Here is a 141,559-nt window from a genome sequence, read left to right on the forward strand (position 1 = left end):
TGAGGATACACATTTCTTATGAAGTTGATAATTAGTTGTGATCGGTCAATTGTGATGGCGCAACTCTGTTGCTTCTAGGTTGATTATCTCTTTGTAATAATGTTCTTACTAATATTTCGTTTTTAACTGGTGTTCATCTCGATTTGTAAATGGAATGTCTCAAGTTCGACTAACATAAATAGCGAAAACCAGCGATATGATAAGTATCAATAACAAAATTGACCCAAAAAAAGATAATTAAGTATCAATCAATACAGTAAAAGGCTCAATATAATTGATCCTTACACTAACCAGCCAATCCAAGCACTACTTATGGGTTCCCCCTACCGTGCTAGTGTTGAAAATCTGCTTTCCAGGCTCCCATGACAATTTCTTCAACATAACACAATGAACACATCTGCAACAATTAAAGCCTTCTGATTGAAAAATAAGAAAAACTGCTCCAGATGACTAACATTGCATTGACAAAAAGATAAGCAGTCGAATCGTTAACGACGAGAAGAACTTTTATGCACTTGGGAGTTGGGGTGTCATGTAATCAATGGCGAATTTAAGATTTGAATATTGGGGGTCTAGTGTTAAACGTCTAAATTTTTTAATACACAACAAGCGCGCAAAAAAATTGTTTTTTATTCACTAGGCATTTCGTCAAACAATATACGGGCTTGTTGTCATTAAGCGAAATACTGTGCACATGTTAACATATGTTGACATATGTTGAAGCAATCTGATGAGTGCTATCGAGAGAACTTGTTGAGTGCTCTCGATGTAACTTGTCAAGTGCTGCCAAAATATACATGGCAGATATTACATTAAACACTTTATGACATAAAAGGAACTCACATCAAACATTCGAAAGATCCTCAGAAGACCTTCACGTGTATATTTTTCAAACTTCGAGTAATCCTAGAACCACCTTGGTCACAATATATATCCTCCACTGCATGTCACAGAGGTGGAACGCAAACTAATCACGTTGGTATCCTAAGTGTGGACAAATTTCTCTCGTGAGTAACCCCATAAAATTCATTAAGTGTACGTACTGCATAACTAGTATGCAACGAGACAAGTCCGAGTCCCATGTTTTGTCTGTCTCCGTTCACTTGTTAATGGCATCATTTTGTCTTGCTGCATCATAAACCCTAGTTATCGTAAATCGAGTGGCAAATATAGTAATAAACAACAACTCGAATTCCATTCCTTTTCATTGCAGTCTCCGTCGACCAATTATACTAATTATCAGTTGATTAATCTATCTATTAATTATACATTAATAATATCCATTCATGTGGGGTCTGCTCTGATTAAGTAAACAACAATTCTCATCATCAGCTCATATGGGAAGCCCTTTGACCGCCCTCACAGATTGTTAGTTGAAAACCCTTCACCCATATTTCAATATCTATATTCTTTCAAGATGAAGTCCAGCAACCATGAACCTTTACTCGTAGTGAAAGCAATGAAACCCCACCGCTAAGTTAGGCATAAAATAAAAGTTGCCCACTTGGCCTTTAATCTGTAGCGTTACAGACAGTCGAGTCAATCACTACTAATCAATATCAATATAGTACTAAAAAATCTCAATACAATTCAATATAAATAGTGAGTAATACAATCAAGTTTCTTACGTAGGACTTTACATCTTCAGTACTCGTCATCACGTGAAACAACTCCTTGATCGCCCACGCGTAAAGCAACTCCGCATCAGCAATCCATTTTTTTTTTTTTAATTTGATTTCAGTGTCAGGGATTAGATTCAAGTGTCCAAACTCATGACGTTGGGTTTTCAAATTCATTGTCTAAACTCAGGACTTTAGGGTTTTCGATCCATAATTTCAATACGAGTTCAATCGTGCTGGAAAAATAAGCCTGCTCCGATACCATATCACGGTTTCATCAGGGATCAATAATACAGTGCATGGAAGCGTACAACAAAATACCCTGAAAAAAAGCAGGCAAAACAATCCGCTGCCGGAGGGTAGAAACTCAAAATACAAAAAACGTGTACTATCCAAGTGATGGCTTTCGTGTCGTGGGACCTTTCTCCATGTGGTGCTGGTACTTATCACGTTTTGCTTTCGAAGGCAGATTCTCTGTCCTCCCAATTTTTATGACCTGTTGTTTATGCGATCACGGTTAAACCACGTCAACATTTTATATATATTTTTTAGCGAAGTTGCGACGCTAACTCAGGTGGTGGAGAAGTTCGCCAAGGGCGAACCCTCCTCAAATGGGTCGCTGGTTTCTGATCTGATGGCCGCGTAGAATAATTTGGAGGAATGAGAGGTGGCTGAGGTTGGGCCTGCTGCGTTGGTCTCTTCAGCTCCCTCCATGTTTCAATTTCCAACCCCATCCACCATGATTTGTGTTTATGAAAAAAAATTGCTTGTTGGTTTTTTGAAATTGGGGGCAAAAAATGAGTGCAGAGAGAGAAATGGAAAGATCGGAGAAGGAGAAAGAAAGTGGAAGGGAAGAGGAAGGGATCGGTTGGGGGAGGTGAAGAGAGTGGAAGAAACGGGTGGGGGTTGCGGGGGAGGTGGGTGTGGGGTGGGTTTTGGATGGGAGGGGAGGTGAAGAGAGCAGAGGAGAGGGAGATGGTCGGGAGGAATGGGTTTTTAGTTTTTTTTTTAAATTATTTTAATAGGATAAATTATTATAATATTTTAATCTATAAAAAAGAATTGCCACGTGCCATAAATTTAGCAACCACGTGACACAAATATAGTAACTACGTTAGCTTATAACGGATCAATGGATAGAAAATATGACAGATGTATTATATTGAAATAAAATAGTACTTGAGGTATGAAAGTGAAATATTTTAAAGATATTGTATAAGGTTGTCATAGATCTCAAACCTAACTGGTACAATATAATTTAGGGAACTTTAACGAAAAGCATCCGGTACTGTTCACTTTAACGAAAAACCACATTTTTACACTAAAAAGTCAATCTTGTACTATTCACTTTACCCTTTATTTTGTCCTTATCATTAAAACTCAAAGTTTTCAAGCACTTTTCATTAGTTTTCCTTATAATTTACCCTTAAAATAATTAATTTAAAAAATAAGTATTTAAAAAAAATAAATAAAAATAAAAAACCCATAACCCTCTTCGTCTTCCTCACCCAACACCCCTCCAACTCCACGGCTCCACCCCTTCATGGCTTGCGAGCAGTTCCCTGCCACCATCACCTGCAAGGCCGACGCCATCACCCTCTATGTCACCTATGTCGCGTCGAAGTGGTTGATCTTCAAGACCCGAGCTTCAGCAACCATCGACCTTTCAACAGCCTCAACTTTACGACCCGCGGAAATTCCCAAAAATAATGAGTGGGTGTTTTTGTTTCGTGCTCTGATGGCAAACCCCAAATCCCTAATTCCCTTCCTCTTGTTCAAAACCTGCATTATAGCCAGTATTACATAAGCCAAAGTCTTGCCTGACCCAGTTTTCGCAATCCCAATAAAATCGCGACTGTCCAATAAGAATGGCCAGGCCTGGGATTGAATCGGAGAAGGACTCCTGAAATTCTGACAGCACTGTAAAACATCACTGGGAAGCTTCGATTTCGCAAAGGAAGTCAATGGCTTGTATTTGGCTTCCTTTGCATCTTTCCCAGTAACCACCACAGCTGCGTCTCCAGATTCTCCTTTGTTGGCATAGCTAATTTCCTGTGGATGGACCACGATCAGAAGACGTGCCCGCTTTGTAGGACGACGTTCGTGCCCAGATCATTCTTTCTTGCTTTCCTCTGCAATCTAGGAGCTGGGTTCTTCTTCTTCATACCCTGTTTGGCTGTTGAGAAAATATGAGTGAGAAAATGAAAGATATGGATGGGTTTTAAAGGTTGAAGCTTGCAGATGGTGGCTTTTTTTTATCTGATTTGTGCTCAAATTTTGGGGTTTTGATTGTTAAATTTGTTCTTTTAACTGGTAGAAGACAATGGATTTTGCCTGTAAATTTTGAATTAGGGTTTTCTAGCATTTGAGTTGGGAGGAGTGGATCGGAGAAAGGGTGGCTCGGGTAGGCAAGGGGTGGGTGATGGGGTATGAGAGAAGGGGGTGCTCGGTTGGAGAAGACGAAGGGGGTAGAAGGGATGGAGGGGTGGAAGGGATGAAAAAGTGTCAGTGTGGGGAAGACGAAGGGTTTTTTTTTAAATACTTTTATTTAATTAATTGTTTTAATATTTTAACTATTTTTGAATGACACGTGGTGCTTAATCATTGTCCACATAGACGTCACGTCATCAGTTAACGTGAAACTTAACAGTCTGACTAACGGATGTAGGAGATTGTCCCAAAATTAACACTTTAGGTATGACTCTGGGACAAAAAAAATCTTCATATACTATAAGTTTGAAAATCACGAAACTTGAGAGTAGTAAATTGAGATTTAACCTAATTAATTATATAAAGTTGGGTGCATAGTTTAATGCCTAAAATTGAGACAAATAATGCACACCAAAAATTCAGTATATTAATCGGTGGATATTTTGCAACAAATAGGGACGTCATTTGAAAGGAGTGGAACAAAGAGAGTCGCTTCGACAAGTAGCAATGAGTTGGACCGGTGTTAGTTTTCTTTATCCAATTTCAGTTGTTTCTAGGGGGATTAGAGTTACGAGACGTCGAGACCAGAAGCATAAAAACACTAACTTTCTACTTAAAGGGGAAATGAAAACACGTAATTTGAAACAAGGCCCGAATTTACATAATCCTTCCTTTTCTTGATTTCATTCTACAAATTATTTATCCGACAACTCCATCAAGGAGCGAAAGAAAACGAAATTAAAAAGAAAAAAAAATGGAAACAAAAAATACAAAGAAATACATCCAATTCTACTCTCAGCTCATCTCGCTCAGCTGATTGCCCAAGAATATTTACGGCGGCAGTTTTCCTCCTACATTCACTCGTCACTACAAACGCCTTCCAACTTCCGCGGGGGAAAATCCATATAAACCCAAATGCCAAATCTAATCTCAACAAAACCCCCAACATATCCTTCCACTCCCACCACCCCCAAACCCTACTAATCTTTATTACGCTTCGTCTTCAGTTGCCTCTTATCATATAGACCGCAGCAAGCGTTTGCTGTCTCAGTCTCAAAACTGGCACGACGTGCCAAGCCTCTGTCTCTGCCTCTGACCTAGGGTAGCAGATTTGCGTTTGGCAAATGCCGGGTACAGCATATCTTGAAACTTCTCCAGAAACAAGGTCCAGGCATCCTCGCTCATGTCAGCCAGCTTCACAAAGCACATGCTTGCAGGAAGCTGCTCGTTTGCACTCCTGTGCCCCGATGATGTATTCACCATGTATCCGTTTCCTGGTTTGGAACCCATATGCTTCAGGTGGTTCTTCTCTCCCACCAAAACTGTGTTCTTCAGTGACATAGAAAGCTTTGAAACGCTTGGGACCTTTTCCAGAGTTGGCAGAGTTGCTAATGCCCCTTGCTCTTCCACTTCACTGTCCTCTTCCTCCTCGATGCTTTCTTCAAGTTTAGAGAGAAGCGAGCGGCCATGCCCACTCCCATTTGCAAATGGAAAAGATGATGCCCTGGTCAGATAATCATCTGCTGCAGATTTCAAGGTGCAGTCTTCCTCTGCTTCCTCACAATCTATGTCAAATAGGAACTCCTGATCTCCCGAATCAGCCTTGGGGGACAGCACCTCCACCCTCTCTGCTAACATCGTCCTTGCCTCCATACAAATTACCTCCAGTTCACTAGGTTCCTCCTCGCCACTGCGAAATTCCCTAGTCATCATCTCACCTATTTCAGCAAGACAGAGACCATATGCAGCAGACTCCTTCAGGAAAATGGTGCAAAGAATCAAAACCCTGAGACAAGCCTCTCGAATCATGGGAAGCTCCCTTCGCAGCATCTCACAATCCTCAAGCGGATCAAGCTTTTCTATGTACTCAAGCTCATCATCTGAGAATGGAATAGAAGCCTGAGGCCAATGAATCCACTCAAAGTAGGGGTCCTCCAAAGTTTCTGGCAAACAAAGGCCATGGTCAATTGGAATGAGCTCCACTTGACCAAACATCCCGACACCGTCCAGTTTCCTAACTAAAAGGTTCCCTGCATGCCTGTCAGTGTTAAGAATCCTAATGTCTAATATCCCTATACGATGCACAGAAGTTACGGGGAAGCTGGATGTCCCATGATCACTGGCATCAAAATCATGTTGTATGAATTGTTGGCAAGATGCAATCTTGCTAACCAGCTTCTTCTGGGGAGTCTTGTTCCCGTTCACCCCATCGTTTATGTTAAAGATAGAGTGAGTGATCTTCACCAAGGCAGTGGGAGGCACATTGGCAAAGTGATCTTTGTCAAGCAGGAAAGCTGCGACTTCTCGGAATCCAGTCTCCCCAACTCGCACCGAGCGCTTCAAACCTGGTTGCCCAAGAGCTTTACCGACAAAACCTTTTGGGTTATTAGGCGCAAAAGGTTCTTCATCAGTTGGCTTCACTATTGAAACACACTCACCTCTGCTGTTCCTGAAATAGTATGCACCTCCAAGCCCACTATGAACAGGAATTGGATCAACCCCCATCTTGATGGCCTTCACCATATCCTTGACCACTGGTCTTGTCCTAGTAAACCGAACCGAGTTCCCTAATATCTCTATAGGACCACTCCGATCTCTCTGCTGCAGATCCTTTCCAGTAGGCGAGAGACATGGAGTTGATGAACTTCTATGCATAAGGTTCCTTGTGAGAAGAAGAGGGGAGTCATTCCTAACTGCACTCAGATCGTTCTTCAACACCACATCCCCAAATGTCAACGAGCTTCCATCAGTTGGGACATTGAGAGCAATCTGCAATCTTCTCTTCACAGTATGGACATTATCACTGCGATCCAAATCCATCCCCAAGACACATCCACTTTCAGTTTGCACAAAAACGCGCCTCCAACCAGTGTGCTGCTTCCTTTCCATTCTGTTGCTTCCATGGTACTCCCCACTGAGCGGATTGCTAAATAGTGCCACTGCCATCTGGGTCTGTACTGGGCTGTCCAGCTTCCGAGACATAAAGCAAATGGAAGTGACAGTTAGGAGGCCGGCAAGAGAGGCGGCAGTAGAAGAGATCTTCTCCCCTTCCCGAACGTTGCCAAGTTCCAAAGCAGCCAATGATGGAATGAGTAGAAAATTCGATTCCAAAACGATCATAAGAGAAGGACTTCCAAAACCCACCAAGATTCCGTGAGCAAAATCACCTAACGAACAGGAGACCGAAAAGTTAATGCTGGAGCTCAATGCTACATTGAGTGAGAAGCCACTGCCATCCTCTACCAAAAGATAAAGATTCTGCATCGAAACGTAACAGCCGGATGTTAAATTCATTATTTTTCCATAGAAAAGAGACCTTAGAACAAAGAGTGGGTCAAATACAGAAATCAGTTCACTTAATCAATTGAACTTTACACTAATTCATTGATTTAATGCTCCAAGCATCCAATAGCACCAAAAGCACAAATTTGAGATTAATGCACTTTACAGTTTCTCAAAACCCAAATATTCTTAAAACAAATCGATTAAATTCGATACGGAACACTTTTTAAATCCGAATCACTGAAACTGAAACCAAATCCTATAAAATTCCGATTCTCCGTCCCCAAATCAAAATTACAGAACCCTAGCATTGATTCGACTCGATCTACAAGGAGAATATCAACGACAACGCAAAATTAACGATAAAATGATAACATTGAATCGCAAATGACAATGAAGAACAAAATCTGGACATTATTGAGGTGGGAAACATCGCAATCAGAGGCGGCGACTCACCAGAATGCAAGATCTGGAAGAGCTATCCACCAAAACGCTCCGAAACGACGAAACGAGAACGGCCGCTAAAACAACAAGACGGAATCCTTGGCGCGCGCCTCCTTGAAATTTGACTGAGAATAACGGAGGCTTAACGGACCGCGCGAGATGCGAATGGTTTAGGGGAGGAAGGGGGAGAATCGTCCGAGTCGACTCACAAAAACCCTCGCCGGTTTTCCTGCGTCGCCGTCCTTCTTCTTCTTGCTCTCTGAGTCTGTAACTAATCTTTGCCTTCTCTCTCTCACACCAGTCTCCGCCCAGACCACGCTACGATCTTTAACTCAGCGCGTAAAGCCCGGTTAATCAAACTAACCCTGGTTAAAATCTGACCTCACCCTCTCTCTCCTCTCTCTCTTTCTCTCTTTCTCTCTCTTGCTTCTGTGTATCTGATTCGAATACTCTAGAACACGTAATTTGGGCCGCTGGATCGGTGGACTCTTGGCCATCTTGGACCGTGTGATGAAATTGGTCCACGGTGTGGTGACGTGGAGATAAGGGACTGGGTGATGACATGGCATTTCTCACCGTCGCTTTTTAATTTTTTTTTTTTTTTTACAGTTTCTATGCCGGTCTGATGGACGAATCTCTCGAGCCCACGGATGGGTCAAAAGCTGGGTTTGATGTTTGTATGACGAAATTGACCCTGGAAAATGCACGCCACCGCTGCCCCTGGAGAGTGGGAGTGGCAAATTTTACTGCTGCGGAATCTGGGTAACTTGTGGGGCCGGGTATGATAGTACATGTGTTGCTTTTCGGTGGACTGATCGTACGGTTTCAAGGGATTCAGACCATCTCCAATCGTCCAACCGAGAGCCAGGTTAAGTATAATCCTATCATAAAAAAATCATTTTCAACCGAGGGTTAAAATTTTATATGATCAAACATAATTTATTATTTTAATTGAAATACTATGATTACTTAAATTAAATTACCTCAATAATTTTATGTTATGGATTGTCAATAATTTTCATGTTGTTAAATGTTTTTAAAAAGAAAATTGTTATTCGCATTCCAAAAATCTCGTTTTGCATTCCAAATTTTCTATAATTATAAAGAAAATTACATTTATGAGGAGCGTAGAATGAAATTTTTAGAGTGCTAATAATAGTTCTCTTTAAAAATGTTGTTAAAAAAATGTTGTTTAATGTTACTTAATGTTATTTAGTGTTGTTTAATATTGTTTAATGTTACTTAATGTAAAATAAAAAATAAAAAATCAAATATGATGTCATCATAACGTCACATGTGCCCCCGCCCCAAGCCGGTTGGCTCATTTGGGAATCCCGGTTGGCCCTTTGGCCCTTTTTTGTCCAGTGGAGCCCACAAGCCCTTTGACCTAGCCCTTGGTTGGAGACGATTTTCGGCCTATTTTCGAGCCTTTGGACTCTTCGGTTGGAGATGGTCTCAGAGAATTTATTGGATTTCTTCTTTTCATTGGAAAGAGAATTTGTGGATTTCTTTTACATTTTGTTAATTTTTATTCGTTGATCTCTTTTAATTCATTTGAATTGACGGTTGAAAATTGAAAGAGGTGTGAAAAGTAAAAATGAGTCTGTGGATCGCACTACTGTCTCATTTTCGGATCAATAGTGTATTTACAGATGGGTAATGCAGTAAAATAATTTTTTAGAACAAAATTGTAAACATGTTACTTGTTATCAATAGGGAAGAAGTGAGTTTTTAAACACTTAATTTGAATCTCAATAACCACATCATATGGTTTATTGTGGTTTGATAGATGATCTCCATAAAATTACCCAATAAAATTACTCTATAAATCGAGTATGAAGCAAATTTCAGAAGGAAGTAATTAGGTTTTTTTTTTTTTTGCTAAGATTGGTATAAATCGAAAGAAATGAAGAAATAAAATACCATACAAACCCTAAAAATAATAATTGAATCCAATCTAGATATTTTTAAGCCCGTTGTGCCGATGTATGCTTCGAGCAACTTTAGTTTTTGGAGCGGGAAACATTGATCAAACAAACCTGATTAAGTTCAAATAAATTTTATCTTTTGAATATTACGGATAACATATTTTCGTTTTGAAGTGCTAAATGTGTTCTCATGCTTGTCACACTCAAAGATTCGCCAATATGGTGGCTAGTAGATTGCCCAAGTTGGCCTTGTTTTTTGTTGGATAGTGTTACCCGATCGGAGGCCGAAATTTGACAGTTGTGTGCGAGAAGTAAAAATGAATGCGTATAGCACTACCCTTTTTGTTTGAAGATCCTTCAAATTTAATCGAATTTGCCCCATTTGAACTTTGTACTTTTTCTTAAGACGCTAATAAAATAGCTATCGTTTCACCAAAAAAATAAAAAAAAAGATCAATGGGAAGATAAAGTCGAACACTATTCCATTTTAATACATTCTTCCATAATCCTTGTCAATTACTACTTAATAAAAATTGACCGATAATTATGATTCCTTTATGGAGAATCAAACTTTGCATGCAAATGAGCAGATTTCAGTTTCAAGCTGTGGAAAGGTCCCCTCATTTTGGTTAACCTCTCAACTTCTCAAGCAAAAATTTCCATGACATGCAATGCAATTGATCTTTCAATTCCAAGTTGCATATCAACTGCCTTGAACATGCAAGAATCTGTAAGACAGAATGTGTGTTCGAAGTCTATGAAGTATCTATTTGGGACCAGTTTCCGAAAGATGTATGGAACTTGTGTGTGTTGATTTGTACGCTTATGCGTCCAGTTATACACGTTCCAACCTGGTTTCGTATGAAAATTCTTCATTGAGATATATGACCTCAAAGTTAACAAGCATGCAAATATATTTTAGAATTTATTTACAACGAATGAATTAGTATGAAATAAGTATGAGCATTGTTTTCATTGATATATCGAGCAACTAACGGAAAATTGTTTAGTTCGTGATGATTCATTCACATATTTGATGTAGAACAAATAGCCGAGTAGATTGAAGAGGAAATAAACCGTTGGAAGACAAAAAGACACGACGAGAATTTACAAATTTGGTGTCCGAGCTCTGATTTGGGCCTATCATACTTCTTCAGAAAGAGAAAGATGTCACGGTTCAAACTCACTAATTTGTTGTGACATAAGATAGATTTTAGCAATCCGAAACCGTTTAGGCTTCCAAACTACGTGTTAATTTCTATAATAAAAATTAGACCTTCCGTTATTCGCTTTGAGTTATTCTCAGGGAGTTGTACTCCGTTTATTTAAAGCCATTAACTGCTTCGTTGTAATCATCTTTCATCAATTAATCAAATAAAAAAATTTGGGATTTCTTTAAAAATACTTGTAAATTCCAGACTTTAGGTTATTCAATGATTTATCTTTCAACTTCGTACTACGTCGATCTTATCTATTCATAATTTCTTCAATTCGAATTAAATGAACATGTCATCACTTTATTTAGTTTACATCATCTTCAGAATGGGATAGAATCCACGATTTCATCATCTTGTTAACTGGATAACGACAAAGATTTTAATATAAAAAAATTTCTAAATTACGTTTTCGGTTTTGGAGGAGAGCAAGGACGGCGATATTAGAGCAACATTAAACTATAAATTTAAATAAAGTAAATACGACACTTCACACATAGCAATTTTTTTAAATTTTTTTAATTTTTTTGAACAAACGATATTTTTTATACTAAAAGGAAAGATGGTGGATTTAACCTCATAATGTGCTAATAATAATGTGATTCAAATTCGTCATTGAAAAAAATCAAACCTAAAACCTCTTATTTATAAATAAAAATAAATATTGTTGTAAATGATGGGTATGTTTGCCCACATGTGTATAGTAATGTGTATAGTAAAGTATCACATGTGTACTATATACTCATAAGCTAAATAGTAATGTTTTGTAATTTTCCATTGAAGTAGCTCTATAAATAGAGCAATTCAATTGTGCAAAGATTAGTGAATGAGAAGAAGAAAGAAAAGAGAAATATATCTAATAGCAATAATATACATTACTTCCTCTGCAACAGCTTGTGTCGGTATATTACTCTGCAACTGCTTCGTTCCTTCACCGAGTAAAGGTTATCTCTCTATAAATTTTGCCTATTTATAACACGTTATCAGCACGACTCTCTAATCTTTTTCTCATTTCCTTTCACCGAAAAAAAAAAAAAAAAAATGTTTCCTCTAAGGTTTTTTCTGTTCTTCTTCTTCCTCTCCCTCAATTGCTGGGTATACCCTCGCGAAGAACTGTTTGCACCATGTTTACTTCTAGTTCTCCAACTAACTGTCACTTATATCTTTGATTTCTTGTTTGGTGTAGATATTGACTACTAACCCACTGATTATTTATGCAATCCAAGATTGTGCGGTTCTATCGCCTATCTTGGACTGCAGATCTAATTTTACTGCAAATTTTAAGTGGAGCGGTATAATCGCCCGCTCTATCCTGCATATTTAAATTTTCCCGTTATTTAATTTTATCGCAATTTTAGGTGGTGTGAAATAATCACCCACCCTGCTTTACATCTTTAATTTTATCGCAATTTTAGGTGGTGTGAAATAATCACCCACTCTGCTTTACATATTTAATTTTATCGCAATTTTAGGTGGTGTGAAATAATCACCCATCCTGCTTTGCATATTTAATTTTATTGCAATTTTAGGTGGTGCGGTATAATCGTCCACCCTGCTTTGCATATTTAATTTTATTGCAATTTTAGGTGGTGCGGTATAATCTTCCACCCTGCTTTGCATATTTAATTTTATTGCAATTTTAGGTGGTGCGGTATAATCGTCCACCCTGCTTTGCATATTTAAATTTTATCGCAATTTTAGGTGGTGCGGTATAATCGTCCACCTTGCTCTACATATTTAAATTTTCCTGCTGTTTAAAGTAGTGCGGGATAATCACCCATCCTATACTTATTTCGATGAGAATGGTGCGGTACAATTGCCCTTCTCATTAATTGTGTAAATCTCGAGCCTGAAGTTTCGAGTACTTATCATTTTGGCCTGAAGATCAAAAAAAAAAATTTTGTAAGAACCAGAAGTTCTAACAATATATTTCTCCAGTACACATATTACTGCAAGTTCTTACACACCTCATTTTTCTTTCAGAAAAGAAAATGGCAAACTTGGCAAAGCTTGATTTTGCTGCCCTGGACATTACTGGAAAGAATTACCTTACATGGGTACTGGATACCAAGATCCATCTGGAAGCAGCAAATCTTGGAGATACCATCAAGGAAGAAAGCAGTTCATCCTCTCAAGATCGAGCAAAGGCCATGATTTTTATTCGTCGCCATCTTGATGAGGCACTAAAGAGCGAGTACTTAACGGTTGAAGATCCGTTAGCCCTTTGGAATGCCTTAAGAAGCAGATACAATCACCAGACAACGGTGATTCTTCCAAAAGCTCGCTATGACTGGACTCACCTAAGGATCCAGGATTTCAAATCAGTGGCTGAGTACAATTCGGCGTTGTTCAGAATTACCTCTCAGATGAAACTCTGTGGGGATACTATCACTGAGGAGATGTTATTGGAAAAGACTTTCAGCACATTCCACGCCTCTAACATGGTACTGCAACAACAGTATAGAGCGCGAGGCTTCACTGAATACAACCAGCTGATATCTGTGCTCTTGGTGGCTGAACAGAACAATGAGCTTCTCATGAAAAACCATAATTCCCGACCTACTGGATCAGCACCGTTCCCAGAAGTGAATGTTGCGTCCCTTGAAAGAAATACCATATCCTCCCGTGGCAATAATTACAAACGAGGACGTGGTCACAAGCAAGGTCGGTGGAAAGGAAAAAGCAAGAACCATGGTGTCCAGTTTCACAACCAGGTTCCAAGGTATAATCCAGGCCCGAGCTTTAAAAATACCAATCGCCAGAAAGGAAAAGCTCATGTGAACACTCCTAGAAATCATGAAGGAGGTTGCCATAGGTGTGGTGGCAACGGACATTGGGCGCGTACTTGTCGCACCCCAAAGCATCTGGTGGAACTATATCAAGCCTCCTTCAAGGAGAAGGGTGTCGAGATCAATTTCCTTGACCAGGCTAAACCAATGGAAACCCCTGATCCAGTGACCTATTTATCAGGACAGTTAAACACAACCCACCTGGATGCTACAGACTTTATTAATGAAAGAGGGAATGAAGTTTATGGGTCCGATTGAATTATTTATGTTTAATGTACTCATGTTATTTGTACCTGTGGTTTAATGCTCGCATTTTCAATTCAATAAAAGTAGTATTCCAGTATGAATAAATTTCTTTTTCTTTACTCAGAGATCATGGATAAAAATTATGGTTATTCTCAAAACAAGATCAATGGCGGAGACTTTTGTCTTGCAGATAGCGCAACCACGCATTCAATACTTCGAGACCGAAAGTATTTCTCGAATTTGGTACTTGCAAAAGTAAAGGTAACAACAATATCAGGACCATCAGATGTAATTGAAGGCTCAGGAAAAGCCCAGATTATGTTACCAAATGGAACAATATTGTCTATAAAGAATGCATTATATGCTACTCGGTCCATTCGAAATTTGTTGAGTTTTAAAGACATACGTTTAAATGGATACCACCTTGAAACGAAAAGTGTAGAAAATGTGGAATATTTATGCATTACCTCCAACGATACCCAGAAGCGTATATTGGAGAAGTTGCATGGTTTATCGAGTGGATTGTATTGTACATACATAAAGACAGTTGAGGCATATACTGTCATGAACCAGAAGTTCATTGATTCAAAGGTTTACATGCTTTGGCATGACCGTCTAGGTCATCCAGGATCCACCATGATGCGTAGAATCATTACCAACTCTAATGGACATCCATTACTGAGCAGACACATTAATGTCCCGAATGATAATCCTTGCAAGGCTTGTTCCCAAGGGAAGTTGGTAATTAGACCATCACAACTAAAGGTTGATGATGAATCCCCATCATTTTTGCAAAGAATTCAAGGGGATATTTGTGGACCTATTCAACCACCTTGTGGACCATTTCGATATTTTATGGTTTTGGTTGATGCATCTACCCGATGGTCACATGTTTGCCTATTGTCTACTCGAAATGTAGCTTTTGCGAGACTTCTTGCTCAGATAATTAAGTTGCGAGCACAGTTCCCAGATCATCCCATTAAGTCCATTCGACTTGATAACGCTGGTGAATTTACGTCTCAAACCTTTGATGATTACTGTATGGCACTGGGCATTAATGTTGAACACCCTGTTCCTCATGTCCATACTCAAAATGGTTTAGCAGAGGCATTTATCAAGCGGCTTCAATTAATAGCCCGCACTCTGCTCATGAAAACGAAATTGCCAGTTTCTACATGGGGACATGCCATATTACATGCTGCATCATTGGTTAGATTGAGACCCATAGCCAACCACCAATACTCATCAATACAACTCGTGTTTGGACATCAGCCAAATATTTCACATTTACGAGTTTTTGGTTGTGCTGCTTATGTGCCTATTGCACCACCACAACGAACTAAAATGGGACCTCAGCGCAGATTGGGAATTTATGTGGGTTTTGATTCACCATCTATCATTAGATATTTGGAACCTTTGACTGGTGATGTGTTTACAGCTCGTTTTGCTGATTGTCATTTTGATGAGACAATTTTCCCGTCGTTAGGGGGAGAAAAGACCGTTCCAGAAGAACGACAAGAGCTAACATGGGTTGTTCCCACCTTATCTCATTTTGATCCAAGAAGCACTCAATGTGAAAACGAAGTGAAAAGAATCGTTCATCTTCAAGGTATTGCTAATCAAATGCCAGATGCATTTAATGATGCTTCGAAAGTGACACAGTCATATATACCGGCTGCAAACGCACCTGCAAGAATTGATGTCCCTGTTGGACAAAATAAAGTGGCAGCGAATGATTCATCCAGTGCACGCCTGAAGCGTGGTAGACCCCCAGGTTCAAAAGATTCAGCTCCTCGAAAGAGAAAGATGAGGGCCCAATTGAACCCAAATGATATCATTCAAGAAAAGGAATTGAATGATAAATCCACAATTCGTGACTCTGTACTTCCAGAAAAAGAAAATGTCCTTGATGAGACACATGTCCCTGAAGAGACAGAAGTACATGAAAGCAAAGAAATATCCATAAATTATGCATGTACTAATGAATTGTGGGATCGAAATGAAATAATCATCGATGACATGTTTGCATTTGCAATAGCCACTGAAATCATATTAAGTGATGATATTGAGCCCCGCTCTGTTGATGAATGCAAACAGAGACAAGATTGGCCTAAGTGGAAAGATGCAATCCAGGCAGAATTAAAATCCTTGGAAAGACGAAGTGTTTTTGGACCAGTAGTCCAAACCCTGCCTGGTGTGAACCCCGTAGGTTATAAATGGGTATTCACAAGGAAACGCAACGAGAAAAACGAGATTGCAAGATATAAAGCACGACTCGTTGCACAAGGTTTTTCACAAAGACCTGGAGTTGATTATGAAGAGACATACTCTCCTGTAATGGATGCAATTACGTTTCGTTACTTAATAAGTTTGGTGATTTCAGAAAAACTTGACATGCGACTTATGGATGTCATCACCGCGTATCTATATGGAGAATTAGATACTGACATATATATGAAAGTCCCAGAAGGACTTAAGTTGCCTGAAGCAACTAACAAACCACGGGGTATGTTCTCAATCAAATTAAGGCGATCACTATATGGGCTGAAACAATCTGGGCGAATGTGGTATAATCGTCTCAGTGAGTATTTGATTAAAGAAGGATATGCCAACAATGTCATCTGCCCTTGTGTGTTCATTAAGAAATCAAATACTGGATTTGCTATAGTGGCAGTGTATGTCGATGATATGAACCTAGTTGGAACCCCCGAAGAGCTCAACAAAACTGCTGAATATCTGAAAAACGAATTTGAAATGAAAGACCTTGGGAAAACCAAATATTGTCTAGGCCTGCAGATCGAGCATTGTGTTAGTGGAATTTTGGTCCATCAATCAGCTTACATTGAAAAAATACTGAAGCGATTTGGCATGGACAAGGCTTATCCACTTAGCACCCCAATGGTCGTTCGTTCTTTGGACATTAAGAAAGATCCATTTCGTCCAAAAGAAGATGATGAACTGGTCCTTGGTCCAGAAGTACCATATTTGAGCGCAATAGGTGCTTTATTGTATTTAGCACAATGTACTAGACCAGATATAGCTTTTTCAGTTAACTTGTTAGCCAGGTACAGCTCTGCTCCAACAATTCGTCATTGGAAGGGAGTCAAAGATGTTCTACGATACCTTCGTGGGACAACAGATATGGGTCTCTTCTACTCAGACAAGCCCACAAATGAACAAATCCTTGTTGGATACGCAGATGCTGGTTTTCTCTCCGATCCGCATAAAGCCCGCTCACAAAATGGATATGTGTTCACTAATGGAGATACTGCAATTTCATGGCGATCAACAAAGCAAACGCTAGTTGCAACATCTTCCAATCATTCGGAAATAATTGCTTTACATGAAGCAAGTCGTGAATGTTCTTGGTTAAGATCAATGATCCATCACATCCGGAATTCATGTGGTCTACCTTCAAAGACAGACACTCCAACTGTCATCCATGAAGATAATGCAGCCTGTGTCGCCCAAATGAAGGAAGGATTTATCAAAGGTGATAAGACTAAACACATATCTCCAAGATTTTTCAGCGCACATGAGCTTCAGAAGGCTAAAGTTCTTGAAGTCAGACAAATCCGTTCCAATGAAAATTTAGCAGACTTGTTCACCAAATCTCTACCAAAGTGCACATTTCAGAAGTTGGTACAGGGAATCGGATTACGTCGGCTTACAGATTTGAAAAATGCGGAATCAGGGGGAGATACAATTCAGGGGGAGCATCCATGATACATGCATGTTGTACTCTTTTTCCTTCGCTTAGGATTTTTCCCACTGGGTTTTTCCTATCAAGGTTTTAACGAGGCAACCTAAGCATGCTCAACACCATCCGGGTAAAGTTGTACTCTTTTTCCTTCGCTATGGTTTTTTCCCACAGGGTTTTTCCAAGCAAGGTTTTAATGAGGCAACTGATGTTGATATGTGGGCATCCAAGGGGGAGTGTTGTAAATGATGGGTATGTTTGCCCACATGTGTATAGTAATGTGTATAGTAAAGTATCACATGTGTACTATATACTCATAAGCTAAATAGTAATGTTTTGTAATTTTCCATTGAAGTAGCTCTATAAATAGAGCAATTCAATTGTGCAAAGATTAGTGAATGAGAAGAAGAAAGAAAAGAGAAATATATCTAATAGCAATAATATACATTACTTCCTCTGCAACAGCTTGTGTCGGTATATTACTCTGCAACTGCTTCGTTCCTTCACCGAGTAAAGGTTATCTCTCTATAAATTTTGCCTATTTATAACAAATATCACTTAATCGTAATACTAAGTTATCACTCATAGGAATTAGCCGTATGACTCGATTACAATATTAATTAATTAATTGAAAAGTTTAAGAAAGGTAGGGCCGGCACATGGGGCTCCGCTACAAAATTCCTCTCCTTCTCAATCAATCCAAATCCCCAAAGACTGCAGTCGACACACGTGATGGTGACAACGAAACTAATAATTACTTTAAAATCCGACTTGTCGATATTATCCTTGCCACCTGCATGTTTTTTAGTACAATTTTCATCTAATTTTTTATTTTTTGTTTCTATTTTTTATTACAAGTGGTGATATTATACGGCATCGTGCTCTCTACTACCGTTTTAAGGGTGTTTTCTACTACGATTTTGTTGTATTGAACAATTCTACCCAATCACTAAAATGTTTTTGTAAGTATTCTCGATACTTAAAAAGGGATGTATTCTTAATTTAATTGGATGCATATTAATTTTAAGTATTAGCGGTTTAGAATCGACACAAGTTCATGTCTAATAGATTGCTTAACACATCAAGTATTAGTAATGCATGTTTAAGTGACTGTATTCTATTGATGAATTATGAAATCTGATTACTTCAAGAATTGCTTATTAATTTGGTTTTATGCAATTGAATTTGCTGAGTTTATATATTCGATGAAGATGCTAAATTTTATAGATAGAAGAGATTCGATATGATGTGATTTTTTTTCTTCTATCAATCAGTATTTTGTTTATGTGAAATGGACATTGTGCTACAAACCTTTCGTGGGGTTGAAGAAAATTATATCCATTATTTAATTTTGGATTTGGAAGCTATGAATGCTAAAAAGTTAAATAATAATATCTTGCCATACTTCTGATTCGTAGAACATTTTCGTCCACATTCGTTGGGCCATATTTTATCTATCCATTGCTAATCAGATAGCGGACAAACTAATGAAAGTGGATGCCCATAAACAAGCCATATCGCAGAGCCACACCGGTTTGCCCACCGACCGGATACATTGGATTTGCGTATCCCTACCCTAAACAACCCAAAAGGATCATCTTTGATTTCGTGTCTGTTCATCATATATCGTGCAGTCAGTTTTTGTCAGATATTATTTGTGTTTAATTTTAAATAAAAATATTTAAAATAATTTTTTACCGTACGATATACGATGAACGGATATAATTCACAGATTCCAAGGATCCTCACAAAGATGATCCGGCGACGATCCAAATTCCTAAACAAATATAGTGGACAAAATCCCAGTCAATTGCATCCTGCCACGTAACACCCAAAGATTCTCCTGTTTCATCAAACCAGTGGCGCCGTCTGATTGGTTGGCCAGTGTCACCGTCTACGAGGGTGCACATAGGGTTTCCGGTGGGCGTTGAGCGCACATGGATTTGGAATTTTTAAGGGTCAGAGTCAGAGACGGGCAGAACAATTTGTCGAAACAACCGGGACTTTTACTGCTTGTTTTGTTGTTCAGAGCCCGTTCTTTTAGGCCGTGTTGGGTCGTCATCTTTGTTATCGTGTACTGTTCACGTGGATCAACCTCCATGCAGACGAGAGTGCCTCAACCTTTGTGTTGCATATCGAGATTTAAAAAGGAGAAAATTAATATGAGGTCTTTAATTTTAATGTTCATTAATTAATATCTTATCAATTTTAATATTTTGATCAACGTTTATAGTATTAATATATTAATGAATTACATGTAAGTTACATAATTTTTATAATAAAAATTAGTAATTGATTTAGAGTTTTAATACTCACACCCTTATTAAAATCCTAATTAATTTTTAATTCAAACATTTCCAAAATAAAAAATAAAATTTGTACCTATTAAATTTTTATAAAAAAAAATTTCAATTTTTTATTCTTATATGTACCCATTCTTAAATATATCAATTTGTTATATGAAAAATGTACCTTTTTAAAAATATAAAATGTACCCATTTTTTAAATAAAATTCATTCAATCTTTTCTCTAATCCATTTTTTAAAACTTAAATGGGTACATTCTATTTCCATGATCTGAGAATGTATACATGTCAAGTTTAATAGAAGAAATTTAATAATATTATTAAACCTAATATCTTTTTTTTTTTGGTTTTTGAAAAATGTACTATGTTTTGGTATAATAATTTTTTGGTTAGTTTTGATGAACATACCCATATATATATATATATATATATATATATATGTATGTATATATATAGATATATATATATATATATATATATACACACACAATATATTGGAGAGTATAATTTATCTTTAATATTTTTAATCCCATAAATTATGAGTTTTATTTAAAATCTCATTAATATAAATAACTACAAATTTCATTTTTAATTTAAAAATATAATAAACTACATGGAAATACATTATTAACTTCAGTCAAAAACTAAAAATCACAAAGGTTTCAGCCAAAGAACATTGGTAGTTAGGAACCGCATTCAAAGTGGCCCTTTAAAAAATGATTGAAGGGTTATGGTCATGTAATAATCAAACAATTTTAAATTCGATTTTCATGAATTACAAACTCGATCGTTTAATCGCGACCGACTCATTCAATGATATAGCATATTCTCACTATAATAGTGTTGTTCGAAGAAAAGCGTTTCGGTATAACTCTCAAAATCACTTGAATTTGTATTAAAAATTTGACGTACTTATTACAAAGTGTTTGTAAGGAGAAGCACATCGGAGAGAAACATTTCCAAACGGACGACCCTAAATTAGCATATATACAAGTACTTTCAGTGTTGTTGGGGACCTTTTCATCAACGAAAAAAAGTTATCAGGCTAAAATTGCGTTCTTATTGACCTGTTACCCAATTTTCCATTCTAAAAGGATAAAATATATACATTACAGTAGATTTAATCATGCAGAATTGACTCAAAACGAGTAAGCTAGGTTTCCACACATTTTTACTTTAGTTTACAGAAGTATGTTGACTTATGAGTTCGGTATAATTAATCTTAGTACTGGTTTGATATTGAGGTGCTTTTATAGAAAATGGAAATAAAAAAGGCTGAGCTCAAAAATGTGTTTGGTAAACACTTAAAAACAACTTATTTTCATAATTTTTTATGAAAAAAAATTGAAAATGTGAAGTAGCAAAAATGAGCTTATTTTCACAGCACAGCAGAAACAATTTTTTTTTTCAAAGCACAGTAATATCAAACCAGCCCTTAATCTCCTAAGGAATTCTGCAGGTACATGTTTGATTGCTACTGCTAGCTAAACAAATATAGTTCCCAAGATATTGATTTACAAGTATTCCCATACCTTTTTTTTTTTTTTTGAAAGCTAGGAATTCACATTCCAAGGCTAAGAAGCTAAACAGATACAAGAAAGTCAATTCCAGGGCAAACACCAAGGAAGACCAACCAAGAATAAAAGCAGTGAAAGGGGATGAGACCAACAGACACTTCAACCAAGTAAAAGTGTCACCCCAAACACCACCAAAAAACCACTAATGAGGATATGGTAGGCCATCATTACATAAGACATACACTAACGAAGATGGGGGCCTATCGACCCACACAAAATTACACATCTCCGTAAAACCAGCCTACGCGAGAGCATCCGCCGCCAAGTTGGCTGATCTTGGTACCCAAGACCATCGACAGTTCTGGAAAGACTCACTCAGCCTAAGAGCCCTTGCCAAGAAAGGGTAAGCCTCCCAACTGCCATTATCAAGAGAACCACGAAGACAAGAAATCGCTTCAAGAGAATCTGATTCGATCATGGCAGAGCTCACAATCTTGGTGGCCAAACAAACGTCACAATCTAATCTACCGTCGTTAGTTGGAACATCCACTCGGAACCAATTTAGTCAAGCTTATACCGAATTAAAACTTAACAAACAAAGGTGATTGCTATGATTCTCAACAAACAAAGGTGGTAAGGAAGCAAATCTAATAAAGCTTTTAAAATGACTGAATCCGTTTTAAAAAAAAATGTTTTTGGGTTCCAAAAGCACTTAAATACTTCTCACAAGAAGCTCTTATAGATTGGTTCCAAAAACATTTTCACAAAAACGTTTTCAGCCATTTTTAAAATAGTTTCAAATGAGCCTTAAGTCTATAAGGACAAGGTAACCTAGATTTATTTTCTTTCAAAGGCTAACTTATGACATAAATTGGATTTACATATAACTACTCTAAATTATGGCTCGTTTGGAAGTACTTTTAAATGACTAAAAACGTTTTTGGGGAAATTGATTTTGGATTCCAAAAGCATTTTAAATGTTTTTTGGAAGAAGCACTAGATATATGCTTCTTACTGGAAGCATTTAAAGTGTTTTTCTAGTGTCCATTTGATTACTAAGGATTAATTTCAAAAATATTTTTACCAAAACCACTTTCAGTAATTTTAAAAGTACTTCTAAACGAATCGTTAAGGGCTGATTAGAAAGAAGTAGGCCATACACAAGGTGTTAGTGGCTAACACATGTACCAAAGTCTAAAGCCCACCTAGTAAGTTATGGGCTGATTAGTGATGATTATGCGTAACTCGGTGGGCTCGGTTTAGGCTTACTAACTTGTGTGTGATCAAGGCTTTGTTCAGGTCATGTAGCAATATGTAGGCAAACACAAGCTCAGTCAGCCTAAGTTGAGCACATTTTAAGAAGGAAAATGATACAAACACATTTTTCAGCTTTTCGTCGGATGCACATTGGGATCAAGATAGTCTTATGATCATATGAAGTTCGAAAAATATACATGTGAATGTTTTAAATTCTTAGAATATTTGGTACGAGTCTATTTTGTACCTACCAAGTGTTTGATGTAATACTTGCTAGACATATCTCGACAGACTGCATCGATAATACTCGATAAATTATCTCAATATCACTAATCAGATTGCTTCAGCATATGTCGATATCTGTTGACATTGCGCAATATGGTTTGGTTGACGACAATAAGCCCACCAAGTGTTCAACGAAATGCCTTAGTGAATGAACTGAAATTTATTTTTTTTGCGCTTGGCGTTGTTTCTATTTAAAAAATTTGGATCTTTAACACTAGGATCTCCAAGATTCAAATCTTGAATCAGCCACTACTTCTCACACCTTGTTGTTTAATGTTTTCTGTTACTTTCTTTGATTTATTCAATTCAACAATCACAATAAAAAAAGTGTGAGAAGTTAAAAAAAGTTTGTGAAAATCACCTCCTTTTCAAAGAAATATTTTCCCAAGCAACACATCTATGAGGTTTTTTTTTTTTGTCAAACAATATATTTTGTTAAATTAGTCACTAACATAGTTTGAACTCACGCCGTCATGTAAAGGCTTAACACATTTTCAGCACTACACTGTGGGTTTGAGAAAGATTATAATCTTAGCTTTGGTCGTACATCCATCGTGACCATTAATCCATCAACCCTCATAGCCTGCCAAGTAGGAAAAAGAAAAGAGAAAATAATAAATAAATAAATCAATCAAATAGAAAATTAATGAAAGGGGTATCAAATATTTACATTTTAATAAAAAAACCACCTAGTAACTTTATTGTAAGATCCCACATCGTCCAGGGGTGAGGATCCTGTAAGCCTTATATGTATATTCTCATCTCTACCCAGCACGAGGCCTTTTGGGAGCTCACCGGCTTCGGGTTCCATAGAAACACCAAAGTTAAGTGAGTTCGCGCAATAGCAATCCTATGATGGGTGACCCACTGGGAAGTTACTGTGTGAGTTCCAAGAAACAAAAATGTGAGGGCGTGGTCGGGGCCTAAAGCGGACAATATCGTGCTACAGCAAAGTCGAGCCCGGGATGTAACAATTTGGTATCAGAGCCAATCTCTGATCGGATGTGTACCGATGAGGACGTCGGGTCCCTAAGGGGGGTGAATTGTAAGATCCCACATCGTTAAGCAGTGAGGATCTTGTAAACCTTATATGTATATTCCTATCTCTATTTAGCACGAAGCATTTTAGGAGCTCATCGGCTTCGGGTTTCTTCGAAACTCCGAAGTTAAGCATGTTCACGCGAGAGCAATCCCATGATAGGTGACCTACTGAGAAGTTCTCGTGTGAGTTCCCAGAAACAAAACCGTGAAGGCGTGGTCGGGGTTTAAAACGGACAATATCGTGTTACGGCGGAGTCAAGTCCGAGATATGGTGGGGTTTGGGCGGGGATGTGACATTTATTTAATAATAAGAACAAAAGAATAATTAAAAAAAGAAAAAAAAAAAAACCAACTTGCGCTGGGGTGCGTACCTCTTCCACACTCCACTTTTTTTCTCCCATTATCAGCTACCTATTGTCAGCTACATTAATAGATTTTTTTTTGGGCATAGAATAAGAAAAATAATTTAAATTGAATTACATTCTCCAGTTTTATTTTTTTGGTGTTGTTTCCCAAAAGTAGTTATGATGATGATAAACTTTTCAATGTACCCGGAACACAGGGTGGTACACTAGATACAAGTTGTGAGATTTTTTGTGTTAAAAAATTAATAACATAAAAAATAAAATTTTCAACCACTTACATAATAACACGTGGTATACCATTTGTATTATTGGTGCAAAGAAAAATTTTCCTAGGATGACACCCAAACTCAAGAAATTGGATGGAGAGCTACATTTGTTATTGTAGGTATGTAAAAAATATAACGAAATTTTAATTTGGTAATTGAAAACAGCTTTTTAAATATAATTATTGAGAACATAATATTCTCAAGGTTTTGATCTAAATAGTCACTTTTGGGTTCATCATTTTTGGCACAATGGGTACTTTTACATGACAAAAAATGGTCTAAGTTTCAAACCTTATGAATCTGAACCAAGAATTAAACACTATTTATAAAACTTCATCAATAAGTAGACACTATTCATGAAACTAAACCAATAAGTACACACTATTTATAAAATGAGACCAATAAGTAGACACTAGTTATGAAACGAAAACAAGAATTAGACATTATTTATAAAACTAAACCAATATGTGAAAACTATTTTTGAAACTGGACTATATACTATTTATGAAACTGGAGTAAGAATTAGACAATATTTATGAAACATGACCAATAATTAGGTACTATTTATGAAAGTGGACCAATAACTATACACTATTTATGAAACTAGACCAAGAAATAGACACTATTTATAAAATTGTACCAATTGCTATACATTATTTATGAAACTGGATCCAATAACTAGACACTATTTATGAAACATGATCAAGAACTAGACACTATTTATAAAAGTGGACAAAAAACTAGGCTCTATTTATGAATTGGACCAACAAATAATATAGTACCGTTCAGTTTCATAAATAATGTTCATTTTTATAAACAATGTACATGTCCTTCGCTTTAGGTTTTTTTTTTGTTTTATTTTAAATCGTGTCATTTTCATTAAAATTTAAGTTTTTTTGTCATTCTTATTACAATTTAAAGGTTTTTCATTAAAATTCAATTCTTTTTTATTAAATAAAGTTATAGTATGATTTTTTTGTTAAAATAAACTTAGCCCAGGTTATTTCGATGAAAGTTCACTAGATAAAAAGCAAGCCCACTTAAGTGACCTCACCGGAAGCACGTGAGGTCACCCACAAGCTAATGTCTGCTCCATCAAGTTCTCGCGTAACCGGAGTCACGGTGGTTACAAGGCACTGACAGAGACAGAGCAGAAGCCAACATCAGTAGCTGCCTCCCCTCAACTAAACCGCCGGGGTTCCTCTGCCGGCAGAAAACCCGAAAAAACCACCCCAACCCAATTCTCCGCCGTCTTCAATTTCGCAACCAGCCACCTCAAATCTCCAATTCCGGCGCCGAGCATAACGTATCTGCGATTTTCTTATCCGGGTATTTTTCAGATTTGTCCATAAAGTATTGGAATTTAAATCAGGACCCATCGGAATTCACGTAGAGGAGGATGAGAACCGCCGCGAAAGGCAACCAGGAGGAGGATGAGTACGACGAGGAGGAGTTTGGCTCCAGGAAAGAAGGTCCTTCTTCCAATTCCAACAGCAAAGGTGACATATTTATAACCACCTTGTTTTCGATCATGGTTATCTCGAATTTGTAGATCCAACGTTATAATTTGAGGATTTACTACATTGGCAATTGTAATGTTCTTTGTTTGATTGGAATTTGAGTACGAAATATTTCACCTTTACTGTTTTTAGCTATGTCTTTCCCTTTGATTTTATGGGTGTTTTGAGAGAAGCATGCATTTCTGTTTTCTAATTTGGAATTCTGGATTTTGTACATGGAAACTAGATGCCAAGAACAACGATAAGGCTAGTGCTATTCGATCGAAACATTCAGTCACAGAGCAGAGGAGGAGGAGCAAGATCAATGAGAGGTAAGCTTTATGTGCATCTGTTATTCAGCAAATGCGCATTTCGAAATTTACTTTGGCAAATTGGTTCGAAACAGAAAGGGCAGGGGAGTTTATTCGTAGGACATTGCGCACTATTTACCTATTGGATTGGTGTTATTAGTTTGACAGTGCTTTTGATGTTTGTACGGATGGTACTTTAGCAGCTGATTAGTTGATGATGGTGCTAGTTTAGCCAATTACTTGTCGCCTTGCGAATATAACTTATTCTGTTGAAACAAGTCCTTTACTTGATTAGTTCATCTTCTTTAGGGTAGATAAAGTTTGAAGTTTCCATGGTTTTCATTTAACCATCGGTCACATGGTCGTTACATCATAGATGTTGAAGCTCTGGTGTTACGGTTGGTAAGCCATGGCATTAGGTGTTGCTTTTACAAGAAAAGTGTAATTGGTTTAGTCAGTTGTCAATTTACTTGTCAATAGAGCTTGAGGGAGCTTAAATTTTTGTTTCAGATTCCAGATATTGAGAGATCTAATACCCAATAGTGATCAGAAAAGAGATACAGCATCATTCCTGCTAGAGGTATGTTCTGTAAATGCGGATAACTGTGTAAGTTGTCAAACTTATTTTGAAAGCACTTTGTAAGCTTACTTGGTTATTTCTCATTTTTTTTGCAGGTGATCGAGTATGTCCAGTACTTACAGGAAAAAGTCCACAAATATGAAGGTTCATACCAGGGTTGGAGTCCTGAGCCCGCAAAGTTAATGCCATGGGTAATGTACTGAATCTTGGGTACTTATATAGTCCGGGTGTAAGGTACTATGTTCACCTGAAAGCACAAAGGCAGTTGTTAAATAGCTGTATATGTGCATACTTGAGAAATAGGGTTGATCTATGCAATACTGCGGAGCATCTGACTGCTTACCGTCCTGCATAAAGCACACTATAATTCCTTTCAAGAGTATATAATCATTTATGCCCCTACTTGGTCTAAGAAGTTTTGGCAACCTTTTTCCTTTTTGGAATTGTTATTGGTTGCATAAAAAGTTTATTAATTGGGTAATTATGGGATGGACTCGATTGTTGTTACGGTGGAATCGTATTAAAGTTAAACTGCTACAATTTATGTTTTCTGGTGGATAAAGACAATGACCGTAGCTTCTGAATATGACAGTTTCTTGTCAAAGATACTTTTGGATCTAACATTTACCCCCTTCATGAAACAGAGAAACAGTCACTGGCGTGTTCAGAGTTTTGTTGGTAATCCTCAGGCCATAAAGAGTGACACTGCACCAGTGTCACCATTTCCTGGAAAATTTGATGAAAATAACATCTCTATCAATCCGAACATGCTGGGAAACAGCACACCGAATCCAGTAGAATCTGACCCTAGCAGGGATGTTGCCTCCAAAATAGTGGATCGGCAGCCTGAGATAGTGAACAAGGGGATTCCTCAGCCTATGCCTCTACCAAACATTACTCCCCCGGTCAGAAGTGATGGTGTGCTTGCCCATCCCCTGCAGGGACAAATTTCTGATGCTCAATCAACTCAGTGTCCCACCACTAGTGCTAGTGATGCACTGAGCCAACACGAGGGGCTGACAGTTGAAGGAGGAACAATAAGCATCTCAAGTGTTTATTCACAAGGGTGAGTACTCAAACTATATTTATAGAACCACCACTTTGAGAAACATCGGAATTAGAACATACTATGAGTCTCATTTAACTTTTGGAAATATTTGCCATACTACGTTTTGCTTTGATCCATTTACTATTGTGACTCCGGACCTTATTATTGATCACATTTGCTTAAGTTGTTTGTATATTATCTTAGTGATACAGTGTACGTCATGCATTTTCTTGATCAGTTTCTTTGCTTCTGAGTTCTAACTGCCCAATTTATGAACAGGTTATTAAACTCTCTGAGCCAAGTGCTGCAGACTGCAGGTGTTGATCTGTCGCAGGCTAGTATCTCAGTGCAGATTGATCTTGGGAATCGTGCGAACCGAGGGCTGTCCTCTGGAACACCTGCTTCTAAGGTATATGTTGGGTATTGATGACCTGGAATAGTATAAGTGGTTCCATTTATTTGCTTTTCTTTCAACTGCCTGACCACTCTCTCCGTTAACCATCTTTCTAAACCATGCGGGTCTGTTTATTTCAAATTACAACAGTCCTTCCATCCATTCCTATGGATTTGTCAACCTGTATAGTTACGCTACAAGGGACTGTGCAAAGGTTTTTCACTCGTTCTCACAGACAGGAAAGATAAAGTCTCAAAATTTTTATTGCTTTCCAGGATAATGAGAATCCCCATTCAAGCAATCAGACGATGGCGCATTTTAGGGACGCTGGCAGTGGAGAGGACTCCGATCAAGCTCATAAGCGCCTCAAGACATAAAACTAGTGTGGAATCTCCTTATTCTCCGCCGTCACCCATATTTTCACTCCTTTATTCTGCTTTGGGATGTCTTAGTGTCCATCTTCTGGTTAGTGTACATGCAGTGCCTTGGTTTTTTCCTCTACATATTTCATTGAACACATGTTGAGAACAATTTCCCTCGGTTATAGATTTCTTTGAGGAAGGAACCCGTGTTAGGAGATGCCGTCACCCATATTTTAGTTTTATCGTACATAATTGTTTCGAATGTAACAATTGGAGCCATTCAGGTGCCATTTCGTGGTAATAAAGTTGTTAGTTCGTGTCTCGAGGATTATTTGTTGGGTAATGCTAGAGAGATCAATTTTTTTTAAAACCTAATTTACCAACCAAATGATATTGTTGTAGATAATTGAATTACTAATTGTCGATTAACGTGCTTGTTTCTTATTGGGGACACGTCATTTGGTGTACAAATGAAGTTTAAAATTATGTTCTTCCTAGCATTATCCTTATTTGTTTAGGGCAAACATTGGCATGCTTGCATCAGTGGCAAGGATCATTCAGTCTCGACGGACTGCATGGTGGAACATCACAAAACCCTAATCTTCTCCTATCTTCAAATTTCAAAGAAAATATAAATAAAAGAAAAGTTATTTTACATTTAGTGATGCTGGCTAGGGAAGTGGAATCCAAGGTACATACCAACCACGCTACCCAATTTTTGGGTAGGGGTGTCTACGTCGTTCGTTGAGCAACTTTTGGGCACCTTTTTATAATAATATGATACTTCTTATATTTTGGTCCGACACTGATCTCACGGTGTGAAAGCTACACTAATAAGACATGTTCACCAGAGTTTATCTCCGCTATATCACAGACCTTTTGGTTTTTAAACAATTTGTGGCAAACATTCCTGGGGATTGCCGTAGAAATATTCTTCTTCCTTAGGCTTGCCGGGAATCTCCAATCTTGGAGCTGGGCTTCCCATGCGATCAGCATGCACCGTCAATGCTAATGTGCCAAATTTCATGATTGAAAACAAAGAGTAATGGGGTTTAGTAAAATCGTTTTAGTGCATTTAACAAAAGTTGTGGGATAATTTTTTTATAGGGAGGGGAAATCGAACTTGGATACATGGCGACACATTGTCCTAGTTAACTCATTTTTTCTTTTTAAAAGGTGATCAGCTGGTAGGTTCGCCATAACAATCCACCATTTCGAATGCTGGGAAGACTCGCAAACAGATGCTTTATAGCCTCATCTTGGTCACCATCATGTGATTCATCAGTACTAGAAATCGAACATACAACGTGCCATGTGAAATAGGAGTTTGAAGTTCGTCCCCAACCACCAAGCCACTCCATGGTGGTTTGTCCTAGCTAATTTGACTATGCTAAGATGTGCTGACAAAGGATCTGTGATTTCATCTTTAACCTCGGGCATGTGAATCTAAATATTTTGAGCAAATTAAGGGCACCTTATTTCAGCCTTGAATATTTGGATTATCGCCACCTTTCCAGCTTACTGTACTTTACATGGATATGGTACAAAACAAGTAAAACGTGTCATATGACATTTGAGAGAGAGATAACACAACTCGTAATAGGTCCCTATCGTCAAATAATTTCAACCTGAAGAAAATTGGAAGGTGTATGACCATCCATCAAGAACTTCAGTAAATATTCACCGTTTTTGTTACTGTAAGCCAAATTATCTTTCATGTAACAGTTCTCGACTCCTTGGATTTGGAAACTAGGTTCAACGTTAATCTCCTTTAAAGACATGGTATGCTCCGGTCACCAAGAAAATGGTGAATACCTTAACTGAGATAAGCTTATCACTCTATCTTTAACGAAAACTTTCGATCAGTCCCTTTACCGCAGACAAGAAGCCAATGGGTCAATATTGCAAAGAGGCGAAAATGGAGGAGAGATACGAGGAGGATTGCACGAAAATTCCCTGAAGTTACAGTACTTGATCAGAAATGCTCTCATTGTCTGCAGATGTTAGTGAGTCTTGAACTAACTCAAACCCTCAGCAAAATACTGCCTGCCTAGTAAATTCCATCCCCTCGAGAGCTCAATCACATAGAGCGCGCGATAGAATTGCAGGAAGAAAACGTTCACACTCTTCACCAGGGAATCCAGCCAGTCCCTTTGACTTCCTCTGAGACCACTGCCCATTGCACCGCATATCTTATTTTTCGATCTTCAGCAACCCCATAGCTTTGAATAGAAATGCATAATCATAAGCAGCTTCCTCACATAGAGCATACCGTCCCCCTTCGCCAAAATGTCCTCCAGCCATATTTGTCTTCAGAATGACTGAACGTGAACAACAAGAACATGTACTCTCTCGAACTTTGGCCACCCACTTGGCGGCTTCCCAAAACCCAACCCTGAGAAATGGATGTTAAATGCAACCAGAGTAAGTATATGGAATGTGTGTGTGCCTGGATTTGTTACTGCATGTAACTAGGATAACAAAAGGCACAAGATGAATATACCTTGAGTCATGAAGGGACGCTGTAACAAGCATTGAAGGGTAGCAACTGCCTTGAGAAATGTTATCATATGGTGAATAAGTGAAGATAAGCTCAAATTCAGACTGTATCTGAGGATTGCCGAATTCTTCATAATCCAGAATGGTGAGAGGCAAACTAGGATCCATTAAAGTGTTGCATATATCAAGGAATGGAACCTGACAAAAATATCACCCAAACATCAGTACCAAGAATGTAATACAAAGGTAAACATAATGCACTTCTTTTCTACTATAAAAGAAAAAAGATAACTAGAACTACTGAAGTGCTGATGGACGGGAGTCCAAGTTCATCAAATCAGAATAACAAAAAGAAGAGACTGGTTGTTGGCTTTAAAAACTAACCTTCAAAATAGAAGCTCGAAAGAGATCTGGGTACATATTGATAGTTGCTCCAACAAGAAGGCCTCCAGCACTATGTCCAATAGCACCAAGCCGATCTTTATGTACGTATCCCTCTTCAATCAAGTAGTTTCCACATGATACAAAATCATATATTGAATTCAATTTATTAAACCTAGTGCCAGATTTATGCCACGAAGAATCTGCACCACCACCACCCCTGCCCACACAACCACATCGAGTTATTTAACAGGAAAACAAAAAGGATTCACAAGTTAAACAGCACATTTGGTCCAGCTAAGAAAGTAGAATCACTTTCAAAAACATATATAATTTTGAAATGACTAAAATTAAATCATCACAACTATTTACGTGATATCATGTAGCTTTGTTGTCCGGTTATAATTCATTTGAAACAAAAGAAAAGAAAAGGAGACCAACCTCACATCAGCAAATGCCACGACCCATCCCCGATCAAGTAAACACAGGTGCTCTGCACACCAGCTTTTATCTAAAACCTCCCCATATGCTCCATAGCCTTTCAGAAGGCCAGGCGACTGACCCTTATCCCAGGCTGTATGAGAGTACAATATGGTCAACGGAACTCTAACACCATCATGGGAGATAACCTCCTTCCTCACACAGCAGTATTCATCAGAATACTCCTTCCATCTCTGTGATTCACTTATCTGGACATCCTCCTGATATTGTGAGCCAAAATTTTTATTCAAATCGAGCTGATTAGTTGGTGGGAATGTTCTATCATAAAAATCCCTCACTTCCTCTTGTTGCACAATTGAGAATCTCCTGCTCGACATGTCGTAGTCAACAACTACATCAGGCATCTGCAAGTTAAAAAAAAGGACAAAGAATCAAACGAACAAGAATGTCAAACTAAAGTGTATAAGTTATTAAACTCTAAAATCAAGCTTAAAAAGTATACCACTGGAGATGAAAGCACTGCACGGTATACTGAGTTATGGAAATCATGGTTTGAACCTGGAACAACATTACATAAGTTTGAGGGCATAGCGAAAAACCATGGATCAAGATCTTCAATCTCCAATTGGTGCTGGAATCAAGTCAATAAAAGTAGCAGATTAACGACAAATACTTTGTATGTGGAAGAGATAAAGGTTAACTCTATCAATGTAACATTTTATTTTTAAGTTTTTCATAAGGATTTGACGTAAACTAGGAGTGCCGGCTGTCGACTATCTGACGCCCTCCCCCTCCTCCTTTATCTGGGCTTGGGACCGGCAATGTAAGATAAACTTACACAGGCGGAATGGCGTTCTAGGATTCATATAGCTGACCCCACTTAGTTGGAAAAGGCTTTGTTGTTGTTGTTATTGTTGTTGTTGTGTTCATAACCAAAAATGTAACTAAGCAGATAGATAAATACCTTCCAATCAACAAGGACAGGCAAATTAATGGAACACAACACAGAAAAACCCTTCTTGCTGAGAGAAAGGACCAGATGTCCGTCAAACATGTCCATATCTTGTATGCTTAAATCTTCATTTGGAAGGATTATATTCTACAAAAAGAAAAAAGTATGTCAAATGAGAAAAAGGACTCGAAAACATAAATGAGGTTCAGTAGTGAAGAACTCGAAGTACAGATAACATCAGGAAATAGAGAACACCAAGTGTCTGTACTAAGATTCATGAGTAAGAAGAAACTTGACCTGCCAATTAGATGTTGGTAGATCTTCACCCCGGCAGCTAGCTAGGTAATAACCTTCACCAGACCACACCTTATTTTCACTCAAAGGAGCATTTGTAAGAACATAAAATAATCCATGGTGATGTTCAAGAAAATACTGTACACCAGAGACACGCTTCCAAATTCTCTGCAAACCATCTAATGGGTTGGCAGCATCTATCAAATAAACCTGTAAGTTCAGCCACAGAAGTTAGCCTCACCCAAGGAAAATACTTTCAAAGGAAATATCTGCAAAACAATGAAACAGTAAAGTTCCTTCCTCAGAAGAAGTCCTTGAGTTTGAATTGACAGTTATAAACTTGCCATCCTTTGTGCTTGTTATGTCCACACAGAAGCTGGAATTGCTTTCTGTAAATACAGTGATATTTTCAATATCATCAGATCCTAGTTTTGAGCAGCATACTCTGCCAAAACACAAATAGGTAAGATGATATTATCGTCTCGACAGAAAAAGCCATAAGTAACAGAAATAAAGTATGCCTGTAAGGTCGTTGGTTCTCGTCTGATAGCGTATAGAACAGAGTACTCCCATCTTGAGCCCATGCCAAGCTAACAACACCATCCACTCGTACTTTGGGGATAACACATCCACTTCTTAGGTCCTTAATTTGAAGCCTGAACTGTTCATCACCCTTAGTGTCTACTGTGTACGCTAGAAAATGGTGATCTGGTGAAATTCGACATGTGCCAACATGCACATAACCTACAATTAAAGTACATAATTCAGTAATCACGAATACGAAAAGAAGATACCAGGATTAACAACAAAGAAAATGAGGCTATCAACCAACTAGAGCGTAGAATTCAGCAACTATCGACAATGAAAGCATGCAAGTAAAGACAGAAGCTTTCCATATCGCCTTGCAATTTCATTCCAGTCGAGCAAAATCTCCTCCAATCCAAATCCTCCTCTTGCGTATCGGAGAAAGTTCTTAACCCAATCACCTTTTTCAGTTCCTAATCGTCTACAAAGAACCGGGTATTCCATCCCCTCTGGAATGTATTGGTAATACAACCTGCTCAATTTTAACAAACGACATTGGTAAGTTATTTTTAATGTGTATTCCTTTCAAAAGTTGTAGGCTTTTCTTATCATTACACAATGCGGAATCACAAACTTCACTGAAGAACTAAAAACGAAATAGCTATCAAACGAGCCCTAATAACAACGACGAAAAACAGCAATTTCAAATTCACAAACTGCAGCAAACACAAAGAATGCAAATTTTTTGAAAAATACGAAATGGGTAAGGCGGGAAATGGGCAAACCAGGGTCCCCAACGCTCAGGAGGAGTGGAAATCTTGGCGGGCATTCGGCTTTTCATTTCGGAGAAGAGAGTGCGCTGCAGATTTTGAGTGTCGGCCATGAAAGCCTCAGCATATGAGTTTTCTTTGTTGAGATGATCGGCGAGATCAGGGTCGTCGGTGTTGGACATCCAGCGGTAGGGGTCCTGCCACGTTTTTCCATGAGCTGAGACAGCGAAAGGGACTTTCTTGGGGACTGGCGGCGGCGGAGAGGGTTGTGGGGGCGGTGTGGTGGGGTGGGCTCTGCAGAGAGTGGAGAAGGAGGAGGATATGTTGGGGAATATGAGAAAAGAGAGGGTTAAAGAGGAGCCTTTGATTGAGCTTGAGCAGTGGGGTTTAAGGATGGAAGAAAGAAGAGCCATGAAAGCTTAACTGGAAATGGAGGAAGCTCAGAGAGGTAACAACTTCTGCCGGGAAGTAATTAGAATCTTATAACCCCCACTGACCCTATTACTATTTTATTGCTTTTTAGCCATATGTTCATTATATGAAAAATCTCTATTAAGTTGATAGTATTTTTGTCGAACTAACTCCTTCATTTGAATTGATGCTTTCTTCCATTTACCGGAGATTTTTCACTAAAGACCAAAATGATTGACGATGGATAATCTCACAACCACTTGTATGATTAAAAATGAACCAAAATGATTGATGGTGGACAATCTCAAGACCAATGTCAGGAACCAAAATGAGGAATCTCAATTACTCTTTTGGTTAAAGAGCCCTGTTTATTTTATTTTCATAAAACATTTGATTCGAATACAAACGGATTCAAACTTGGAATTCATTCACTCCTCTGACAAAAATGACAATTGATCTAACTCACATCTGCAACATTCTACTATTTTATAGTCCCGTTATTACAAAATAAAAAATCTGAGATAAATGTGACCAAAACCATGCAATAAGTCAATCATAATAATCAATTATCGAACTCTCCGTCCAAGTGAATCTAGCTTGAGACCTAATTATAAGTCGAGATAAATGCCATACAAGATAATGCTATTAGCATTATAGCATAAAAGAAATAGATAGAGACCATTACAAACATAATCTCCTCTTACAGTCGAAATATATATGTAACATAATCAGGTGATATGTACAAGAAAAAGCAATCGGGTCGACCCATTTGCAGACAAATGGGTACCAATATCCGTCACCGTCTACGGCAAATATAACAAATGAATGACTTCAAATGGCGTCCCACTTCAAGTTTTACAAAGTAATCAACTCTACAACTAAAAAATGAAAAAATTGTGAGACAGAAATACCGCCCGACGTCTTTCGCCTCGGTTTTACTTTGATCTATTTGTTACAGTCTTACAGAAGCTAGTTTTGCTTTCTCCTTCATAATGCCATAGTAGCAATTTCATTCTGTTGCGGTTGTCATTTCTTCGCATGCTTCTCATCTTCAACATCCTGTAAGTTTCCATTAAAATGGCACAAATCATTTGCACGGTACTCTACTTATGGAAAGTTTATAAATAGTTGGTCAAACTAAGCGGGAGGTTTCGTGATAATGTAAAAAACTGACCCCAAAAGATGTAAGATGCAATACAACATAGAATTCAAAAAACCGCAAAGAAAGAAGTGTCATAGCTGAACCAATGGGATAAATGAAGCTTACCGAATTGCCAATCTTGTCAAAATCATCATCAAAGCTCCCATCACCATCATCACCATCATCTGAAAGTACAAAATTGTCAACAAACGGAAGAGTAAATTGCACAAGGAAAATCCTAGAAAACGAGGAGATTGTCTCAACAAAAAACTACAAAGGAACTATGGAAGGGTATGACTCTTATGACTAGTAAGGATTTGTTCACAACACAGCTTCCCGGGGTACAGATAGACTTTTATCAAAGTACATTGGTGATGAATAAAAAATAATTCTCTCACAAGAATAAAACCAACTTACTATATTGAGGTGAAATATGAAAAATGTGCATCAGTTTTTCATTAAGCATTTCAATCTGTCGGGTTCTGTTTCATGAAATCATTCCTATTAAATGCTTGGGAATTGGGAGTATACAATTTCTAGTTACCATGCCTGCCACCTGCTTGTGTGCCTTCATATTGTGCAGATGTAAGACACACAGAACTCTAACCCCCTACAACCTCTCTTTTGGCCATTACATACCGGTTCAGCGATTTCAACTTCTTAATTGAATAATGACTAAATATAAATAGATATGTGAGTTTAGAGTAATAAGTTGAAAGGTATTAGCATCCTTTAACTTAAAGATGGTGGGAAAGCTCATAGCAGGCATGGCTTGCAAAATCGTACACAGGCTACGAGTGAAAAGGTAAAGGAACTATACCTGGACCCCCATCACTGTCTTCAAGATCACCCAAAAGAAAACTATCCAAGTCCTGCTCAGTTGACGATGATTTGGAAACTAAAGGCTTTGTGTTCTTTTCAGATCCTTCTGCTTTGTCAGTCACTCCAACAACAGGTGTTGGCTTCACAATATCATCTTTTAGTTTCTCTGCTTCCTTGACCTTCAATTCCTCCATGTATTGCTTCTCATATCTGATCATAAGTTCATAGTTAGTCACCCATGGAAAAGACTACAAACTGAGACTAAAATTTTCCAAAATCCAGAGCCCTCCCCATAACAAATAAGGTATTTTTAAGCTCTAAACACCCAATAAAAAGTATCTAGATCTATCTATTAAGCTTCCTCTTTTTTAAACATCTTTAAACTTTTCGTGAACAACAGAGTCACAAGTTCGCAACACATGACTATGTCTTACACTAAAACAAGATGACTGCTCGTCTCTTGTTTAAAATTATAATGAGAAAACACACACAATTGCATCAAATTTTCAATAATACTATTGCTCAATTTAAGAACCGCTTAACCAAAATGAACTGCTACTTACGGCGCCACATGACTGCTCACAAGGGTAAAGTATATCTTCCAGAATATTCTTTCTTTCATAACACGCGGGCATAATTCATATCTCAGCCTTGAAATTTCCTACAAGAAAATCAGTATTCTCACGAAGATTTCGACAAGTCCGTAACGGTATCAATACAAACTTAACACATTTCTTCATCAAATTGAGCAATAAATCGGCGAATCAAATTTCGAAATACAGCTAAGATGGATTGCATTGAACTTAACACTATGTTTGTGTTGCGCTGTATCAGAATTGAATCAGATAGCGAAAATACATGAAATCTTACTTTATTGCCACCTCAAAGATGGTCTCTTTAGCATTTTCCACATTACAAAACTGACCTTAACAGTAGTGAGCACCAAAGTTGCATGTCGCTCCTGCCACTCCGTCAGATCCTTCCTCACATTCGAGGTCGTGGTCGGCACATCGGAGACCTCCGCCGCCGCATCTGAAACAACTCAGAACAACGCACATTCGCTCAATTCAAAGCAATTCAACTGAAATCAACAAACAAACGAACTGAAATCGGCCAATACCCTGGACCGGAAAATGCTTGAAGGTGTCGGAAGTGAGTCCCTTGACAAAATCTCTGAGATCGTCGGTGACACCGAACTTCCTGAGCTCAGACGGCGAGGGCGGCTCAGGGGCGGAGGACGCGGAGGCGGAGTTGACGATCGAGAGCGAGGCGAGCTGGGGAGGAATGATCTCGGAGACGGAGAGGGACTTGATCTGATCGGCCTGCTTGAGCGCGGCCGTCTTGATCTCGTCGGCCTTCTTCGACGCCTCGGCGGCGAACTCGCGGGATCGCTTGGCGGTTTCGGAGACCAGGTCGGTGATCTTGGCGGAGGCGGTTAGGGTTTGGGACTTCTTGGCCGCTTCTTCGGCGAAGGTCCTGGCTCGCTTCCACAAGTCTTCCATCGTCGTTTGATATCTCCTTTGCCGTTTGGATGTTGATTGGAGAATTATTATCTCCTTTATTTGTTTCGTCCCAGCGTTTAGCTAGTAGCAACTGTGTTTCTCAAGATTTGCCACCCCCCCGAGGTGCTCGAGCGCTACGACGTCGCTTTGGTGGCGCGGCTAATAAACGCCCGTCGTTAACTACCATAAAATCAACCGACCTGTCGTTTTCTTTTGAAAGTGAATGAATTTGAATGACTTTTTTTCCACAGATGAACACGTTTTTACTTTTTATACATCTCTTTTTAATTTTTGTCCTTTATATTTTTCAATTCGTTTAATTCAATGGTCAAAAATTGAGAAGAATGTGTGGAAGGTAGAATATGGTGTGTAGATGGTACCACCAGATAAAAATTGTTTTTTCATTAATATAGTGAATGCGCACATAAAATATCTATTTTCTCACGTACCGCTCTGATTTTGAGCATGATTTGGCTAGTTCAGGTTTGTTATGCAATTCGGATCTAGTCTTCTTTTGAGCAAGCTCTTTTTTATTGTCGTCGGTTGCTAATTGCAGATATAGATGGGTCTCTTAACCTTGTGATATTCTTATATATTCTTTTCTTTTCTTTCAAACTTATGCCTCGTTGTCAACAAAAAAAAAATATTCAAAGATCAGGGAATGCCTTGACTTCCCTCTTTAGTGTAAATTGATATTCAAAGTTGTTTTGTTGAAGGTTTTCAACCTTATTGTTTCATCGAGATGTACTTTTCCGATCGATCTCTTTCTTTGAAATACACACGCTTATTTCTTTCATTCACAAACAAAATTGTGTGATTCGACTCATTGGGGTGGTTTAAAGAATGACTTAAGTTGATATAAAATATGTGCCAACTCTCAACAACCTTCACTTCGATTGGAATAATCTATGACTATGGAAGCAAAATTCAAATTTGAAGACGTGTGTCAACGTTAAAAAATAGGGGGTTAACAAAGATTAGTATTGTTGGTTTTGGTGGGTTCGGGATTAAAACTGTAATAACTTAACAACAAGGATTAAGCGGTTTGCCTCTCAAAATTGGGCTACGTCCACTGTAGTGCTCATACATATATATATATATATATATATTCAAAATTGGTTACAAGGAGTCGTCGGTAGTAGTCTAATCTTTTTTTCTCTCTCTTGTATCTGGCCACTTGTAAGAGGTAATCACCCCCTTTATATATGCCCTCATCGAGCATCAAAAGTCCCAGACTCAAGGACTTCACCCCCTTCGCATTTAATGAACCAAGTACGTAGACATGACTTGCTAACTACTCTCCTACACTCCCTAGCGACACATGGTAACAAAGTGACATTGGTTCATGTCTAAATGCATGCTTTCTTGGGCCAACTCTTTCCGAGTGCCTTACCGTAGTGCTATAAAATTGTCAATTTGCCAACTTACCGAAAAGTACTCTATGAGGAAATGCTCGACCTCTTTGCTAACAAACTAGGCCATTGAACGGTTGTCCGTGGCGCTCATTACAGCCGCATCCCAGATTACATGTTATAGCCATACAAAGCCCAAGACGCTCAATCTCCCATGCAAATTTCCTTATGATATTCACACGCCATTTTTCTCTTTCTACAAGTTTTTGTCGGAGCTGCAATTTGTAGTTCTATTAGGCCTTGGTCTCTTTTTTTAACTTTGGATATTGGTCATTTTATTCTTCTTTAGGCATTTATTAGGCCTTTCTCAGGCCTGTACATTTTAATAGTCGAAAGGACCTTAACAACGTGCTTTGCAGTATATTGGGTCAAAGTATTGGAATCATGGATTCTTTTTTGTTTTTTTTTTTGGACAACGGAATCATGGATCTTTGGCACCTTTCAAAGCTGAAACTAGAAACACATGTATATATAATTCATTCGATTAAGAAGCTAGCTTAATTAACGGGAAGAGATCCAGAAATCTCTTCCACCAAATTCAGTAATTTTGATTTTTGAAATTTGATCAAACCGTTAAAAATAAGGGTTTTTTTTTTTAAAATTATAATAACTTTAGCCGTTAGATTAAATTTTAATGACCCAGATTACTGGGTTTAATGGACTTGGTGGAAGACGTCTGGAGATGATCTCTTCCCTTGATTAACTAGTTGACAATTGTACGGAACTATTGCCATAGAGTCTACCAAGGATGCTGTTCCACCCACTTCTGCGCTACATAACAAAACTTGCTTACCATAATCAAGCATAAGCACACAAATCAATGTTGGTTTCTAACTAAGAGAAATGCTAAAGGGATTGTCTCAAAAGTGAAATTTTTTATGAATTCTGTGTCACATCATAGTTTAATGTCAATTCTCATATCAACACTATAAAATCATTGTGTTAAAAGCATGGTATGATAGAGAGTCTATGAAGAGTTCTACTTTTGAAATAACCTCCTTAGCATTTCTCTCGAACTAATTGTCTTATACAAATATATATATATATATATATATATATTTTATTCACACAATGCAATATTTTAAACTACTTTAAACTATTGAGAGAGCAAGAGAGCTATCCAAGTCGAAACAAACAAAAATATTATTCCTATCATCTATTTATACTAGCATTTGTATCATCTTTCTGATAGAAATGAGACTCACATGTGTTTGCGAGTTCTATCTCTATTAGAGAGATGATACAAGTGATTGTACAAATATATGATAAATGTATCACTATTCCGAAACAAAAGACCAAAAACATTGTTTTGATCAACTAACTTTAACCCGCAAAGATATGCAATATAAATAAATACTTAACTATAATATATAGTTTGCAATTCCTGTGAGAGCATGTTACCAAATGTTGGGGTTTGTAGCCCTCATTTGACTACTCCAAAGACCTACCAACTCCACAAAAACAACATTAATAATTTAATTTGGGGACCTCATCCTAGTTAGCAACAAATCTTGGGTTTTGCTCCTTAATGTCGGCCACAAGAGATGCTTAAAAAAACACACACTCCTCATTTTCCTCCCTAATTACAAACCCTAGCATTAACGTATCCAAAGTGTTTTGTTCTAATTTCTATCAGTATCTGTCCACGGCAACAGGCAACAGGCAACAGGCATGCATGTTTCATGGAGAAACTGCAGGGAAGGAGTTGTGTATGGGACTTCGTCGTCTTACACTCTGATAATCCATTGTGAAGAACTCTGGCGTGTCCTCCTTCTCCATCCGTTCCTGCCTTGTTTCTGCTGATCTGCTTCTTTCCACTACCTGCACTTTTTCATCTTCTTCTTTCTGGGTTCTTGGCTTCTTACCACCTGAAAAGTCAATGACAGTAAGTACTTAATATTTTACTCAAAAACATGTCTAGATATGATACATGACAGAGGTCATTGACTACCTTAGATTCTTACTTGGAAAAATTAAATATTCATACTAGCAAGTTGCAACTAAGAGCCTTCTACATGCTCTTGTCTATTTTTGTCCGTTGATCTTTTTACTTCTTTGAGGCGAAAGGTCATAAATAAACATGAGTGTGCATAAAAAAGAAGACTGTGAAAATGATTTCCACGCAACTAAATACTTCAGTATTAAGTTGAGGAGAGAATAAATTTGAAAATTTGAAATCAGTTGCTACATGAACACTACTCGGCTCCTTACACCTCCTATTCTATGAATTACAGTATGACCAATATGCAAAAGTATTATTAACTACAAAACGAAAAGTCTCTGCACACATCATATTATGATTTATCACGGAAGAATGAAACCTTACATGTATAGAACTAAGTATTTCCTTACTACATGCACGTTTGTCAAATTTGGAACTGTTTGAACAAAAGAAAAAACTAGCTACAATTGATGTTTGCCAAAATTTCAGCTTTAATCTATGTGTTACAACAATTTCACTATTAGTGTAAGCAAATTGAACAAGCATTATACCTGCTAAAGCATTTTCCTTATGGTTGCTGTAGGCTGAGTAATCTTTACCTTCTTGTTCTGCAACCTGCATGTAAATATTTCACATAATATATATGCGGGTGAGGGAGATGAAGTTAAGAAGTGATATGAATTTCATAAGCACGCGCTAAGAAGTGTGTGTATATATATATATACACTTTTATTCGAGTTACTAATGTTCCAAGGAAAGATTATTCTTACAGTTACTTTAACAGTGAACCTAAGTTTTCTTGGCAGTGTAGGGAGAGAAACTTGCAGTTCGTTCTTGGCTGCATCACAATGTTAAAAGGTTACTCAGAGTCCCAGATATAACCTAGAGAGAGAGAGAGAGAGAGAGAGAGAGAGAGAGAGAGAGAGAGAGGGAGAGAATACCTGCAGCTTGTTTGTTCGATGGTAGAAGTTGAGTTTGCAGAGAAGCACAGCTGGGTGTAATTAGCAAAGTGGAGAGAAATAGAATGCAAAGAAAAGTGAAGAATGCCATCTCCATAATACTATCTAAGATTAACCGTAAATACTGATATATATACTTCTTTTGTGGGTATGGCCTGTGATTTATATCAATCAACTGTAGTGGTAGCTGGTCGAGAGAGAGAGAGAGAGATACACAGAGCACAAAACGGAGAGTTCCAATACAAGCAGAGGAACTGTTTTGTCAAATTAACTATGCTTTCCTTTTTAAAAAGGTTTTCACACCATTCGGGTTGGTTTTGTCATGACCTAGTACATACCACTATTCAGTAGGGCCTTTTTCACTTTGTTTCTATTTTCTAACAATCTTATGAGTTTCACACCTCCAAATACTGATGGCGCATGTAAATCCTATTATCGAAGAAACTTATGCATAATAAGAATATTGTTAGGGTGGTGTTTTGAGCCAATTATACAATATCAAAGGCAAGTTTCTTTTCGTATAATATAAGTTTATTCTCGTATAACATTGTATTATTAGTTTGAGATGTTATAGTGAAATCACGAAAGATGCATGTATTTATTTTGCAAAATGATAATACGTCTTTTACCTTCAACCATGACTCAACCCCTTTCTTTCCATTTGGAGAAAGAAATTATTCGATAGTTACATTGTGTGCTTTTCCATTCCATCACTTCCCAACCCCTGCATAGCTCAAAAGGTGAAAGACCACCTCATATGCGTCGATGAATCATTCATTTTGTAGGTCACATTTAAATTCTTTCTGCTTGATGAGCGACCAGCCTAGCAGGATTGAAAACAATAACATGACCAGCTTCAAGACTCAATTTCCCATACCTGCCTTCAATCATCATAAGAAGCTACTACTTTTTTTGCCCTTCTTTTTTACTGGCACAGGCTTGATAGGCCTCTAATTCAGCTTGCTTATGCAAGTATTAGAAGCGCAACAAATGTTTTATAAAAAAAAAAACGCTTGAAAGTGAATCATGTGAAAGCATATTATATGTGCTTCTGTAGGTTTGACATTAAGGGCTGTTTGGTGTTATTTTTAGAAGATTAAAAGCATTTTTTAATAATAAAAAAACACCATGAATGCGTTAGGGAAAAAATCTCAAAAGTGCTTCAAGCTAATAAACGCACTTTTTGGAGATACACATATCAGATGTATTTTCAAAAATCATTTCCAAGTGCTTTTATAATAAGCACTTAGATTTTTAACAAAGATTTCAATGTATTATAATAAAAGCACTTATGTCGGACATTATTGCTTTCTAGATAAGCAATCTCAAATGAACACTAAATAGGGTGGGATTTGAATAATTTTTGGGCCAGACTTTATAAGCAAACCAACACGTACCGATAAGCCATCCAAAATGGGTAAAAAATGGAAAAGAAAGATAAACGAACAAAATAATGGAACTTTTCGTTAAAGTTTATCGTACTTTTAATTTTAATAAAAAACCATATTTTTACATTAAAAATTCAATCTTGGTACCATTCACTTTACCTTTTATATTTTCATTTTCTTTAAAACTCAAAGTTTTCAAACTTTTTTTCATTAGTTTTCCCATGAAATAAATCATTGCTTCCACGGTTACACCTTATAGCGCACGCATAACAAAAAGCATGGCACTCCTGTAAACCTACTGCAAATTATACTCCAAGCGGCAGAAAACATGTTGTATGTATTGACGATGATAATATAAAAGATGTGATATAAATATGATTGAGCATTTACTCTGGCTTAAGAAAAATGATGGAGCATTTACTCTGGCTTAAATTAATTACAGCATTTGGAGAGTATCAGAATCTACAGCAAAGAAAACAACCCCTCCAACCCCTATGTTTACGCAAATGCCTCCTGTCAGCTTTCGCCATTCTAACCGGACTGCTGTTCCACTCGGACTGTAATCTGCATGCCAAAGAGGGAATATGAATGTGGTGTCAGTTGTGTGTTCCAGGAACTTGATAGTGGTTAGAGAAACAAAAGAGAGGAAGGGGTTAGAGAGGTTACTCACACGGGGAAGGCAAAAGAGCGGGTGCTGGTGGTGCTGCTTTCTGATCGAAGGGAGACATTGCCAGAATAGGGACCTGAGGCTATGAAATTCGAGAAATGACCAGCAGCTGAGAAACTCGACTCTCCTAGACCGCGCTGAAATTGGAGTGGAGCATTCTGTGTATCAGCATTCACATCTTCCCCCATGTATTGATATGAAGTTTCAGGAGCTAACCAATGTTGAACCTGGCTTGAAACGACTTTGGAATAAGAGATGTCATCAACCTTGGATGTATTTGAAGTTTCGGGACATTGACAGATGCCATTCTCAGGGCACTCATCTCTGGCAATAGTTGGAGAAGCTGAACAATGTTGAACTTGGCTCCAAACAATCTTTGAATCAGAAATGTCATCATCAACCTTGGCCGTATCTAAAATATCGAGATTTTGACAGACACCAATTTCAGGACACTCCTCATTTCCAGTAGCCACAGGTGGTAAACAATGTTGAACATGGCTTGAAACAAGCATTGAATCAGAAATGTCATCATCAACATTGGACGTATTTCTAGTATCGAGATGTACACCATTCTCAGGACACTCTTCTCTTCCAGTAACCATGGGTGCTAAACACTGTTGAACTTGGCTGGGCACGACCTCTGAATCAGAGATATTGTCATTTTTGACATCATGACCATCATCATGTAAAGGCATATCGCAGACACCAATTTGAGGACGCGCATCTGCGGTAATGGATACATGTGCTGAAGCATCGAAACCAGAAATAATGTTTCTGTTCTCTGCCTTTCTATCACCAAGAAGGCACTGTGATTCCTCAGCTGCAGAAACCAATACTTCCTTCTCAACATGGTTAGACCCTTCAGTTTCTGAAACCAAAGTAGGGCTCTCGGTCTTTGCTATTTCACTTGAAACCTGCATTGAAACCACAGGAAACCACATCAAATTCCTACTTTCTTGTCTATAGCTTATATGCACAAGTATACTTTTCCTAAACATGAAGCTGAGAGTCTAACTTCCACTGAGAATTTTTTTGGTTGCTCGTAGCAAGTAAAACTGTCAGTAACGCTGCATAATTGCAGCAAAAACATAGGTCATCGTTGCAACAACCACTTAACGCACACAAATGGAAATTTGCAAAAGCAGTTATCTTTTTCATTATTTATCCTATGAAGAATAATCTTTTACGCACAAACTAGTTTCCACTCTTAGTGTTGCAGACATTAAAATATGCAACAATACAAACTTGGAGTTAGAGATATACCTGAACAGTCTCTTGTTTGGCTTCATTACTGTCCTTATTAGAAGACTTAGACTGGGGGTTCCCTTCACCCAACTCTTGCACTGCCAGCACATTTGCAGGGGACGAAATTTCTTTGGACACGTCAATTGCGATCTTCTCCGAATTTATAGCATCGCCTCTCTCCATCAGATCCTTGGAATTGCGAGGAATGGAAAATACCTTCTCTAAATCATTATTTGTAATAGATTTAAAGCCGTCAGGAATGGTCGTAACGATGTCCAATTGTTCTTCAAGCATTTGCTTATTCTGATCCTCATCAGGAGATAAATAGGTGCAGCATGCCTCCTCATCCATGCCAGTTTCAACCCAGTTCTTGTCTTGGGAAGGCATTCCCTCATCAATACATATGTCCTTAATTGTATTACAACTGCTGTCTTTGTAACAAACTATCAATTCTGGAAGCTCACATTCTGTAACACTTTTGTCCATAAAATAATCCGATTCCTTCTCTAATGCTTCAAAATTTTCAGAAGAACGAGCATATGGTGACCCAAAACCTTTTACTGCTGCGTCTTCATTACTATTTTCCAAGTCATCCAGAATCTTTGAGCAGTCAAAATTTGATACAGAAAAGCCATTTCTCATACAAGGTACTTGACCAGCATCTTCTTCATTGACCTCTGAACCACACGAAACCCTGTTCTGACTTTCCTTCATGGTCCAATTTATTGACTGTAATCCCGCGGTGTCCAAAGTAATGTCATTGCAATTAAAAGGATTAGAATCAGGCTTGTGGCTTATAGATAAGTGGCCAAACACTGGTTCTCTCTCTGCAAGACATCAAAGCAAACCATCAGTGCCAGAGAAACCTGAGCATTATGGCATTCATTTTCTACCTACTAAGAACACATTGCAGATGAGTATTATATAACTCTGAAACTACGTCATGAAAAGCTGAAATAGAGGCACAATCGAGAAAATAGCCCTACGCAACGTAACATAAGATATCAAGATAAAACTACACAGAACACTACAAAAGTTCATAAATAAGATGTCTGCTGCACCTGCAAGAGTTCAATAACAAAGTGGTCAAAACCGAAATGAAAAATAACCAGTGATTACCAAGTTTCATGGATTACATAGATTGAGGAAAGCTGGAGAAAGCTTCAAAGCTACGGCTACGGATACTTTCAAGCATGGACCCTGCCCATCCAAATGCAATTTACAGAGGTTAGCAAAAAAATTCAATGCAATCCCGCTTTGAAAAAATTTATAACAGGGAAGCTAAACAGAAGCAAGGATGCTCAAGTTATAGAAATAAAACGCGAAGAGGGTGGTTTGGAAGTGAGGTGCTTAAAAAAAAAGCACCCATGAAAAAAAGCTGTGAGGGTTTTAGGTGTTTGGTAAACTGAAAAAAAAAAGGCTTATTTTGGAAGCTGCTGTGAGAATAAGCTGAAGCTGCTATTTGCAGCTTTGGAAAACTAGCTTTTTTTCATAGCATATGGAGCTACAGTGCTTCTTTAATGAAAATACCCACTACAGACTACTTTTTTTTCCAAAAGCACTTTTACAAAAAAATTTACCAAACACTCTGCTGATTTATTTCACAGCCGCTTATTATTCTCACAGCAGTTTTTTTTCAAAGCCCAGCAATACCAAACCAGCCCACAATCTCAAGACTCGGCGCAAAATCTGAAAGATGTGTCAAAGCGTAAATGAACCAATGTAAACAAGATGTTGGAGAAAAACAGGAGAGTCAACAAAAACTGTTAAATACTTGAAGAGAATCCCCAACTTATCAGGAAAATAAAATTGAAAGGGCTGCTAAACAACTCACTTCAATAATTAATAGCCAGAAGTTTCCCACAACTACCTCTTTTTCTATACATTATTAAGGAAGGAATGGATTGATTAATGGTGGATTACAAGATAGCAGCCCTAAAACCAACCTAAAGAAACAAAAGAAAATTATCACAGCAGGCCCTCATGTGTAAACAAACATTACCCCATTAAGTGGGGTCGGCTGTATAAATCCTATAAAATCATTGTACTCGGTTTTGTGCGTCTTTCGGTAACTCCAACTATTCAATATCTTTTCTTAAATCTCTTTCTAAGTCTTCCTACGTCTTTCTCATGTGTAAACAAAAACGAAAAATACAAATGCCACCCATCGAGTTTTTCATCACAGATAGGATAAAATAAAAAACAATACACACATATATATATATATATATATTCATAGGAAAACAAAAAAGAGTATCAGAAATAGTAAAGCTAAACGTGAAGCCAAAAACGAGGGAGACAGAAATTGATACTCAAAAAACTTTGGTAGACACCATGGAGCCCTAAAGTCAGTTCTCATCCTACAAAAAGACAAAGGGTAAAATGTCCCAACATTTTGAGACCCCAACAAAAAGTTACGAACTTTCAACAGCTAAAAAATGAATATTAAAATCAAAAGTCTTAAGAGACCCTTCCTTTAAAGATTCTCAGTTCTCAACCCACCCATTTGTCAGGCAACACGCTCATCAGATCCAACTGGTTGGAATCCAAGGAAAAGAAAACAAAACCCCAGACTACGAAATCTACAGAAAACCCCAGATGGGCAAATTTGTAAAGAAAAAAAACCCAAAAAACAAAAGTTGGGGGAATAAGAAAGATCCAAATCAGATCCCAGAAGATAAAAAATTATAAGAAAGTCAGTACCCTTTCAATCTGGCAGTACAGAAACCAGCAGCTTTCTCTTCCTCTCTTCAGAAGCAACTACAACCAGAAGAAAATAACCCCAAATGAAAAAGGATCGGTCCCAAAAATCAAAAAAATTCAATCCAATTGAGAGCAACAAAAACCCATTTCTTATAATTTCAGATCGTAAAAACAGTATTATATTCTGCAGAGAAATTGGCAGAGAGAGAGAGAGAGAATGAACCTTAGCTCCCAGAACAGAGAGAGAAATATTCTGTAGTTGAATTAAAGTTTCAATAAAAATGATTAATCAGAGAGCCAAAAAGGAGTAGGCTTTGGAAGAAAGTTTGATGAGAGAGAGAGGAGTGAGAGGAGAGAGATGAGAGAGAGAGAGTTCAAAGGGGAGTCAAAAATGGTTAAACGGATTTTATTTTATTTTCTTCTTCTTCTCTCCTAATTAATAGGCATTGGTTTCAGCATTTAATATCTCAATTCATTTCACCTCCTCACGTCTTACCTGTCAACCACTTTCCTTTCCGTCACTTTCCCATGAAAATCCCCGCAAAATTTTCCTTCCTTCCAAACAGACCTCACCGCCCCATGATCACGACACCAATCGCCAAACCCCGTGCTGAAAACAAGTAAAGGCCGGAACTTTGAGTCTTTGACTCGCCGGAAACGCTGACGCCGTAAACTTGGGAATGTTAGGCTGTGTGACGGATCAGGGGAGCAGAGAATGCGGAGTCAAACTGCTTCTGCTCTGCTCTGCTCTGCAACCCAATTCGGCAGTCAATGAGCTCCTCTGTTTCTCTCTCTCTCTCTCTGTTTCTTTCTCTCTCTAGAGTCGATAGAATAAGTCCATGATCGCTTCAGGGATCCAAAGTTCTTTTATTTTCTGGAGGTATTTATATAATATACCTCTGTGGGACCCAATTCGTTTCATCCTCTCCACTCTCAAAGTCTCTGTGTTGGCGATCACCAACCGTCAGTTTTCTCTGATTAGACTGCGAGCGACAAATCTGAGCCGTTAAATTGATACGAAATACGGTTTATCCTCACCCAATAAGTCTTCATTGTATGAGTTAAATCTAAGACCTCTTCTAAACAAGTGAAGACAAAATCCTTGACTAGTTGCGTGCAATGTGGGTCGAGTTTCAAAGGGCTCGTTGATATTACTTTTAGAATAACTAAAATTGGTTTCATCAAAAATCACATATAATTGCGTTTAGCAAAAAGAGTTTCATTCAAAAGCAATCTCAATCGAGCCCAAGTTTGGTATTGCCAATGCGGGTTTGCGGTGCAGGGGATTACAACTCTGGGGAGTAATCTGAAAGGGAGCTTTTTACTTTCTGTCATCAACTGTGTTTTGGTTGGCTGCTAGCACACGTGTAGGCGGAATGTGTACTTGCTAATGTGCGCCGGGGGCGGGTGGCGGGTGGCGGGTGGCGGGGGGCGGGAGTGGGAACCGCAAAGCTTTCTTGTTGGTACTCGGCAAGATGGACGGAATTGATGCAAAAAGCAAAGGTGGTGTCATAATGGATTGAATTCCATGCCAAATCGACGGCCATTATTTACCGAAATTGTGTTTGTCTATTTGGTACAATTGATTGTTATTGCATGCTTCACGGGTTCCAAATCATCCCCAAAACTAATTGATCTGGGGTTCATCTTGGCTGGTCCATATCCTTCCAATACATTTTTCAGGATGTTCAGAATACGAAATGGTACACTACATATTCATCTCTCTTATTCCAACCCTACATATTAATGTACAAGTATAAAGACACTTGAAAATTAACTTTCTTTTACATATATAATGATATAAAGTGCAACGCTCTATATTTTAAGCATGTTAAAAAATTTGTTCATCGATACAAATGTTTCGATAATAACAAGTTCAATAACACATTGCCACCAAATATTCTATATAAAATAAAATAGTAATGAGAAGCCAAAAGATTACATAAAAACTGAACCTCTAGGAAAAGTATTTTTTCCAAACCCAACAATTTAATTTTTTTTATTGTATTTGAAATACAAAAACATATGACTTACTATTTTACTTGAACTAAAGCAGTATACATCAACCACGTCATTTGCCTTATCAAAGTACCAATACACACACACACACACACACACACACACACACACGACGTGATTTGGGTTTTAAGTACGTCTGAAAAATGTATCCTTCGAGACCAAAACACAAGCATCAACTGAGCAGCTAGCAAGCAAGCAAGCAAGCAACGTGAAAACGGATCGATGTTTCCTTGAGAATAATAGTCCTAGGACTCTAGTACAACTGCAACTACGAGAGGATATGGATTTGTTGGTGAATCTCCAACTGCACCAATATTGATATTGATATTAATACATTGAACAAGTAGCTACGCTAGCTAGTGAGTTTGTTAGGATACGTGCATGCATGCTGGCATATCTGATAAGGAAGTCAGTCGGTGGATTGATCTCACTAGTTTTTGGCACTGCTCTCAAATCTGGTCAAGCAAATGTATGGATTATAAGATTAATCCTGCATGTTATCTCACGGATTAGAATGATCAAGTAGGTATAGGGTAGGTGACGCCTTCATCCTTTATGAGCATTAAGCAACGAGGTGATGATTTTAAACAATTTTATGACTATATAATAGTGACTCATACTTTTGGCAAATATGATCCTTATATATTGACTTATATATACACAGTTTCAATAATAAGTACGAAATTTTGTGAATCGACTATAAAGAGTTTTGAGTATTTGTATCCTAGTATTGTTCATATATTTCCCATACGGCCCACACTAGCATTGCACATATCATCAGTTAACAGATTTTGTAATGGCAGGTGGTACATAGCTACAAAACACAAAATTTGGGTGGTAAGTTGTAAAATATTGTAATTCAGGTGGTATTTGGCACTATTTGCACATTTTTCTAAAAGTTCTGATAGTATTTACGCAAATTTCTCATTCATATATATATATATATATATATATATATATATATATATATATATATATATTCCCACCCGTTACATGCAATTTCTTCATTATTTATTCAATTATTTAAAAAAAAAAACTGGCCTGGATCGCATCGGATGCATGCATATGTATCAATTTAAAGGGCTTTACATTTAAATATCTCTGCATGTGTATCAGTTTATTATTACATGGGGATTCCAAAACTCTCCTTTTGCTTAACTTCTTTAATTTGTATTTTTTGTTTTGTGAGTTTCTTTGCTTTTTATGTTTTTATTTTTTGTTCTGCATATTGCTTCTTCTATTTTTTTTATTTGTCTCTACTGCATGTGGCCGTATGGGAATCCCAACTGAATTCTCATGAAATATAAATTTATAGGTAGGGATACTATGATGGAAGTAACAGTATCCAATGTGCGTTTGCATTTGCAATATTAAATATTTGGGAGTTCAACTTCTTCTATGTCGTTCTCAAGGAAGGAAACCTAAATAAAATATGACTCATGCATCTTTTTGTTGTCTTCATGCAATGGAGCGTTGGGAGAATATATCTGTGTGTATTTTTATTTTCCTTACCATCTGTTAATATTTTTGCATATTTGCGGATGTGTGTGGTTCTGTCGTCTACCATCATCCAACCATCACCAAGGCTTGCTGCACCACTTCCACGCCGCCGTTCCATCGCCGACAGACTGTAGCGCCATCGCACCGCTTTGCTGAATGTTTCGTCTAACATGGATAAACAAGATTTTCAATACAACAGTTTAATCATTCCAAAGCCCATGATCCATGGATATATCAGTGGGAAGTTTTCTGCAACTCCCCGAGACTAGATTCAGTTTCACCCTTGCAAATAAGTTCGTCTCGTATTATATAATATGACATTTTATATTACAATTGGAAGTGCAGTGGTGTATGTACTCAATGGCAAAGAGAACGCATATTCGATATGGCGGTGCAGCAAGACGGAAGTGGAGCAGCGAGACGCCTGAAGTGGAGCGATGGTGCGACTTGCGACCGCAAAGTTTGGGAACGATGGTGCTGGACTTTTGATCAATTAGGTTTTAAGTGTTCTTATTTTCTTCCTAAAATTGATTAACCCTCAATTACTTTTTATTGAAAAGATGTAATTAAATCCAAGTTGGAATTGAGTAGTTAAATTTTAATGCCATGGCAAACGCTACATGATTTGGTACTCAAATTTGGTGCACAAGATTGATACCCGAAGCAATATTATACAATCTAAAATTGTAAATAGAAAAGCCACACTGAGTCAATTAAACAAATGAACAGGTGGACTGAGTCGACCGACGTTAGCCTCTCTTTTTTAATAATGAAAAAACTTTTCTGGTAGCAGCTGGAGGCTGGAGAGTTCAGTCACCATTCAACGAAAACAAATCACAAGAGAAAAATGGGAGTCGATAGCTTTTAAAGCTTGTACACCTTCATGAATAATATCTCACCATAACTATATGGTTATATAAATGTATATATGTGCATGCAAACCAAATTTTCAAACTTTAGTTTGTTGAAAATGTTCTGTGCTTGGACTAAGAACATGAGATTTGATTTCCACGCCAAACTTAATTAATAAATAATTGTCTTGTAATATAATTAGGGATGACTGAATGATTAATCATAATGTAATCGTTCACATTTAGTCAATCGAAGAATTTATAAACAAGGCAAATCTAAGAGTGAAATTAAATAGGAATTATCTTTAGTTTTTATAACAAACTAGCTAGTTGGAGTTGTTGTCATAATAGGTCATGGCATGCAACCAACCATGCAAATATATTATGAGAATATATAATTTCATACTTACAACTTACAATCACGATCAACTTTTTTCGTCGAAGGAGAACATCAACTACTTATTCTTTTTAGGGAACTTTAACGAAAAGCACCCGATACTGTTCACTTTAACGAAAAACCACATTTTTACACTAAAAAGTCAATCTTGGTACTATTCACTTTACCCTTTATTTTGTCCTTATCATTAAAACTCAAAGTTTTCAAGCCCTTTTCATTAGTTTTCCTTTCTTTTTAATGGTCACACAATTAACTATATTTATGAAAACAGATTGACTTTTTTATATTAGTCATCTCGGTTCTTGTAAACCATACATAATGTGTCAATGAGGGTTTGTTGAGATAGTGAGGATATGGTTCTCTTTGTTAGATCAACGTCTAGATTCGAGTCTCGCTTCTAGTAATCCCTCTTAGTGTGTGATTTGTATTAAAAAAAAAAAAAAAAAAAAAAACTAAGACCCCATCTATAAGTCCTCAAAAAGACTTGTGATATGTCGTGGCCCTGAAATGGGATAACTTCCCCTCTCCCTAATGATAAATGATGTTAAAAGTCTGTTTGATATAACGTTTAGCTTTTTATTTTTTGTGTTAGTGATATAGGGGTAATACGTACATAGACAAAACGTATAAGTCATACAATAAGAAATGAGTCAGCTACGATTATATATTGAACTCGCATCCATTGAAATCAAAATTGAGATTTTCATTTATAAGTGGCAAGATTATCTTTAAAATTGAAGTATTATGTTTAAGGAAAGATGTATTTATAATTTTATATACATGAAATAATAAGGTACCCCACCTTCAGTTCTTAACAATTCAAATAAGAAAAACAACCACTATTGGCGTTACCTCTACCAACATGACTATATAAGTAGTACTTATTTTTATTTTTTATTATTATATAAAATGAATCCGATTTCATCACAACAATCCTTTTTGAAAGCCGGAGAAACAATATTTCTGCTGTTCCATGAGCAATCATTTCATACCAACTCCCCTACCCAAACAAATTAATTCCACCAAATTAATTAATAAAAATACCTATAATTTGGACCACAAATCTATCAATTCTCTCGTTTTAGTATGAACTTAAATCTACTCACCAACATGACCAGTACCAACAATTCCACTAAAAATACAACACGTCGGACACATACAGACCAACAAAATCTGGTACAAGATTGCGTGCCTAATTTTCTTCCAATCAAACATTAATTTCATAGAGTTCCCACCAAACCATGCTATATAATCATAAAGACAAAACACTATGCATGCATGCATATGTGTCCAGTTCTACATGCATTCGTTATTACCGAGATTCATAACTTCAGTGATAGAACACCTTACTCTAGCACCAAGACAAGAATCTGACCCTCGTTCTTCTCATGTCTGAACCGCTAGACGATGGGGGATACTTACGCGGACAAGAATTGTCTGCCCTCTCCATTTTTAGTGCCCTTTTGTATTTTCTTGTTTTATGTGGTCATGATTAAGTCACGTCAATATTTTATATTATTTTTTTATTGAGATAATAAGACAAAAATAAATAATAATATAAAATGTTGACGTGGCTTAACCGTGACCACACAAACAGGAGGCCACAGAGGGCACCGGAAGTGGGAGGGCAGACAATCCTTGTCCTACTTACGCAACCACCATCAAATAAATTAAATAAAGGAGAAATTAGGTTCTCATCCTTCATTTTGCTACTCTATTTATTAAAATCCTATTCCTTTTCATTTTTTTATCAATGTCTTTGGGTATTAATAACATCGTTAATTATTTCAATAATAATATTTTTTTTTAATTCTAAATATATTCATTTAATGTTTAAAATGTTACAATTAGCATATTTATATTTATGACTAAATTTTTTATCATATATTTTTAGTTTTAGTTTGTACCCATTTTTAATTTGTACCAATTTTCTTTTCAATTTTAATTTGTACCCATATATTAATTTCTTTTTGTACCTACATTTTTTAAAGTTTATTTGTATTTGTACCCATATTTTTTTTATTTGTACTTTGTTTTTGCTAAATGTACCCATGCTAATTATATGTACCCATTCATGCAAAACTTTTTAATCTTAAAATGTACTCATTATTAAATATATCAATTTGTTATATGTAACATGTACCCTTTTTTTAATATAAAATCTATTCAAAATTTTTTCTAATCCATTTTTAAACTTATATGGGTACATTATTTTTTCTTTGATTTTAAAATGTATTCATGTCAAGTTTAATCGAAGAAATTTACTAATATTATTAAGCTTAATATCTTTTTTTGTTGTTGTGATTTTGAAGAATGTACCCATGTTTTGATACAATAATTTTTTTGGTTAATTTTGACACACACACACACAATAGTATATTTATATTTTAATATTTTTAATCCCACAAATTATGGTTTTTTATTTAAAATCTCATTTATATAGATAACTAAAATTTCTAATTTTTAATTAAAAAAAATATAGTAACGTACATAAAAATAAATTATCACTTTAACTTCAGGGACCTCGATAAAAAATTAAAAACTAACAAGATTTCAATAAAATAATATTCATGATTAAGAACCGCATCCAAAGTTTCTCTTAAATAAAAGAAGCATATCTATTTCTAAACGGCAATTAAGCTTATATCCCAGAAGACAATAACAATTTTTTTTGTGTTTCTACCCGAGTTGCGTCTCCCCCAGAATATAACCCCTACAAATGTGAAAGTGACATGGTCGATCGATGGGCTGTTACCTGGTCCCAGGAGGCCAAAGTTTCCAAATCAAGCACCAACCACCCTATAGGAAGTCTTTAAGGGGAGGAATCTCCATTTTTTAATGAAAATAGGGATTAGTTGTAGGGTTTACATTACATAGAACTTTAACAATCTGAACCCTTTATTTTTCAAATTGCACCTCATAAATCATCCTTACAAAACATTAGCCAAATAAGAAATATTTAAGAATTCTAATTGGGTTCAAATAAATTAACGAATACTTTGTTATATAAGAAACAATGAAATTTTATCTTGATAGTTAAATAGGCAAATAATTTCGGATTGAATTGAATTTTTATAAGGATGATCTATGAATCGAGACTTATAAACTAAACGGTTCGGATAATTGAAGTTCAATGTGGAGTGGGCCTCACACCTAATCCCCATTTTTTGAAAAAAGAATAGAGATCCTTTTGCATAAAGCGCATGTCACCTTATATATAGGAAACTTTTAAGGGAATGGATCCCCATTTTTTTTTTATAAAAATGGGGATTAGTTGTAGGATCCACACCACATCGAATTTTAACGATTTGAACGGTTTATTTTTCAAGTTACATCTCATAGATCATCCTTGCAAAATATTAGCCAAATCGTAAATGTTTAAGACATCTAATTAAGTTCATAAAAATTAACAAATATTTTGTTATATAAGAAACAACGAAATTTTATCTTGATAATTAAATAAGCAAATGATTTCAGATTAAATTGAATTTTTGCAATGATGATTTATGAATCGAGACTTACAAAATAAACGGTTCGGATTGTTAAAGTTCGATGTGGATTGGAACCCACACATAATCCCCATGTTTTTAAAAACATAGGGATCCCTTTACATAAAGGGTATATATATATACATATATATATTAGAGAGAGAGAGAGAGAGTAAACAATGTCATATGCAGCTTGATCCAATGGTGGAGGTGTTGCCAACGATGTCAACGAGAGAAAGGATAGGTTTTGGCACTTGGATTGTTGACTTCTCCTACCTGATGAACTATGGAAAGCAATGACCTGGTGCTGCATGCTCGATCAGGCGATCTGTGATGGCATTGGATTGCATTCTTACTAATTATCTTTTTAATACTTGGAGGGTTCTTAAAGACTTTGTTTATCTCTCTGTCCTTGCGTGATTAAAAAAATTTAATATAAAATATGCATGATTAAAAAAAGTTGACATAAAATATGCTATGGGAAAAGGATCCTCGTCTCGTCGGATCCTTTTTCTAGGGATTTCGAGATCGTAATCGTGATCGTTCATCATATATTGTACGGTCAGAAATCATTTCAAAATTTAAAATTTAAAATTAAATATAAATAGTACCTAACGAAAAATGACCACACGATATACGATAAACGATCACGATCACATGATGCCTAGAAAAAGGACCTGGTTCCAATATGCATGTTTCAAAATAGTTGACACTTGGCGTGCTAATATAAGAAGCAAAAATTAGGTGGAAACTTACAGATAAATGTTCCACATACGCTGTATCTTCTTACTAATACCCTTTTCTCAACCAAACCATATTTATGAAATAAGAAATGCGGGGGAGATTTTCTTAGAAATAAAACTTTTTACGGACTTTATTATCTATTTTTTGGTATAATTTTTTTGTCAACATTATAAAATATTATATAAAAAACATGAAGTGGTAAAGAGTCCATAAACAATCTCATTTTCAGAAAGTCTACTTCGCATTTCTTAAAATTGAATAATTACTTCGTTTTTCGTTTCTAGTTTTTCAACTTTTTGTGTTTTGGCCGCTGACAGGGTGAAAGGAGAGAAAAGAAGGGGGAAAAAAAAGAATGAATGAATGAAAGAAACTTTAACATAATTTTTTGTTTTCGTTTGTATGCCTGTCCTTGTATGTTTATTCTACAACTGTATAAACTACCATCCTTCCTTCCCCCTTTTCTTATCTCCATTCCCCGAATCCCAAACACAAAAACTAAAAACTAAAACGAAACGATCATTAAACGAAAGCTTAATCATTATTAAAGTAAAAACACAAATATTTTGTCAAACCCACTCCATCATGATCATCACTATTGTCAAAAGAGAAAAAATAAAACTTGCAGCTCAAACTTTATAGCTGACTCCCACCTAAAAAAAATGAAGAAAAATTTCCCACTTGGGCTGTCTATGTAAGACTAAATATAGGCATGACAAATGGCATTTGACAACATAGAGAAACTTAATCACGTAACCACACTGATGGAGACTAATCCGGCCCTTCAGACCAAGGAATGGTTTATTCACGAAAGCCATGACTGCTTCTTTAGTTCACTATATTTTAGGGTCTCAAAGGTGAGAAAACTCCAATGCAGGAGTGTCACTGTAACAGTATTTAAAACAATTTACGCATTGTTATGTCTAGGAATTAAAATAAATAATAATACAGGATTAACTTAAGATGTCGCCACACGGACAATAGTATGAAGTAACTCTTCCGAATAGCAAGTCAAGGGCTTTGGTCTTTTAGTTTCTTCTTGCATTGGGTTTTCATAATTTCATTGACGTCTGGCTCTACTCAAGCCTCAAATCCAAAATTACATCACATCACAATGACAAACTGATTTGAAAAAACATATACATATTTCATTCATAATTCATATTTGCTTCCTGCTTCATTTACCATTTAGCAACAGCCGTAATCTGTGTAGTAAAATTGGGTAAAAATAGAACTATATGTCCATGGGATTCATCAGATTTAGTAGAAATCGTTGGGTTTGCCAATTTTGATGTTCTGCTCGCCTAGGAAAGCCGTTATAGCATTCTTTTGCCAGCTTTTGAAACTCCTGCAATGAACAATCAAAAAGTCGTATAAGATAACTTGGCAATAATACTTCTACAAGAGGATCCAATCCCTGCAATCAACGGTCGTTGGCTTGCATAAGGGTTCTAGCCTTCTACCTTCTTGTGTTTCGCACGACAATTTTCAGCATATAAAATGTTTGACGTGCAAGTCACATCTTAAAACAAACCTAACTTACTTCTGATCAAGATGAGCTATAATTTCACCACCAGGGAAAGCAGACTGGGTAGCCTCAAATGCTGCTTTGATCGCTTGTTTCCAAGTTCCACCAATGTCTTTCGTATCTTTTGCATTTGTTTCTGCTTTGGACTGGTTTGGATCTTCCATCGGCAAGGAATAGCCCGAAAGTAGATGGCCTACCCACACACCATCTTTCCTGTACTTGCAAAGAATGGGACTATTTTCACGGAGTAAACCAAATCTCCTCGCTATATCTACCATCAATATTTCTATATAACATATCAAATCCAGACAGCATGCAGACTAGCATACGATATTCACAGAATGTGACTTTCACATGTAAAAAAAAGGTAAATGCAACACACTCATTTGATAGAGATGTAAGAGGAAGCAAGAAGGGGCTGGGAGGGTAATGCAGGACTTAGGGGTGTTGCGGAAGCTGCAGAGACAGAGAAAAGGAAGGAGGAAGCAGATCAAGCCCGAAGTTCCGAACGGGATGAAGACAGTATCATCTATAGTCTGGTAATCCCATTCGTTTTTAGCAGACTTATTTACCGTATTTACTTTGACACAATCAATCAAAATTAAGAGGTTGAGTTCACAGTTAATAAGTATGCATCAAACCGCACACAGATTGAAACAAAGAATAAAGCTGGATGCCATGCCACATTGCCACTAAGAAACCAATGCTATATATTTGAAAGAAAATGGACGAACTGTAAAGTGACTATAACTTACAGAACTATATCCATATGCCGAGGAGCATAATGTCCACCACCTAATCCAAGAAGAACTTTATTCTTATCCTTCTCCCTAGAGCGCCAATAATATATAAAATGAAGTTAGAGAAGCATCGAACTTTGGTTAAAATTGCAAACAAAAGAGCATCAAACTTTGGTTAAAATTGCAAACAAAGACATGAGCTTTTCATGAAAATCAACATACCCGTTCCAGTTTCCAACAGCAGCTCCCCCTCCAAGCCCAAGTCCTTCCCAAACTAACTGAAAGCACAGAAATTGCCACCAATTTATTCTCATGAGTTGTTTGTTCTATTAAACTTTATAAGCTCAGGGAAAACCAGAAACATTATGAAGAGAGGAAAAGTATTTGTTAAAAAAACCAACAGCGGGACGTATCTATGAATTGCTCAAATCATTGAAATTGGTAGTTGTCTACTTAACTAGAGCCATAACTTGTGCTGCATCCTGCCTCTTCCAGCACTCATCCGTGCTGCCTATATCAACCAAGTAACATCAAAAAACAAGAAACCCTCAAATGCATAGTAAAAAATACGAAAAACCATGTCACATGTAGAAGCTTCCGAACCGAGCGGTTACAACACTACATTTAGCGGAAGCGGTAAACTTTACCCCTTGAACAAAATAAATCAATCCTACAAACCGATCACCAAAAGGTACAAAAAAAGATGTTCATAAGTTCACTAAAAACGCATCGGAGCAAACATTCACACTGCGCAACCGAAAATGTGTATAATTCTCACTTCCAACCGAAAAAAGATAACACCATGCAATATAATTCCACAACTGAAAAGCATAAGAGCAATCGGGTTCATAAAAACTCACCAATCTCCAAGAACATAGTACGTGTATTCGTGACCGGTCCATGATGTGTACCCTCCAAAGTAATCTACATTCAAACACGCAAAGCACTATAAATTACAACACAAATTTCCACAAACGGAAGATGAACATATAAAATGGAGGCAAGAGAGTGAGAAACCTCGAACTCAGGAACCAAGTTGTGGGCTTGGGCAAGCTTTTTCAGGTGCCGGAGCCAGGGACCAATCCGGGGGCTCGGCGGCGCAGCCCAACCGGGCTTTCCGCCTTGCGGTCCAGCCTCGCCTTCACGCAGATGAGGGATTCCGATCGGGTGCACGGTCAGTGCCGGCCGGTTGGAGACGGCGGTGTGTTTGCTCAGAAATATCACCTCGTCGACTCGCTCGCCGGTGGCCTCCTCCCACCGCTTGTCCAAGTCGTCTTCTTCCACAATTCCCCTACCGTGCAGCAAAACCCTGACTCCTCCTCCTCCATTGCCAAACCCCTTCATGTCCTGTTAATTAATTCGTTAATTAAGGGTTAATTGGTGATCAGGCGAAGGTTATTAGCAAACCTGTAAACAAGAAGGGGAGGGGTCCCAGCCGGGCATGGCTAGGAGGGCCTTGGCCGGGTTGACAGAGGCCGGGTCGGTGGTCGTCGCCACGATCAGCGTCACCATCTTTGTGGTTTTTGCGGCTGCGTTGCGAAGGGGAAAGAAGCTTTTGTTTACTATTTTCCCGCGACTGGCAATGAAGTGAGATATCGCCTTAAAACGTGGTGCCGTCCGCTGGTTTTAAAAGGGGGTCGTCCGCTGGTTTTAAAAACGACATCAAGAAAGCACACTGATTAAGTGGTCGCTTGGTTTGTGTATTTAAATTATTGAAAACGCGTTTAGAAAAAATATTTTTAAGTTTTAAAAGCACTTGAAGTGTGTTTTTTTAAAAGAATTAATTTTGTGTTTCTTGTTAGAAGCACTTCAAGTATTTTTTCATAATGCATATATGTTTTTAGATTCTAAAAACATTTGAAGTACTTTTTACTAAAAACATTAATTTTCTTCACCAAAAAAGAAACATTAATTTTGTGTTTCTTATTGGAAGAACTTCATGTGTTTTTTTTTTTCAGAATTAGGGGGTGTATTTAATTAGAATTTTGAGATATTTTAATTTTTTTTAATCAATCTAGAGGTATTCAATCAGAATTTTAAGTAATTCTTTAAAATTCAATGTGTATATTTTAAGATAATTTATTAAAATCCTTACAAATCTAGTGCATTCAATTAAGATTTTAAATAGATTTATAATATTTAAGATGTATTTAATTAAATTTGATTTTAAAGAATTTTAAACGGTGAGGAAATAGAGGAAATATGAGAGATTCCCTAATGTATTTGAAGCATATACAAATATCACCTCTCCTTATGAAATTTGGAGAAAATTGAATCAAAATTTTACATGAAATCGTTACAAATCAATTAAACTTCTTAAAAGTCTATAAATTTATAAATCTATTAAAACATCTCAAATTCTTAATATGTATTTTTACTAAAATTTAATTTTAAAAATATTTTATCTAAACCCGTCGTTTAATACATTTCCCAAACGGGACAGACGTTGAAGTTGCAGCGCTTATCTCTGGCGACGGCTCTCAAACCCCACCGCCTCCACTCCAGTCAGTCTCTCTCTCTCTCCTCTTTCTCCTGAATTTTTATTTCCAATTAGGCTCTTCGTTAATTTACATTGAGAGAGTAATTGGCTCGCTCACAGTAACACACACGACGTCGCAGAGCGTACCGAAAATGGCGACGACGATGAGCACCGAATCCTCCTCCATGAAAGACGCCTTCTCCAAACACGCCGATTACCTCAACAATCTCGTAAATCCCTGATTTAACGTCCCCCAATTTGCAGCACCGCGAGCGATTTCAAGGGTTTTACAATGTGAGTTTTTGCCTGTTTTGTTTGTAGAACGACAAGCGGGAAAGGGTCGTAAAAGCAAGTCGCGATATCACCATTAACAGCAAAAAGGTCATCTTTCAGGTCCACAGGTAAGAAAGCTGCGACCTTTTGCTTCAAATTTAGTTACTGTTTTCTGGGTGTTGGATTTTGGGTTTTTTTTTTTTAAATTTTGTTTTATCATCATTGAAATGTTGTTGCTGTGGAATTTGAACCTGAACAGAATCAGTAAACACAACAAAGAGGAAGTTCTGCAGAAAGCCGAAAAGGATTTAGTAGCTGTGACGGATCGGTACATTTCCCGACTGGTTAGAGAGCTGCAGGGGACTGATTTTTGGAAGCTGAGACGAGCATACTCACCTGGGGTGAGTGTGGAACTCTCCTGCTTCTGCTTCTGCTTCTGCTTTCAGTCTTTTGAAATTTCGGGTTTCGGTTATACCTGGTTAATTCACTTATCAATTTATGCATGACTTGTGCAGGTACAAGAATATGTTGAAGCTGCAACCTTTTGTAAATTTTGCAGGACTGGGACTCTTTTAAGTCTTGATGAGATAAATGCCACCTTGCTGCCACTCAGTGATCCGTCTCTTGAGCCGTTGCAGATCAATGTACTTGACTATCTTCTCGGGGTATTTTCTTCAACTTCGCTGTTACATTCTTTTTGTGAAAAAGGAAACTATAGGCCAGTTGATTAGTTGAATAAGGTTTTGGGATTAAGCGGACTGAATTCATTGTGTTGGTTTAACACAGGGACACACACATGTTGACATGTATATATACATGTATTGGGAAGTGATGTTTTTATGCACCTATTAGATTTAACAAGAGCTTTCGTATAAACACATGCTACATCCATTTCTCAGCGACATGTATTTTATGTTTCAGAAGAGTAACTAAGTGTTGTTGTACTATAGCTTGCAGACTTGACCGGAGAGCTGATGCGGTTGGCAATTGGTCGAATTTCAGATGGAGAACGTGAATTTGCTGATAAGATATGCAAGTTTGTGCGTGAAATTTACAGGGAACTGACCCATGTTGTCCCACTTATGGATGATAGCAGTGACATGAAGCTGAAAATGGATACAATGCTTCAAAGTGTAATGAAGATAGAAAATGGTATGTTTCGATGACCGAATCTAATAATTATATTTGAGTTCATGCTTTAGCATACTGCTCTATAATAAAGTTTTGAATATTAGGAATAACTAATAAAATGATAAAACAGGGAAATTTTCTACTTCCAGTTTGTGAATTGGAACAAATTTGGCGTCCTTGAATTTGAGAATAAGAAAACTTTGAAACTTTAAAAACATTTCAGAAGTAGTAATCAACCGTAACTAATTCCGAATTCATATTATGGTCTTAAATCGTGATTCTATCTAGTTTGCATGTATACTAGCATATAGCCCTAACAGCTTCTTAATTCTTCATTGTAAAAGTTTTATCACTCTTTATTTTTTCTCCCAAAAGTGAAAAAGTTTTTAATAACTTGAGATCTTTCTGTAGCTTGCTTTGGTGATCATGTGAGAAGATCAGAGTATATGCCACTACCTGGCTCTGACGATCAAACTTCGTTCTTATTGGCAGTGCCCGATGTTGAAATATGATGTAACTCGTGATCGTTACATTCTCATTCTTACTGCTTAAGTACTTATATTACGTGTGTTCTAATTAACTAAGGAGAAAAGTTCTTGATTTCGACAGGGAAAGGGTAGGATTTCAAGGAGCATGTATGGGCACCTGCATTTTTGTTCGGATGAATTGCAGTTCATCATCATTATCTTGTGGTCGCTGCTTGATGAACAATTCCTGCGTATGTTTTCTTAGTAAATCTGTAAGCTTTAAATTTCTTCTCTTTGTAAATTTATGAGGATTAGATTTGTAGAGCTTGGAGCGAAACCCTTCCACACGAGGTTCACTTGCGATTTTTGTGCATGGTTAGTTCGGCAAACCATGATGGAACGCTGATGCAGCTGTTGTACGAACTACTAAGGCTATAAATATATAACCATATAACATAAAACTACGAACATAAGACATGGATACACGTAGTTATGTCAAATGAATGGTGTACTCGACGGACTTTGACCTGTTGCGCCATTTTCGCTACCTACCTACAAGAAGCCATGATGAGCTGCAGTTTTGTATTGAACTCGCTAGAAATATATATTGTCGTTGCATTCATGTGAGTTGAACATATTGATACCTCCTCCGACCAAGTGTCGTTAAATCATGTAATCATGTGCATTTACACTGCTACTTGAGGAGATGGTCTTGTGCTTCTGATGTTGCATGTAATTTTCATCCTTGGCCACTAGGCAAGAATTTACGATTACAATCAATTTCAATTGGACTACTCTTAATGTCACAAGTTGTTGGGCATTGGGTATGAAAGTAAACATAAACAGGAACGCCAAAATGATGGTGATCCAAATCTCTCTTTCTTCGTCATATTACTCTTCTTTGTTTTTCTTCTTCTTCTTGGTGTTTTCTAACTACAACATTCCACCACAAGAATTAGTGTATTATTTAGATTCCCTATATTTTGATCTTGAGAAGCCAATTGAGATCCATTCCGAATCTCTGTGTCCAGAGTCCAACGACTCTATAACACGGACCACTCAATTTCAATTATACGGTCTTTATTAGTCTATTCCACTGACTCGTCCCACAAAATTCCAAAAATTTAAACCATCTAAATCTTTTTCTCTCTCTTGAACAGCTGGAATTCGGAGTCCTTGGACTTCAAACATTGAGATCTAAATAAGATCTCAGTCCTTAAGGAGCAGCCCAAATATGTCGGCTACTTAACCAACATCACCAAAACAAGTACGTGTACGTACGAGCTCATTATTGCATTGGTTTATAATTCAATTGAGCAGTGGGCGAGTCTGGAGCTGGAGCCTCTGCCATTGTCTCCGTCTCCATTTCAGTGAGAGTGACCAATCTTAACTAGTGTTTTCTTCTCGTAACAAATCGCTCTCTTCTCCTCCATCAGAAGTTCACAGACTCTCCACAATCATCATTCAACGTGACTAATACTAAACTACCAAGACGGTCCTCATGTTTGTACCCGAATTCACTCTCACCGGTCTAAATGACTCTTAGCTTTAATCTAGCAGTCCAAATCAGGGTGAAAAAGGGGATGGAAAAGTATCCCGCGAGGATCCTTTTCCTGGGGATCCGGGAGATCCCGTGATCAATCGTGCGGTCAGTTTTTATTAGGTACTATTTATATTAAATTTTAAATTTCAAATGATTTCTAACCATACGATGTACAATGAACGGACATGATCACGGGATCCTCATAAAAAAGATCCGGCGAGGATCATATTCCAAAGGGGATATCATATTAAATCGCATCCATGATTTAAGTGACTGAAAGCATTTTCATTTTGGATTAGGAAATGGAATTAACTTGGCTGCTGAACAATTCAGCAGCCACTCCTGCTTATACCCAATTATGTGTGGACACGTGTCCAAATTTTGATTAAAAAAATTAAAACTTAGACGTGTCCACACAAGATTGGGTATAAGCAGTAGTGGTTGTTGAATTGTTCAGCAGCCCAAGTCTTGTTCTTAGGAAATAGATACGATCAATGCTAGCCAATGTCCACTATCACTAGCTGAGGAAGATTTTTGTTGATTGACATGATCACAAAGCAATGTATCTGGACAGCCGTGTTGGGACGTATCTGGATTCTGGACATATTCAACCCATATAAATACAAGCTTCGAATAAGAGAAAATGATCCTCGATCAAACGCACAACTTATCGTTCTATTTTCTCTTCAATTGACATACATCAATTCCCTTATTTGGATTTATAACATAGAAATTTAGAATTTTCGCATGGAAAAAAAACTTGGAATTTGGGGCCTCCAATTTCCAAGTTTAAATTTCATGTAAATAGGTGTCATTTCCCAATTTCTATGATTGAGAGTTTAAAATTAACAAATTCCGTTTTCAATTCCATTGTTCTTTTAAGTTAACCAAACAACAAAATTCACAAATTCTAGAAAATAAAATCCCTTCATTTCAATTTCCATCATTTTAAAATTCCTTAGTAATCTTAAATTTCTTCATCCAAACATAGTTTAGATTAATTTATTTTCATCCAATTTACTTCCTGAATTTGCAATTCAATTCCTTTACACTATGTTTGGATGAAGAAATTTAAGATTACTAAGGAATTTTAAAATGACAGAAATTTAAATGATGGAGTTTTATTCTATAGAATTTGTGAATTTTCTTGTTTGGGTAACCTAAAAGAACAATGAAATTGAATACAGAATTTGTTGTTTTTAAACTCTCAATCATAGAAATTGGAAAATGACACCTATTTACATGTAATTTAAACTTGGGAATTGGAAGTCCCAAATTCCAAGTTTTTTTCCATGCGGAAATTCTAAATTTCTATGTTTATGAATCCAAACAAGGGAATTAGTGCGTGTCAATTTATAAATTCTGTCTTTAATCCAAATTCCAAATTTATTTCCCTTATCCAAGCATAGTGTTAGGGAAGGTTTGGATGAAAAAAATTAAGATTACCAAAGAATTTTAAAATGACGGAAATTGAAATGACAGGATTTTATTTTCTAGAATCTGTGAATTTTCTTATTTGGTTAACCTAAAAGAACAATAGAATTAAATACATAATTGTTATTTTTAAACTCTCAATCATAGAAATTGGGAAATGACACATATTTACATGAAATTTAAACTTGGGAATTAGAGATTTCAAATTCCAAGTTCTTTTTCCATGCGGAAATTCTAAATCTCTATGTTTATAAATCCAAACAAAGGAATTTATGCATGTCAATTTATAAATTCTGACTTTTATCCAAATTCCAAGTTTATTTCCCTCGTCAAACATAGTGTTACATTATGCAATTTATATTACGTATTGTATGTCAATTTCTTATCATTTATGCAATTTAATATACACACTTCTTTATTTTAAGCATTTCATTTCCTTCTTGTCATTTATATTCTATTTAATTAAAAGCACCTTTATTTCCTAAGCACTCTTTATTAGTTTAATTTACTTTCTTGCAAGTAGATTAATTTTAAATTCTTTTTACTTTCTCACTTGACCTTCACCATGACCATTACACATCATTTGGTTGTTCGTTTGAAGCCTTGTCTTCGAGGTAGAGAAAAACCTAAGCCGAGAAGAGGTTCCTTACTCGACCATTCAATCATTTGATTAAAAGTCAAATTCAAAGCGCAAACACAATTCACATTGATGTCTTTTCTACGTCGACCAACGTGTGGCACGCTCACGCATCTGTTTGGGTTTATATTTGACATTGGGCTTGGTGATAATGGAAGCCCAAAGACGCAAAAGCAAATGAAGACTTGCCCGAGCCCAGTCGATAGGCCCAAAGTAAATTGGGAGCCATTTCAGCCAAAACATAGGTCACATGCCTATGATTGAAGTGATGAATGACAGAGGACAACTCACCACCATCCAAAAAGCACTTTTCCAAGGGCTTGACAAGTAAATAGATTATGACACTCAACCAACCAATCAAAAGACATACAAACTCTACTCTCAAGCCAGTTCGTACCCAGAAAGCTGAATTTTGTCCAAATCCAATTTGTTTTAGCTATAGTTCTGTTATAGAAAGTCATCTCTTGTCTAGTTTAAAAGCTCTGCTACATTCCCTTAATGTTGGTATCGATTCCCTCTAGTAAAACCTACTTACTTTTTCATCCCTTAGAGTATACAAGTAACTTGTAAACATAAAAAGAAGCGGTTGCAAGAAGTTGAGCTTTACCCAACAAGGTTAAATCTTACCCGAGTCTCTTTTGTTTGTACTTATATTTAGTATATTTGTCGTTTAATGTACTTTCCTTCATGTATTTAAGTCATTTTCAACTGTTTTCTACTTAAGAGTTTCATTTGCATTCGAATGTGATCAAGTTATTAAGCCTGTTTTCATTAAAGTGAACTTTGATCGAGGAAATGGTTGGAAGGGCCCAGGACTCCCTTCATTTTGAACATACAAAACTATGAATTAAAAGTCCTTGTTTACAAGGCAAGAAAAGAACTTAATGCAAACTTAACCCATTTGTGACAATCCTTTGATAAACAAAAAGTCTAAGTAACTTGTGGCGCAAGTAACCAACTTAATTCACTTCTATTCAACAATATGTTATACAAAAATAACAGTGGCACGCTCAGATCTTTGTTAATTTTGATTGTGAGCCTTAAAGCCTACACCAAAGGCCCCACAAATGCACATTTCAAACTAACTACAAACTCATCATGCAACACACCAAGCAACAAGATCTTGCAGGCAAGAGAAAACCATGTCCCTAAGGAGCTGTGTGTGCGAAAATCCAGCCCGAACATCATCTAAATAAAGAGGGACAAAAAATCCTCATAGGCCGCCGGTCCGTCCGAAAAGAGGGAAACACCTTAATAATACTTAATAATGCATTGCTTGATTTAAAAAACATGCCTTGATGATCATAGTTACAAACTTACAATCTTATTATTGTTTGTTTTTTATTTTTGTATCTCATCTTATTTTTTTTTTCTTCTTCCATTAAATCGATCGATCATTGACATTTCTACTTGAGGAGTTGGACTTGTGCTTCTCAATATTAATATACTTCTCGCAATACTTGCCCACTATGCCAGAACTTATAATTAATTACAACTCATTTTAATAGGACAGCTTTGTAAAGTTGGGCAGCAAATGTTATAGCATTAGCTGTAATGTTACTATTAATTAAGTAGTTTATGTCTGCTACCAAATCTTTTGGTTGTCAAATTAACTGCCAATAAGAACAAATCCTCTTCCATTTGATAAACTCAAGTAGTACGTTCCACCAAAAGAGTAGATGATGCTTTAAATTGCAATAACGATATTTATAGGCCATCAAAGTACCAAAAAATCCGTACTTTGGTTTCTATATTTACGTACCATATTTATGTTCCTCATATTGTCCACTTCGGGGAGAACATTTTCAGTGTACTAGGAATATAACCCGGTAAACCAAGTGTTACAAAATAATTGATTGAAAGTTTTTTTTTAGTTATCTAACTAATTGTTTTATGACATTTGATATACTGAGTCGTATTTCTAGTACACTAATAAATCTCTCTTGAGAACGATGCGATTATGGTGATGGTTTTATATACCGATGGAAGAAATTTAAATGTATATGTCCTAGAAAACTATAGGCATTATTAATTGGAGTAAAAATTCATCAAAAAATCCATGCAAACGTGTTATACATTTTAGAAATTTCTAGTTGTTAAAGATGGTACATATGATTAAGCAAGTCCACTAAATTAATAGTTTGTGATTTAATACGTAATCAAAAGAAATTGGAAAGCATGATGAGTTATTTGCTTTTTTTTAAAGGTAACATGTCAGAGGAGAGTCAGGAGACATATCATGTTATCGTCGACACCATATTTGTTGTTGGTTGCGCACGCTACAGTTGTTAGCAAATTAAATTATGAAACTTAATTAACCATCGTGAGGTGGTTTAGTGGTTGGTTAGAGACGAATATCAGACTCATATTTCACACAATACACTATGAGTTTAATTTTTAACGTTGATGAATCACATGATGGTGATCAGGAAAAAGCTGAAATGTCTCTGTTATTCTTCTTGGCTCCTAAAAAGACGGAATGCTGTGACAAAGTCACATGTTGGTCCCCATAACAATAATCGTTCAACTAACAAATCTTACTAGACAACTTATGAGGATCTTACACACACAAAATATGGCTTCTTTACAAAGCAAACATTTAAGAGCAACGAATGTTAGTTTAAACATAATTAGTCAGTGAGTTAGGTGGTACCAAATAGTCATATCTACTCACAGATGTAATGCAAGGGAAGGGGACTACGTTTGTTTCTTAGCTGGCTAGGCCATATCGGCTGTTGTTTTCTTTTGCCACGATATGCATGCATGCGGCATGACGTGATCTCAAATCCAACTCCTACTTTCACTACGGGCTATTACTTAATTAAAGTCGCTCATCGTTTAGCTAAGTGTGGATTTATTGTTGAGTTATGACAGTTAAGGTTTGAAGAGTTTCTTGATTTTATAATCGATATTGTTCAATTTTTCTTATTCGGTAGCTACCTGTCACATATTCATTCAATATCTTGTTCGGCATCTCTTTTGCGTAAAAAAAATGTATTCTTAAAGTCAATTGCCCATAATTTTTCATGCATCAATTATTAAAATTAGCTCGTTCTTAACACTTATATATTGCTAGAGTCAGTCGTTCACAATTTTTAATTACAAATCCAAACACATGTGAAGATCACATTATATACATTAATTATTTAAATTCGATTATGGACGGGAGAAAACATAACCTCTTTGCATAGTATTTTCCGAAATGACAAGCAATAGTACAATAGTACTACAGTTCGGTGGTAGATGAATCCGGATGCAGCCACATCTAGCAACAGAGAGACAGCAGGAGGAGGGAGGTTCTATCAATGCATTGGGCTTTGGCCTCTGGGAACGTGGTTCCCTGTCGTTCTGTTGCCCTCTGGCTGTAGGGTACCCTCTCCTCTGTTGAGATTACAGGGTGGAAGTGGACCATACACGTTCATGTTGGGACCAAAGAGGGCATACCCAACTCTTCGTTGATTATGTAAGAGGTGTTCCGCGTTCGAAACGTGTACAGTCTAGACAGGTAGCCCTCGGCTTTTAGGACGTCCGGTTTTCCACTTTGGAACTAGCAATAGTATTGTCAATCACAACTCAACAAACACCGAATGATCTTATAGACATGAGCGGCAACTGCCTCTTCCATCTGATTCTCAAGTACAAAATTTGATTCCTTAGGCAGTAAAATATATATTGGAGAAGATTCGTAACATTACTTTTTTTACATAATTTTCAACACACGTTTTTATGGAAGCCATTACATAATGCATTTGAAAGATTTGAACCGACTATCTTTTAGAAATTACTCATAAATCATCTTTGCAAAAAGTCACAGAATTTGAAAAACATGTAAACATTCATTTGTAGTGAAGATAATGAACGAATAAGGTTATATAAAGAAACCCTAAACCCGTAATCTAACGGTCATATAGTTTCATATTTGGGCATTTTCAGTAGACTTGATATTTGAGAGAAAATTTAAAAGATAAACGGTTCAAATTCTAGAAATACATTTACTAAGTGACCTCCATAAAAATGTGTGTAAAAAAATTGTGTCATATATTCATCCTCATGTGTGTGCGCGCGCGCGCGCGCATATATATATATATATATATATATATGCATATATTCAGGTGCAGTTCATAGTCCATTTGATCATTGTTAATAAATTTTGTAAGCATATTATTATCAGAGTCATTCATTTTTTTTTAAATCACAATTTAGAAATTCTATTTGAAAAACATCAGTTTAATTGGAGATAGTTTAATAACTTATTGAACAAATCAAGTTTGGTAACAATTAATATCAGTCCAAGTTGCATTCTCTACTCCTTTGAAACTTCCAAAAATATAAAATGACAAAATATCCATGGATGTCTTCCCTAACTTCATTTTCAAATAGATAAGTTACCGCAAAATGTAATATAAAATGACTAAAATATTAAAATTTGTTTATCTTTATTGAGCTAAGAAATGTTTCACTTCATTGACTTGACTTTGAATTACGTGCAACAAAATCTTATAATAAGCATTGGTTGTTTTAGCAAGAAAAAGAATTAAATTGAATAGAAGTCTCGGAAACAGAAGTAGATTGTTTGCCCTCCTGTTTGGGTGTTCTTCTCATTCTCTCTTATTTGTGAGATCACGGTTAAATCACGTCAAAATTTTATATTCTTATTTTTTTGTCTTATTATCTTTATAAAAAAAATTAATATAAAATGTTGACGTGGCTTAACCGTGACTGCATAAAATAAGAGGGGATGAGAATGACACCCAAACAGGATGGCAGACAATCTGCCTCCCTCGGAAACACCCAATGTCTCTAATATCTAGGAGTTGGATTCTTTCTTCTCCTATTTCCATCCCCTTCCATCCCCTCCTCTCACACTCTTCTTTTTGTCTCATTCTCTATATAAAAAATTCAAAACAAAATATACATATGACTAATCGCAACAATTTAAATAAAAAGGGATGGAAAGGGAGAGAGATTAAGAAAGAAGAGAATCCTACTCCTAATATCTAACAGAATTATACCGTTTTTAGCTTGGGGAATAAGCTCATCCCAAATATACATACTACTAGTGTTATGCCCTAAATAAAAGTAGGGAACTTTAACGAAAAGCACCCGGTACTGTTCACTTTAACGAAAAACCACATTTTTACACTAAAAAGTCAATCCTGGTACTATTCACTTTACCCTTTATTTTGTCCTTATCATTAAAACTTAAAGTTTTCAAGCCTTTTTCATTAGTTTTCCTATAAAAGTATGGTTTGATTGAAGTTAAGTTGGAAAACTATCATAATTCATTTTATTTTATGTTGTTGGTGATCAAAGCCCCTTTTCGATTAGTATACTTCTTATATATCAATTATGGGGAAAATGGTTTCTAAATAATAAGATTGATCTACACTAAAAATGTTATCATGCGTTCCTAAATGTGTTTTACTCTTTCTTTATGTTTTTATGAACAATAAGGAGTGTCAAATTATCTTTTCAGAAAATAAAATTGTATCGAGTTCTTTTAACGAGGTATATGATTCCACTCAAGCTTGTACATTCTTTTGCTTAACACGGGAGGGATCAAGTAAATCTCCAGAATGAGGAATGTTAAGAGGACTATTTTAAAAGTAGGATTCTTCATGAACTTACTATCACTTCATAATTTAACGTTAATTCTCGTTCAAGCATTATAAACAATTGTTTTAAAAACATGAGGTTACAAAAAGTCTATGAATTAGAGCGTCCCTTAGCATTTATCCTCGAGAATATTTCATTTTCAAAGTATCAATGACCCTATTTTCGAAACTTTTGTCAACTATATAAACTATATTGTTTTAAAAAAACTTATATAAACTACAGAATTAGCAAACACGCCGTTCTTTAAAAAAGGGGTCACAGCTCCCAACTCCAAACCAGCTCAGTAGCCCACACAGCCACATTTTACCTAAACCCGGTTTACCCGAACCAGAAAGAAGCTAACAAGATAAAACAGACCGGGTTAGCAGATGTTTAGGAATCGGATTCGGAACCCTTCCTTTTTTCACGGCTTTTCTGACGTGGACTTGAACTGGCACGTGCTAGAGGACACTTAAAGCCATTTACTAATTTCTTAAAAGAAAAAAAAAACTAATTAATTAATTAAAAAGGACAAAATACTGAAGGATAATGACATGCACGTGTTACGTGCGTGACTGCCATGCCAGCTCCATATGTAAACCTGCATGCTGGTCTGCCTCTTGTCACGTGCTTTGTACGGCCCCCCAAAAAAGGTCTTTTTATTTAAAGAAAAAAATATACATTTTTCTTTTACAAAAGTGGTCGGTGCTTGTTTATGCAGAGATTGTTCATCGTTTATCGTACATCGTGCAGTTAAAAATTATTTTAAATTTTAAATTTTAAATTAAATATAAATAATTCCTAATAAAAACTGATAGTATGATATGCGATAAATGATCATGATTACGGGATCTCACATATCCCTAAAAAAAGGATCCGTTATGCATTATGCATAGCGTAGCAATAGGTTGTTTGACCGCTGACCAATACTACTAGTAGGAAACCACCCATATGACCCTGGTAAGCCAATATTTTTAGTGTGTCGAAATTACAATTTGATAATCAACATGTAACTAATACGGTTGTTTGAAAATTCAAAAAAATTCTAACGAGTTATATTATGAAGCTTAGTGTACCAAACTATGTTTTTGACACTTTAAAAATAGGGATACTTTGAATGCGGTATTTAATCCTTAACATTATTTGACTAAAACCTTAAGGCCTCGTTTGTTTGACCTCCTTAGCTAGGACTGGACTAACTAGGACTAATAACCCATATTTGGTGCAAGCAAGGATTGAGTTTAGTGACATTAAGTCGGACTCGTGCTGACTAAATCCTTCGTTAGTTGGGCTTAGCGAGAGCCCCCGAAAAGGAGGGGATTGCTAGTCCCGTTTCCCCGTCTTCCCTCTCATGCCGCATCCTCGTGCTCGTCCTGCACGACTGCACCATCTCTGACGACGACTCGGCTTCCTCCACCCACACCCCTTGCCGTCTACAACTCCAATCCCCACCCATGGAGAACAAAGTGAATTAAAGTAGCTAATTTGCAAGAACAAGTGTAATCAGAGCAAAAAAAGTCAATAAAAATTCGAACGGAAAAGAGTAGAGAGATGAGTGGAGCCTACCTCTTCGTCGTCGAAAGGCAGTGCTTCTCCTTTGCTTAGATCCTCGGCTTCCTCAACTCCCAATATCGATCTCGACCATCACCTTCATCCGCCAGGACATCGTCGGCAAACTCCACGATGCCAACCAAAACCCAGAAGACAAAAAAATACCAATCTGCCAAAACCCAAATGAAATTCAAAAGCTTGTGAAAAATCCAGAAGAAAAAAAAACCATATGACAAATCAGAAGCTTTTTTTTAGAATGAATGAAAAAGAATGGAATTTGATCATGAGGGAGAAAGTGGTGAAAAAGAATGGAATTTGGTGATGAGGGAGAAAGTAACAAGAAAGACACAGAGAAGTAGTCGGACGGGAAGGAGAAAAAAAATGAAGAGTATTCTACAGAGAAAGGGTGTTCTAGAAAGGTAAGAAAAGAAGAAAAAGAAAAAAAAAAGTAAAAAATAGAATTAAATATTTTTATTTTTATTATTTTAGTTTCTTAATCTGATACTACACCAAACACTTCATTAAATTAGTCCAGCTTAGTCTAGTTTAAGCCAGTCCAGCTTAGTCCCTAAAGTTAATCCAGTCCAAGATAGTCCGGTGCAACAAACGTACCCTAATGGTATTCAAAGTTTGATCAAAGTCCCTTGACTTTGTACACCTCATTATATTACAATTAATATTTATATTTTAATAGTTTTGACATTAATTGTTTGATATTTTATGAGATTTATAATTCTATAAATTTAAAATCCCTCATTATAATACTATTAGAAACGGTTATAACAAAAAATTCAAACATTTTGATTGAATAAATGGATAAAAACTATGTAAAAACAAGAAATAATAAATGGCAAAAGAATGTATCCATAGGGTTAAAAAAATTGGTACATTTTACAAAAAATTGGTACATTTCACATATAACAAAGTGGTATATTAATAAAGAAGAATGGGTACATTATAAATAAATTAGGGCACATATAAAAGATTAAAAATTTATGAGTACAAATGAATTTTTAAAAAATATAGGTGCTAAAAGAAATTAATACATGGGTACAAAATAAAACTAAAAAGAAAATACTACAAATTTAAAAAAATGTTGCAAATTAAAAATGGGTACAAACTCAAATATAAATATATGATACAAAGTTTAGGCATAAAACATAAATATATCATGTTTGTACCATACTTGACTAATCTCGAAACTACCAAGCACCGGTCAACGTTATACGGTCAATGACCCAAAAGAGTTTCCCTCCAACCAGGAGGCCAATCATAACGCGACACGTGTTGACATCAGAAGCCAATCATAGCGCGACACGTGTCAACATCAGAAGCCAATTACAACACGACACGTGTCAATGTAAAAACAAAGCTAGAAACTCTCTTCTATAAAATGAGATCATTCTCCCACAAATATTTCCTAATGTCATTTGTACTAAATCATTCACTAGTACTCTTTAAAGGAGAGCTTGAACCTATGTACTTGTGTAAACCCTTCACAATTAATGAGAACTTCTCTACTCCGTGGACGTAGTCAATCTGGGTGAACCACGTACATCTTGTGTTTGCTTTCTTGTTTCTATCCATTTACATACTTATCCACACTAGTGACCGGGGCAATCTAGCGAGGTCACAAACCTAATACTTTCTGTTGTACCAAAGTCCTCACTGATTTTGTGCATCAACGTATCATATGTAATTTTTCTATCGTGGATTAAATATACAATGTCACGTGACGGTATACACATGGGTACAAACACAAATAAAACTTTAAAAAATATGGACACAAAAAGAAACTAATATATGGGTACAAATTAAAAATGAAAAGAAAATTGGTACAAATTAAAAATAGGTACAAACTAAAAATAAAAATATATGATAAAAAATTTAGCTATAAATATAAATATACTAATTTTAACATTTTTAACACTAAAGAAATATATTTAAAAATAAAAATATTTTATTTTTCAAATAATTAGTGATGTTATTAATACCCAAAGACCTTGATCAAAAATAAAAAATTAATAGAATTTTTATCAATGAACAAAAAGAAAGATGTAAACCTAATTTCTTCTTAAAAATATTTTCCGTAATTATGGTTTCAATGTATTGAATATTTTCATGGGATTGGAGACACTTAGAATGGTAGTTAGTCGTTAACTGTGGGTGGAGTGGTGTACTGATGAATCATGACGATACGGATTTGGATATTAGAAATATAAAAATGAATAAAATGCGAGTCTTATTCACTTGGATTTGATTCAAAGGAATTAGATACCCTTCGGATTCTCTCACAGGAGATTCTGAAAATCAATTAATAATAACCGTTCATTAAAGATTGTGCAGTCATAATTTTTTTTTTACGTAAAACAAGATTGTTTTACTTTTGAAAAATATAAAAAGCATTTAATTGTGGCCCTATGATCTTTAATGAACGGTTGATATTAATTGATCCATTTGATCCCTAACGAGGAGAACCAATGAGGATCTAATTCCTGATTCAAAGACAAGCAATTGTTATATAAAATTGTTGTTTGGGTACACCGACCCGATGTCTAATGATTATCATAAATTTTAGTTGGTGCACGTATAAAAAGCAAGTATCATTAGGAGGAATAAATATTATCGCGTACTTTTTTTTTGGGCACAAAATTATCGTTTATTATCTTAAAATCTAAGTTGATACGAGATTTGATTTAGAATTTTTCTTTTATGGACAAAAGAATAGTAAGCCGTTTGGTAGTCCTTCTGTTCATGTTATATATATGGACCGAGTTATTGTATAGTTTTCATCTCAATCAACTCTTACTTTTCACAAGTAAACTTATTCGATTTTGAGTTTATCTAAAATTTGGGACGGTATGACGTATAAATGAATTAGCATGTGTTGACTTAGATTCGTGATTTAACAGATATCTCATTAGAAAAAGAAAAAAACTGATCAATTATTCTCCGAATAGCTCCAAATTGAGACTCAGTTTAACAAAGACCTCTACTCTATTATTTAGGACAATTGAAAACAATTTTGCTGTTCTTCCATGATATGTTCCCTTTTTGGCCTAGAAACTACATATGCCATACATTTCCTAGAAGAAAACAAAGGGTGGCTGATTAGGACACCATTTAAATTTTGAGTAGGGTTTCGAATTTCGATACATGGACGTGGTTTTTTTACCCATTCAATGGGGAACAACCCGTAGTGGGGTCAGTGTATGACAGAAAGACAAAGTCCGAGACTTAACGGTTGGTCTCAATTAGGTTTTCTCTGTGTCCCTAAGCTCAACAGCTAAGCAGAAATTACCTCACATGAAGATGTCAAGATGACGTAGGGTGTGCGTTGTTAAATGTTTTAAGGGTAAATCATTAAAATGGTCTTTAGATTTGCCTAACTCATCACTTTGGTTCCTAAGATTCCAAATCGATAAAAGTGGTCTCTGAGATTGTCCATCCTCCATCATTTTGATCATTCCGTTAAAAACTTCGTTAAGTGTCCCAGAGCTCTTGGCCAGAAGTTTGGGCAATTTTCAAAGCTTCGTAACTCAATCGTTTATTCATCAAATTCGACCCATAATATATCAAAATGAAGATAGAAAAGTGTAGAATAAGATTATACCTATTTTGAAGCCCAATGGTTGCCAGAGATTGCCGGAAAATAGCCTCAAAGTTGACTGGTCCGAGTGAAAACTTGAAAACTCGCCGGAAACTGGGTAAACTTTAAACGTTCATAACTTCTTCGATACTCAACGAAATCAAGTGATTCAAAAACAAAAATCATACTTCTATATGAGACAAAGATAATGGTACTTTTTAGACGGCTAACTAGCCGTGGTTTGGCCGGAAAACGGCTCGAAACTATCTTGGTCTCGAGTTAGCCACTTTCGAGCCGTTTTCCGGCCAAACCACGGCTAGTTAGCTGTCTAAAAAGGTACCATTCTCTTTGTCTCATATAGAAGTATGATTTTTGTTTTTGAATCACTTGATTTCGTTGAGTATCGAATAAGTTATGAACGTTTAAAGTTTACCCAGTTTCCGGCGAGTTTTCAAGTTTTCACTCGGACCAGTCAACTTTGAGGCTATTTTCCGGCAATCTCCGACAACCATTGGGCTTCGAAATAGGTATAATCTTATTCTACACTTTTCTATCTTCATTTTGATATATTATGGGTCGAATTTGGTGAAGAAACGATTGAGTTACGAAGTTTTGAAAATTGCCCAAACTTCTGGCCAAGAGCTCCGAGACACTTAACGGAGTTTTTAATGGAATGACCAAAATGATGGATGATGGACAATCTCAGGGACCACTTTTATCGATTTGGAATCTCAGGGACCAAAGTGATGAATTATGCAAATCTCAAGGACCATTTTAACGATTTACCCATATTTTAATTTATCTACATTCACCTCTCCCAGACCCTGCGTAAAGCGGGAGCCTTGTGCACTGGGTACGACCTTATGATTATATGATTAGTTTAAACATTGCCACTTCAACGTCTCTATTACAAGTCAGTCATTTCTCTGTAAGTATCGTCTACGCAGAAAAATTTGGTGGACATTTGAAGAGACAAATGGCAAATGCCCTTCTTGGTAAGTTTTCTGTTGTGATGTGCCCTAGGCCAGTTGGCCTCTTGCGTAGAAATCATGAATGCATGCAGGCCAATTGTCAATAAGTCAAGTGGCCGTGGCATAGATGTAGCACCACTTCCACCACCTCAGCCTCTCAGTCTTAGGCCACCCAATCTTTCCATTACCCTGCAATGGAAGACACCAAACTCACACCAAATTTCCATTGTCAACATCGGAATAATTATATCGAACCAAATTTCCAACGTCAACGTTGGAATAATTATATCGGATTAAGTTAACGCCACATTCCTGAAAAATGGGAACCTGTAATTATAAATTTCATCCAACACATACAAATAAAACGAGGCATGTTTTTACTGCTAGAAGGTAATTTTGGTCGGACGAATTCGTGGGACGGGATAATGGAGGATGATGAGTTGAGATGGGATGGGACTGGACTATGTTTTGTGGGACTGGACTATTATAGTGAGGGTTACCCTGTATGCCCTAACCCTAAAGAAGGAGCAGAGCTGGGGACACGTGCGAGGGGCGGGCAGGAGGCCGGCATGAACCACAAGACACGCTTATGTGCCCTGCGCGCGCACCAAATATTTTTGGAAGTTTTAACGAAATATTTCCGGTGCTGTTTATTTTTAACGAAAAATTATATTTTTACATTTTCTTAGTACTATTCACTGCACCTTTATTTGTTTTTTTTCATTAAAACTAAAGTTTTTTTTTGGACTTTTCGTTAGTTTTCCTAATATTTTTTTACTCAAATATATTATTTAAGCAAAAGAGAGATTTGTCCCGAATGTGTAGTGTAACATCAGGTATCATTATATAATCAGAGAAACATTTAAAAAAAAAATCTTTCAATTGTATGGTGACATATGTTGTTCCGCATCGTGTCTTGGTACATTGAAGAATCTCTCCAAACAAAGAGCCAAAGGAGAATGGTATTTATACTTGACACTATTCGATTCTAATATATGATATACTTAATTGATAACTAACATTTATTTATTTTTTGTTATAATATGGTTTGCTTGCAATTTGCCTAATCATGTGGGATTGGGGTGTGGACGTGGGACGCTCATATCCACCGAAAACATTGACATACGATTTAGAGAAATATGAATATATGGAATTTCGACGGCTTAATTAAACTGAGTTCTTGTGTTGCATATATAATGTATAATTAAGAGCTCATTTGGATATGTTTTTAAAATGATTGAAATCACTTTTGGTGAAAATATTTTTGAAACCAATCCTTAGTAAAAATACAAGCAAATTCTGGAAAAGCACTTAAAGTGCTTCCTGGAAGAAGTACATAACTGGTGCTTCTTGTAGAAAGCACTTTAAGTGCTTTTGGAACAGAAGAATATTTTCTCTATTTTAAAAGCGCATCCAAACGAGTCATAACTTAACTAATTTGATTAACGAATACATGCATGGGACATCACTCATTAATCGCGGATTGCAATGAATCACAGTTAATTGATTCTGAATCTCTAATTACGTTCGTATACGATTAGTATAAGAATTACTCACCACTTATAAACTTAATTGACCATTTATGTATTGAGGTGGGCATTACATAATGAAGATCATGGCAACGTTGTGGAGTTAGTTTAGTGGCTTGTGCCGTGAAACCAACCCAAACAACATCAGAAATTGCGATTTGACAGTGATACTGTTTCAGTTGAATATTATTGCATATACAAAATGCCAACTATTTGTAGACATGCAACATGAAACAAAGATAAATAAATGACAAACCAGTTAGTTCATTGTTCAATGTTAAAAAAAAAAAAAATGAAACAAGATAACGATCATACAACTGTGCACTATATCTAATGAGAAATGTTAAAGAGACTCTCTTTTGATATACAATGACATATGTATTCAACGTATTTTCATATTAGTTAATGCCACTAAATATTAATTAAGATTCACAAACATTGATGAAAGTTGAGTGAAACTTGGAGATTTTGCCTCATGGCCTACCCCAAGAGCGAGTATGTTTTTGCTCACCCCCTAGCTCAAGGTAATTGTCATCCTTCCCATCCAGAATCACGTTGGCAAGTGAGAGGTCTTATATTTGATTCTTACCAAAGACGAATTTAAACTACATTATTGCTAGCCTATTGTGAGGCTAAGCCCACCCCCTCCCCATAGTTTAGATAATATTGATTGTTCAAAAAAAGAATCATGTTATGTGTCTAAGAATTGAGATCATCTCCAAATTTCTATGTCTGCAGTCGATGGACCTGGGAATCCAGGCTGTTCAAGAGAGAAAGAGATCTAGGCCGTTCAAAAGCTAGGTTTGTGTGAGGTGTGCTAGTGAAATGAGCTAATGTGGTCGTATAATTTAAATTGAGTGGTCCGGATTTTAGGATCTATCGGCTTTGGACTAAGAGATTCGGGGATGATCTCAATTCCATATCTAAACACCAACCATAGTAAGCCTTTCTATTTAATTTAAAACTTATGAGAAACAATAATAATTGAATTAATTAAGCAAAAGAGCTTACCATTTTCACTTCTTTATTAATCATCATTAATTCATAACTGATTGCAATCATTATTTTCCCTTTCTCCTCTTCAAATCATTATTTCCCCTTCCCTTCTTCAATCTTCCCATAATTTGTCGCCCCCCTTTCTTTGAAGGAGCATTAGGACCATAAGGGTTTAGAGTGTTAAGAGGCTTGTCTGTGGCGGCCCGTCGGTTGGGTTGGGGACGGTAAGTTTTAAGAAACGAATACTGGTGGGTTGGTAATTGTCGTTGCAATCAATTACGAATTGAATCAATTTTTTGAATCGATGGGGTATAGATGAAGAAATAAATGTATAGATGAAGAAATAAATGTTAAGTTTTATGTTAATTCACTCAAAGTTAGTGATTGATTTCGTCAAGGGCTCTTGTAATATTCTATGGCGATTAAAAATATCACTGAAGACATCAAATGGTTGGCGGCTTTTTTTGGATACAATTTCTTGGACTCACGTTTTCATAGAGGCAATTTTTTTTTGCAAATGGGATTACTAATACTGGGTTCTATTTCAGTAATTTTCATGCAATGGATGGATCACTACTTTCCACGGCCAAAAATACCTATTTATTTGAGGGTAATGTTAAAGAGATTAAATTTGTAGACTAAATTTCAAACTAAATTATATGCTACTAATAAGAAATAAGTACGTTAATCAACACTTAAGTAATAATCTAATCATCAACTTCCATGTTATTTAATTTACCAATTATTTGATTGTCCGGAAACAATTTGTAATTGTGATCACTCTATTTAATATGTTTTTATTTTTCCAAAAAAAAACACGCGACCAAAATTTAGAGAAATGAGTTAACGGTTACTTTGAGTTAGAACGAGAAAAAAGGACTCCTCGATAACCAAATAAAAAAAAAAACAAAAATGGGATTCTAACGTGTGCCACTCTTAAATAACTAAATATCATTCGTAACTCAAAATAAAAGATGCAGATCCAGATTCCACATCATTAACCGTTTTCACTAAGCAAGAATTAAAAAGTCAAATAAATAACCATTAATTCGTGGGCACCAGCTAAAAAGAAAGTTACAAAAACTTGGCGAAAGAGATTGACCAAAACGGTGCGTTTGGCAAAATTTACCCGCGTTCTGAGGCGACAGGGACAAACCGTTAGTAAAAGTCGAAAGACCAGACAGTGGTCCAACGTTGACTGCGACCCAATTGGTTCAGTTGGTCCGCTCCACAAACCTCGGAGTTGGAGTCCATGATGATTTTTTGACCTTTCTACCGTTTGCCGGTCCTCAAATCAACCACCCCCCTGCGCATTTTAACACGGTAACACGTCATCAGCCGCGCAAAGTTGGAGGTCGTTGCTAAAGTGCGCGGGTGTAGTTGGTTCATTGGATTCAAAGAGTCAGAGCCCCCGCGATCAAGCCATCCTCCAACTCTGCATTTTTCGAAAACTTCCTTTTTAAGTACCCCTTTTTAGAGAGAGAGAGTGAATTTCGTAAGCCACAGAGATTAGAGAGAGAGAGAGAGAGATTACAGAGAGGTTAGAGAGAGAGAAAGAGGAGGGAAAGCTGTGTGAGTGTGTTGAGTGGTACTTTTTGGAGTTGCAGGTTTTTGGAGTATTGTGTCGTGGGGTGTCTGGTTCCGGGGAGTGTTTAAATGGGTTGGTTTTTAAATTTCTGAATTATTATAGTTTATTTGTTTCCTTAGCGAGAGAGGTCAAGAACAGGAAATCCTAAGATTCTAAGATCTTCTTTCTGTATACATATATATACACACATATAACCTCCACTTCTCCTCCCTCTCTCCTCCCCCCTCTCTCTCTCTAGCCTTTGTTCTTCCTCTGTCTTGAGACAACCGAGAAGAAAGGAACAAGCTTTTTGGTGTTGGAGATCAGGAGATTACCAATCCTCAGCAAATCGACATGGGTATGTGCTGTTTTTAACGTTTTGGTTCTCGCGTGTTCCGTTCTTTGATTTTTGTTGTCTGCCTGCTTCCGGGTTGCTTCGTGGTTTTTATTTTCCAGTGTTGGGGCGATGGTTTTCTGAGAACTTTCTAATTTTTTTAAATTTCTCTTATATTTCCTGGAATTTACTAGTATCTTCCCCCGATTGGTTACAATGGTTCTGTTCATCTCTCCGATTGGTTTTTTTTTTTTTTTTTAAATTCTGTCTAACCTTTGTGTCAAATTTTATTTTTGATTATTTTTGGGTGGCTTTCTGCAGAAGTTAACATGAGCTTTTCACATGACATGGACGATGAGTACGAGAAACTCATCCGGAGAATGAACCCACCAAGGTATATGCCAAACATACCTTAAATTCCTCAAAAGTTACTGCAATTATTTACCCTAACCCGTCTTGAGATTTACGCCTCTTCATCCGATGTTGTTTTGTCTCAGGGTTGTAATCGATAACGAAGCCTGCAAGAATGCAACGGTGATAAGGGTATGTCCTTGTTGTTATGTGTCTTTTTTGGTGTTCTTATTGGTACGGAAGTTTTGGTGCTTAATCTGTTACTGTGGTTGCAGGTGGATAGTGCAAACAAACATGGAATACTTCTGGAAGTTGTACAAGTACTTACTGATCTCGACCTTATCGTGACGAAAGCGTACATATCTTCGGATGGTGGCTGGTTCATGGATGGTAAAAGTCCTTTTATTACAGACTTTGTTAGTGTTGTGAAAATCCTGTCCCTTTTTGCTCGATTTAGAAACTGATTCTGTGATTTGGCCTTGAAATCAGTTTTTAATGTCACTGATCAAGATGGAAACAAGGTTACAGATGAAGAGGTTTTGGAGTATATTCATAAGGTAATTTGTGTTGATATTTGTTTCCGCTGTTTCTGCAGCGACTGATGTGAAAAGATACTAATTTCTCGCTTGATTTTCAGTCTCTTGGTCCGGAGGCATGCTTTGCATCTTCGATGAGATCTGTTGGTGTGAAACAATCAATGGACAGTACCGTAATTGAGCTCACTGGAAGTGACAGACCGGGATTACTCTCCGAAGTGAGCGCTGTCCTAACCAATCTCAAGTGCAACGTAGTGAGCGCGGAAGTCTGGACGCACAACACTAGGGCTGCATCCGTGATGCGCGTCACCGATGAGGAGACGGGATTGGCAATTACCGACTCTCAGAGGTTAGCTAGGATTAAGGAATTACTATGCAATGTGCTAAAGGGCAGCAACAAAGCCAGAGGAGCAAGGACTGTTGTCTCTCACGCTGTTACGCACACTGATAGGAGGCTTCACCAAATGATGTTTGCAGATAGGGATTACGAACGAGTTGATGATGATGTCTTGGATGACAAGCAAAGACCGGATGTGAGTGTTGTTAATTTACTTGACAAAGACTACTCAGTGGTCACTATTCGGAGCAAAGACAGGCCAAAGCTTCTCTTCGACACAGTTTGCACTTTGACAGACATGCAATATGTGGTTTTTCATGCTAGTATTGATGCTGAGGGTCCGGAAGCTTATCAGGTTTGCGAGTTTTGCTTTTTCAACTTGAATATGATCGTGTTTTTGGGACGTGCAGTGAGACTATCCTTAAGTAACTTGCCTAATTACTTTTTTTTGGATTCGTGTGTAGGAATACTATATCAGACACGTAGATGGATCCCCAGTGAAATCAGATGCAGAGAGACAAAGAGTGATACAATGCCTCGAAGCGGCTATTGAGAGAAGAGTATCTGAGGTTAGTTGGACTATGTTCTTGCAAATTTTTTGCTTGTCTCAAGTCTCTTTGGCTTCAGAGTACACATTTGAGATTATTAATATCTCCAATTCATGAGGAGGAGTGAGAAATTTTGATTTTCCTATGTTGTAACCTAGTCATTGTCATCGTATAATTTCGAGTCAAATTGTAGTTTTAAATCCATGGATGTCGACCCTTTTGTCTCATTATGTTCCATTGCACTCCTCTGTTTGATTCTGTCTCGTTTTTCTTGAGAGACTCCATTGAATTATGGACAACTAATCTGTGTTTCTTCCTTGTTCAGGACTTGAAGCTAGAACTCTGCACTACTGACAGAGTAGGGCTGCTATCTGATGTCACTCGGATCTTTCGAGAGAACAGCCTCACCGTAACAAGAGCAGAAGTTGCAACGAAAGCAGGCAAAGCTGTGAATACATTTTATGTTCGCGATGCATCAGGCTATCCGGTTGACTCCAAGACCATAGAGTCCATCCGGCAAGCAATCGGGCAGACCATACTCAAAGTAAAAGGCAACACTGAAGACACAAAACCTGGTTCTGAGGAATCTCCAACAAGGTTCCTCTTTGGCGGTCTCTTCAAGTCCAGATCTTTCGTCAACTTCAAGCTGATCAGATCGTATTCTTGAGACATCGGTTAGATCTTGTACATAAGAACCCGTCTTAGTCGAAAACTTCACCAAACTAGACCATTTTAGTGGTTTAATTATTCACTTGAGTTTAGGAAAACAAAAGCAGCCATTATTGAAGGAAAAGCCATAGAAGTGTGAAGTGCTTGCATATATCTCCCCTTTTCAGCTTCTGCTTTTAGCCTTCATTTGTTACTGTGATCCAACCTTGGGTTGGATCATGAAAGCAAGGAAGGATCGTCTGGTTTGTGTAATGTTCAGAGAAAGTCAGTTCTAGGGTTTTAAGCTTTGTACATAATATTTCTCTATTCAAAGTTTATGGTAGCTTTTTTATTTATCATCAACTTCCATTTTATTGAGTTTTTTTTTTTTTTTTTATACTACCACTAATCTAAACTACTCTAACCATGAATAGAGAATTTTGAGTTTTAATGCAATCGGACGGTTACATTGCTGCCAAAAAATTGTCTTTATTCACATCAGCTAAATTTTCTCTGGTTGGTGGCAAAGTTTTCATTCAAAGTTTGGTTTTGAGGGTGCCAAACATTGACCTATAAATTCCCACTTGGGCAGGGGAGAATTTTGTATCTTATGGTAGCTTTTATACTTACCATCAACTTCTAATTTATTGGGTTTTGTTTTTATAATATCGTCAATCTAAATTACTCTAATCTATGAAAAGAGAATTTTAAATTTTGATGCAAGGGGACGGATACACTAGCTAAGAAACTGTTATTCACGTCAGCTACATTTTCTCTGGTTGGTGACAAAAGTTTTCATTCAAAGTTTGGTTTTGAGGGTGCCAAACAAACATTGACCTCTGAATTCCCAATTGGATAAGAGTTTCCCAACTTAGTTTATGCATTCAATCATTATCAGATGAAGACAGAAACTCATTCAAACTTACGGGATTTGAATCTTTGGTGGTAAAACTTTCCAGACAATTCCAAGAATTTGGGGTGGAATTGAAACAATTAGGTTGGGACTTTCTTCACGTCTGCATTAGGCATTGGTTTGAACCCATTTTTTGGTTGGAACTTGGAATTTTCGCAGTCCAATTTTTTTAACATTCCCTCTTGACCAAATGCTGAGCTGAGGAAGAAGGAAGGATGTGATGAAAGCACAAAGCATCCCCCCAAAAAAAAGCCAAAATATATGGAAAAAGGAAAAAAAGGAGGAGGAAATGCACCATCTTTTGAAGTTTTGTAGGCTACTTTCTAAAGCTAATTTAAAAAATATTGTATAATTTTGGTCGTTGTCTTTGGAAAAAGAATCCGACGATTGATGATACGATATATGATGAATGATCACGATCACGAATTCTAGGATCCCTAGAAAAAGGATTGGATCAAGGATCCATTTTCGTTGTCATTGTGATAGGAGCCAACATTATTGGCTGGTGCGCAGTAATCATGCAGGGTGCAGCCACTTGGCTGATCAAGGAGAAATCCAGGTCTGACAAGTAATCTTGTTGACCAAAAAAAGATGGATAAGTAAAATGCAAAAGTAGTAGGATATTGGAATTGGAGCGAGAGGAAGATTTTTTATAAATTCTCTATCATTTTATTATTTTTGGTAAAATTTCTACTAATATTATAAAATATTATAATAAAAACATGAAATAATAGAGAGTTCATGAAAAGTTTTATTTTGAAAGAATCTCCTTAATACTTCTCTTGGTATTTTATTAAGAAATGATGTATATAGTTGTGTTTGATTGTGGCCAATTTGTTTTTGTTGACTGCCTTTGGTTGTCATTGTCAATCTAATTCATGGTATGATGTAAGGTACTGCGCATTTACTTGATTGATTTTGGTTATATAATACAAAATGTGAAAATGAGACAATACTAGAAATTATAATTTTATTTTGGAACACAATTGACTTGCATTGTATAAATAGTATATCTGGTTTTAGTAAGCTAGTTTTTAGTGAAAAAAAATTATATCCACAAGCTCTTAACAATTAGTATAAGAGTCTAGTTTGACCATGCAACTCGACCCAAACTACATGAAGGGAGCGGCTTGTATACTGGATTAAGAGAGTTTATATTATGTGCGACTGAACATATTAGCGAGTCACAAAATGATCATCACTGAACTAGTGTCGATAGAGTAAACTAACGAGATAAGCCTTTTTTCGAGAGCAATTTCTACCTACGAGCTCTTAATTAAATCATATTTTGAGCTATGATTTGGATGAATTTGGGATCACGGGAAAGTAAATACACTTGCTTTGCTTTCCAAAATATGCACACGATATGGAAGTCAGAACAAAGCATACAAGTATTAAGTGCCATGCTGCATTCTGCAGCACAGCACAGCACTGCAATTATTCAAATTTCCTCTCCATGCTATATATGCTCCCCATATTTAATTGACCAATGCGCTTCTCTGTTTCTTCAAGTCTAACACTCCCCTCCATTTCCATTTTCTTTATATGTTTTTAACTCTGATATATTTCATATATATACATGCGTCCTGCAAGACAAAGAAACACCAATTTTCAAAGAAACAGATGCCCTACTGCTTCTTCTGTCTTATATGCTTGGACCGGTCAACAGGCTACTTCCCTAACATGTCGACTTTGTTTGCAAGTTGTTATCTCCCTTTAAAAAATATCAGTATCCACGTTGATTAAACCGGTACGATTTTTTTATGCATCGAGTTTGAATTACTCTTTGATTAGTTTATATATATTACAGTAAAATAATTGTCGTGTAAAAAAAAAAGCGGATTTTTTATGACAGAAAAAGACCATAAACCCTAGGTTAATTTGATCAGCTAGGTTGGCATGACGATCATTGTAAAATTATGACCATAAAAAACTAGATAAAATATGAATTTAACAGTGATTGCTTGAACCACAAATCGATGGTGAAATTCATCTGCAAACCTTGAGATATTATTTTAAATATTTTGTTAAAATAAAAATTAATAAAAACCCAGATCACACTACCCAATATGTTTTAATATTCATTACAGTATCATGTGCCTCTGAAATTTCTGTCACTGAAAACCATGGGCTTTTGAAGGTGTGCAGTTATTCCTCCTCACATGACAGAAAGTGGGCATTGCATGATCTGGGCAAATTCCAAGTTTTCTTAGAACCAAAGCAACCAAGCAAAACCTGCCGTCACATGAATGCCCCAGTCTCGTTTCATATTTTATTACGTGCAGCATTCAACAATGCAGCAACTTTGGTGCTAATTCTGCACAACTGCACATGATGTCCCATTCTCTAGCATTATTTAGCGGTTTTGGATCCCATCATGATTCAAATTGTGGAGATTCTAGGGATCCTCACATCTTAGTCATTTATCGTACATTGTGCGGTAAAAATAATTTGAATTTTATTATTTAAAATAAAACACAAATAGTAACTAACGAAAACTAGTCGCACGATATATGATGAATGATTAGAATGTAAGGATCTCTAGAATCCTCATAAAGAAGATCCGAAGACGATCCTCATCCATATTTAGCTACTAGTTGTGGGCCCTCACTGGAAATTAGATGGACAAATCCTCGTCCGCCAAACGGCACAAACCCTAGTTTTTTATGTTTAAGGGTTCAAAAAGAGATGGAAGAGTGGCTCACTACTAATCAACATCATCGATACCATCTATTTCTACATCGGTTAGTGATGAATTTCGTTCAAGTCCAAACACTTATATGAATACAACTAATAGATAGAGACCCATTTGAGCTCAATCAACGCGTCCCAAGTAGCACGTTAAAGATTTCAGAGAAACGGATCAACAATTCACTACTAATCAACGCTTTCATCGTCCCTAACCTGTATTAAACACTTAATAGCACACATGTAGAGTTTAGTCACAAAATTCTTCTTTATATATAGCAGTGACTATTCGTTATGTAAAAATAGTACTCCCTTACTTTTTTAGAGTCAAGTTTTCATGCAGGATTCTTACATTCTTTAATATCTTTTCTATTTTCTAAAGTTCAATGCCTTTGTCCATAATTATTGAGTCTACCGACATTTAGTCTCCATTATATTATAACAGATTAGCTCATTATTCATGAATGACAATTGTTGAACATAAAAAAAGTCCCCCGTAGCTGGTTAACGATAACCTTATAAGATGTGGCATGATTCATACCTAAATTAAATAATGCTTACGATCTCTTTCGAAGTTTTATATAGGGAGATCCAAATGACTTAGAAATAGAGGCAAGTAAAACACAATGGGGGATACTGCTGGTCCAGAGTTTCCTGGCTTCCAAACTTGTGCTCACAAAGATGACAACAATGTGTTCAGAAGGCATTTGAGCCGGCTGCAACGACGTGCTCCATGTCCTCTACAGCTGAACCCTAATAAAAATGCCTCTTCTGGTTGCAGTGGTATGCAAAACTCCGCGGCGAGCAGTTCAAATTCTTCTTCTTCTTCTTCGTTGAGTTCGTTCTATCAGAGCAAAGATCCCATTCCCCTACTTTCTCCTCTGGTGTTGTTGCCTTGATTGGTGCCAGAAAAAATTGCTGAATTTTAGAAGGTTTATGTACTTTGGCAAAATGTTATCTCCTATATACGAGGCTTTGTAAATTTGAGTACATTTTATATCTACGGTAATGTGGGAACGATTTCACCATTCACATATGAGAATGCAATGTGTTGGGAAAAGCGAAGCATAACAAATCAGACTTCTAGGAATTTTGTTGTTAACTTGTTGATGCGTGTTAAATTAACTAAATTGTGATCTAAAGAAAAATATTTGTAGCTTATTAATTAAGAGTATTTTTTTGTTTGCGATTAGAGTGTTGGTTTCAAGCCACGCCCTCTCTAAATATCGATTTTACAAAGAGAAAATTTAAGTTGTGATTAAGAAATCAAAATATAGTTAGGGAAATTTTATTGGAACCCATTCAATCTCTTTCTACACCTAATACAAAAAATATTTTCTTAAAATTCCTAATTCACCCTTTGATTAAAGCTGAAAAAAAGAAAGAAATAAAACCAAAATCTCTTTCCACACCTAGTGGTTCTCTTCCACCTCAAACCCCATGAAAGATTCACCGGCAATTCTCCATGGCAACTTCAAGTCAAATTCTTTTAGCGTCACAACCGCCTTATATGGCACACCATTTAGTTTCCACAAGTTTTGACTTCGAACTGTCCATACAAGATAAATAATCCCTCTTCGGCTCAACGCCTTCCTCGTCGACGACTCCGCCATCCCTTCTCAGCCATAGACATTTGTGGTTCTCTGCATTATCAAGCAATGTGCTTTGGCTTCTTGCTCTTGATCTTCACGTCTCTGACTGTTTGAATGAGTTGCGGCAAACGTAGCTTCAAGTAGTTGAACGGTAGCAAAAGCACCACACTAATGCCAAACGCCCTGACATGGAAGTTGCAAGATGGAGCTCCTTCTCGGCCAAGGACTACCACGACACACCACCTGTGCAAGTTTCAATTGAAGTGTTCCTAGGCATGTTTTCCGACGAAGGGAGGGGCGGCTGCCACTCCTCGCCCTCACGTAGCTTTGACTATGCTTGTAGGCCTTCGATGCCGGCGTTATGATTGAAGAACGTGAGAAATAGAGGAGGGATATAATACGAAAGAGGAGGTGGTTAAGAGACGCCGGCGACAAGAGATTCATGCCGGCATCAATGAAGAAGATGCCGAAAAGTGGTGGGCATATATATGGGTTCATGTTCTTTTAATTTATTTGTACGTTATTATATGTGTGTTCATGTTCTTTTAATTTATTTTTACTTTCTAAATAATATCGGGGCAAAATGAAGAATTTAATGGTAAAAATATTTAAGTTGGGTTTAAGAATAAGATAGTTGGGTTTAAATAAAATTTCCCAATATAATTCATATGGAAATTCGAGAAGCACTACTGTTATATGAATTTGCAATTTGAAAACACAAAAATATAATATATGCAAATAGGCCCAACTCTATAGAGTGTTGTAACTTATAAGCCCAATATTGTTGCAATAGGTGCTTCGAGGACTCAAATTTATTGGTCCCTGTCGACATCGTAACAATATTCATGAGCATTGAGCACACTGTGTCATATTTTAACCGTCAAATACAGTATTGAGTGAATAATTAATTTTTTATTTTTTTTGAAAATCAACGGCAGAGTTTTATTCAAAAAGCAGAAGGCCGAAGAGAGAAACACGTAAGGTATCGTTTGGTGCGCAGACGGGACGGAACATGACAGGACGGAACAGATGATGTAAATATTGAAAAAGATAAGGAGAAATTTGTCGTAAAATGTTATAAATTTGTGTTCCAGGGGGAAGAGGTGGAACAAAAAATCAGCCAAATTTGGTCCCATAGGACAACCCGTTCCACAGTTTTTAGGCACACCAAACGTGGGATGGAACAGCTCGTTCCGTTCCGTCCCGTTCCTCCCACGTACCAAACGGTACCTAAGGGTGCGTTTGGTACGCAGACGGGACGAGACGGGACGGGACGGAACGAAGGTGTAATTTTTGAAAAAGACATGGGGTATATTTGTCTTAAAATGGTAAAACATTGTGTTCCACAGACGTGGAACAAACCCGTTCCAGGGGGAGGAGGTGGAACGCAAAAACACCCAAAATCTGTCCCGTGGAACAGCCTGTTCCACCTATTTTTGGCGCACCAAACGCGGGACGGAACGCCTCGTCCCGTTCCGTCCCGTCCCGTCCCACGTACCAAACGCACCCTAAAGACACCACTTACACAAAAGAGAGACCCTCCTCAAGCAAAAGATCAACTTAGAGATCAGAAACCAATAACGAAAACATTACAAATAAATGATGTGCGCACAAGACGGTATGCTGCTTCATTAGCTACCATAATACTACCTTCCCACAATTCTAACTTTTAGATCTTCACACTTTAACGAAAACATTACTTTTAGGGATGATTTGGTATTGCTGTGCTTTGTAAAAAATTGTTTCTGTTGTGCTGTGAGAATAAGCTCATTTTTGCTACTTCAAGTTTTTAGCTTTTTTTTATACCCATATTTTATAAAAACATTTCAGTACCAAACCAGTACCTAATATGATCTAAATTGGGTTACAACTTCTGATATGGTCTAAATTGTGTTACCAATCTAAGGGTTTGGTCTTCTTGCATTGGTATTTATCAAATCTAAGCCTTTGATCTCACTACTCACTAGGATATACCACAAAAGGCATCCACACCGCAGTCAAAAGTCAAACCTACAACCCCCCGGATGCTAAAATTTACCGTTAAGTTTGTAGAAAATCACAGACCAATCATCTTATTGCTTACGACTCGTCAACTACAAATTGTGATGTGGGTTCGTCCGTGACGCTCAATACCTCACGGCTAACGTAAATTAACAACAGTCGGCACATCTTTCACGAAAAGGATCCGGCATGATCATTTTCTTAGATATCCCATGATCGTGATCTTTCATTGTACATCGTATGATCAGAAATCATTTTAAAATTTAAAATTTAAAATTAAATATAAATAGTAATTTGTGCTAATTATATTAACACCCCACAAATTGTTGAATAAACCCCACAAACTTAATACACCCCACATTTGCTTTTTCACTTAAAAATTATCTTAATACACCCCACTTACTTTCCCATAATACCCCCACACCCCACATTCTCAATATACATCTTATATTTTGTACATACACCCCACATTTCTCAAATCTTATAACACTCATTTTTCATTTTCAGGGATTGAATATAACCATATGAACACTAAAAGATGAATATGAATATAGAAGTTTAAATAATGCAGCAAACGCAAAATTAAATAATTATCGATATCATCGAAATCACTAAAACAATGAAAACCATGAAGTCTTATATCATGTGAAGCTCCTGAAACATCGATTTCGTGTTCCATTCGTCAAAAACAATTTTTCTTAATCAACATGTTTGATAGTTGAGAATATAAATAATACGCTAAAAGTGATTTGGGGTGTATTTATAAATCTTTATTTTTTTTAAACCTAATAAGGTCAAAATTGTCATTGCATAGTGGAGTAAATAAGTCATTTAATATTAAATTTTAATGTGGGGTGCATTCAACATTTTGTGGGGTGTTAATATAAAAACCCTTAATAAAAAGTAACTGCACAATATATTATGAATGATCATGATCACTGAATCGTTAGAAAAAGGATCAGGCGATTATTTCAACGTGTTAATTTAATTTATAATCTATTTTTTTTAATTTAATTATTTTCCATTGCGGTTTCGACTTTTCTACTTTTTGGTGAATTACGTTTGGTGCCAAAACGTTTTTGGGTCCCAATTTTCAAAACCCTCTCCAAATATTGACCTCGCCAATCCTCGTTAATCTTCCTCTGGAAGCTCTCTCTCTCTCTCTCTCTCTCTCTCTCTCTCTCTCTCAACATCGCTGCCTGCTGGCTTCGTCTACGAAGAGCTAGGGTGTCCCCCTTTTCTTTTCCTTGAAAGGTAAGGTTTGATCTTCTGTATATTTTGTGAAGTTTTCATTTTTCGAGTATGATTCTTTCAATTCATCTGTTTTGGTTGTGTTTACTGGTGGATTGATTGGTTTCTGCTAATGGGTTTTATTCAATTATGGTTATCCGAGTGTTTTTAATTCAAGTTAGGGTTAAATCGGTACCCAATTCTCTTCGGCTGTCTTTAAGCTATTGAAATTTGATTTCTTAAGTTAGGGTTTCTAGTAATTGTCGCTGGAATTTAATTTGGGTGGTGTTGCTTTGATTGGGTGTACGAGAATCCATTGATGTTCGTCACCTGTAATATATTGGGTTTGGCTGAATATCAACTTTAACAGGTTTTTTGGTGAGGAATTTATGTATTTCGAAACTACGGATTTAGCATGTGTATGGGTTAAAGACTCATGTTTGTTATTGTGACCCAATTTCGTTATAATTACAGACACAAACACGAACACATGCTAGAAGTAATATGTAGGGTATGCCAATAATGATATCTATATACTCTATATCAATACAGACATGCGAACTTAAACTATAAGATTATTACGGTTGTGCATTAGGATTTTTCCATTTCGTGTTATGCTTTTGCAGTTCAGGTTCATTTACAGACGTGTATGAGTTGATGTGTGTGTGTGTGTGTGTGTATTTTGGATTTGGTGTTCAATGTTTTACTTTATTGTCTCTAGAGGCTGAAATATCTGTGGTGAGAACTCAACTTTCTGTCATGTTTATTGATAATGCATTAATTTGATGCAGAACTAGATGAGAAGGAGAGGGCCATCAGGAGAATTTTCTGAACTCAGAAGTTGTTCTGGGAAGAAAACTGTAGAAAGTTGTAAGGCTAAAAGGGATGCTGATAAATTTGTGTTCATTGATCTTGAGTGTGAAGATCTCATCGACATCGATTATCTGGAATCTTTGCAGGCAAAGTCACGAGGTTCCAGTACATTGAGAAAAGACAGAGAATTTAAGTCTAGTAGTTTCATATATATAGATGATGATGAAGATAATTTTGCAAGTCCTGTAATCACTGTTGAGGATGTTGGGGACCTCGATAGTGATGCCACTTCAAGCAAAAGTTCTTTTCTTGGTTCTAGGAAGAGTTCTGTAACCTCAGATGGTGATGAATGTCGGGGTGTCCAGGAAAAGGTTTCTCCAGTAAAGGGGTCAAAGTGCAAGCAAACCCACTCTGGTGGAGCTCCTAGCGGGAATTGTTATGGTTTCGGTTTTGAGTCTGAGAGTTGTTCGTCTGATAGTGATTATTCTGATTGCGAGCTGATAGAAGGTTCTTATGGGAAGCTTCATCAACATTGGGAAGAAGTTTCCCAAAAGAGAAAACATTTTGTTCATAATGGCCAGTCTGGTTCAGATGGTCAATTTAGTGGATCTGGATCTCATAGTGAAACCCATGCTAATGCTGAAGTAGAGAATAGGGCAGCACCTGGAGATGTCCCTGTTTGTTCAAGTTCTAAAAGTGGAAATCATGAAAAGGAAAACCTTCCAAACTTTATGGGTACTCATGATGGCAACGCTGAGGGTAGTTCTTTGGATCCCCAAATGGATGGTCCTTTTGTTGAATCCAATCGGAACGCCGCTAAAGAAGATCCTCTTATTTATGAGTGGCAGAGTTTCCAAACTGATGGCATGGCCGGTTTATGGAATGAAGGAGAACAAAGTCATGAAGAGCATCCTTTGTCGTCAGAACTAGGCGGTAAATGGTCTAAATATCCAGGGACTTGTTTTATGGGTAATGGGCAAAAATTTAGGGGTGAAACCAATGATGATCAAAGAAAAGCTACTGTTTCGAATAAGGAAGAATCTTTTGGCAAGAACCAACTTTCTGATGAAATGCCTAGTGACCACGATAGAGTTGAACTAAGGGGCAAGGATGGTGAATTTCATGATGCTCCTTCTAGTTATGAGGAAAAAGACAATGCAGTTTCTGGTCAACAATTTGATGAAACGCAGATGGATAGTGGGCATGCTCCTTCCGAAGACAAACTTGGCGCTCATAAAAAAACTTATTGCCAGGATAAAGCTAGTGCTAACTTTGAGGAAGTATCTTTGGGCAACACCTCATTTCAGGGAACTAGTAATCAGGGGGGATTTGATTCAGCAAGAGGGAAAGAATCATGTGATTTGAGGGATCAGTTACCTGCTGAGGATGGCTATGTGAGTCCTGTTCGAAGAGATACAGCCATTGTTGGAAGTGATTTAATCACTGATCGAGAAAAGCACAAGGAGACTGCTGAATACAAGCGAGCAATAGAAGAAGAAATGGAATCCAGGAAGCGAGTCTTACAAATTCAGGTTTTCAACATGTGTACATTACCTTTTTTTGTTTTACATTTTTAGCAAAGTAAATGTTATATTTATTTATTGTGGTCTACGGTAGGCACATTGGGATTATAGGCTACACAACAAGAGTCATCATGATCCCTTCTTCACTACTTGGCTTTTGTGCTATTTATTTTATATTTATGGAGTTCATAGTATGATTTGTTACAGGATTTTTGACAAGTTCTGATCAATAATTTAAAATATGTCATATGCAGTATATTTATACATGCTCATTAATCTCAGTTTGGTGCCCTATCTTTTATTTGTTTATACCCTGTGTCAAAAATTCTGTATCTTTTTTTTAATAGTCCATGCATACACTTCTGTAACTTCTAGTATTTGTTCATTTCAATAGCTTGGTTTGGTAGAAGTTGAACTTGAAAGGTGTTCTGTAGCTTGTAGGTGACCACTTGACCTGACATCAAGCTAATGTTAATTTTTTCAGGCAGAAGAGGCACAAAGATTACGGAAAAGGAGAAAGGCAGAAAGCATGCGTTTATTGGATATGCAGAGAAGGCAAAAGCAACGTGTGGAAGAAGTAAGAGAGACGCAAAAGAAGGTCTGGATTTCAGATATTCAATATTTATCGCATCTTACTTTTTACTCTGAATGTTGCTTCTCGTCCTCTCTTGACTCCCCCCCTTCCTCTCCCCTCCCCTACAACAGTTCTCTACTTATTTACTTTCAAGTTTAAAGGACGATCTGTCTGGTTTTAAGATCAAGTTCAATTGATTGTATATCACTGACTTGTTTATTTTTTATTTATTATTTATATCACTGACTTGTTAAGTGTCATATTTAGGATGAAGAAAATTTAAATTTGAAAGACCAACTTCGTGCTGAAGTGAGGAAGGAGCTTAAAAGATTGGAATTGACATGCATAGATATGGCTTCTTTGCTTCGTGGCCTAGGAATACAAGTGGGGGCTGATTTCCGTCCTTTGCCCAATGAGGTAAGTTAAAATAAGTTACTGAAGATGATTTAGGTTCCTTTGTAGTTTATGGTTGGATGGGTTCAAATTTGATGAACACTATCTTAATGGAAATGGAAATGGAAATGGAAATTTCAGGTGCACGCAGCGTATAAACGGGCATTGCTGAAATTTCACCCAGACCGGGCATCAAGAAGTGACATACGCGAGCAAGTTGAAGCCGAGGAGAAGTTTAAGCTTATATCACGCATGAAGGAAAAACTTCTACCGACTTCATGTTACTGAATACATAGTTGTAAATTTTCTTCAAAATTGATAAATTTTCCAATGGCAAACAGATTAGGGTTTTTTTGGCTAATGTCATTTTTTTTTTCAACCTGAATTTAGCAGGTAACGAAGATCTATATTGTAAATCAGTTGTAGTTTCTTGTAGGTGGCCAGAGAAACTGTTGTTTCAAATGTGGAAATACAAGTACCTCTGCTTTTGTAATGCCATTTGGCCCTGATGTTTTTCTGGGCAAGAAATTATACTACCTCTGCTTTCTTTGGCCAACCTACGTGAATATTGACAAGACTCTAGATTTTCACTCTTTTTAATCTCTCAGACACCCCCTTTTGTCTCTGACTTCTGAGGACTGCGGGGGCGTGTGATTTTCCAATCATTCTTCTATGCCTGGATTGAATAAACCAGTTTTCGGCATGTCTTCGATATTTGTTATGGCTGATATTATGGTCAGGGTCAGGCTTTTTTTATTTTTTATTTTTTTGGTCTTCCTCTTTATAGCAATTTTTCATCGATCATCACATGTATAGAAGTTAGTTGTTCCACTTGATGAGCTTGAAAGTTGAAAGCCAACCCATTACTTGATAGAAACGAATGATGATCGGAAAAAGGGTATTTGAAGACAAATTAAAGTTGTTATTGATAGGAAGAACTGTAATCATCACACAAGAACAACTGAAAAAGAAAGAACTATATGTTGGGTCCTATCCACAACTAGAGGAAGAATTTTAGCCCATTACATTAAGTGCTAGATTTATTCGCAGTTCTGGTCTTCAGAGCTCATTCACACTGGGTGTAGGATCACTTGAACTCCATGTTGCGGGCGAACTGTCAGAAACTGAATGGGAGAGTGCACATAACCCGGGGAAAGAGTGAAACTGTAGCGTTGCAGAATCATCGACAAAGCAATCTTTGCTTCAATGATTGCGAAGTTCATGCCCACACAAGTTCGAGGTCCCATTCCAAAGGGCATGAATGCGACTGCGTTGTTGTTAGTAGCTTTCGCAACCCCTTCTGAGAATCTCTCCGGTTTGAAAAGTTGCACGTCTTTTCCCCAATATTTAGGTTCATGGTGAAGTGCCAGATTTGAGACGTGCAACTCAACATCAGCGGGAACAACGACCTGTCCTAGTCTAACTTCCTTTAGAGATTCCCTAGTAAGGGACACAACAGGAGGATATAACCTTAGAGACTCATTGATGATCATACCCATCTGCATGCATCAATATAAAAATCAAAGTTAGATAACGCATCGATCGAGAAGCACTTAAAATTTTAAAGTGCTTAGTAAGCCCTTAGGATTGATCTTCTTACCGTTTTTAGTTTGTTGAGGCCATCTGAGTTTGGAGTTTCATCTTTACCAAACAATTCTAGCACCTCCTTTCTAGCTTCCTCTTGCCAATCTGTATGAAGAGCCAGAAGAAAGACGGTCCAAGCAAGCAAAGAGTTAGTGGTTTCTTGTCCAGCAAAGTAAAACGTCTTGCACTCATCGACTAAATCGTCCACTGAAATCCGCTGCTTCTCGTGGGCATCATGATGAGCCTTTAAAAGTATTCCAAGATAATCACTTCCAAAACCGTCTGCTTCTCCAGTCATTGCCGTCTTTTCTCTTTTCCGAACAATCTCTGTTATGCTGTCGCGTATTCCCTTCTCGAACTTGTCTGATTTTATCTCATCACTGGTTTTATAGAACATACTGCAAGTTTGAATCACACACTAATTAGACATATGAAGTGACAATGACACATAATTGACACACCTAGTTACATAGAGTTAATTTATTAATGTAAAACGCACATCGTAAGAGTTCTTTAATATTCAGGTGGCCTTGTTCTTTACTCTTATTTTACAAAATGAATGTTACATAATGATCAGTTAAAAAAATTCTACAGTTAAAAATTCTACAGATAAAAAGGACATCGTATTGGTAAGAAAGTACCTGATGCCAGGGAGCCTGAGTTTGAAAGTGTTTCTGAATATTAAGGAGGTTAACTCCCTCAACATTTCAAAAATGTCCTTTCCTTCAAGGAAGCTGCTGCCAAATGCTGTCCTAGAAATCACTTCTGAGGTGAAAAACCTAAATTCTTCATTCACCTCAATCTCCTTGCCTTCATAAGTTTTCCACCTTTTTACCATTGTCTCAGAACTCTTTATCATTTCAGGAATCATATTCTACAGTAATAATATCAACATGCAATTAGATAATTTACGTTTAAACGTATCAATTTTCTATTTTTTTTGGTCGAGAACGTATGATTTTCTTAGAAACAATTGAAACAAACACTACTATAGTATCCATTGCAAAAAGTTAGTTACTTTTAAGGAAAACTAACGAAAAGAGCTTAATAACTTTGAGTTTTAATCAAAATGACAAAAATGTGTTATAAGTGAATAGCATTAGGAATGACTTTTTAGAATAAAAATGTGATTTTTCATTAAAGTGAACAGTGCCGGAAGTGTTTCGTTAAAACTCTCTTACTTTTAAGCTCTCTCCATGGAAGGCATGATGCGCCAACTTTCTTAGTTTCACCCACTTTTCACCTTCTGCCATCGAAATGCTGTCTCCTAATAGCTTTTTGATATAGCCTTGGGACCTTTGTTTCCGATAGTTTCTATCTTTGTTGTTTAGTACCTCTTTGCACAACTCGGGTTCCGCAATGATCATCTGTGGTTGAACACCATACCACTGAAGAAAATTCTTCCCTGTTGCAACAAAATGCCCAAACTTAATTATATATTTGAACAAAGAAATATATACATATATATGTATATGTATATGTATATACGCATGCACAGTTAATGAAGAGTTTGTTACCATAGATCTTGCTCCATGCATGAATATGAGGTTGTACTGCAGAGAATATGTCATGGGTTAAACTTCTAGGCCTGCCCATTGTTTCCCTTTTCATGCTCCATATTTCTTTGGTGTTTCCATGGATAAATTTGTAAGAAGGGCCATGGACTCCCTGGGCAGCCATCCGATTCTGTATGCGATTTGGAGTCCACCATAGTTTCTGAAAGTTTTTTATGAGAGCTAAAAGAATTACTAGGAACAGACACAGAAAGCTTGAAGTAGTAATTAGAGGCATTTCGAATCCCAACCAACTCATTCTCCCTTTTTTTTTTCCTTTTGGTATATAAGTTAGAACACACCTCTCGACCGCTCTCAATAGTTTTGATTTTCTGCCTCCCCTCTCACTAACTGAATAACAGAGCTGGAATGGATGATAGAAAATGTACAACATACATTCCTTTATATAGGGTGCTTAACAACACAAAAGCCTTGCATTAAGTAATGACATGGACGAAGAAAATCAAACAAGGCTGCGCAGGACAAATTAAACATACCAGCTGACGAGAAATTTTTCATTGTGATCGAAACACTGATTGTACATCACGTGTTTTTATAAGTAGTGGAAAATTGTATTTTTAATTTATTAACTTTTTAACACACATATCCTACCATTTGTATAGCGACACGTGATGTACCATCTTGTGTTCCGGTCACATTGAAAAATCTTTCCCAGTTGACAGCTGAACATTCAATGATTTTACTATATTTTAGCCCATCCAAGTTGCAACGTTATATTCTATTTTGTGAATTTATCTCACATTACACCTCCATTACATTGTTCGTCAGTTTCATGTAAGATTTTGCTATGTGTTTGAGTTTGTCACATCATTTTTTCTGTTTTATATTAAATAAGAAATAGAATTATACATGTATTAGGAGATAAATAATATAATTATTTATATCAAAATTGATTGGAAATAGAACGCTGATGGAGTAGTTTAAGCCACTCACATTATGGGATGATGGCTGTCAACAGTTGGATATATATTGGAATGATGAATTCTTCAAGTAAGTTTTACTGATAGAAAGTTCTATATACGATTCTGATATTAATTATAGTTACTTATATTTAATTGATTTAGATCCTTAATTGAAAGGGATCTTTTGATATAGGTGCCTCAGTTTTGAATTTTCTAAATCAAACATCCATGCCTTTTAGTGATTTGATTAAACTTTTATTGTCATAATTTTGGTGCTATATGCACATTATATTGTAACAAATTTCCTATAATCTAGCCTTTTATTACATTCTCCTCCATTAGAGATAGTTGTAAAAAAAAAAAAGTTGGTTAGATTCAATTTATTTTCACAATAATGCTACAATTTAGCAATAATTATCTACGATTTAAGATATTTTCTTTCCAAAATAGTTTAAAAATATTTTTAAATCCCCCAAAATCAAACGTACCAAAATAAGTTTTTCTTTTAGTACGTTAAGAGAAAATAGGATTGTGAATAATATAAACGTACTAATACACAATGTGTACAAAATAAAATGTACCAAAATAAAAATAATGTACCAATATTAACAATAAGTATCAAATCAAACGTACTAAAATTCCAAATAAACGTACCAATTAATGATTTTTTTAAATTCAAACGTACTCGCATATAATATATATGTAATGTATCGTACCTAATAATACTTCGTCAACAACTATACTTAAAAAAACAGCAAAAAAAAAAAAAATCACAAAAAAATTGAAAAAATTACACGGAGCTTTTATGTTGATCACCAACTATTTGAAAAAGAAAAAACCATTTGGAAAAAGAAATAATATTAAATGTTTGCATAACCAAAAAAAAAAAAAAAAAAAAAAAACTGTGATCGAAAAAACATATTTGGAAGAAGAGAACATATAGTTTAATTACTAATATCTTCACTAAATAAGGAAAAGTGCATCATGTAGATAAAAAGGATAAATAACATTTTAATTTAAAAAAATAGAGGTGACTATTGATCAAAACACTTTAATCAAATTTTAAAAAAATTAAAATATTTAATCTAAATGATATAGAAAAATTGTTGAAAATTCTAATTTTTCCTAATTGAAAATACTTACATGTGGTATGAGTAAAAAGCTGAAAGGGTGCGGTTTGGCAATTACTTTGACTTGAAGAATAAAAAGCTGAAAGGGTGCGGTGTGTCAATTACTTTGACTTGAAGAATAAAAAGCTGAAAGGGTGCGGTGTGTCAATTACTTTGACTTGAAGAATAAAAAGTTGAAAGGATTCTTTAGGGTATAAAACATGACTTTTCTTCCGTCGTCCTGGGTATAATGATGAACTTGTTCTCTTCAATTCTTACATGGCGGCTGTTCGATTTTTCTTTCTTGATCTTGATATTTGATGTTGATCATCTCAATTTTATCAACCTATTTTTCGACCTTATTTAGTTATCTGCCATTTCGATCATTATTTCATCAAAATTCTACAATCTTATCTAATTAAATCGGATAAAGTTTACCTTTTGTTTAAAATTATTACTGTAATCGTTTATTTTTTGAGTTCGTTTTCGATTATGGCTATAGTTGTGAATTTTGTCTGAATTATATTAGAATTCATTAGAAAATGTGTCTGCACTTTGCTGCGGGCGTTGAATATATTAGTTGCAACAAGCTTACAAGCATGAATTGTTTCCACAAAGCAACTAAAAAGACGTTGTAGTACCTAAGAACCAATGAAGTTAAACTTTGCTTGCTATATATGGATATGCAGGCCATAAGAAACATTCATTGTAGATCGTATTGTGTCATCAAAATCATAGTTTCAAGTAATGAGCCTACTACATAGAGGAAAACACACAGAAAAAGGAAATTAGAAAAGTAGAAGGCATAATACTTGAGCATTTGGTTGGAATAGTAAGTTTTTGAAAAAATTGCTAAACCGTCTTACAAATTCAATGTTAAACGTTATAATGTAACCTAAGACAAAGATAAAGTATTTAGTTTATTTATAAATCAAAATGAAGTGTTGTTATAATCTGCAAGAACTATGAATCATTTCCATATAAAGATACTCAAATTTGACGTCAAGGAAGTTTTAATAAAGAACATAATCTCTAAGTGGAGAATTAATTGTAGCAATTATCTCTTCCTATTTTACTCACGGTTGGATTTGTCCTCCTCTTCCTTGTTTTGTCAAAGATAAATTGCATTCAAAGAGGGCAAAGCCCAGGGAGATGCAAAGAGCAATAAAAATCCGCGGTAACAATGTTTTTCGAGGTATACAAGGATTTAGTTTCAAAGATATGGTCATTTGCTTATTGGGTCATTTTTTATACCTAGCTACGAAGGGGGTATTATAACAATTTTTTTCTGTACAATAATTTGATTAAAGTGTCTTATGTATATATATAGTAATTTGTTAAAGTACCTCTTAGTTAGATAAGAAAGAGGTATATAAGGACTTTAGTTTTGTACCGTTTAGATAACATATATTTTTCTAGACTACCTGTTTCGTATATTGATTTTTTGTTTGATAAAAGTACTAAACATATGAGAAGTATATCCTTTCTTATAAGACTAGTTTTCTAATAGTACTCCTCTTCGAAAGTATGTAAGAGGTTTTATGTTTGATATTCGCCAAAGACGAATTCGAACCAAATTACTATGATTAGTGCATTGTTGTGATGTTTAGTCCATTCATTTATACGACCTTGACTTCCCTTTGACCACTGACCACATGAATAATCTGTGTAATCCGTCCTTAGTAATTGAGGATTTTTCAATTCATAAATAATTGCCACAACTTCTACTTCAGCTTTCTCCCAGAGTAAATCTGTATGAAGGGCCTTGATTCCCTGCAAAGCTATCAGCTTCTGTATGCGAGTCGGAGTCCGCCATAGCTTGTGAAAGATCTTGATGAGAGCTAAAACAAGGAACAGACACAGAGCTTGAAAGGATGATCACTAGGCCTTCCAAAGTACTGATTTTCGTATCGTTTTCTCTCTGCAGGCAATGTTACTGAACCTGTAGGAAATGAGAGCTTTTAGAATTCCACCGTCATGTTAAGGTTGCTGCTCATGTTGAAGTGTCGCATATTCTACTCCATGAATTTATAATTATTAATGAATTTGGATGCATATGGATTTTTAATTTTCAAGTCACCATCTAACTTGTAGATATCAATTGTAAATTGTAAATTTTTATTACGTTCCCTAGGAAAACTTTGGAAGAGACTCTAAGAAAAGACTTAGAGTACTTGGATTTAACGGAGAACATGACACAGGACCGAGCCTAATGGCGTTCTAGGATTCATATAGCCGACCCCACTTAGTGGAAAAAGGTGACACGCCCCGACCCTGATATTCCCTGAATACCAGGATAGACATGTGCTGGCCGACACCCGAGGGTGACGAAAGCCATTAATTGATACAAAAGCTAAGGATAAGAAGTAAATAAAAGTTAGAAATTTAAAATACAATAAAATAATAATTTAGGAACGTGCTCAGGGCATACAACTAAACCTAATCACTAAAAAGAATTAAGATAAAATTGAATGAATAAAGAAGTGGGTCCTACATCAAGAGGATTCAAAGATGCTGCTGCGGAAGTGTCTTGACGTCAGGATTAAGTGCCTTGATCCTAAGTCCTGAATGGGGGCGCAAAACAAAGGTGGGTGGACCAAGTTCATATATATACATAATAATAAAACAGTTATCAAAGTACTAACCCCCACAATTTATATAATGAAAACGACTAACATAATAAGTGATGGATTTAATCAAAATCCTAGGATGCCAAAAATATCTCAAAAGTCACATCGCGGAAATCAAAACAGTAAACGTATCATAAATCGTCTCGTAAACGCGGTGTGCTGCTAGAAAGATCACCGAATAAATATAACTCCCGGCCCAATGCCTGCTCCGTGGTCTCTGCGCCTGTTGCCAGAGATTACCAACTCCCGGCCCAATACTTGCTCCATGTCCCTCAGCCTGTAGCTAGGGATTATTTCTCCCGGCCTAAATGCCAACACCAGATCCTCGCCCCAAGAGGCATAGTGTCCTCTAGGTACGTACAAATAGTTACGCCTCTCATAAATAACCACTTCATAGTATAAAGTCATCCATCGTCTATACTATAAAGAGGGGTTTCTAAAACATGTTCTAGCATCCTATCGTCATCTATCGGATAGTCTACCATATCATGGTTTTTATAGAAAATACGATATATAAAAATATAACTTAGAATAGGCTAACAATTTATTTCCTCATCAAAACACGAGACGAAATCAATAAATTCAATAAACAGACTTAACATAAATCGAATCATAAATTCGTAGGCATGCTAATCATTTATGCAATTAAATTATAAAATCATGAAATTTTAGAAAGGGTTCACTCACAGTACTTAGTTACCAAAAGTTACGCCACTAGCGAAGACGGGAACGTCACAATAATTGCCCTTAAGCACATAAAGAGTCCAGTAAATAAAACTATATAATAGCAATTGAATTTGGGAATACGAACATTCGAAACGGATTCAGAACGTCGAATTACCTTAAGAAGGGTCCCGGACGAAAACCCGAAAAGTCAACCCTAAAGTCAACGTTGACCGGGAGTCAACGGTCAAACTAGGTCAAACGGGGTTTAGGCTTGAATCCGGATTAGGGTTTAGGTTTTAATGGGTTTTAGGAACCTAGGGTTTTGGCTTAAAAAGGTTTTAGGGTGAAGGAAAGGGGTTTGGGCTTAAGCCCAAATATATACACACCACAAACACACACACACACACATGCACATGCATGCATGGCATGCATATACACACACGCGCACACACACACACACACACGCCTAAACACACACACACACACACACTCACAAAGGCCCTAAGGCCTCATTAAAGGACATGGCTTTAAGCCCTTTAACCAAAAACCGGCCCAGGCCCTAAGGGTTTTAAAAACAATAAATAACTAAAATTAAAACTAAAAGGGCTGGGGTTTTGGGCTAAGACAACACGGGCCTAAGGCCCGAGGGGGAGGGAAAGGCCGGATGGCCTGGTTACTGAGGAAGAAGAAGGCCGGAGCTACTACAGCTCCGATCACCTGAAAACATGAGCTTTAAGCTCCGATTTAAGTACGAACATGAAGAACAAAGAGAGAGGAGGAGGTTGCTACCTTCCAAAAATTGTGACTCGGTCATAGGTGACAGGAAAAAGCCCCCAAAGTCCACGGGTTCGCCCGAAAACGGTTGTGCTCACCCAAAACGATTCCAAAGCAAAACCTACGTAAAAAGGGAAGGATCTAGTTCACAAAACACAACCAAGCATCATGCTAGGAACGAGAATGAGGGATTCGAGACTTACCCCAAGTAAAAAAGGAAAGAAAGTTCGCCGGAGCTTTGCTCCGTGCCGTCGAGTTCGCCGGAGCTTTGCTCTCTTGATGGTGACACTGTCTTAGTGAGTCCAGGGGAAGAGAGAGATGCGAGAGGTTGAGGGAGAAAGAGATACACGAGAGAGCTGAGAGAGCTACGGGAGAGAGAGATGAAGAAGAATGAAGTCTCGGGGGTAGGGGACAGAGAGAGGGAAAAGTAAGAGGGTTAGATAACTGCCACGTGGCAGTTGGGGGGGGGGTGGAAATAACAAATAATGTAATTATTTGGGGGTGGTTGTAACTATCTACCCCCTTAAAAGAATTTCGTCCTCGAAATTTAAAATCACTTACGAAACTGAAATACTTGAAAATAGAAAGAAGAATAATATACATATATGTAACGAAGATATTAGGTAAGAGCAGTTACACAAAAGGGAAAATGCCACGCCATCGCGATCGGCTGCAATGATTCCATCTTTCGTGCCCCCAGGCTCATACTTTCTTTCCCCATCAGTGTAATAGTAAAAATCATACTTTATAAAGATATAAAGTTGAAAACATATATTGACGTAAGGTAAAAAATGAGTACGCAAAATACTATAGCGTCAAAAATAGATATGTACTAACATATAGGTCAAAAACTCGAACCAACTTAAAACTGAAAAGAAAATATTTTCTCCAAAACATTTGTAACGACAAAAACAAATAACTAGAGTAAATGAAGTTAAAATACTTATATTGAAAATCAAAACTGAAAAATGAGAGTGGGTCTCGCTTAAGCATACGAAACGTCACGTACTCTGAGAACAGATGTGTCTTTAGGTTGAGTCCCAAGAATAACAATTCAGAATTTGCATTAGCTGCTGTAGACGAATCTTCTTGCCCACTTGCTTAACGAACCCAACAAATAAGCTATCGATATACCGGTCGGCCGCCCATGATATCAATCACACATTTGTTGTCTCGATAAGCAAGCAGTAATTTCCTGAGGATGAATAATTTCACACGTCATAAATTCGATCCTCCAAATACAAGCTCGCACAACTCCTCTATCAACCAATGTTGCATATAGCAACTTTCATACCATGTCGCAAAAGTGCCATATCCCATACTGAACAAAACAGAGACTGTCGTCGTAAAACTCCATCCAGCACCAAGCATCCTATCCTCCTAAGTTCTTCTAAATGTGACCAACTACTCCAGAATTTTGCCAATAAATAACCCATTAAAAAATGTACCTTGGGATTCAAGAGAAGTGGCTACCATGTTAGTAGTAGACCCAAAAGCTCGAACCAAGCAAGCAGAAAACAAGATGTCATCTTCCTCAACACGCAGTATCTCTTGGGAACTGTTGTAGTGCTTAATCCACCTCTCCATTTTTGCTTAGTTTCATATTTCTAGTCAACCAAGGTCAAAGTTGGTGGAAAGAAGAACAACTCGCAAATGGTCAACCTAAAAACAAAAGAGAGTACACACCTTTCGAGAGAAGTGTAAAGATTATCCAATTCTCGCTTCGACCGTCTTGTAGTGCCATCCCAGAATGCACCAAACAGATCTGCTAGAAATGTTTTAACAACCACGTACTCACAGCAATAAGGTTCAGAAGTGAAGCAGTGGAAATATGCGTTGAGATGAACACATCACATCATCGAAAAGGTTTTCTAGAACACGATATAATGGTTATGAATTGTAACAAGATAATGAGTGGTGGCCATTCAATTCAACATGAAGATAGTGATGCAATCTGCTAATCACCTACACTACAATCTTCACCAGTTTCTTACCAAATTACAGCTTAAACCTCAAACTTACATGGAACTCTTTCTGGTAAGTCTGGTAAGCTTGTGAAAATGTTATGTTCCTAACGTTCCTGTTAGAAACAATAAGAGTTGGGCACACACTGTCGTCGAATCGATTGATCATGAATTCCTCACTAATTGAGCGAGAAACCATGTCGGAGAGGCTGAAAGAACACTCAGGAATTTAAGGGTCAAAACAAGTCCATTACAATCCAGAGTACAAGATATCGAGATTTGAACTAGAAACCATGCCGAGAACAAAGTTGTAATGTTCCGGCATGATCCAGTTTCACAATGAGAGACAAATAAGCAAAGGAAGTGAAAATGCAGAAATAGAAGTCACTGTTTATGATTATTTTGCACATCATCATAGTATGGTCAACCGGTTCCTTGGCAAAAAAGGAATTAGGTCTAGCTTAAGAATAGTTCAGAACTGTTACTAAGATTTGACGATGCTAAAGAAATTTCAAAATTCACAACTGTGTGAGAGCTGTTTCAAAGTTCAAAAATTTAAACATAGAACCCCTAAATCAACAGAATGAAGAAGAAGAAAGATACAAAGTAGCCTGTGTATGCAATGGCACGATTGGCTACCTTAAAGTGATGCTCTTGAGTAAACCAAGGCTCAATGAGTCCAGAGAAGTTTATAGCAAAGCTCGATCTTCATACAATGATGAATACGATAAAGTCTCAAGTCATTACATTGAAAATTACAAGGCTGAACAGCTAGGCTGCAAGCAAGAGACTAAGTTCACCTTCGTCGAAAAGTACGCGGACTAGGAACTAGAGTTTTTTGCCGAGTATCAGACCCAGGTGAAGTTCAAGGAATCTGTTTATCCAAACAAGACTAGACATTCATCATCCAAATCCAACTACAACAACAACAAGAATTGCAACTTCTTTTGAAAATTAATGAGAATAACATTTGTTACTGAGGAGTTCCCAAGAAAAGCAATTAAAGCAAACGAAGTCAACGCTCAGAGAATTTGATGTAAAGCTGACGGTCAAAGGTTAAGGAACTTGACTTCGTCGCTAGAGAAAACAAGAAGGTCATTGATAGAATAATCGATGAGGACTTCTTCTAAAGATTTACACGAACTTCTTCAGTGGTAATGAAGTTGAGAAAATTGCTTCGATCCCACCAATCACCACTTATTAAACTTCGCGATGATTAGCGTTTGTCGCTTTCTCTAACACGCATTCCAAATATTTTGAGCAATTTCCAAGAGATATGACTCTGCCCATCATTCCCAGGGAACACATGTCGCAGAGTATCGTCCTATGTTGAAAGTCGTCTAACAAACCAATTCGTCACCTATGAGGCACAATTCCGACACGAACTCTTGTATTTCAACTAGAAGGTGACAATTCAAACAGAGAAATGTTTGCACAACTGAGTCAAATGACACCAAATCTAGAAGTCCTGACATCCAAATGATGTTAAAACCGACACTTTACTAGAATAGAAGAAAATCCTAAGTATGCTCTGAACAAACCACGCTCTGATACCAATCTGACACGCCCTGACCCTGATATTCCCTGAATACAGGATAGACACGTGCTGGCCGACACCCGAAGGTGACGAAAGCCATTAATTGATACAAAAGCTAAGGATAAGAAGTAAATAAAAGTTAGAAATTTAAAATACAATGAAATAATAATTTAGGAACATGCTCGGAGTATACAACTAAACCTAATCACTAAAACGAATTAAGATAAAATTGAATGAATAAAGAAGTGGGTCCTACATCAAGAAGATTCAAAGATGCTGCTGCGGAAGTGTCTTGACGCCGAGATTAAGTGCCTTGATCCTAAGTCCTGAATGGGGGTGCAAAACAAAGGTGAGTGGACCAAGTTTATATATATACATAATAATAAAACAGTTATCAAAGTACTAACCCCCACAGTTTATATAATGAAAACTACTAACATAATAAGTGATGGATTTAATCAAAATCCTAGGATGCCAAAAATATCTCAAAAGTCACATCGCGGAAATCAAAACAGTAAACGTATCATAAATCGTCTTGTAAACGCGGTGTGCTGCTAGAAAGATCACCGAATAAATATAACTCCCGGCCCAATGCCTGCTCTGTGGTCTCTGCGCCCATAGCCAAAGATTACCAACTCCCGGCCCAATTCCTGCTCCATGTCCCTTAGCCCGTAGTTAGGGATTATTTCTCCCGGCCTAAATGCCAACACCAGATCCTCACCCCAGGCGGCATAGTGTCCTCTAGGTAAGCACAAATAGTTACGCCTCTCATAAATAACCACTTCATAGTATCAAGTCATCCATCGTCTATACTATAAAGAGGGGTTCTAAAACATGTTCTAGCATCCTATCGTCATCCATCGGATAGTCTACCAGATCATGGTTTTTATAGAAAATACGATATATAAAAATATAGCTCAGAATAGGCTAACAATTTATTTCCTCACCAAAACACGAGACGAAATCAATAAATTCAATAAACAGACTCAACATAAATCGAATCATAAATTCGTAGGCATGCTAATCATTTATGCAATTAAATTATAAAATCATGAAATTTTAGAAAGGGTCCACTCACAGTACTTAGTTGCCAAAAGTTGCGCCACTAGCGAAGACGGAAACGTCACAATAATTGCCCCTAAGCACATAAAGAGTCCAGTAAATAAAAATATATAATAGCAATTGAATTTGGGAATACGGACATTCGAAACGGATTCAGAACGTCGAATTACCCTAAAAAGGGTCCCGGACGAAAACCCGAAAAGTCAACCCTAAAGTCAACGTTGACCGGGGGTCAACGGTTAAACTAGGTCAAACGGGTTTTAGGCTTGAATCCGGATTAGGGTTTAGGTTTTAATGGGTTTTAGGTACCTAGGATTTTTGGGTTAAAAAGGTTTTTGGGTGAAGGAAAGGGGTTTGGGCTTAAGCCCAAATATATACACACCACAAACACACACACACATGCACGGCATGCACATGCATACATGGCATGCATATACACACACGCACACACACGCACATACACACACTTAAACACACACACACACACGCCTAAACACACACATACACACACTCACAAAGGCCCTAAGGCCTCATTAAAGGACAGGGCTTTAAGCCCTTTAACCAAAAACCGGCCCAAGCCCTAAGGGTTTTAAAAACAATAAATAACTAAAATTAAAACTAAAAGGGCTGGGGTTTTGGGCTAAGACAACACGGGCCTAAGGCCCGAGGGGGAGGGAAAGGCCGGATGGCCTGGTTGCCGAGGAAGAAGAAGGCCGGAGCTGCTACAGCTCCGGTCACCTGAAAACATGAGCTTTAAGCTTCGATCTAAGTACGAACATGAAGAACAAGGAGAAAGGAGGAGGTTGCTACCTTCCAAAAACCGTGACTCGGTCGGAGGTGACCGGAAAAGCCCCCAAAGTCCACGGGTTCGCCCGAAAACGGGTGTGCTCACCCAAAACGATCCCAAAGCAAAACCTACGTAAAAAAGGAAGGATCTAGTTCACAAAACACAACCAAGCATCATGCTAGGAACGAGAATGAGGGATTCGAGACTTACCCCAACTGAAAAAGGAAAGAAAGTTCGCCGGAGCTTTGCTCCGTGCCGTCGAGTTCACAGAGAGAGAGTCCTGGGCTTGTGGCGAGCCTCTCCTGATGGTGACATTGTCCTAGTGAGTCCAGGGGAAGAGAGAGATGCGAGAGGTTGAGGGAGAAAGAGATACACGGGAGAGCAGAGAGAGCTACGGGAGAGAGAGACGAAGAAGAAGGAAGTCTCGGGGGTAGGGGACAGAGAGAGAGGGAAAAGTAAGAGGGTTAGATGACTGCCACGTGGCAGTTAGGGGGGGTGGAAATAACAAATAATGTAATTATTTGGGGGTGGTTGTAACAAAAGGCTTTGTTGTTGTTCCTATAGACTTTTGCCATTTGTGTATTATTCCTTTTGTTAGGCGGAAACGGCAAATATGAGATCAATAATCTAGCTAGGCAAAACATGACAAATGGATAAATCCAAGCAATAACAACTGACACAAGGAATTTGTACTGATTCATCGTTTGCCTACGTTAACAATATAAAAAAAGATTACAAATGAGCTTAACTCATAGAAATTCAAATCCCACATACACCCGATCGAGTCACTCTCACACAGACGATACAAGAAAGCTAATACAAATGTACCATGGGTGAGATCCACATAAGATTTTTCTCCTCACATTGCTCTCAGATCTCTCTCTTTCTCAAATGGCGCTCTCGGTGCATTAAGAAAAATAGCTATCCAATTGAAGTGTACTCAATGCACTTCAAAACGACACGGCTTAAAAGAGCCCAAAGATTTATGTAACATGCCCTAGTAAAAGCCACAAACATTTCAATTAGAGCCCAAATTCAACATCATACTCATTGCAGTACTAAATTTATAATTATGCGAAGAAAGGGGACATAAAAAGATTTCCTACAATACACTGGTGTATGGAATGCACTAGACGTTCAATCAAAGTTCTTGCACCAGTCTGTTGTATTATTTTCGCAGAAAGAAGTCATGAACTACACTAGTTTCAGGAAAAAGAAATGGAAAGTGCTGATTGTCTGGTATAAAAGAGTAGCTGTAGTCTCTGTGCTTCATAGCTCACAGTGCGTGTAGAATAACTTGAATTCCATGTTGTGGACGAATTGAAAGATAATCACACGGTGAGTGGACGTAACCCGGGGAAAGGGTAAAGCGGTAGCGTTGTAGAATCATCGACAGAACAATCTTTGCTTCATTGGCCGCAAAGTTTAAACCAACACAACTTCGAGGTCCCATTCCAAAGGGTAAAAATGCGGCTATATTATCAGTGGTAGCCTTAGCAACACCTGCAGAGAATCGATTAGGTTTAAAAAGTTGCGCATCTTGCCCCCAGAATTCAGTCTCATGGTGAAGTGCTAGACATGGGATGATCAATTCAACATTAGCAGGAACCATATACTTTCCCAGTTTAACTTCCCTTTTAACTCTCCTATCAATGTTAAGAACAGGAGGATATAACCTCAGAGCCTCATTGATGATCATACTCATCTGTATGAAAAGAAAGAATTTTTTTAATCCATTTTTAACACTTGGACAAGCGGTATATAGGGCGAGTTGTTGAGTTTCTTACTGTTTTTAGCTTGGCAATGTCATCTTGAGTCGGATTTTGTTTTCCAAATAATTGTAGGACTTCCTTTCTTGCTTTCACTTGCCAATCTGTATGAAGTGCCAGGAGAAAGACAATCCAAGCAAGCACACCATTAGTGGTTTCTTGTCCGGCAAAGTAAAACGTCTTGCACTCATTAACCAAATCATCCACCGAAATCTTCTGGCTATCATTGGTATCTAGATGAGCCTTTACAAGTAATCCAAGATAATCACTCCCAAAGTTTTTTTTCGCCCGCCATTGCCTTCTTTTCTCTTTTCTTAATAATCTCTGTTATGGAGGATATCCGGGGTAAAGTAGGAGTAGCCGAAATTGAAGGAAAGATGAGAGAAAATCGGTTACGGTGGTTTGGACATGTGCAAAGAAGGCCTACTGACGCTCCGATTAGAAGATGCGACTATGGGACAGAGGTTCAGGGCCGAAGGGGTAGAGGAAGACCTAGGAAAACTTTGGAAGAGACTCTAAGAAAAGACTTAGAGTACTTGGATCTAACGAAGGACATGACACAGGATCGAGCACAATGGCGTTCTAAGATTCATATAGCCGATCCCACTCAGTGACTTGGATTTTCCAAGTCTCCAACCAAGAAGTTTTCCTCACTCGGGAACTTAAGGGAACACTACCCCAACCTACATGCTCCACTCAGAAAGCTTCAACATACAAGCTTCAACAAAAGAAAATTTAAAGAACTTAGCGAAGAAGGCTTTGGTGTATTTAACACAATACGTTGAAATGAAGGAAAGCTTATTTATTGATATCCCCGATAAGCTACAAATATGTACATATACATGAGTCAAAATAAACACACAAGAGGGAGCCTTCACAAAGGTTGCTTAGGAGAAGTCTCAGCAGTCGGTAGAGCCCCAGAAAGAGAAGGCACCGGAGGGGGATCATTTGGAGCCTCAGTACTGGACAGAACCCTAGAAGGAGGAGGCATCAGAGGTTGATCATTTGGAGCTTCATTACGCGGTACAGCCCCAGAAGACGAAGGCAATAAATGCCTTTGGAACAAACCCACAAATCTCTGATGATCAAGTAAAACCTGACCATCAGTTTCCTTCATCTGGTCAAGCTTCCTCTTCATGTTTGTAGCATAGTCATGTGCGAGCCGGTGCAACTGTTTATTCTCATGCTTGAGCCCTCTAATCTCCTGTTTGAGACTCATCACTTCAGCCGCCAATGATTCAACTTGGCGGGTTCGAGCAAATAGGCGTTGGGCCATATTAGACACAGAACCTGCACACTGAACACTGAGAGCCAGCGAATCCTTAACAGCTAACTCATCAGACCGTTTGGAAAGTAGTCTGTTATCTTTGGGAGTGAGAAGGTTCCTGGCCACCACCGCAGCGGTCATATCATTCTTCATCACGGAATCCCCAACGGTAAGAGGACCAGTTGAGGAGACGAAGGATGGGCGCCATATGTTGTCTGGAGAAGGCGGGGCTGCCTCTTCAACAAGGTTCAAGTCAAAACGACGGTCGGAGGGGCCAGACATTTTCAAAGGTGTTGAAGAGAGAAGAGGTCGGACAAATCAAGATCTTAGAAGTGCAAGAATGAAGCTTCTACTGGTGGAGATTCAAGTGTGCTTTGGAACTTAATGCCAGCCTCTATAAAAATCTGCACTCGACGGAGCTTCAGAAATCAAAGAGGCGCCTGCTCAGAAATCGAAGAGGCGTTTGCTTTCTCAAAAGTTGGGCTGCTTAGAGATCACGAGGGTTGATCTCAGAAATCGAAGAGCCGTTTGCTTTCTCAAAAGTTGGGCTGCTCAAAGACCACGAAGGCCGATCTCAGAAATCGAAGAGGCGCTCGCTTTCTCAAAAGCTGGGCTCCCTAGAGACCACGAGGGCCGATCTCAGAAATCGAAGAGGCACCTACTTTTCCAGCCTTGTCAGCACCTGTCACACGCACACTCAGCTTTGCGGAAATTATGGGCATTCTGTCAAAGACTTCTGGGGAAGTAGAAAACACATGAATCTTACTGTTCAATCACCCACTTCCCACACGCAACAATAGCTCATGGGTACCACAGATAACTTTGCCAAAGTTCTCTGCCAAAGTTGAGCACGTGAAGCTTGCAGCTCCCACTACATCGCTCTGACCAAGAAGGGTAAAAGAATAGCAAAGAAACAGCACTAACAAAGTTTAGACCCTTAAATTTTGAAGGTCTAGCTACCATATTATTACCCACAAGGGTAAAGGAACAGTACCACTGCTGGATAATTGGAAAGTCCATGTATGTCAACCTCTGTGCTTCGTGGCAAGGTAGACTAGCAAACATGCCCAACCTTTACTCACATTCGAGAAAACACTCCCAATAAGATTGCTTGCTCCAAAATCGAAGAGGCACCGTCCTCCGAATCTAAAGAGCCAGACTCCCAACATGACTACTTTCTTAAAAATCGAAGAGATGGTAAAGGAACAGTACCATTGCTGGATAATTGGAAAGTCCCTGTGTGTCAACCTCTGTGCTTCGTGGCAAGGTAGACTAGCAAACATGCCCAACCTTTACTCACATTCGAGAAAACACTCCCAACAAGATTGCTTGCTCCAAAATCGAAGAGGCACCGCCCTCCGAATCTCGAGAGCCACTCTCCCAACATGATTACTTTCTCAAAAATCGAAGAGACACTGCTCCCCGAATCTCGAGAGCCAGACCCCCAGCATGATTGCTTTCTCAAAAATCGGTGAGGCACCGTTCTCCGAATCAATCGAAGAGGCGCTCGCTTTCTCAAAAGCTGGGCTGCTCAGATACCACGAGGGCCGATCTCAGAAATCGAAGAGGCATCTACTTTTCTAGCCTTGTCAGCACCTGTCACACGCACACTCAGCTTTGCAGAAATTATGGGCATTCTGTCGAAGACTTCTGGTGAAGTAGAAAGCACATGAATCTTACTGTTCAATCACCCACTTCCCACACGCAACAATAACTCATGGGTACCACAGATCACTTTGCCAAAGTTCTCTGCCAAAGTTGAGCACGTGAAGCTTGCAGCTCCCACTACATCGCTCTGACCAAGAAAGGTAAAAGAATAGCAAAGAAACAGCACTAACAAAGTTTAGACACATAAATTTTGAAGGTCTAGCTACCATATTATTACCCACAAGGGTAAAGGAACAGTACCACTGCTGGATAATTGGAAAGTCCCTGTGTGTCAACCTCTGTGCTTCGTGGCAAGGTAGACTAGCAAACATGCCCAACCTTTACTCACATTCGAGAAAACAGTCCCAACAAGATTGCTTGCTCCAAAATCGAAGATGCACCGTCCTCCGAATCTCGAGAGCCAGACTCCCAACATGACTACTTTCTCAAAATCGAAGAGAGGGTAAAGGAACAGTACCATTGCTGGATAATTGGAAAGTCCCTGTGTGTCAACCTTTGTGCTTCGTGGCAAGGTAGACTAGCAAACATGTCCAACCTTTACTCACATTCGAGACAACACTCCCAACAAGATTGCTTGCTCCAAAATCGAAGAGGCACCGCCTTCCGAATCTCGAGAGCCAGACTCCCAACATGATTACTTCCTCAAAAATCGAAGAGACACTGCTCTCCGAATCTCGAGAGTCAGACCCCCAGCATGATTGCTTTCTCAAAAATCGAAGAGGCATCGTTCTCCGAATCTCGAGAGCCAGATACCACAGACCACTTTTTGAAAGTGCTCTGACAGAGTTAAAACATGTGAAACTGGCAGCTCCCACTACCGTGCTATGACCAAGCAGGGTAAAGGAATAGCATTACTACTTGTTGTTAGGGAGACTCCTATATATGTCGACCTCCATCCCAACGGACAGGCAGACCTGCAAAAATGCTCAACCCTTCATCATATCTGAGAGGGCACTCCCAACAAAGCCTTTCGAAATATTCAGCTTTCTTTCCCCCCGATAATACCTATGCAAACAAGCTATACTAGAGCAAGAATATCTCATATCATCAGGGTTAAAAGCAAGAGTATCCCATATCATGCTTTTTCCCTGTTTTTTCTTTTGGCCTTGTTTTTACCTGCAAGACAAGGAGAAAGAGAGCAATATGTCAGCACTTGGAATCAAGCTTCCAGCCAGGAACTGACTGCCTGGAACCCCTTACCTGATTACTTACCTGGCATTGCTCTCGAGTACTCATCTTCATCATCTTATGTTTCCAGGGAAGATTCTGCATCTGCTTGAGGAACAGATAGGGCAAGTGCGAAGGATACAAGGAAGCATGTGGAGACAAGCGTAACAGCACACGTGCCGATACATCCATTACTCTGTCAAAAGCAAAAGTATCCCATATCAGCAGGGTGGAACGTACTCTAGATTTGATGGACTTGTTTTGACCCTCAAATTCTTCAGTCGGCCTTATACTCTGGAGGAAACCAGAAAACCCTCCAGCTCAGTTCAAGAATAAGCCTGTGGAAAGTTACTTCTTCAAAAGCAAAAGTATCTCATATCATCTCTTCTCATTTTTCTTCTCTTTATCCTTCATGCTGCTGCAAGATGGGGAGAATGTGAACAATCAGTCGGAGCTCTGATTGCTTACCTTGTCTGTCACCTCTTTCAGCAGACCCCCTAGCTCGGCGACTTGGGGGACTCCTACTACATGGTTTGTATCGCGCTTGACCAAGCCTGAAACTACAAGTAAGCTTCAAGTGAAATTGATACATTACCTTGTGCATCTCCACCAGTTAAAGATACCACCCCTGGATGGAGGAAGAGTACTTCCAGAGAAGATGCCACATCTACCTATGAGACAGATAAGGCAAGTCAAGACGACACCACACTCCGATACTTAGAAGTTTCGTGATTACGAGATCATTCTCCCACAATATTTCCTAATGTCATTTGTACTAAATCATTCACTCGTACTCACTAAAGGAGAGCTTGAACCTATGTACTTGTGTAAACCCTTCACAATTAATGAGAACTCTTCTATTCCGTGGACGTAGCCAATCTGGGTGAACCACGTACATCTTGTGTTTGCTTTCCTATCTCTATCCATTTATATACTTATCCACACTAATGACCGGAGCAATCTAGCGAAGATCACAAAAAGCGACCGTTTTCGTTACCTAGGATCTATCTTGCAAGAGAACGGAGAATTAGATGGAGATCTCAACCATAGAATACGAGTTGGATGGAAAGAGTGCATCCGGCGTGTTGTGTGACCGTCGTAGGCCACTGAAGCTCAAGGAAAAATTTTATAGGACGGCAATAAGGCCAGCGATGTTGTATGGCAGAGAATGTTGGGTGGTGAAGCATCAACACGTACACAAAATGGGTGTAGCGGAGATGAGGATGCTTCGTGGGATGTGTGGGCACACGAGAAAGGATAAGATTGGGAATGAGGATATCCGAGGTAAAGTAGGAGTAGCCGAAATTGTAGGAAAGATGAGAGAAAATCGGCTCTGGTGATTTGGACATGTGCAAAGAAGGCCGACTGACGCTCCGGTTCGAAGATGTGACTACGGGACAGAGGTTCAGGGCCGAAGGGGTAGAGGAAGACCTAGGAAAACTTTGGAAGAGACTCTAAGAAAAGACTTAGAGTACTTGGATCTAACGGAGGGCATGACACAAAACCGAGCGCAATGGCGTTCTAGGATTCATATAGCCGACCCCACTTAGTGGGAAAAGGCTTTGTTGTTGTTGTTGTTGTTGTTAATAATCTCTGTTATGGAGTCGCGCATTGCTTTGTCAAGCTTCTCTGACTCAATCTCATCTCCCGTTTTAAAATTTTTACTGCAAGACGTTTAGTGTGACTATGCATACATAAGAAGTGACAACAGAATACGCAATATTGAGTGAGACTACAAACATAGATAAGATGAAAACCTGATGCCTGGAAACCTGACTGTTAAAGAATTTTTGACTAATAAAGATGATAACTTCATCAAATTGTCAAAAAAGTTCTTTCCTTCTATGTAACTGCTGCCAAATGCCGTCCTGGAAATCACTTCTGAAGTGAACAACCTAAATTGTTCATAAACTTCAATCTCTTTTCCTTCATGATTTTTCCACTCTTCTAACATCATCTCGGCACTAGCTGTCATTGCTGGGATCATACTCTAGTAAAAAGATACCATCTTTCTATTACAAAATTTATCTTCAATTTATGACACCACATTTAGTATATAACTCTTTGAGATACGACGAACTTACTTTTAAGCTTTCTCCATGAAAGGCATGGTTGGCCAGCTTTTTAAGTTTCCCCCATTTCCCCCCCTCAGTTGTACTTGTCCCCATGCTATCTCCTACTAGCTTCTTGACAAAGCCTTGGAGCTTCCTTTTTGGATAAGCTCCATCTTTGTTATTTAGTATCTCTTTGCACAACTGGGGTTCCATAACGACCAACTGAGCTTGAGAACCATGCCATTGAAGATAAATCTTCCCTGCAATCGATTATAGAGATGACCAAATTTAGTTTGCAACTAAACGATTTAGAAAGTGTGTTAAGAAAAAGATTCAGAAAACATAGTAAATGAAGAGCTTGTGAATACCATATATCTTGGTCCATGTGTGAATATGAGGTTGAACTGCAGAAAATACGTTCACAGATAAGTCTCCGGGCCTGTCCATAGTTTCCATTTTCATACTCATGATTTCTTTGGTGTTTCCATGGAAAAATCTGTAAGAAGGACCTTTGATTCCCTGAAAAGCCATACGTTTCTGTATCCGAGTTGGAGTCCACCATAGTTTGTGAAATTCCTTGATGAGAGCTAAGAGAATGGACAGACACAGAATGCTAGAAAAAATGACTACTGGACCCAAACAACTCATTTTTCGTTAAGTTTTTCTCTCCGGTTGTAGCTTTGAACTCATAACTATTTATTCTCGAATCAATTGTGGATAACAAAGTTAAAAAATCATATCTTATGTTCTTCTTGGATGTTTCTTTTTGGCAACAAAGTTAAAATCATATATCCTTTTTCCTGGCTTCGCTGCCATTGAGATGCCATATTCAGATACTGCCGAATGTTCTCACTGCAGGCCGCCCGGAGATGCCAAATAGGACTTGGTTGTGTTTCTTTTGTTTAGCTTAGCTTTTGTCTTTGGTATTTTTCACTTGACTTTCTTGATTTAGATGTGCCGTTAGGTTTCGATTTGGTTCGGCTATTATAAAAATGTTACATATTTCACACAAGGACAGCACAAGTTTACAGAAGTCTCCGTATCTGTCGCTACAGTTGGCTACAAAAATTTCCAAACAAAACCATGGTTGCGCTGCATCTCTTGGACAACTTTGCAATGAGCATAAGCACAATCCTTCATGCCGTGGGAATGATACATAAAAACCGAAAACAATGTCAAAAGGGGAGAGAAAATTGTGCAAAGATAAATTATAACAATTCACAGAGAAAATAAAACGAATACAGCATGTAGTAAAAATAAATGAATACATGAACGGAATCAACTTAAATAGGTTCTCATACGGTTTGCAGCCAGGATTGAATTTCGCATGATATTCTTTTGTCTTCGCTAAGACTTGTCATTCTCTATTCTATTATGGACCTAATGCAACTTTATCGGAAGCTCTGGTTTTCACTGTTCACAGTGGGCGTAGCATCACTGGAACTCCATGTTGTGGGCGAACTGTCAGAAACTGAATGGGTGAGTGTACATAACCCGGGGAAAGGGTGAAATGGTAGCGCTGCAGAATCATTGACAGAGCAATCTTTGCTTCAATAAGTGCGAAGTTCATGCCCACACAAGTTCGAGGTCACATTCCAAAGGGTATGAATGCAACCATGTTGTTGTTAGTAGCTTTAGCAACCCCTTCCGAGAATCTCTCTGGTTTGAAAAGGTTCACGTCTTGTCCCCAATATTTAGGGTCATGGTGAAGTGCTAGATTTGGAATGTGCAATTCAACATTAGCGGGAACAATGAACTTTCCCAGTTTAACCTCTTTTGCAGATTCCCTTGTAAGGAAACAACAGGAGGATATAATCTTAGAGATTCATTGATGATCATGGTCATCTGCATGCATGCATCAGATTCAAAATGAAAATTAATTAGGTTACAAAATGAATCACCAAATCAGCCTTAATCGAGAACAATATTTTTGTTACTTAGATGCTATCAATTAACTGGTTGACTTTCTTACCGTTTTCAGTTTGACAATGCCATCAGGTTGGATTCTCTTTGCCAAACAATTGTAGGACTTCCTTTCTTGCTTCCTCTTGCCAGTCCTTATAAAGCGCAAGAAGAAAGACGGTCCAAGCAAGCAAAGAGTTAGTGGTTTCTTGTCCAGCAAAGTAAAATGTCTTGCACTCGTCGACCAAATCATCCACTGAAATCCTTTGCTTCTCATTGGTATCATGATGAGCTTTCAAAAGTACTCCAAGGTAATCACTCCCAAAACCATCTTCTCCTCCAGTCATTGCCTTCTCTTCTCTTTTCTTAACAATCTTTGTTATGGTGTCACGTATTCCTTTCCATAGCTTCTCCGACTTTATCTCATCACTGGTTTTATAAAGCTTACTGCAAGTTGATAGACTAAGCATAAGAAGTGATAAATTCCATAATCCTCCAAGACTATTGCTAATGATCAGTAAAAAAAAATTTCACTGCTGAAAGGAATATCGTGAATTCTTCGGGATATATAAGAACTAACCTGATGCCAGGAAACCTGGGACTGAGAGCATTTTTGAATATGAGGACGGTTAACTCCCTCAGCATTTCAAAAATGTCCTTCCCATCCAAGTAGCTGCTGCCAAATGCTGTTCGAGAAATTACTTCTGAGGTGAACAATCTGAACTCTTCAAACACTTCAATCTTCTTGCCTTCCTGTTTCTTCCACCTTTGTAGCATTGTCTCAGAACTAGTTATCATTTCAGGAATCATACTCTATAGTAACACAATACCAGCATGCAATTAGCAAATTTTCGTTGAATCTATTCTTTTCTTATAAACAATTGACAAAGCTACTACTATATTAGTATTTGTTGCAAGAATTATATATAATTAACTGTAAGAACTTAATTAATTACTTTAAAAGCTCTCTCCATGGTTGGCCAGCTTTCTTAGTTTTATCCATTTTTCACCATCTGCCATCGAAATGCTATCTCCTAAAAGCTTCTTTGTATACCCTTGGGACTTCTGTTTTCTGTAGTTTCTATCGTTGTTGTTTAGTATCTCCTTGCACAACTCGGGTTGTGCAATGATCAACTGAGGTTGAGGACCATACCACAGAAGAAAATTCTTCCCTGTTGCAGCAAAACAACCAAACTTAAATTTGTTTTAACCAAAATTCAGATCAAAACTGTACGTAGTTAATGTAGAGCTTGTTACCAAAGATCTTGGTCCATGAGTGAATATGCGGTTGAACTGTAGAAAGTATGTCATTCGATAAGTTCCTGGGACTGCGCATAGTTTTCATCTTCATGCTTATGATTTCTTTCGTGTTTCCATGCACAAGTTTGTACGAAGGGCCTGTGATTCCCTGCAAAGCCATCAGATTCTGAATGCGAATCAGAGTCCAACATAGTTTTTGAAAGACCTTGATGACAGCTGAGAGAACGAACACACACAGAATGCTAGAAACAATGACTACTGGGGCTCCCATGCTACTCTGCATGTAGCTCCGGCTCTAAGAATTTATACTCAAATGAATTGTACGTGGATAAATATTTTAGAAACCATATCATACGATCTTCCTTGATCCTTCTCTTTGGCAGCATAATATCTTCTATTTTTTTTTACTACAACATAATCTCCTCACGTAATGCTATATTATGTCCTCTAGGGTTTGGTACGTATATCTTAGACTCTTGGTTCATGGCTTTGCCACCAGAGAAATGCCCAAATTCAAAATTTAGTCAAAGACAACCGGACTGGACTTGGTTTTCTTGCTGTGTTTAGTTTTACCTTTGTCTTTTTTATTTGTTAGTTTACTTTCTTGGTTCGGATTTTACTGTTGTTTTCATTTGGTAGCCATTTTAATTTATTATTAATTTAGAATAAAAAATATTTTGGTTGATAAGCATAGCAGTGGTGGTAATAGAGTTTAAGGAATGAGAAATGGAAGAATATATAGTTTAAGAAAAAAACAATGTTGGTTGCAAGAAATCTTACCATTAGGTTCTGGTCTTTGAACAACATATAGGTGAAGCTTAAGGAAGTCTCTGTATGTGTAGCTGCAGTTGGCTCCGGCAGTTTCCAAACAAAAACCACACTCAGCATTGGCTCTCTTGCGCAGCGTTGCAATGAACATGACAATAACATTCCCTCGCGCCATAAAGATAAACAAAGAAAGAAAGAATATCAGAAGGGGGAACAAAATTGTGCAAAGCAAGGAAAATTCACAAGATCCTTACAGCAGTTAAAATATATACAGCATGTGGTAACAATAAAATAAATTCCTAAAGGAAAATTGTGTATCAAGCTTATAAAATCCATGATTAGAGAAAGGTTTGTGCAAAGACAAATAGAATCAGTTAAGTACAATCATTCAATGAGGAAATTTAAAAAAATTCAGATTAAAGTTGAGCAGAAGTAAATAACATTAATGTCTGAAGTAGTAAAGTTGGAATCAATTTCTCACTTGCATAACTTGATGTATTTCTAGCTTAGCTCCACCAGGAGTTGATGCTAATGCCTGACTTGTGATGTCGTCCAAAATGTGTTTTGAGTTCTGCTTTAGCTCTCTTGACAGACTATTAAGAAGAGGCCCAAATAAACAAGTAGAGCTTGCGCAGGTCTCCTGGTCCTGGAACCTTGCCTTGTGAGAATTGGGAAATAGGTACTGGCCCCTGGTAGGAATGGCAGCCCCGGTCCTCTCTGATATCGGTCCCAAAGTGTCCATCTGCATAATCTTCCATCATGAATTCTGAGGAAAATCATTTATTTCTAATTCTGCTTCGTAGTGTCAATGCATGACATGAGCTTGAATATGTAAAGTGCTAGGTTAATGTTATGCTGCAAGTTCATGGCAGCTGCATGCTCAGCTTCACATGGAGGACTCACGATCTGTTTGATCTGTTCCCCCATGATGGGACAGGGAGATACTAGGTTATGCATTCCTAATTACGCAGATCCCTAAACAAAGCATCACATAAATTGTTAAACATATTTGTTTTTATTCTTTCTGTACCTTCAGCTTTCCAGCCGCCTCGCTTCGACCAATTGCGTGATGTTCTTATTCACAAGACTTCTTCGAACGACTTGTATCCCCACAGGCTTGTTGTTGTTGTTGTTGTTGTTGTTCAGGAGTAGTATCTTACGCCCCAAGGCTTCAAACCCGGGAGGGAACATGGCAGAAAACAACACAGTTTGGCCATCAGGCCTAGTTTTTGAACAATTTGAGCAATTTGGGGTTCGGAACCCATGTCAAACGTTTGATCAGCTTTGTCTGCCAATAAATATGTCACCTGGCACAGGTTATGTACTTCTCCTCCATTTATGCAAAGCGAGTCAGTCATCCTACCCTGTGTATCGACAACAATTTCAGTACCCTCCTTGATTTGCCTTAGCCTTAACAGCAGATATATATATATGCAAGGGTTCTGCATGAGCCAGTTTTTGCCAATGGTAAGGCAGTCTCTACCGCTCATAATTATAGGCAATATCTGAGCCTGAAATGGCATTGGCTTTTCATAGCTAAGTTTTTTTTCTTACCATTTCATCCAAGATTTTAGTTATCCAGCTTGGTGCCATGAAATTAATTGGCTTGGGCACATCCCTTCATAAAATCTCCTTCACCATGATATAGAAATTTTTACGTAATAACAATTTATAGTCTTCCTTTTCTGCGCTTAGTATTACATGAGTAAAATTATTGAGTTTCCATAGATATCTACATTATCCAGATGAGACTCTTGTCCATAGATATCTACATTATCCAGATTGTATTAGCTTCCAAAGGGAAATGATCACCACGCGGATTGGCTAATTTGTTAAATACTCTATGGTTGCTCACGTCTGCAATTAGATTGGAGCAAGACAGAGTAGATCGTACGATTTATTGTACAAGAAAATGGCATCCTGTTTCTTGAACTATTCCTACTCTACGGATAAAACAACTGCGTATAGTGAGTAGAAGATTGCTGAAACCAATGACACTGTTATTCAACTTAACTAATAAGCATTTCATAATGTAGTCTTCGCGTATGAGAGAAAATAAAAAACAAGATGAAGAACTGCAAGAACAGGAACTAATATGGTCTTCACAGTTCACAGTGCGTGTAGCATTATTTGAACTCCGTGTTGTGGACGGACTGTAAGGAATACAGAGGGCGAATGAGTATAGGTCGGGGAAAGAGTGAATGTGTAGCGTTGTAGAATCATTGAAAGGGCAATCTTTGCTTCAGTGGTGGCAAAGTTTGAGCCTGCACAAACTCGAAGTCCCATTCCAAGGGGTAAGAATGCGGCGATGTTATCATTAGTAGCTTTAGCAACTCCTTCTGAGAACCGTTCTGGTTTGAAAAGTGTTGTGCTAGGATATCACCAAACCCGTTGGAACCAACTCAAGCTAACCCACAGGAAATTTATCAAATGAAAATGCAAGAACAAAATATTAAAGACACCAAGATTTTAACGAGGTTCCTCAACAGTCAGTGTAACTGGAGTACGTCCTCGGAGCAGTAGGAGCTCACCCAATAATCCACTATCAACCAAATGGGAGTTTACAAAGTGTTGGCAATCTCACAACCCAAATAACCCAATACACCCAATAACTCTCACACACTAAAGAAACAAATAGAGAAAGAAATATAGTGATTAATTTCTTCTCTATACAAAGCTCAAAGCTATTACAACAATAAAACTTTGATGGAGTGAGAACTAACCAAGAAAGAAAATCACCTTTCTTTCTTATATGGGAGCTGTGTACCTCTCTTCTTCTTTCTGCTGCTCCCTTCTAATTTTTTTCTTCTATGTGACAACCTTTCTCCCACACCAAAAGGCAGCTATTGCTGCTAGTTAAAAACCAAAGAGTCCCGTGACTTCTCACATGGACCAAAGAAAAAACTTTAGACAAATTTCACTTTTCTTTTCCCCAAAACAAGGAAACATAATCATGTTATCCTTTCCCCTTTTTTTTTTCTTTTGGTTTGTTTATTAGGAAAGGTGATGGCCACTTGGCCACAATTCAACAATCTCCACCTTGGCCAAGTTCCGAAAAACGCCATGATAAGCCAACCAACACAATTAACACACAACATCACTCCCAAACACTAGCAAGAGAACAACTATGCTGAGCCAAATGCTCCAAAACTCCTACTGCTCAACGTCTTCTTTATATAGACATAATGTGAGCCAAGTTCAAACAGTGAACAAACTTGGCTACACCAACAACCTTAGTCAACATATCAGCGGGGTTGTCTTTAGTTGGAATCTTCTGGAGAATGATTTCCCCTTCACCAACAATTTCACGAACAAAGTGATAACGCACATCTATGTGCTTGGTCCTCGCATGATGAACCTGATACTTAGCCAAATAAATGGCACTCTGACTATCATAATGTACCTCCACCTGCTTCTGATCAACCCCCAAATCTCTAATCAACCCATGTATCCAAATGGCCTCCTTTATAGCTTCAGCAACTGCCATATATTCAGCCTCTGTAGTAGACAAGGCAATAGACGACTGCAAAATGGACCTCCAACAAACTGGTCCTTTAGCCATAGTAAACACATAGCCGATAGTAGACTTCCTTCCATCCAGATCACCTGCATAATCTGAATCAACATAACCAACTGCAAAATGACCAATACCAGAGTCATCTCTCTCAAAGCATAAACCAACATCTCGAGTACCATGGAGATACCTCAATATCCACTTAGCTGCTTGCCAATGCTCTTTACCTGGATTATGCATATATCGACTCACCATGCCAACTGCATGAGCAATATCCGGTCTAGAGCATACCATTGCATACATCAAACTACCAACCAAATTTGCATATGGTATATTTTTCATTTGCAGCTTCTCTTTGTCAGTTTTAGGACACTGTAGAGAACTCAATTTAAAATGAGGAGCCAAAGGGGTACTAACCGGTTTGGTTGAATCATGAATTCCAAACTTCCGGATCAACTTCTCAAGGTATTGTCTTTGATTCAAACTGACCAAACCCTTCTCTCTATCTCTAGTGATCTCCATGCCAAAGATCTTCTTCGCTTCACCAAGATCCTTCATCTCAAACTCATTCTTCATTTGCTTCTTCAATTTCTCAATCTCTTCGACATTCTTTGAGGCAATCAACATATCATCAACATAGATCAACAAATAAATGAAAGACCCATCTTGCAACTTCTTGAAGTACACACAATGATCATATTGACTTCTAGAATAATTTTGGCCTCTCATAAATTTATCAAACCTCAAATACCATTGCCTTGGAGATTGCTTCAAGCCATAAAGTGATTTCTTCAATTTGCAAAACAAATTTTCCTTCCCTTTCACTATATACCCATCCGGTTGACACATATAAATCTCTTCATTCAAATCACCATGTAGGAAAGCCGTCTTCACATCAAGTTGCACAAGCTCAAGATCATATTGTGCAACAAGAGCTAACATAATGCGAATTGAGGAGTGCTTCACAACCGGAGAAAAGATTTCATTGTAGTCAATGCCCTCCTTTTGTGCATACCCTTTAGCAACTAATCTTGCTTTAAATCTCACATTGCTTTTCTCATCAGCACCTTCCTTCTTGGCATACACCCATTTGCAACCGATAGCTTTCTTGCCCTTAGGCAATTTAGCTAACTCCCAAGTCTTGTTCTTCAAGAGAGAATTCATCTCATCACCCATGGCATTGCACCATCTCTTCTTCTCCTCACTCTCAATGGCTTCCTCGAAATTGGATGGAATATCATCAATGATAATAGGAAGAGCAAAAGCAACATAGTCACTATACCGAGCTGGCTTGGTAATTTGTCTCTTTCCTCTGTTCTTTGCAATAGACTCTTGAGGTGAAACTTGCTCTTCAACTTGAATAGAATCTTCAAGTTCAACTTCTTCAACATCCTCATGGTCTCCCACTTCTTCACTTGTAGTGGCTTCGACATCAGCGAAAATAGGATTTGAAGTACCAGAGGCAACTTTCTCAAGCTCCACCTGTTGGACATCTTTCACATTCTTCTCAGAGACTTTGTACATACTTTCTTCGTCAAATGTCACATCTCTACTAATTACCAGTTTCTTCATCTCTGGACACCACAACCTGTAACCTTTGACACCACTACTAAAACCAAGAAAGATAGCCTTTTTGGCTCTAGGATCAAGTTTATTTTCAGTTACATGAAAATAAGCAGGTGAACCAAAAATACGAATATGATCATAATCAGAAGAAGGTTTTCCAGTCCATACCTCCATTGGTGTCTTACCCTGAATAGCAGCTGATGGTAACCGGTTGATGATGTGACATGCATAATTAACTGCCTCTGCCCAAAATGACTTGCTTAAACCCAACTGAGACAACATACATCTAACCTTCTCAAGCAAGGTTCGATTCAATCTTTCTGCAACTCCATTTTGTTGTGGAGTTCCCCGGACACTAAAATGTCTCACAATCCCTTCCTCTTTGCAAAGTTTAAAGAAAGGGTCGGATGTATATTCACCACCATTATCCGATCTCAAAATCTTAATCTTTCTCCCAGTCTGGTTCTCAACCATTTTCTTCCAACCCAAGAAAATGCTCAACACCTCACTCTTGTGCTTCATAGTGTAGACCCAAGACCTTCTTGAATAATCATCAACAAAGGTCACGAACCAATGTCTACCACTCAAAAAGGGAGTCTTTGTAGGACCCCAAACATCTGAATGCACATAATCAAGAATGCCCTTCGTCTGATGTACAGCAGTACCAAACTTCACTCTAGTTTGCTTCCCCAAGACACAATGCTCGCAGAAATTAAGCTTACAAGTCGTGGCACCTTTTAGAAGACCTTGTTTCACAAGCCCTTGTAGAGCTTTCTCACCGGCATGGCCTAATCTCATATGCCACAGTCTAGTAGTATCTGAATCAGATATGCCCATATTTTCTGAGACTACAGATGCTTCACCTGTCACAGTGCTTCCCTGCAATAAATACAAATGGCCACATCTAGGAGCTTTCATCATAACAAGTGCACCATAAGTAACTTTCAATGTCTGTCCATCTGAATGAAACCTGAAGCCCTTGGATTCCAAAGTACCCAAAGAAATAAGATTTTTCTTCAAATTCGGTACATACCGAACACCTGTCAACTCTTTAACCATGCCATCATGCAACTTCAAACGAACTGTACCAATCCCTTTTGTTGTGCACGGATTGTCATCTCCCATGAACACAACGCCACCATCAAACTCTTTCAAGCTTGAAAACCAATCCTTGTGAGGAGTCATATGATGAGTACAACCCGTATCCAACACCCATTTAGTAGCACAATCAAATGATGAGGAAGTGGTTAAAGCAAAATCAAAAACATCTGTTTCAACCTCAGCAACATTGGCTTCAGAACTTTCTTTTCCTTTGGTCTTCAACTTAGGCATTCTTTCTTCCAATGGCCCTTATTATGACAAAAGGCACATTCATCCCTTTCCAAAGGTTTTCTACCTTTAGAGTTTCCTCTAGGTCGAGACTGTGATTTTTTTTCTACTAGAAGATGATCTTCTCTCCGATGATCTACCTCTAACAAATAAAGCTTTGGAGGTATTATCATGATTTTTATCTCTATGCCTCATTTCATAATTCATCAAGGCATTTGACACATCTTCAAATTTCACAGTTTCTTTACCATGCATAATAGTGGTAACAAAATGCTCATAAGAGTCCGGCAAGGAATTCAACAATATTAAGGCCTTATCTTCATCCTTAATATCCTCATCTAAATTTAACAAGTCGGCAATCAACTTATTAAAAACATCAAGGTATCTAATCATTTTTGTACCTTCTTTGTATTGAAAGCGGTAGAGCTTTTTCTTCAAGTGTAGCCGGTTCTCTGCATTCTTCTTCATATACTTGTCTTCCAATTTTTGTCACAACACACTTGCTACCGTCTCCCACATCACAAAATACTTCTGAGTTTTTGCAAGGCTCAACCGAATTAAAGAGCAAGCCAACAAATTTAATTTTTCCCATTCCGGCTTCGACATAGCTTCCGGCTTCTCTCCCAAAGCGGCAAGTAGATCTTGTTGAGCCAACACATCTTTGACCTCACATTGCCACATCCCGAAATTGTTTGTGCCATCAAACTTTTCCACTTCGAACTTTGCATTTTCCACCGTAGTTCTTGCAAACCCGAAGCTGCTTCCAAAAGGATTTTCATCTTGCCCGTCTGACATCTTTGGCAACTAAACAGTACCCAAGAGCAACCAGTGTTCTGATACCAATTGTTGTGCTAGGATATCACCAAACCCATTGGAAGCAACTCAAGCTAACCCACAAGAAATTTATCAAATGAAAATGCAAGAACAAAATCTTAAAGACACCAAGATTTTAACGAGGTTCCTCAACAGTCAGTGTAACTGGAGTACGTCCTCGGAGCAGTAGGAGCTCACCCAATAATCCACTATCAACCAAATGAGAGTTTACAAAGTGTTGGCAATCTCACAACCCAAATAACCCAATACACCCAATAACTCTCACACACTAAAGAAACAAATAGAGAAAGAAATATAGTGATTAATTTCTTCTCTATACAAAGCTCAAAGCTATTACAACAATAAAACTTTGATGGAGTGAGAACTAACCAAGAAAGAAAATCACCTTTCTTTCTTATATGGGAGCTGCGTACCTCTCTTCTTCTTTCTGCTGCTCCCTTCTAATTTTTTTCTTCTATGCGACAACCTTTCTCCCACACCAAAAGGCAGCTATTGCTGCTAGTTAAAAACCAAAGAGTCTCGTGACTTCTCACATGGACCAAAGAAAAAACTTTAGACAAATTTCACTTTTCTTTTCCCCAAAACAAGGAAACATAATCATGTTGTCCTTTCCCTTTTTTTTTTCTTTTGGTTTGTTTATTAGGAAAGGTGATGGCCACTTGGCCACAATTCAACAAAAAGTTGCACGTCCTGTCCCCACAACTGAGGATCAAAATGAAGTGGTGAAATTGGGATCACCAAGTGGAGGTTAGCAGGAAGAACAAGCCTTCCCAGCCTAGTTTCCTTTTCAACTTTCCTATTGACAAGGGAAAGAACAGGAGGATATAACCTCAGAGACTCGTTCACGATCATAGTCATATGCACTCATGAAAATGAAGAAATCAGGATTTGAAACTTAAATTAAGCATTTCTGCACTTAGAAAAGCATTTCATTGAATTCTTGACTTTCTTACTGTTTTGAGATTGGAAATGCCATTGGGATCTGGAGTTTGTTTGCCGAAAAATTGCTGGACCTCCTTTCTTGCTTTCTCCTGCCATTCCGGATGGAGTGCCAAAAGAAAGACTGTCTAAGCTAGCATTGTGCCAGTACTTTCGTGTCCAGCCAAGTAAAATGTTTTGCACTCGTCAACCAAATCTTCCATTGAAATCCCTTGGTTATCATTGGTATCGTGATGAGCCTTTAAAAGTTGTCCAAGGAAATCACTCCCAAAGTTGTTTGCTTCTCGATTTATTGGGTTCCTTTCTCTTCTTTTAACAATCTCCATTAGGGAGTCCCTTATTCCTTTCTCAAGCTTCTGAAATTCAATCTCACTGCGGCTTTTAACAAACTTACTGCAATATTGATTCACTAAACGTTACCCAATGCCAGGAAATATTTTTTATTTTCACTAGTAATAAGGATTGAGGTCCAGGTAAAAGGAAGTCACCTGATGCCAGGAAACCCGGGTCTGAATGAACTTGAAAATGTTAAAGCAGATAACTTCAATAACATGTCAAAAATGTTCTTCCCTTCTACGTAGCTGCTACCAAAAGTTGTCCTAGAAATCACTTCTGAAGTTAACAACCGAAATTCTTCAAACACCTCAACCTCCTCGCCTTCATGAATTTTCCACCTTTCTAGCATTGTCTCTGTTGGAGTATGTGGCCAAGTGGCCAACTTTTGGCTATAAAAAATTATAAAGAAAAAAGGTGGACAACCACTTCCTTGTTTTGGGAAGAAAAAAAGGGTTGCTTTTCTCTTTTACCACCCGTGACTTTGGTTCTTAATAATTGTGAGGTTGGTTGCCTTTGGGAGTAATTGTGAGAAAGAGAAGCAGCCCATTTCGGTTTTGAAGAGAGGGAGATAGAGAGCATCAGAAAATAAAGGGTGCTGCATCTCCTCTTTGAAGGGAAGAAGAAAGTGCTCCTCTTCAATTGGTTAGTAATTATCCATCAAAGTAGTTGTTGTTATAATAGCTTTAAGTTATATGTATAGAGAAGAAATTATTCATTCTATTTCTTTCTCTATTTGTATCTTTGGTGTGTGTGAGTTATTGGGTGTATTGGGCTTTTGGGTTGTGAGATTGCCAATACTTTGTAAACTCCCATTTGGTTGATAGTGAATTATTGGGTGAGCTCCTACTGCTCCGAGGACGTACTCCAGTTACACTAACTGTGGAGGAACCTCGTTAAAATCTTGGTGTCTTTAATATTTTGTTCTTGCATTTTCATTTGATAAATTTCCTGTGGGTTAGCTTGAGTTGGTTCCAACGGGTTTGGTGCTATCCTAGCACAACAATTGGTATCAGAGCACTGGTTGCTCTTGGGTACTGTCTAGTTGCCAAAGATGTCAGACGGGCAACATGAGAATCCTTTTGGAAGCAGCTCCGGGTTTGCAAGAACTACGGTGCAAAATGCAAAGTTCGAAGTGGAAAAGTTTGATGGCACAAACAAGTTCGGGATGTGGCAATGTGAGGTCAAAGATGTGTTGGCTCAACAAGATCTACTTGCCGCTTTGGGAGAGAAGCCGGAAGCTATGTCGAAGCCGGAATGGGGAAAATTAAATTTGTGGGCTTGCTCTTCAATTCGGTTGTGCCTTGCAAAAACTCAGAAGTATTTTGTGATGCGGGAGACATTAGCAAGTGCGTTGTGGCAAAAATTGGAAGACAAGTATATGTCAAAGAGTGCAGAAAACCGGTTACACTTGAAGAAAAAGCTCTACCGCTTCCAATACAAAGAAGGTACAAAAATGATTAGACACCTTGATGCTTTTAATAAGTTGATTGCCGACTTGTTAAATTTAGATGAGGATATTAAGGATGAAGATAAGGCCTTAATATTGTTGAATTCATTGCCGGACTCTTATGAGCATTTTGTTACCACTATTATGTATGGTAAAAAAACTGTGAAATTTGAAGATGTGTCAAATGCCTTGATGAATTATGAAATGAGGCATAGAGATAAAAATCATGATAGTACCTCTGAAGCTTTATTTGTTAGAGGTAGATCATCGGAGAGAAGATCATCTTCTAGTAGGAAAAAATCACAGTCTCGACCTAGAGGAAACTCTAAAGGTAGAAAACCTTTGGAAAGGGATGAATGTGCCTTTTGTCGTAATAAGGGTCATTGGAAGAAAGATTGTCCTAAGTTGAAGACCAAAGGAAAAGAAAGTTCTGAAGCCAGTGTTGCTGAGGTTGAAACAGATTTTGTTGATTTTGCTTTAACCACTTCCTCATCATTTGATTGTGCTACTAAATGGGTGTTGGATACGGGTTGTACTAATCATATGACTCCTCACAAGAATTGGTTTTCAAGCTTGAAAGAGTTTGATGGTGGCGTTGTGTTCATGGGAGATGACAATCCTTGCACAACAAAAGGGATTGGTAAAGTTCATTTGAAGTTGCATGATGGCATGGTTAAAGAGTTGACAGGTGTTCGGTATGTACCGAATTTGAAGAAAAATCTTATTTCTTTGGGTACTTTGGAATCCAAGGGCTTCAGATTTCATTCAGATGGACAGACATTGAAAGTTACTTATGGTGCACTTGTTGTGATGAAAGCTCATCGATGTGGCCATTTGTATTTATTGCAAGGAAGCACTGTGACAGGTGAAGCATCTGTAGTCTCAGAAAATATGGGCATATCTGATTCTGATACTACTAGACTGTGGCATATGAGATTAGGCCATGCAGGTGAGAAAGCTCTACAAGGGTTTGTGAAACAAGGTCTTTTAAAAGGTGCCACGACCTGTAAGCTTGATTTCTGCGAGCATTGTGTATTGGGAAAGCAAACTAGAGTGAAGTTTGGTACTGCTGTACATCAGACGAATGACATTCTTGATTATGTGCATTCAGATGTTTGGGGTCCTACAAAGACTCCCTCTTTGAGTGGTAGACATTGGTTCGTGACCTTTGTTGATGATTATTCAAGAAGGTCTTGGGTCTACACTATGAAGCACAAGAGTGAGGTGTTGAGCATTTTCTTGGGTTGGAAGAAAATGGTTGAGAACCAGACTGGGAGAAAGATTAAGATTTTGAGATCGGATAATGGTGGTGAATACACATCTGACCATTTCTTTAAAGTTTGCAAAGAAGAAGGAATTGTGAGACATTTCAGTGTTCGGGGAACTCCACAACAAAATGGAGTTGCAGAAAGATTGAATCGAACCTTGCTTGAGAAGGTTAGATGTATGTTGTCTCAGTCGGGTTTAAGCAAGTCATTTTGGGCAGAAGCAGTTAATTATGCATGTCACATCATCAACCGGTTACCCTCAGCTGCTGTTCAGGGTAAGACACCAATGGAGGTATGGACTGGAAAACCTTCTTCTGATTATGACTATATTCGTATTTTTGGTTCACCTACTTATTTTCATGTGACTGAAAATAAACTTGATCCTAGAGCCAAAAAGGCTATCTTTCTTGGTTTTAGTAGTGGTGTAAAAGGTTACCGATTGTGGTGCCCAGAGATGAAAAAACTTATAATCAGCAGAGATGTGACATTTGATGAAGAAAGTATGTACAAAGACTCTGAGAAGAATGTGAAAGATGTCCAACAGGTGGAGCTTGAGAAAGTTGCCTCTAATACTTCAAATCCTATTTCTGCTGATGTTGAAGCCACTACAAGTGAAGAAGTTGGAGACCATGAGGATGTTGAAGAAGTTGAACTTGAAGATTCTATTCAAGTTGAAGAGCAAGTTTCACCTCAAGAGTCTATTGCCAAGAACAGAGGAAAGAGACAGATTACCAAGCCAGCTCGGTATAGTGACTATGTTGCTTTTGCTCTTCCTATTATCATTGACGATATTCCATCCAATTTCGAGGAAGCCATTGAGAATGAGGAGAAGGAGAGGTGGTGCAATGCCATGGGTGATGAGATGAATTCTCTCTTGAAGAACAAGACTTGGGAGTTAGCTAAATTGCCTAAGGGCAAGAAAGCTATCGGTTGCAAATGGGTGTATGCCAAGAAGGAAGGTGCTGATGAGAAAAGCAATGTGAGATTTAAAGCAAGATTAGTTGCTAAAGGGTATGCACAAAAGGAGGGCATTGACTACAATGAAATCTTTTCTCCGGTTGTGAAGCACTCCTCAATTCGCATTATGTTAGCTCTTGTTGCACAATATGATCTTGAGCTTGTGCAACTTGATGTGAAGACGGCTTTCCTACATGGTGATTTGAATGAAGAGATTTATATGTGTCAACCGGATGGATATATAGTGAAAGGGAAGGAGAATTTGTTTTGCAAATTGAAGAAATCACTTTATGGCTTGAAGCAATCTCCAAGGCAATGGTATTTGAGGTTTGATAAATTTATGAGAGGCCAAAATTATTCTAGAAGTCAATATGATCATTGTGTGTACTTCAAGAAGTTGCAAGATGGGTCTTTCATTTATTTATTGATATATGTTGATGATATGTTGATTGCCTTAAAGAATGTCGAAGAGATTGAGAAATTGAAGAAGCAAATGAAGATTGAGTTTGAGATGAAGGATTTTGGTGAAGCGAAGAAGATCCTTGGCATGGAGATCACTAGAGATAGAGCGAAGGGTTTGGTTAGTTTGAATCAAAGACAATACCTTGAGAAGTTGATTCGGAAGTTTGGAGTTCATGATTCAACCAAACCGGTTAGTACCCCTTTGGCTCCTCATTTTAAATTGAGTTCTCTACAATGTCCTAAAACTGATAAAGAGAAGCTGCAAATGAAAAATATACCATATGCAAATTTGGTTGGTAGTTTGATGTATGTAATGGTATGCTCTAGACCGGATATTGCTCATGCAGTTGGCATGGTGAGTCGATATATGCATAATCCAGGTAAAGAGCATTGGCAAGCAGCTAAGTGGATATTGAGGTATCTCCATGGTACTGGAGATGTTGGTTTATGCATTGAGAGAGATGACTCTGGTATTGGTCATTTTGCAGTTGGTTATGTTAATTCAGATTATGCAGGTGATCTGGATGGAAGAAAGTCTACTACAGGCTATGTGTTTACTATGGCTAAAGGACCAGTTTGTTGAAGGTCCATTTTGCAGTCATCTGTTGCCTTGTCTACTACAGAGGCTGAATATATGGCAGTTGCTGAAGCTATAAAGGAGGCCATTTGGATACATGGGCTGATTAGAGATTTGGGGGTTGATCAGAAGCAGGTGGAGGTACATTGTGATAGTCAAAGTGCTATTTATTTGGTTAAGTATCAGGTTCATCATGCGAGGACCAAACACATAGATGTGCGTTATCACTTTGTTCGTGAAATTGTTGGTGAAGGGGAAATCATTCTCCAGAAGATTCCAACTAAAGACAACCCCGCTGATATGTTGACTAAGGTTGTTGGTGTAGCCAAGTTTGTTCATTGCTTGAACTTGGCTCATATTTTGCCTATATAAAGAAGGCGTTGAGCAGTAAGAGTTTTGGAGCATTTGGCTCGGCATGAGTTGTTCTCTTGCTAGTGTTTGGGAGTGATGTTGTGTGTTAATTGTGTTGGTTGGCTTATCATGGCGTTTTTCGGAACTTGACCAAGGTGGAGATTGTTGGAGTATGTGGCCAAGTGGCCAACTTTTGGCTATAAAAAATTATAAAGAAAAAAGGTGGACAACCACTTCCTTGTTTTGGGGAAGAAAAAAAGGGTTGCTTTTCTCTTTTACCACCCGTGACTTTGGTTCTTAATAATTGTGAGGTTGGTTGCCTTTGGGAGTAATTGTGAGAAAGAGAAGCAGCCCATTTCGGTTTTGAAGAGAGGGAGATAGAGAGCATCAGAAAATAAAGGGTGCTGCATCTCCTCTTTGAAGGGAAGAAGAAAGTGCTCCTCTTCAATTGGTTAGTAATCATCCACCAAAGTAGTTGTTGTTGTAATAGCTTTAAGCTATATGTATAGAAAAGAAATTATTCATTATATTTCTTTCTCTATTTGTATCTTTGGTGTGTGAGAGCTATTGGGTGTATTGGGCTTTTGGGTTGTGAGATTGCCAATACTTTGTAAACTCCCATTTGGTTGATAGTGGATTATTGGGTGAGCTCCTACTGCTCCAAGGACGTACTCCAGTTACACTGACTGTGGAGGAACCTCGTTAAAATCTTGGTGTCTTTAATATTTTGTTCTTGCATTTTCATTTGATAAATTTCCTGTGGGTTAGCTTGAGTTGGTTCCAACGGGTTTGGTGCTATCCTAGCACAACAGTCTCAGTACTAGCTATCATCTCCGAATGCATACTCTAGTGAAACAATAGCAATATGCAATAAACAGATCCCTTCAATAAATATAATTAACACAGTGTTATAAGTTATAAACTTACTTTTAAGCTCTCTCCATGGAAGGCATGGTTGGCTAGCTTTCGCAGTTTTGACCATTTTTCACCATCAGTTGTTGTCACGAGACCATCTCCTAACAGCTTATTTGCACTGCCTAGGGGCTTGCTTTTCTGATAAGCTCCATTTTTGTTCATCAGTATCTCTTTGCACTGCCTAGGGGCTTGCTTTTCTGATAAGCTCCATTTTTGTTCATCAGTATCTCTTTGCACAGTTCAGTTTCCGTAACGACCAACAGAGGTTGATGACCATACCAGTAGAGAAAATTCTTCCCTAACATTACGGAAAATGACCAAAATTATTCTCGGAACAAAATTTAAAAAGAAAACTGAAGTCAGTTAAAGAGTTCGTTACCATATATCTTGATCCATGAGTGCATATGAGGTAGAACAATGGAAAATACATCATGTGACAAACTTTTGGGCCTGCTCATGGCTTCCTTTCTCATGCTGGCAACTTCTTTGTTGTTTCCGTGGATAAATCTGTAAGACGGGCCTTTGATTCCCTGCGAGGTCATCCGATTCTGAACTCGAATCGGAATGCACCATAGTTTGTAAAACACCTTGATGAGAACCAAGAGAAGCAAAAACAGACACACACAGATTGAAGGAATGACGTCTGGATCTCCAAACCAACTCATGGTTAGTCTTGTTTCTGAACCTATATTCTGAGCTTTTCGACACACTCCACCATTTAAGTATTGTGCTCAGTCCTCAATATAATTATTAAATTGGATACATGTGGTACTTGGTTATAAATTATCATAATTATATCATAAACCAGCCGTCATTACTGACCACTTTACCTAATCATCATGGTGACTTAATGAAAATCAGGGTGGCATTCGTTAATCAGTTAAAAGAGATGCTATGAAGACTTTCTCAAAGTAAGACTCTTCATGAATTCTTTGTCACCTCACAGTTTTACGTTAATTCTCGTTTTAACATTATAAAACATTGTGCAAAAAATATGAGGTAACAGAGAGTCCATAGTGAGTCTCACTTTTGAGAGAATAGTTGAATATCAGAGTGCGCAACGAACGAGACTAACAAAATAATATAAATATTATTAAACAACCGAGAATGCCGAAACGGCTACAAAACCCTAAGAGACTACATTGTGAATAATTTTTTTCTCAAACTAAATTACAAGCTCTATTTATAGAGCAATAAACCTAAGAAACCCTAATGCGTAAATGCCAAAAATACTCTACTACAAAATCAAACCAAATCTCTAATTAATTTCCTAAATAAACTTAATAAATTCCAACACTCCCTGTCAAACTCATGGCGATACACATCATGAGGTTGCCAACAAGCAGATATGGACTGGCTCTGTTTGGCGGACAAGCTCCGTTAGGTGGACAAACAGACAGGCAGGCTCCGCAACACGGACAGACAGACAGGCTTCGCAATGCGAACAAACAGACAGGCTCCGCAACGCGAACAGACAGACAGGCAGGTATGCAAACTTGACTTGACCTGATTCTTAACTTGATTCTTGACTTGACTTGACTTGATTCTTGATTCTTGACGGCAAACTGACAAACTGGTTCTTGATTCTTGACTAGCTAGTGTTGAAAGTATGGAAAGAACCCATCACTAAACAGACGAGATTTCCATATCTCAATTATAGTAACGAACGAACAAACACAATTATCACTCGAGTGGTCACAATTCCAAGTACTCAAATGACGGTCACAAAACAATCCCGTATAGGCCAACAACTCGTGTGAACCTAAAAACAAACTTAACCATTTTTTTCTTGTTGCCCGTGTGGACCTTAAACTAACAGCAAACAATTGTTTTTCTTTTTCCTTCTCTTTTCGATTTTTGTTTTTTACCTTCCTTCCCATTATTCTTTCCTTCTTCTTTCATGCGAACAAACAGAATCTTTATGTTTTCCTTTTTTTTCTTCTGTGCAAACAATCAATACCAAATAACAAATCTAAAACGAAAGCACAAACAGCAGAAGATGACAGAAACAAAACTGATACAAACAAATTGATACCAACGAGAACAAATTGAACCCTAAGGATCGAACCCGCTCTGATACCAAGTTGAATATCAGAGTGCGCAACAAACGAGACTAACAAAATAATAGAAATATTATTAAATAACCGAGAATGCCGAAACGGCGACAAAACCCTAAG

General features: G+C 37.5%; 13 protein-coding genes and 1 pseudogene across 32 annotated transcripts; 5 read left to right on the plus strand and 9 right to left on the minus strand.

Annotated features, from left to right (window-relative positions):
* Positions 1-4,687: 4,687 nt before the first annotated feature.
* LOC103430656 (phosphatidylinositol 4-kinase gamma 5-like) lies at positions 4,688-8,105 on the minus strand. Its single transcript, XM_008368807.4, has 2 exons — positions 7,788-8,105; positions 4,688-7,307 (listed from the first exon to the last, which is right to left on the minus strand). The coding sequence occupies exon 2, from the start codon at positions 7,167-7,169 to the stop codon at positions 5,103-5,105; it is 2,067 nt and encodes a 688-aa protein (XP_008367029.2). The 5' UTR covers positions 7,170-7,307; positions 7,788-8,105; the 3' UTR covers positions 4,688-5,102.
* Positions 8,106-11,602: 3,497 nt separating this feature from the next.
* LOC139190733 (uncharacterized) lies at positions 11,603-14,057 on the plus strand. Its single transcript, XM_070811189.1, has 2 exons — positions 11,603-11,861; positions 12,901-14,057. The coding sequence occupies exons 1-2, from the start codon at positions 11,744-11,746 to the stop codon at positions 13,962-13,964; spliced, it is 1,182 nt and encodes a 393-aa protein (XP_070667290.1). The 5' UTR covers positions 11,603-11,743; the 3' UTR covers positions 13,965-14,057.
* Positions 14,058-25,695: 11,638 nt separating this feature from the next.
* Positions 25,696-29,207, plus strand: LOC103451729 (transcription factor BIM2). Its single transcript, XM_008391146.4, has 7 exons — positions 25,696-26,187; positions 26,435-26,519; positions 27,009-27,078; positions 27,174-27,269; positions 27,723-28,144; positions 28,406-28,535; positions 28,796-29,207. Exons 1-7 carry the CDS (start codon positions 26,088-26,090, stop codon positions 28,895-28,897), a joined length of 1,005 nt encoding a protein of 334 aa, XP_008389368.2. The 5' UTR covers positions 25,696-26,087; the 3' UTR covers positions 28,898-29,207.
* A 1,128-nt stretch (positions 29,208-30,335) lies between these two features.
* LOC103451730 (uncharacterized) lies at positions 30,336-35,233 on the minus strand. The gene is made up of 11 exons (XM_070810838.1): positions 34,760-35,233; positions 34,342-34,506; positions 33,971-34,192; positions 33,749-33,894; positions 33,453-33,658; positions 33,168-33,302; positions 32,706-32,834; positions 32,204-32,607; positions 31,766-31,982; positions 31,386-31,579; positions 30,336-31,277 (listed from the first exon to the last, which is right to left on the minus strand). Exons 1-11 carry the CDS (start codon positions 35,155-35,157, stop codon positions 31,076-31,078), a joined length of 2,418 nt encoding a protein of 805 aa, XP_070666939.1. The 5' UTR covers positions 35,158-35,233; the 3' UTR covers positions 30,336-31,075.
* A 603-nt stretch (positions 35,234-35,836) lies between these two features.
* Positions 35,837-38,822, minus strand: LOC103451731 (uncharacterized). Its single transcript, XM_008391148.4, has 6 exons — positions 38,239-38,822; positions 38,044-38,150; positions 37,682-37,779; positions 37,117-37,328; positions 36,423-36,481; positions 35,837-36,214 (listed from the first exon to the last, which is right to left on the minus strand). Exons 1-6 carry the CDS (start codon positions 38,618-38,620, stop codon positions 36,182-36,184), a joined length of 891 nt encoding a protein of 296 aa, XP_008389370.3. The 5' UTR covers positions 38,621-38,822; the 3' UTR covers positions 35,837-36,181.
* A 2,589-nt stretch (positions 38,823-41,411) lies between these two features.
* Positions 41,412-43,167, minus strand: LOC103452308 (uncharacterized). Its single transcript, XM_008391813.4, has 4 exons — positions 42,916-43,167; positions 42,745-42,812; positions 42,526-42,589; positions 41,412-41,900 (listed from the first exon to the last, which is right to left on the minus strand). The coding sequence occupies exons 1-4, from the start codon at positions 43,028-43,030 to the stop codon at positions 41,713-41,715; spliced, it is 435 nt and encodes a 144-aa protein (XP_008390035.3). The 5' UTR covers positions 43,031-43,167; the 3' UTR covers positions 41,412-41,712.
* A 1,518-nt stretch (positions 43,168-44,685) lies between these two features.
* On the minus strand, positions 44,686-49,794 carry LOC103451732 (uncharacterized). Of its 12 annotated transcripts, none has more exons than XM_008391151.4 (7): positions 49,433-49,794; positions 48,937-48,993; positions 48,104-48,179; positions 47,353-47,433; positions 46,252-47,060; positions 44,992-45,902; positions 44,686-44,885 (listed from the first exon to the last, which is right to left on the minus strand). In XM_008391151.4, the coding sequence occupies exons 4-7, from the start codon at positions 47,360-47,362 to the stop codon at positions 44,777-44,779; spliced, it is 1,839 nt and encodes a 612-aa protein (XP_008389373.2). In that variant the 5' UTR covers positions 47,363-47,433; positions 48,104-48,179; positions 48,937-48,993; positions 49,433-49,794; the 3' UTR covers positions 44,686-44,776. The 12 variants fall into 12 exon arrangements, with proteins under 12 accessions (XP_008389373.2, XP_028947033.1, XP_008389374.2 ...); XM_029091200.2 differs by having other exon boundaries at positions 47,370-47,433; positions 49,160-49,794; XM_008391152.4 differs by having other exon boundaries at positions 49,160-49,794.
* A 9,142-nt stretch (positions 49,795-58,936) lies between these two features.
* Positions 58,937-61,881, minus strand: LOC103451736 (D-aminoacyl-tRNA deacylase). The gene is made up of 8 exons (XM_008391159.4): positions 61,608-61,881; positions 61,218-61,547; positions 61,061-61,124; positions 60,659-60,711; positions 60,423-60,478; positions 60,216-60,290; positions 59,476-59,673; positions 58,937-59,280 (listed from the first exon to the last, which is right to left on the minus strand). Exons 1-8 carry the CDS (start codon positions 61,710-61,712, stop codon positions 59,193-59,195), a joined length of 969 nt encoding a protein of 322 aa, XP_008389381.1. The 5' UTR covers positions 61,713-61,881; the 3' UTR covers positions 58,937-59,192.
* A 54-nt stretch (positions 61,882-61,935) lies between these two features.
* LOC103451735 (uncharacterized) lies at positions 61,936-65,172 on the plus strand. 7 transcript variants are annotated; one of them, XM_029091713.2, is made up of 8 exons: positions 62,577-62,704; positions 62,800-62,909; positions 63,001-63,080; positions 63,212-63,353; positions 63,468-63,617; positions 63,903-64,104; positions 64,495-64,596; positions 64,693-65,172. In XM_029091713.2, the coding sequence occupies exons 2-7, from the start codon at positions 62,832-62,834 to the stop codon at positions 64,593-64,595; spliced, it is 753 nt and encodes a 250-aa protein (XP_028947546.1). In that variant the 5' UTR covers positions 62,577-62,704; positions 62,800-62,831; the 3' UTR covers position 64,596; positions 64,693-65,172. The 7 variants fall into 7 exon arrangements, with proteins under 7 accessions (XP_008389378.2, XP_008389380.2, XP_028947546.1 ...); XM_070810246.1 differs by having other exon boundaries at positions 64,495-64,621; positions 64,654-64,837; XM_070810247.1 differs by having other exon boundaries at positions 62,614-62,704; positions 62,820-62,909.
* An 18,543-nt stretch (positions 65,173-83,715) lies between these two features.
* On the plus strand, positions 83,716-87,079 carry LOC103414267 (ACT domain-containing protein ACR4). Its single transcript, XM_008352662.4, has 8 exons — positions 83,716-84,320; positions 84,618-84,690; positions 84,794-84,839; positions 84,923-85,037; positions 85,137-85,204; positions 85,285-85,875; positions 85,985-86,089; positions 86,394-87,079. The coding sequence occupies exons 1-8, from the start codon at positions 84,317-84,319 to the stop codon at positions 86,733-86,735; spliced, it is 1,344 nt and encodes a 447-aa protein (XP_008350884.1). The 5' UTR covers positions 83,716-84,316; the 3' UTR covers positions 86,736-87,079.
* A 7,877-nt stretch (positions 87,080-94,956) lies between these two features.
* On the plus strand, positions 94,957-98,999 carry LOC103423781 (uncharacterized). 3 transcript variants are annotated; one of them, XM_008361859.4, is made up of 5 exons: positions 94,957-95,164; positions 95,932-97,485; positions 97,961-98,074; positions 98,318-98,467; positions 98,585-98,999. In XM_008361859.4, the coding sequence occupies exons 2-5, from the start codon at positions 95,938-95,940 to the stop codon at positions 98,729-98,731; spliced, it is 1,959 nt and encodes a 652-aa protein (XP_008360081.2). In that variant the 5' UTR covers positions 94,957-95,164; positions 95,932-95,937; the 3' UTR covers positions 98,732-98,999. The 3 variants fall into 3 exon arrangements, with proteins under 3 accessions (XP_008360081.2, XP_070666353.1, XP_070666352.1); XM_070810252.1 differs by lacking the exon at positions 94,957-95,164 and adding an exon at positions 95,220-95,332; XM_070810251.1 differs by lacking the exon at positions 94,957-95,164 and adding an exon at positions 95,432-95,518.
* Positions 99,000-99,344: 345 nt separating this feature from the next.
* LOC103423780 (cytochrome P450 CYP749A22-like) lies at positions 99,345-101,958 on the minus strand. Its single transcript, XM_008361858.4, has 5 exons — positions 101,545-101,958; positions 101,209-101,432; positions 100,669-100,901; positions 100,044-100,425; positions 99,345-99,942 (listed from the first exon to the last, which is right to left on the minus strand). The coding sequence occupies exons 1-5, from the start codon at positions 101,837-101,839 to the stop codon at positions 99,514-99,516; spliced, it is 1,563 nt and encodes a 520-aa protein (XP_008360080.2). The 5' UTR covers positions 101,840-101,958; the 3' UTR covers positions 99,345-99,513.
* Positions 101,959-114,082: 12,124 nt separating this feature from the next.
* LOC103452309 (cytochrome P450 CYP749A22-like) lies at positions 114,083-121,605 on the minus strand. The gene is made up of 7 exons (XM_017336789.3): positions 121,326-121,605; positions 120,988-121,217; positions 120,661-120,893; positions 120,475-120,567; positions 119,499-119,527; positions 114,820-115,079; positions 114,083-114,737 (listed from the first exon to the last, which is right to left on the minus strand). Exons 1-7 carry the CDS (start codon positions 121,603-121,605, stop codon positions 114,309-114,311), a joined length of 1,554 nt encoding a protein of 517 aa, XP_017192278.3. The 3' UTR covers positions 114,083-114,308.
* A 545-nt stretch (positions 121,606-122,150) lies between these two features.
* On the minus strand, positions 122,151-125,622 carry LOC103430723 (cytochrome P450 CYP749A22-like; annotated as a pseudogene).
* Between the last annotated feature and the right edge of the window lie 15,937 nt (positions 125,623-141,559).

The sequence above is a fragment of the Malus domestica genome, chromosome 13, assembly GCF_042453785.1.
Source record: "Malus domestica chromosome 13, GDT2T_hap1".
In the NCBI taxonomy this organism is placed as follows: domain Eukaryota; kingdom Viridiplantae; phylum Streptophyta; class Magnoliopsida; order Rosales; family Rosaceae; genus Malus; species Malus domestica.

What these genes read in the sequence shown, in the direction of transcription:
- LOC103452308 (XM_008391813.4), bottom strand. Translation starts at nt 43,030, where the DNA reads ATGGAGATGGCATTCTTCACTTTTCTTTGCATTCTATTTCTCTCCACT. An exon ending in ATCGAACAAACAAGCTGCAG is followed by an intron (nt 42,813 to 42,915) that starts GTATTCTCTCCC and finishes ATTGTGATGCAG; the next exon opens with CCAAGAACGAACTGCAAGTT. An exon ending in TAAGGAAAATGCTTTAGCAG is followed by an intron (nt 41,901 to 42,525) that starts GTATAATGCTTG and finishes TTGACTTTTCAG; the next exon opens with GTGGTAAGAAGCCAAGAACC.
- LOC103451736 (XM_008391159.4), bottom strand. Translation starts at nt 61,712, where the DNA reads ATGGTGACGCTGATCGTGGCGACGACCACCGACCCGGCCTCTGTCAAC. An exon ending in CCTCCCCTTCTTGTTTACAG is followed by an intron (nt 61,548 to 61,607) that starts GTTTGCTAATAA and finishes ATTAATTAACAG; the next exon opens with GACATGAAGGGGTTTGGCAA. An exon ending in CGGCATATGGATATAGTTCT is followed by an intron (nt 59,674 to 60,215) that starts GTAAGTTATAGT and finishes TTGCAAGTACAG; the next exon opens with GAAAGATGGTGTGTGGGTAG.
- LOC103452309 (XM_017336789.3), bottom strand. Translation starts at nt 121,605, where the DNA reads ATGAGTTGTTTGGGTCCAGTAGTCATTTTTTCTAGCATTCTGTGTCTG. An exon ending in GTCAGGTTTCCAGGCATCAG is followed by an intron (nt 120,568 to 120,660) that starts GTTTTCATCTTA and finishes AACGTCTTGCAG; the next exon opens with TAAAAATTTTAAAACGGGAG. An exon ending in ACATTGCCAAGCTAAAAACA is followed by an intron (nt 114,738 to 114,819) that starts GTAAGAAACTCA and finishes CTTTTCATACAG; the next exon opens with ATGAGTATGATCATCAATGA.
- LOC103414267 (XM_008352662.4), top strand. An exon ending in AGAATGCAACGGTGATAAGG is followed by an intron (nt 84,840 to 84,922) that starts GTATGTCCTTGT and finishes CTGTGGTTGCAG; the next exon opens with GTGGATAGTGCAAACAAACA. An exon ending in TGGTGGCTGGTTCATGGATG is followed by an intron (nt 85,038 to 85,136) that starts GTAAAAGTCCTT and finishes CCTTGAAATCAG; the next exon opens with TTTTTAATGTCACTGATCAA.
- LOC103451729 (XM_008391146.4), top strand. Translation starts at nt 26,088, where the DNA reads ATGAGAACCGCCGCGAAAGGCAACCAGGAGGAGGATGAGTACGACGAG. An exon ending in AGGAGCAAGATCAATGAGAG is followed by an intron (nt 26,520 to 27,008) that starts GTAAGCTTTATG and finishes TTTTTGTTTCAG; the next exon opens with ATTCCAGATATTGAGAGATC. An exon ending in TCAAGTGTTTATTCACAAGG is followed by an intron (nt 28,145 to 28,405) that starts GTGAGTACTCAA and finishes ATTTATGAACAG; the next exon opens with GTTATTAAACTCTCTGAGCC.
- LOC103451730 (XM_070810838.1), bottom strand. Translation starts at nt 35,157, where the DNA reads ATGGCTCTTCTTTCTTCCATCCTTAAACCCCACTGCTCAAGCTCAATC. An exon ending in CTGTCCTTGTTGATTGGAAG is followed by an intron (nt 32,835 to 33,167) that starts GTATTTATCTAT and finishes ACTTGATTCCAG; the next exon opens with CACCAATTGGAGATTGAAGA. An exon ending in GCGTCCCTTCATGACTCAAG is followed by an intron (nt 31,278 to 31,385) that starts GTATATTCATCT and finishes TCCATTTCTCAG; the next exon opens with GGTTGGGTTTTGGGAAGCCG.
- LOC103423781 (XM_008361859.4), top strand. Translation starts at nt 95,938, where the DNA reads ATGAGAAGGAGAGGGCCATCAGGAGAATTTTCTGAACTCAGAAGTTGT. An exon ending in AGCGAGTCTTACAAATTCAG is followed by an intron (nt 97,486 to 97,960) that starts GTTTTCAACATG and finishes TAATTTTTTCAG; the next exon opens with GCAGAAGAGGCACAAAGATT. An exon ending in TCCGTCCTTTGCCCAATGAG is followed by an intron (nt 98,468 to 98,584) that starts GTAAGTTAAAAT and finishes TGGAAATTTCAG; the next exon opens with GTGCACGCAGCGTATAAACG.
- LOC103430656 (XM_008368807.4), bottom strand. Translation starts at nt 7,169, where the DNA reads ATGATCGTTTTGGAATCGAATTTTCTACTCATTCCATCATTGGCTGCT.
- LOC139190733 (XM_070811189.1), top strand. Translation starts at nt 11,744, where the DNA reads ATGAGAAGAAGAAAGAAAAGAGAAATATATCTAATAGCAATAATATAC. An exon ending in CGTTCCTTCACCGAGTAAAG is followed by an intron (nt 11,862 to 12,900) that starts GTTATCTCTCTA and finishes TTTTTCTTTCAG; the next exon opens with AAAAGAAAATGGCAAACTTG.
- LOC103451731 (XM_008391148.4), bottom strand. Translation starts at nt 38,620, where the DNA reads ATGGAAGACTTGTGGAAGCGAGCCAGGACCTTCGCCGAAGAAGCGGCC. An exon ending in TGGTGCTCACTACTGTTAAG is followed by an intron (nt 37,780 to 38,043) that starts GTCAGTTTTGTA and finishes ATTTTCTTGTAG; the next exon opens with GAAATTTCAAGGCTGAGATA. An exon ending in TTGACAAGATTGGCAATTCG is followed by an intron (nt 36,215 to 36,422) that starts GTAAGCTTCATT and finishes GGAAACTTACAG; the next exon opens with GATGTTGAAGATGAGAAGCA.
- LOC103451732 (XM_008391153.4), bottom strand. An exon ending in CCAAACAAGAGACTGTTCAG is followed by an intron (nt 45,903 to 46,251) that starts GTATATCTCTAA and finishes GTTTCAATGCAG; the next exon opens with GTTTCAAGTGAAATAGCAAA. An exon ending in CGCTCTTTTGCCTTCCCCGT is followed by an intron (nt 44,886 to 44,991) that starts GTGAGTAACCTC and finishes TTTGGCATGCAG; the next exon opens with ATTACAGTCCGAGTGGAACA.
- LOC103451735 (XM_008391156.4), top strand. Translation starts at nt 62,832, where the DNA reads ATGGCGACGACGATGAGCACCGAATCCTCCTCCATGAAAGACGCCTTC. An exon ending in GACGAGCATACTCACCTGGG is followed by an intron (nt 63,354 to 63,467) that starts GTGAGTGTGGAA and finishes TGACTTGTGCAG; the next exon opens with GTACAAGAATATGTTGAAGC. An exon ending in TGTAATGAAGATAGAAAATG is followed by an intron (nt 64,105 to 64,494) that starts GTATGTTTCGAT and finishes ATCTTTCTGTAG; the next exon opens with CTTGCTTTGGTGATCATGTG.
- LOC103423780 (XM_008361858.4), bottom strand. Translation starts at nt 101,839, where the DNA reads ATGAGTTGGTTGGGATTCGAAATGCCTCTAATTACTACTTCAAGCTTT. An exon ending in TGCATGGAGCAAGATCTATG is followed by an intron (nt 101,433 to 101,544) that starts GTAACAAACTCT and finishes TTGTTGCAACAG; the next exon opens with GGAAGAATTTTCTTCAGTGG. An exon ending in GCCTCAACAAACTAAAAACG is followed by an intron (nt 99,943 to 100,043) that starts GTAAGAAGATCA and finishes TGATGCATGCAG; the next exon opens with ATGGGTATGATCATCAATGA.